The sequence below is a fragment of the Salvia miltiorrhiza genome, chromosome 8, assembly GCF_028751815.1.
Source record: "Salvia miltiorrhiza cultivar Shanhuang (shh) chromosome 8, IMPLAD_Smil_shh, whole genome shotgun sequence".
NCBI lineage: Eukaryota > Viridiplantae > Streptophyta > Magnoliopsida > Lamiales > Lamiaceae > Salvia > Salvia miltiorrhiza.
Genome location: NC_080394.1, coordinates 55,217,328 through 55,357,195, shown reverse-complemented (window position 1 = coordinate 55,357,195; position 139,868 = coordinate 55,217,328). Strand labels below are relative to the sequence as shown.

The 139,868-nt window shown below is 40.3% G+C and overlaps 11 protein-coding genes, 1 long non-coding RNA gene and 1 other non-coding gene across 16 annotated transcripts; 8 read left to right on the top strand and 5 right to left on the bottom strand.

Annotated features, from left to right (window-relative positions):
• Positions 1-24,425: 24,425 nt before the first annotated feature.
• Positions 24,426-27,197, bottom strand: LOC130998721 (uncharacterized). The gene has a single exon (XM_057924131.1). The coding sequence runs from the start codon at positions 27,195-27,197 to the stop codon at positions 24,426-24,428; it is 2,772 nt and encodes a 923-aa protein (XP_057780114.1).
• A 15,318-nt stretch (positions 27,198-42,515) lies between these two features.
• Positions 42,516-46,562, bottom strand: LOC130999276 (pentatricopeptide repeat-containing protein At1g62670, mitochondrial-like). Of its 3 annotated transcripts, XM_057924782.1 has the most exons (3): positions 43,198-46,562; positions 43,026-43,106; positions 42,516-42,821 (listed from the first exon to the last, which is right to left on the bottom strand). In XM_057924782.1, exons 1-2 carry the CDS (start codon positions 46,318-46,320, stop codon positions 43,047-43,049), a joined length of 3,183 nt encoding a protein of 1,060 aa, XP_057780765.1. In that variant the 5' UTR covers positions 46,321-46,562; the 3' UTR covers positions 42,516-42,821; positions 43,026-43,046. The 3 variants fall into 3 exon arrangements, with proteins under 3 accessions (XP_057780765.1, XP_057780763.1, XP_057780766.1); XM_057924780.1 differs by having other exon boundaries at positions 42,518-42,821; positions 43,026-46,562; XM_057924783.1 differs by lacking the exon at positions 42,516-42,821 and having other exon boundaries at positions 42,842-43,397; positions 43,713-46,561.
• Positions 46,563-50,096: 3,534 nt separating this feature from the next.
• Positions 50,097-64,501, top strand: LOC130999282 (phytyl ester synthase 2, chloroplastic-like). The gene is made up of 13 exons (XM_057924791.1): positions 50,097-50,382; positions 50,865-50,916; positions 51,566-51,621; positions 52,465-52,623; positions 52,727-52,831; positions 53,607-53,703; positions 53,801-53,909; positions 61,485-61,615; positions 62,384-62,750; positions 62,861-62,974; positions 63,299-63,384; positions 63,943-64,052; positions 64,247-64,501. Exons 1-13 carry the CDS (start codon positions 50,097-50,099, stop codon positions 64,435-64,437), a joined length of 1,863 nt encoding a protein of 620 aa, XP_057780774.1. The 3' UTR covers positions 64,438-64,501.
• A 1,688-nt stretch (positions 64,502-66,189) lies between these two features.
• On the top strand, positions 66,190-69,719 carry LOC130999281 (endoglucanase 5-like). The gene is made up of 11 exons (XM_057924790.1): positions 66,190-66,434; positions 66,544-66,756; positions 66,879-67,079; positions 67,176-67,262; positions 67,459-67,623; positions 67,725-67,848; positions 67,942-68,105; positions 68,530-68,857; positions 68,973-69,017; positions 69,107-69,148; positions 69,270-69,719. Exons 1-11 carry the CDS (start codon positions 66,225-66,227, stop codon positions 69,557-69,559), a joined length of 1,869 nt encoding a protein of 622 aa, XP_057780773.1. The 5' UTR covers positions 66,190-66,224; the 3' UTR covers positions 69,560-69,719.
• Positions 69,720-70,962: 1,243 nt separating this feature from the next.
• LOC130999278 (alpha-N-acetylglucosaminidase-like) lies at positions 70,963-77,662 on the top strand. Of its 2 annotated transcripts, none has more exons than XM_057924788.1 (19): positions 70,963-71,426; positions 71,976-72,052; positions 72,321-72,532; positions 72,615-72,736; positions 73,137-73,222; positions 73,311-73,405; positions 73,878-73,959; positions 74,256-74,362; positions 74,514-74,544; positions 74,788-74,905; positions 75,072-75,119; positions 75,292-75,401; positions 75,585-75,687; positions 75,824-75,922; positions 76,006-76,116; positions 76,210-76,460; positions 76,544-76,781; positions 76,864-76,942; positions 77,041-77,662. In XM_057924788.1, the coding sequence occupies exons 1-19, from the start codon at positions 71,196-71,198 to the stop codon at positions 77,322-77,324; spliced, it is 2,484 nt and encodes an 827-aa protein (XP_057780771.1). In that variant the 5' UTR covers positions 70,963-71,195; the 3' UTR covers positions 77,325-77,662. The 2 variants fall into 2 exon arrangements, with proteins under 2 accessions (XP_057780771.1, XP_057780770.1); XM_057924787.1 differs by having other exon boundaries at positions 70,994-71,426; positions 73,134-73,222.
• LOC131002056 (U12 minor spliceosomal RNA) lies at positions 77,441-77,593 on the top strand. Its single transcript, XR_009094137.1, has one exon. It is a non-coding gene; the product is annotated as a U12 minor spliceosomal RNA (small nuclear RNA).
• A 3,302-nt stretch (positions 77,663-80,964) lies between the features above and the next one.
• LOC130999275 (aminoaldehyde dehydrogenase 2, peroxisomal-like) lies at positions 80,965-85,878 on the top strand. The gene is made up of 15 exons (XM_057924779.1): positions 80,965-81,259; positions 81,730-81,872; positions 82,034-82,114; positions 82,196-82,344; positions 82,964-83,056; positions 83,343-83,466; positions 83,540-83,605; positions 83,693-83,759; positions 83,919-83,995; positions 84,162-84,275; positions 84,493-84,570; positions 84,651-84,802; positions 84,899-84,959; positions 85,045-85,151; positions 85,628-85,878. The coding sequence occupies exons 1-15, from the start codon at positions 81,151-81,153 to the stop codon at positions 85,716-85,718; spliced, it is 1,512 nt and encodes a 503-aa protein (XP_057780762.1). The 5' UTR covers positions 80,965-81,150; the 3' UTR covers positions 85,719-85,878.
• Positions 85,879-91,825: 5,947 nt separating this feature from the next.
• On the top strand, positions 91,826-96,345 carry LOC130999274 (uncharacterized). Its single transcript, XM_057924778.1, has 16 exons — positions 91,826-92,376; positions 92,706-92,847; positions 93,496-93,593; positions 93,730-93,830; positions 93,934-94,012; positions 94,417-94,477; positions 94,570-94,616; positions 94,705-94,797; positions 94,872-94,962; positions 95,099-95,147; positions 95,253-95,369; positions 95,458-95,605; positions 95,677-95,769; positions 95,856-95,924; positions 95,996-96,038; positions 96,119-96,345. Exons 2-16 carry the CDS (start codon positions 92,790-92,792, stop codon positions 96,217-96,219), a joined length of 1,248 nt encoding a protein of 415 aa, XP_057780761.1. The 5' UTR covers positions 91,826-92,376; positions 92,706-92,789; the 3' UTR covers positions 96,220-96,345.
• Positions 96,346-99,009: 2,664 nt separating this feature from the next.
• LOC130999272 (uncharacterized) lies at positions 99,010-101,453 on the bottom strand. The gene is made up of 3 exons (XM_057924777.1): positions 101,191-101,453; positions 100,997-101,085; positions 99,010-99,356 (listed from the first exon to the last, which is right to left on the bottom strand). Exons 1-3 carry the CDS (start codon positions 101,218-101,220, stop codon positions 99,203-99,205), a joined length of 273 nt encoding a protein of 90 aa, XP_057780760.1. The 5' UTR covers positions 101,221-101,453; the 3' UTR covers positions 99,010-99,202.
• Positions 101,454-103,070: 1,617 nt separating this feature from the next.
• On the top strand, positions 103,071-105,701 carry LOC130998720 (putative late blight resistance protein homolog R1A-10). Its single transcript, XM_057924130.1, has one exon. It carries the CDS (start codon positions 103,071-103,073, stop codon positions 105,699-105,701), a length of 2,631 nt encoding a protein of 876 aa, XP_057780113.1.
• Positions 105,702-107,768: 2,067 nt separating this feature from the next.
• LOC130998719 (putative late blight resistance protein homolog R1B-16) lies at positions 107,769-110,393 on the bottom strand. Its single transcript, XM_057924129.1, has one exon. It carries the CDS (start codon positions 110,391-110,393, stop codon positions 107,769-107,771), a length of 2,625 nt encoding a protein of 874 aa, XP_057780112.1.
• Positions 110,394-111,881: 1,488 nt separating this feature from the next.
• On the top strand, positions 111,882-114,682 carry LOC130998718 (putative late blight resistance protein homolog R1A-10). Its single transcript, XM_057924128.1, has 4 exons — positions 111,882-111,992; positions 112,151-113,451; positions 113,553-113,652; positions 114,197-114,682. Exons 1-4 carry the CDS (start codon positions 111,882-111,884, stop codon positions 114,680-114,682), a joined length of 1,998 nt encoding a protein of 665 aa, XP_057780111.1.
• Positions 114,683-135,028: 20,346 nt separating this feature from the next.
• LOC130999271 (uncharacterized) lies at positions 135,029-136,502 on the bottom strand. Its single transcript, XR_009093464.1, has 2 exons — positions 135,931-136,502; positions 135,029-135,260 (listed from the first exon to the last, which is right to left on the bottom strand). It is a non-coding gene; the product is annotated as an uncharacterized LOC130999271 (long non-coding RNA).
• Positions 136,503-139,868: the final 3,366 nt, after the last annotated feature.

Sequence of the window (139,868 nt, the reverse complement as noted above, 5' to 3'; positions counted from 1 at the left end):
CCCCGGAGCGTTGCCCAGTGCAGCTCTGCCCCGGAGCACTCCTGATATGAACCTCGCCGATGCAGGGCTGAACTCAGCCGGGCAGAGCTGAATTTTGCAGGGCTGATCGAGCTCTGCCGAACAATTCTGAGAACAAGCTGCGCGGAAGACTTGAAAACGAGAACTAAAATAAAAGGAAGGATAAATGATGGAATATCCCAAAATATCTGGACCTAACCCACAAAATAATCTAGGCGAACGAATCCCTAAACCCCAATGTGTAGTTGATACAGCCACTCGGGGACGATGAATGACACGCGACGAGGGATGATGAACTCGCCAGTTACGTCGATAAATTGAATTCTGGCTTTGGCTGAATTCAGGAAGAACTCGATAATCTCAAGAGAGAATACTCACAATTTTCATATATCAAAGTAGGGTAAAATTCGTCCAATAATACTTAGCCATATATATAGGCAAACTAAACCCTAAACTAATGAAGAAAATAAACATAAAAACAAGGAAACTTAAAAATAAGGAAACAAAAGAAAACTTGTTCAGCACGATTAGATAAGGCTGGCGAGAACGCCAGCTCTGGAAAATGCCTTCTCTGAAAAACGCCCGCTCTGGAAACTCCAGCTCTGGAAACGCCCGTTCTGGAAACGCCCGCTCTGGAAACGCCAGCTCTGAAAAACTCCAGCTCTGGAACGCCAGCTCTGGAATGCCATCTCTGGAACGCCAGCTCTGGAACACCAGCTCTGGAACAACAGCTCTGCTCTGGCACAACGACTTCAGCTCTGGCGAGCTTGGCTCTGGTCTGGCAGGGGATTCAGCTTTGCTCTGGCGCGAGCTTAGCTCTGTTCTGGCTGCATCACCCGGAGCGCTGCTCAGCGTAGCCCTGCCCCGGAGCGCTACCCAGTGCAGCCCTGCCCCAGAGCGCATCTCAGAGCAGCCCTGCCCTGGAGTGCAGCCCTGCCCCGAAGCGCTGCTCTGCGCAACCCTGCCCCGGAGCGCTGCTCTGCGCAGCCCTGCCCCAGAGTGCTGCTCAGCGCAGCCCTACCCCGGAGCGCTGCTCAGCGCAGCCCTGCCCGGGAGCGCTTCTCTGCGCAGCTCTGCCCCGGAGCGATGCCCAACGCAGCCCTGCCCCGGAGCGCTGCTCAGCCCAGCTCTGCCCCAGAGCACTGCTCTGTGCAGCTCTGCCCTGGAGTGCTGGTCAGCGCAGCCCTGACCCGGAGCGCTGCTCAGCGCAGCTCTGCCCCGGAGCTTCTGTGAAGAATGCTCGGAAAATTAAGGAAATTTTTTATTTGTATGGAGATCTTTCTGGGCAGATCTGCAGTCCGGATAGGCAGTGGGGGTGTTTGTGGCGACGGCATATAACCGGCCGTGTAGCTACCTGATGTGATCTTCGCTGGTGCAGAGCTGAATCTTGCAGGGCTGATCACGCAGAGCTGAATCTGGCGATGCAGGGCTGAATAACACATTCGATGCGGAAGACTTAAACACGATGATAAAGGATAAGAATTGAAACGGTAAAGATGGGAATCCCAAAGTATCTGAACCTAACCCACGAAATGATCTAGGAGAACGAATCCCTAAACCCCAACGTGCAGTGATGCAGCCACTCGGGGACGATGAATGACACGCGACGAGGGATGGTGAACTAGCCGTTACGTTGATAATTGAATTCTTTCTTGGCACAATCAAGAAGAATTCGAGAAACTTGAGAGGGAATAAACTCACAATATCATATATCAAAAGTAGGGTAGAATTCGTCCAACAATAAACAGCCATATATATAGGCAAAACTAAACCCTAATCTAAAGAAGGAAACAAACGTAAAAACAAGGAAATATCAAAAACTTGTTCAGCACGCTTAAACAAAACTAGCGAGAAAGTCAGCTCCGTAATCATCAGGCCTGGAAATCGCCAGTTCTGTAATCGCCAGCCCTGGAGACGCTAGCTCTGGAAACGCCAGCTCTGAAAACGTCAGTTCTGGAAACACGAGCTCTGAAGACTCCAGCTCTGAAAACTCCGACTCTGAAAAGTCCAGCTCTGAAAAGTCCAACTCTAAATACTTGTCAGTTCTGGAGCTTAGCTCTGCACTGGACTAGAGCCAGCTCTGGAGCTCAGCTCCGCCCAGTACGTCAGTCAGCTCTCGAGTTGAGCTCTGCCCTGGAAGCGTATCCAGCTCTGCTCTGTATGTGACAAGATTCACCACACTTGAACTCTGCTCTGGTGACCTTCTCTGCTCTGGCACAACGACTTCAGCTCTGGCGAGCTCGGCTCTGGTCTGGCGCAGAATTCAGCTTTGTTCTGGCGCGAGCTTAGCTCTGGTCTGGGGCGGAATTCAGCTCTGTTCTGGCGCGAGCTTAGCTCTGGTCTGGCGTGGAATTTAGCTCTGCTCTGGCACGAGCTTAGATCTGTTCTGGCTGCATTATTCCCCTCTTCTTGAAGATGATTTGTCCTCAAATCCAAGTCGTTAATGCAAATGCCTGGATAAAAAACCAAGTCTTCGTTTGTTGCAAGGAACGAGTGTTGAACCATAGCTGTTCTCTCTTGTCCATCATTCGTCTTGCCAGGATAAAAAACCAGATGCTTCGGCTCTAATGTTGATTTTTCTTGAGCCTTGAACATGAAGAATTTGTTGTTGAAAATACCGCCATGCTGCACTTCTCTTTCGAACAGCCATGGTGGCTTTAACCACTTGTATGTAGCGTGGGTGCTTCTGAACAGCCATGGTTGCTTCGGAACAGCCATGATTGCTTCAGCCATGGTTGTTTCAACCCTCAGCGCTTCATCACAAAAGACTGCACTGTTATACTTGTCTATTTGAAACGGAACCTTCACCAACTTCAGCAGCTTGGTATCTCCAATATCATGCATCCACTTTAGCTTTGGTTGTTGTAACAAGATCATCCCTAACTTATCGGCAACATCACAGCGCTGCTCCTTTTCAACGCTCTTATCTTGCGTCAACGCCTTTCCTTCCAAATTAGATGGAGCAGATTCCTCATCATCTTAGACAGCAACTATCTCTCTATCGATTTCCACCTCAACCTGCATCTCCTTTTTCTCTACCGGCTGCTCTCTAGACTTCACCTCATCCGCTTCCATGTGCAGTTGCTGCAGTTTCACGTGATCCTCATAAACTTGTTGAGGGCTAAGGGGAACAAGTGCCACCCTCTTTTGCTTATACTTAAAAGAGTACATGTTGGTAACTCCATCCTGAGTAGCTCGTCTATCAAACTGCCACGGTCTACCCAACAAAATATGGGTCGCCTGCATGGGAATAACATCGCACAAAACCTCGTCTTCATACCTCCCAAGGCGAAAAGACACTTTCACTTGCTTGGTGACCTCGACGACGCCGGTCTCATTAAGCCATTGCAAACAATACGGTTTGGGATTCAACTCGGGCAGCCCCAATCTCGTCACCATGAACCTACTCGCCAGATTCGTGCAACTTTCTCCATCAATGATCACACTGCACAACTTGTTGTTGACAAGACACCTCGTGTGGAAGAGATTCTCCCACTGCTCGCTCTCATGGGATCCGAATCCCTGACACGTACGACACTTCTTATCTCGATTGCAACCATAAAAAACTGCCGGATTGCCTTGATTTGCTGAACTCACACTCATACTCGCTCAAGAACGTAAAGACCCAAACAGAAAAGATAAAACCCTAAAAGACGAGAAAAAACTGATTATATATGTAGGACAGAACGTTCCAACAACACTGACTCCAAACTCCAAAAAAAAAAAAACGTGTTGCACAGATACTTTCTCAAGAACGGACTGAAATTAAGAAGTATGGAGAACTGGACTCAAGAACGGACTGAAATTATGAACAGAACCCACCAGAAAACCCTAGAAAACGTCTACCCGGACAAAAATGGAAACGAAACCTGGATGATGATACCAAATGATGTGATCTTCGCCGATGCAGAGCTGACTCTTGCAAGGCTGATCACGCAGAGCTGAATCTGGCGATGCAGGGCTGAATAACACATTCGATGCGGAAGACTTGAACACGATGATCAAGGATCCCTAAACCCCAACGTCCAGTTGATGCAGCCACTCGGGGACGATGAATGACACGCGACGAGGGATGGTGAACTCGTCGTTACGTCGATAATTGAATTCTTTCTTGGCACAATCAAGAAGAATTCGAGAAACTTGAGAGAGAATAAACTCACAATATCATATATCAAAAGTAGGAGGGGTAAAATTCGTCCAACAATAAACAGCCATATATATAGGCAAAACTAAACCCTAATCTAAAGAAGGAAACAAACGTAAAAACAAGGAAACTTAAAAACAAGGAAATATCAAAAACTTGTTCAGCACGCTTAAACAAAACTAGCGAGAAAGTCAGCTCCATAATCATCAGGCCTGGAAATCGCCAATTCTGTAATCGCCAGCCCTGGAGACGCCAGCTCTAGAAACGCAAGCTCTGAAAACGTCAGTTCTGGAAATGCGAGCTCTGAAGACTCCAGCTCTGAAAAGTCCAGCTCTGGATACTTCTCATTCTGGAGCTTAGCTCTGCACTGGACTAGAGCCAGCTCTGGAGCTCAGCTCTGCCCTGTACGTCAGTCAGCTCTGGAGTTGAGCTCTGCCCTGGAAGCGTATCCAGCTCTGCTCTATATGTGACAACACTTGAACTCTGCTCTGGCGACCTTCTCTGCTCTGGCACAACGACTTCAGCTCTGGCGAGCTTGGCTCTGGTCTGGCGCGGAATTCAGCTATGTTCTGGCGCGAGCTTAGCTCTGGTCTGGCGCGGAATTCAGCTCTGCTTTGGCGCGAGCTTAGCTCTATTCTGGCTGCATCACTACCCTTGGTGCTTACCTGTGGTTTAAGTCTCTTCGGTTTGTGCGTTTGAGGATGGTTAGTTTTTGGCAACGGCTTCTCACCGATCGAAACTTATTGCCTCTGGTTTATTAACCCTTCGGGGTGTTTAGTTGGGTGGACCCGACTTCTTTTGGCTTGGGTTCTCGGCAGTGGGGTGCTTACGGCGACGGCGTATAACCGACCGGGTAGCTACCCTTTCTGCTTTCTTCGTGGGGTTTGGTTGGGTTGTGGGTTGGGTGTTTACGGCGACGGCGTATAACCGGCCGTGTAGCTTCCTTTCTTTTTGTTTGGGCTCGTTTGAGGTTGGCAGATTTTTGGCGACGGCGTCTCACCAACTTTTTTGCCTTCCGAGCTGTTTGGGTTTTGGTTTTCGTGGGGTTAGAGCCGAGATTGTTTGGGGACGATGCTTAGGCCGGAGTTCCGGAAACTTTCTCTTCCACTCTTTCCTTCTTACTTTTTTATCTTATAGACGAGTACTCTTTTTCCTTTTTACAGTTTTTCCCTTTAGATTTTCTGTAAAAGGTTTTAATGAGGCTCGGCCCTTAGTATGCTTTTCTTGTGCTTTCAAGGGTTTTTTTAGGTTTTTTTCTTTTCTTTTTTATAAAATCGCACTTTAATAAAAATTGTTAAAAAATATACTACAACTTTTGATATTATTTTGATTTTTCCACAATTTGTATATTAGTCAAAATTAGACATTCTCCTTATAATGTAAGTGATGCAGCCAGATCAGAGCTAAGCTCGCGCCAGAGCAGAGCTGAATCCCACGCCAGACCAGAGCTAAGCTTGCGCCAGACCAGAGATGAATTCCGCGCCAGACCAGAGCTAAGCTCGCCAGAGCTGAAGTCGTTCAGCCAGAGCAGAGTAGAACAGATCGCCAAAGCAGAGCTGAAGTCCAGGCAGAGCTGGTGTTCCAGAGCTGGCGTTCCAAAGATGCTGTTCCAGAGCTGGCGCTCCAGAGTTTGCGTTCCAGAGCTGGCATTCCACGTCTTGGCATTCCAGAGCTGGCGTTTTCAGAGCTGGAGTTTTCCAGAGCTGAAGTTTTTCAGAGCTGGCGTCTTTCAGAGCTGGAGTTTTCCAGAGCTGGGGTTTTTTTTTCAGAGCTGGAGTTTTTCCAGAGTTGGAGTTTTCTAGAGCTGGCGTTTTTCCATAGCTGGCGTCTTCCAGAGCTGGCGTTTTTCAGAGAACGCGTTTTCCAGACCTTGCATTTTCCGGAGCTGGCATTTTTCCCAGAGCTGGCATTCTCGCCAGAGTTGTCTAATCGTGATGAACAAGTTTTCTTTTATTTCTTTGTTGTTAAGTTTCCTTGTTTTTACGTTTATTTCCTTCATTAGATTAGGGTTTAGTTTGCCTATATATATGGCTAAGTATTGTTGGACGAATTTTTAACCCTACTTTGATATATGAAAATTGTGAGAATTCTCTCTTGAGATTATCGAGTTCTTCCTGAATTCTGCCAAAGCCAGAATTCAATTTATCGACGTAACAGCGAGTTCATCATCCCTCGTCGCGTGTCATTCATCGTCCCCGAATGGCTGCATCAACTACACATTGGGGTTTAGGGATTGTTCGCCTAGATCATTTTGTGGGTTAGGTCCAGATATTTTGGGATATTCCATCCTTTATCCTTCCTTTTATTTTAGTTCTCGTTTTCATGTCTTCCGCACAGCTTGTTCTCTGAACTATTCGGATGAGCTCGATCAGCTCTGCAAGATTCAGCTCTGCCCGGCCGAGTTCAGCCCTGCACCGACGAGGTTCATATCAGTAAGTATATGAGAATAGTATTCAGTGATAATATAGTAATTAGAATATAAAAATAAATTGAAGCGGTTGGAGGCGTTCAAGTGAGCCGAAAAAAATCAAGCTTCAATTCGAGGGTTGGTCTTAAGTGAGGTTGACCCATACCATGAGTCGGGTCGGGTCGGGTCGGGCGCAGGTATACAGGCTAGGCATGCGGGTATGAAGGTTGGGCATGTGCAGAAGCGGATAAATATAAGGGTAAAGGTCACTTTCTGTCCCATTTTGAGCGAATTCTCAAAAATGTCCTACCCTAATGATAATATCAAAACGGTACCCAACGTATCACAAAAAATATCGTCTGTGTCCTGCAAAAAAATTTCGATAATCGGAAACTTTCGTGGAATGCCCGAGTTGCACCATGGCAAATCCACGTGGACTTTCCTGAAAAAAAATCGCGTCTGCCTTCCTGCTCTGCTTAGCTCAGCTCTGTCAGCTCAGCTCTGCTCTACTCAGCTCAGCTCTGCTATGAAGGAGAGTCCAGTCAGTCGCCAGAATCAGAGTTCACACACAGAGCAGAGCTGAGCTGAGCAGAGCTGAGCTGAGCAGAGTAGAGCTGAGCAGAGCTGAGCTGAGCAGAGCAGAGCAGGAGAGTCCACGTGGATTTGCCATGGTGTAACTCCGGCATTCCACGTAAGTTTCTGATTTTCGGAATTTTTTTGCAGGACACGGACGATATTTTTTATGATACGTTGGGTACCGTTTTGATATTATTGTTAGGGTAGGACATTTTTGAGAATTCGCTCAAACGATGGGACAGAAAGTGACCTTTACCCATAAATATAATAACTTGATATAAAATTGTTTAAATTAAATGTTGGTGTAGTGGGTAAAAGACTTCCCACTTTCAGCCCATTGGTTTTGGGTTCAAAACCCCCTATTGCTTTTTCCAGCATTTTTTTTTCTTTTCTGTTTTCTTTTTATATTTTGTGTTTTTTTCTTTTTTTTATTATGTTTTTCGGTTCATTTCTTTTTCTGTTTTATTTATGTTTTTATTACTTGAATAATTACTTGATTTTTTTTATATGTTATTTATTTCTATGTTATTCAAAGTAATTATTATTATAATGTTCTTTATATATTTTGCGTTTCTCTCTCTCTCTCTCTCTCTTTATGTTTTTCGGTTCATTTCTTTTTATGTTTTATTTATGTTTGTATTACTTATATAATTACTTGATTATTTTTTTGTATATTACTTAATTCTATGTTATTCAAAGTAATTATTATTACAATGAAAAGTAATTATTGACATGAAGAAATGTAATATTTTTGAAACATTACTTTTCATCATATCAACAGTTACTTTTTCTTACGACAATGATTACTTGACCAAATATATAAAAGTACATGTTCTAATGAGTAAGAATAACATTACTTTTATACATATCAATGATTACCGATGAGGATGGAATTTGAAGCTCTGGTTTTTCGCCTCTGGACAAAACTGAAAGCCCAAGTATCTCATACATCCCAGAAAGAAAGGCGCGTATACCAGAGCAGAACCCTAGAAGGAACCCGGAAGGGAACTCAGAGTGGAACTCCAAAGCAGGGGAACCTCGTTTATAGAACCCTTTGAAGATAGATGAATCTGAAGTTACTCCTTGGTACCAGAGCCGAGTGGTACCAGGTCTTAGTAAGATCGGATATCAAGTCAGATCCATAAAATAGGTACCCAGGTCTGGGTCGTATCAGAGTGGGGGAATACAGATGGAAAGTATGTGTATACGGAAGAGAGATGTGCACCTACAGGAACTCAATGTAACATGAATTGTAGGCGGTCATTTTCTACTTTTTGCAGAGACCCCTCCATAACTAACAACTTGTCAGCCGACGTGGAAGATGCTCTAAAGTAGAAAAGACCGTTTTACCCTCCCCATAGCGAAGTGGAGAAATAAAAGGTTGGAACTACCCCTTCGTATCTAAACGATGGAATTACTAGATTATCCCTTAGGGCATGCACTGTATAAAAGGCATGGATATCAGTCTTTGAAATCCCAAGTTAAAATTATTACTCAAATTTCTTAGAAAAAGTTCGAAAGAAATATCTTGGTCATCCTCATTTGAAAAATTCTACCGTTAAAGAAGAAGGAAGAGCTTAGGAGGGAATAATCGAGCAAAAGGGAAGGAACACCGAAAACCTATACTTCCCATCTTACTCCATAAGTTCGAAACCAGGTTAGGTCCGAGAATTGTGTCTTAAAACTAGTGTTGGTAAAAATCACCTTCACCAGATTACTTTTTCTTATAATACTAATTATTTGATCAAATAACTAAACGTATAAATTCTCATAAATAAAAGTAATAATTATTGTGAACAAATGTAATAATTTAAAAACATTACATTTTATTGTAATAATAATTACTTTTTATTACGACAATAGTTACTTGATCAAATAGCTAAGAATAAAAGTTCTAGCGAGTGAAAATACCATTATTTTTCTTCACATCAATTATTACTTTTACTTACAAAAATAATTACTTGAGCAAATAACTAAAAGTAAAAGTTCTCATGAATGAAAATAAACATTATTGTGAAGAAATGTAATATTTTTAAAAGATTACCTTTCATCATATCAATTGTTATTTTTTTCTTATGACAATTTTTACTTGATTAAATAACTAAAAATATAAGTTTGAATCAGTAAAAATAAGCACTACTTTTATTCATATAAATAATTACCTTTTTCTTACTATAATATTCCCTCCATCCACAAAGAGTGTGTGGTGGAAATAAAAAAGTTGAAAGATGTGATTTTAATTAGTGTTAAAGGGTAGTATTAAACCCACCAAATTGTAAAAGTAAAAGTGGGTATTTTGTAAATATTGAGTGTGAATCGGGTTTAAAGTATCAAGGAGGTTTCTAAAAAAAGGAAAACATACAATCTTTGTGGACGGAGGAAGTAATTACTTAATCAAATAATTAAAAGTACAAGTTCTAATAAATAAAAGTAACAATTATTATAAACAAATGTAATAATTTTAAAATATTTGTTCACGATAATTGTTATTTTTACTCACGAGAACTTACACTTTTAGTTATTTGCTCAAGTAATTATTGTCGTCATAAAAAGTAATTATTGTTATGAAGAAAATGTAATATTTTAAAAGTATTTCATGTTGGGTCCTGGGGTGTTATCGAACTGGTGTATGGGGGGGATACACCAGTAGGCAATTTTTGCGGCCTTTTGAAACTAAAGTCAATATCAAAACTGATACTGAAGAGTATAAACTGAAGTGAGTTGATCAGTGTAAAAGCGAGATCAGTTTGTAAAAGGGGTTAAGACTGACACTGATAGTGTGTCAGTAAGATTAACTCCAGTATTTGAGACTGGTCAGAATACTAAAGTCCAAATAGGGTTTCAGTCTTATCAATTTTCGAAATCAGAGAAGTGTAAGTAATCTTACTAATTATCCAAAGATTTATCAGTTAGACTGATTACACTTGTGCGGAAGCGATTTAAAGAAAAAGCCTTTTAGTGTTTCAAATTATCAGTTTTAGGATTTCTCATTTATCTTATCAGTTTTAGTATGAACAGTGTATGTGCAAGTAAAGAGTGAAAATAGTGAAAGTAGTAAAGAATGAAAATAATGAAAGCAGTAAAGAACACAAAGAATTTTTACGTGGTTCGGAAAACACGTTCCTACATCCACGGTCAATTGATCACACTGACTAGTACTAAGCTTGTGCTTATAGGTGCACAGCAAACCAAGCTCGTGCTTACGGGTGCACATCAAACCTTAGACTGAAAAGAACCATTTTCTGTTGGGAACCTTGTGGAATATCCTAATCCTTGTTTTGATGATACCAAAATTCATAGGTCGTAATTGTAATAGACTAGAACTGTTTTGAACTCAAGTGTTAGAGTTCGTTTCTAGTTTAGCTTGCGGTTCGAAGATTGAAGACTGAAGAACGAAGGACTGAAGATTGAAGACTGAAGATACCAACTGAAGTATCAGTTGAAGAATCAGTTTGGAACTGATTACTTAATGCGTGCCACGTGGACTCAGCGGACTGATACTAAAGTCAAGTATCAGTTGAACATTCCTCCTCGGACTGATCTTCCAACGTTCATAGGAAGCCACATACTCACAAAGTACAGCCGCATTAAATGCAGAGATCTCAGAATCCTTATCTCTGCAGAGGTCACTCCTATCTGGTGGATACTTTATCAGAGACGTCACATCTCCTATCCATCAAGAGAGCCGTTTCCACCAAGACAAGGAACCTCGAAGATTGAAGCCTCAGCCCAAATTCGAATTTCTCTCCAACGGAAGAAATCTTGAGGACGTTCTACGCCAACGGATCTATTCAAGAGTTCTCCTACAAATAGCGCTCGAGGATCACTTCAACCTTCACCGATTCAACGACATAAGCTGAAGCTCTGCCAAAATCGCTACTCAGCCAAAAGCTTAACTTCCCAAGCTTGAATCGAAGAAGAGAATTCCAAAGCTAAAATCAGTCACTGCTGATTACATACATTTTCTTAGACCTTAGGCAAACACCTGTTTACCCAAAGCCAAGGTCAAACTTGCTCCAAAGAACTTGTTCTTTGAAGTATAGTTGGCAACCGTTCAAACCTCATTTCCAAAGAAAGAATTGAGAGTTTGAGTGATTCGGAGTTCAGAAAGGTATTCTGACTCTGAGAATTCTTAACACGGGTTGGGTTAAGTGAGAGAAGTCTTAGCACGGGGTGTGTTAAGCAGAGAAATCCGACACGAGTGAAGTGTGGGTCCTGAAGAAGGGTTTTCTTCAGTGTCAAGGTTGTGTGCACCCGGCAAGCACACGGTTTAGTTTGCAGTGCACCTGTTAAGCACTTGCGGAGTGGATTGTTGGTCTAAACAACCAACCGTGGATGTAGGAAAGAGTTTTTCCGAACCACGTAAAAGTCTCTGTGTTGTTTACAGCTTTCAGTTTTACTTTCCTACTTGCGCTGTTTCATTTGATAAACTGAATACTGATAAACTGCAAAGAGAAACCTAAAGACCAACATCGTGCTTAACCGAGGCTATTTCGAAACTAAGTTTAATTTCCGTTGCGTATGATATCAGTCTGACTGATCTATCTTTCGATAGTCAGGAAGAGTGTTATCATCTCTGTTTTAGCAAACTCGACTGAAGCCCATAAGTGCATCAGTTAAGTTCCAGCAACTTAACTGATAACTCGTTACTGAAGAGCTTTCAGTATCAGTCGTCAACCCTGTTTGGTCAAAACTGTTTTCAGTAAAACAGGTGTCTTTGTTTGCGTGTAAAGTTTCGCTTTGATCTCTGACTGAGATCCCTCTGATTGAGGAATTTGAAAAATAGCCCATAGGTGTATTCCCCCCCCATACACGTATTCGAGACCCTCCGGACCTAACAATTGGTATCAGAGCAGGTTGTTCTCAAGAACACTCTGTTTCTGATTAGGTTCTAATTGAACTAGATCCTTTTTCTCAAGGGTCTCAGAAAAGTTTTTCTCTTTCTTTTTTGCTTGCTATCTGCTCTATCTGTTGTTATTTGTTCTCTCTTTTTTGATGGAGACTAACCACAGCAGATTATCTTCTCTACCTATGTTTAGTATTGAAAAATACGACATATGGAAGTTTCGGCTTGAAAGCTTCCTTACCGCCCAACATTGCCGAATGTGGGAAGTCATCACCAACGGACCAATCACCATCACCGAAACCGTCAAAAGAGTTCATGTTGATCCTCGACAGGATCCTTACGATGAGGTCTAGCCCAAGCAAAAGGCAGACTTCTCCACCGAAGAAAGGAAGCAAGATGAGCTTGACAACCTCGCCAAAAGCATAATCTCTGGCACCGTTCCCGACAAGCATGTCATGAAGATCATCAAGTGCAGAACTGCAAAGGAGATGTGGGACATTCTTGAAAGAATGTGCGTAGGTTCCGAGGAAATCAAGGAGAATAAGCTATCCATAGCTTGCCAGAAGTTCGACTCCTTCCTCATGCTCAAGAATGAATCTGTCGAAGAAATGGAACTTAGATTCAATCAAATCTTCAATGAAGTTCAATCCATTTCTAAAGACAAATACACTCAACGAGAAATCAACCTGAAGATTCTTCGAGCACTGCCACGAGGAGAATGGCAGATCTACTCAGTCGCTCATCAGCATAAGCCTGGATTCAGTCAGCTCCCGACAAACAAGCTTTTCTCCGATCTCATGGCAAATAAGTTTGATCTTCAGAGAAATCTTGGTGGTGAAGCTCAACATTCAAACCTAGATCTAAACAGGCCGAAAATGGAAGTCGGATTAACCTGTGTAGCAGTATGAGAGAAAAACTTGCTTGTAACTTGCAGATGAATTCCTTAAAGTAATTTTTGTGTGTTCATTATAATGGGTTACAAGGAGTATTTATAGAGTTACATTAGGGCGAAGGGTAAAAAAGACTTTACAGGTCATTCACGTGCTCCACAGGCGGTGTACGTAAATGATTCTCTATCCTCTAACAAACATTCCTAACTACTTTGCAGCTTTATGTTGATCATGTGGTCCTTCCAAGCTTTCGACGTCGGTTGCTTCCATTCTTCGTTTGCGCCGACTTTATCGGGGCAAGCCTTCAACTGTGTCGACTTGGTCGAGATGAACTTTAGTCTGCGCCGCCTAAAACGGGATGGTCCTATGTCGGCATCGTCCTGGATGAGATGGTCCTCCGTCTGCGCTGTCCTTTAAATAGGGCAGAATCGGCCCCCTCTTATGTGTTGCCTTCAAGTCTTGTCTGCGCAGCTCCTCTGATCCTTGCTATCACTGAAGATGTCTCTTTCGTTGAGTCCTTTCCGCGTGTTATCTTGGGACCCAGCCGTCTCCTCTAGTCTGCGCAGACTTGAGCCTGCGCCGCTGACTTGCTTTGACGATCATGTGGTGCATCTATGCTTTCCGAATCAGGTATGTTTGGGAGCCTAAGTCGGCGCTGCTGATCCTTGTCTAGAATAGGATGGCTGATGGGATCCTTACTCCTCATCAGCTACTCCCCCCCTAGTCTACGAAAAGAGAGTTTTGAATTTTCGTAGCTGCACTAGACTTCTGGCACGTTCTCATCAGCGCAGGGTTTTCCTTGTCTATGACGTTTCCTCATTTAATGCCTGACACTTTCACTGTTCCCCGTACGTGTCCTTTCACAGCCCCTGATTCAATCTGAGCCCTCCATTCCCAACCGCCGTTTTGTGATGTAATCTGGGCCCTTCTTTTTCTGGGCCTGTGTTAACCCTAATGATTTCCCCCTCTTCCGACCTTTTAAATTCTCGTCTCTTATAAATACTTATCACCCTCATCTTTCTTTCTTCCTCTTTTTCCCTTACGTTCTCTGGTGTTTCATCTTTTCTTCAATCTCCTCCTCTTTCTCGCCGGTCGTCCCCTTCCTCTTCCTGCCCTCCCTGCCGCTAGGTCTGACCAGGTACCCGCTCTTTCCCTCCTCTGTTTTTTCGTAGTGTGCTCTTTTTTCCCAGCGATCTTTTATTATTTCCCCTTTCCGCTTCGTACTACCTTCGTCTTCGAAATTCCGTATCATCCATGGCTGCCACGGGGTCCGAACTTCCTCAATCTACCCTAGATATTTGGTCTGTAAAGGCGATAAGGGACGTTCTTCGCATCGACATCGCTGATCCGGACTTTAAAGTCCGAATCCAGAACTCGGCTGATCCTGATTCCGATATGCCTGATACTCATCAGGGTATCAACCCTGACGTCATTCCGGTCTGGTTGCATCAACTTGATGCGGGATTGTGAATCCCTCCCTCCCCCTTCTTGATTGATGTTTGTAACCGGTACGAAATTCCTTTTTTCCAACTTTCTCCCTCCTCTATTCGTCGAGCCCACTTGTTGCACATAGTCTGCGCCGCCAATAATTACCCTTACAGCGCCGCCCTATTTCATAAGACCCATGTGTTAAAATGGACCGGGTCCCATTATAACTTTACTTCCAAGTCCGGGGGCCATATGGCCTTCATGAAAAAATTGACTTCCTTGGACAAAAATTTTCACGATAAGTATTTCTTCGTCCAAACCCGTCGTGGCTCTTGGCCTGATATTATCGGTGCTGATGCTCAAATTCAATGGCATCGTACCAAACATCTTTCCCCTTCCAACTCCGAACGTGTTACTGATCTTGAAGACAGCCTTCTGCGACAACTGCTGTGCAAAAACTTATTCGCTATTTTATTTGACACGCCGCAAGTGTACGGGTGCAATTGTGTACAGTAGCAAACAAGGTCGTATTCCTCAGAGACTAATTATTATCAATGCTATCCTAAATTATTGTACTCTATCTGGACAAACGAAATTAAGAGTTTTTATTTTAAAACTAAATAAATAAACAGCAGGAAAGAAAACAAATCAAGTTGCGAAAACACGGAGAAACAGATAAAACAAGATTTCCCAAGGCAAAGGTTTCAACAGATTCTCCTAACTAACATGTTCATCAATTCAATTAATAAGACAATTTCTAAGGCAATCTCTAAGCTAGTTCATACCCACTCCCGTGGCATACAAACCGTTGATTACATGTAAGGTTACCGCCCCCGGATCGCACTTCTAACATGCAACTCCTAAAAGTTCCTAGGATTAACGCCCTCACAATTATCAATTCCCTTTAGAATTAAAATAAATGTGTTCTATGTTCTTAGTTCAGGTAATAATTGTCATCTCCCAATCTCAAATTAAAACCCATGATTATGCTAAATTGGTGATCAAGCAATAAAGCAAACAATTAACACAAGAACATAAAAAGGAATAACAATCTCAATTAATTGAATCAAACAGTCAGAAATTCAAATCATGTCTACTCCCTAAACCCTGGGAAAAAGGGATTCTAGCCACACATAGACATATGAACTAGAATCAATATCTCAATAAAACAGAAAAACATTCAACAATAAAACCGTAGTAGAATCGAGAATCTTCAGTTCTTGCTCTGGCTCCGTTCTCCCTCCGCTCTCAGGAAAAGTAAAATATGATACAAAGTGATAAAAGCTCAGAGAATAAGTTCTTGGTGAGTATTTATATGCCCTAGGTCTTGTAGCTCTCAAAGATACCCAAAATCACTAAAAAAATGAATTTTGGGCGGAAAAACGGCGTCTCGCGCGGCCGGGTCGCGCACCCGCGCGCCGAGCCCGCGCGCGCTGTCCAGCAGTTCTGTCTTCGTCGCGCGGCTGGGTCGCGCGGCCGCGCTCCTGGACAGCGCGACCTCGCGCGGCCTTGCGCAGTGATTTTGTTTTGGCTCGTTCTCCCTCGTCCGAACTCCGATTTACAAACCGTTTGCGCTCACGAACTCCTCTCGAGATGAACTACAACTTGTATTTCAGCCAAATCTTCCAAATTCTGCTTCTTTATTTCTGAAAATACGTTCAAACACAAGCAAGTGACAAGTTCTTGACCAAAAACCAATATAAGCTCAAAATAAACCATCAAACACACAAAAACCTCATAACTAACCATCAAATATGACACACCAAGAGGTAAAAATGCATGTTTATCAACCCCCCAAACTTGAACTATTGTCCGTCCTCGGACAAAACCAAGATGAACCAAGAATGAATCAACAAGAGCGCAGAGAAAAGTGGATAACATTGTGGCTTCAGATTTGTCAACAAAAATAACGACATGCATTTGTATCTCTTATCATCAAGATATCACACTCATGACAAACTCAAATTATGGTCTGAATGAATTGCAATCCTCACCAAAAAGATAAAGAATTTAAGGTCTCTCAACTCTCAAGTGTCAATCAACATGGACGTATATACGCTCAGTTCAAGCAAAACAAGTACTCAACCATAAGCTTGTCAATCGTCTCACCTCTCCACCACTTAATGTGTGCTCCTATAACTAAGATCAAAAAGGTCTTTATTGAGGGTTGTAATGTAGGCTCTTTGGTAGGGTAGGATATATTTGGCTAAGTGACTAATAGATACTCTCAATGTAGCATGATCACCAACCTTATAGCATTCTTACTCAACACAATCCTCCACCTCCCATAAAACCAAAATTTTCAATATAAAATCCATCACAACTCATCAATTATTCCTCATGACATTATGACTTTCTAAAGGATCCTATGTACCTCTTTTTTGTCTTTTTCTTTTTTCAATTCTTTTCCCTTTTGCTTTTCTTTTTTTTTTCTTTTTTTTTTTCAAACAAGTCAGGGTACTAGGATTTTTCCAATCAAGAACAATATTCATAATTCATAATCACACATCTCCACAATGCCAACTACCCCATAACAACAATCTCCAAGCTCTCACCCACGGCTAAACCAAATAAAATGGAAAATAAAAGGCTCAAAGGGGTGAACTAGGATCATATATAGTAATAGGACAAAAATGGGATATATAGGCTAGCAAAGACGGCCTTCTATCATCTCAACGTTATTAAGCACACTATGTGGCCTCGAGGGATAAACCAAGACAAGTTCTAGTGAAACACAAGCATGCTCGAACAATCACTCAAGAATAAGAAATAAGACTGTAAACATGATGACAGTCAAGGCTCAAATCCTCACACCTTATTTCATTGATTGCAAACACATAGAGACCACGCTTATCATTCATCACTCATGCTCAATCACAACAATATCAACACAAATGCATGCAATTTCACAAGTTTTAAACAGAAATCATCATGAACCAGTTATCCATCCAAATCCCTACACAACTCATATCTCCACCAAGGTATCATCACAGAGAAACCACCAAAGCAAGACTAACGAACTCAACAACAAAACAAACAAAAACAACTAAAAAGAAACAATGCACCCACAAAGACACATCTCCCCAAACTTATTCACCGCCAAGGAGAATAAGTTTGAAAAGGATTTGTGGGGCACACAAAAAAAACTAACAAACGAAAAGAAACGAACTAACCAAAAATTGGGTTGCCTCCCAATAAGTGCTATTTTTAACGTCGTTAGCTCGACAAAACAGCAAACTCTTCAAGGAGGCTGGTAAAAGCAGTGTTGTGACCGGTTGCTCCATGCTCCACTCTTGCCATCCATGCTCCATTCCTGCGAATTCTGATCATCTGGGTCCTGCCAAGAAAACTGATCCTTATCAAATATTTTAAAAACATCAACACTTACCTTACCCGGATCATTTGCTTTCTTGGGCACCTCATCCTTGTGGATGCGGTATGGTTCATAGACATAGAAGGTTTGGCTCTCATCATGAACTCGCAATGTGAGCTCTCCTTTCTCAACATCAATTAAAGCTCTTCCCGTTGCAAGGAAAGGGCGCCCCAAAATCAACGGGATTTTGTTGTCATCTTCAATGTCTAGAACCACAAAATCGGTAGGGAGAATAAAATCCCCCACCTTCACGAGCACGTTCTCCACAATTCCACGAGGATAGGTGACCGACCTGTCCGCCATCTGCAGCCTCATAGATGTCGGCTTCAACTCTCCAATCACCAGCTGCTGAAAAACAGATAGAGGCATAAGATTTATGCTCGCCCCCAGGTCGCAGAGTGACCTTCCGAAATGCTGGCCTCCAATAATGCAGGAAAGTGTGAAGCTGCCCGGATCTTTGACCTTCGCCGGTAGCTTTCTCTGCAAGATTGCGCTGCATTCTTCATTGAGATTCACCGTCTCAAACTCTCCCAACTTCTTCTTCCGCGAGACTATGTCCTTGAGGAATTTGGCATACTGCGGCATCTCTAGTAACATCTCCACCAACGGGATGTTGATGTTCACCTTCTTAAAGATCTCTAAAAACTTAGAGAGCCGCTCTTTCATCCTTTCTTTCTTATGGTGCTGAGGGAAAGGTATAGTCACAGTTGTTGGCGAAGTAGCTGTCTGCTTTTCATCCTTCTTTCTGCCAGAAACCTCAACAATGACCTCCTCAGCTTTTTCCTCAATCAGCCGTGCACTCTTATCTTTTGCCGTCATGACCCCTTTAGTCCCGCTCGGCAGATCAACCATCTTAAAATGACGCTGGGGAAACGGCATCCACCCTGGAGGACGCAGATGAGGTGGGAGTCGTCGACCTTCCTCATGGACTCTCCATCTCACGAGATCCATGGCTACCTTCAGAGGTAGCTTCACTCTTCAATCTGATGGCCATGCACTGCTCATTTGCATTTACCTTGGCATTATTTATGAGATTGCCCGACTGTTGGAGTTTGTTAACGGCGATGGCTATTTGACCCAATTGGGTCTCGAACATCTTCATTTGAGTCCCCACAGCAACGGCATTGGACTCTAGCTTTTCCATCCTCTCGTCGGACTTGGAGATAAATTTCATCAGCAGCTCTTCCAAATTAGGCTTCTTCTCCGCATTGATGACTACATTGGTGACAGAGAAGCCTGGTGGAGCCTGAAGCGCGTTATTCGGATTCCCATAAGTCAAATTGGGATGTGGACGCCCTCCATGATGAAACTGATGTCCACTATTGTATCCACCCTGTTTCCCATGCTGAAAGTTCCCATAGTTTCTGCCATTGATGTAGTTGGCGTCTTCTACGCCTGTTGGGATCTCCACAGCCGGCTCAGGATTGCCAACAATCATAGCATTGATATTCGAGTTCATCTCTGCCAACTGAGTCAAAATCAACGCCATAGGGCCCGAACTGGATGTAGCAGCAACTTTCTTCAAGTGAACTCTCTCGGATGGCCATTGATAGCTCGTGGTGGCCATGCTCTCAATGATCTCCATAGCTTCAGAACTCCCCTTCTTGAGCAATGAGCCCCCTGCAGCTGTATCCATGAACATCCTGGTGCGCTCCCCACAAGCGTTATAGAACATGACCACCAGGGTCCCCTCATCAAAGCCATGGGACGGGCACTTTCTCAACTTCTCCTGGTATCTCTCCCATGTCTCTGCTAGTGTCTCTCCATCGAACTGTTGGAATTGGAGAATCTCCATCTTTAACTTCAATGTGAGCCCGGGAGGATGGAACTTCCGCAGGAAAAGATCTGCCAAATCCCCCCATACCGGATTAGCTCCCAGCTGCAGAGTTTGATACCATGACTTTGCCTTATCCCGGAGTGAGAATGGGAAAAGGTGGAGTCGTATGATGTCATCTGGGACTCCGTTCATCTTGACAGTGCTGCACAGCTCCAGGAATTGCGTCAGATGCGCATTTGGGTCCTCCACAGCTTTACCTCCATACTGGTTTTGCTGCACCATCGTGATCAGACCAGTCTTGAGCTCAAAATTATTTGCGTTGACTCTTGGAGGCTCATGAAACTGATACTGCGGAGTAAACGCCTCATTGATTGGTGGCTGCTTCTGATTTTCCAAGGCTTTCTGAGCATCCATCAGACTCTGCAGCTGTTCTTTCAAGGCACGAACTTCTTCTGCGGTGGCCATAGTAATGAGTGTGGCTTGAGATTTCTTGCTGTTGTTGAGGCGGAGCGTAGCTTCAATCTCAGGATCAAAATCTTCAAGAGGAAGATTCTGAGATCGTGTGTTCATTCACTACCTGGAAAGCTCCAAACACAAGAATTAGAACCACAGGAAAAAAAAACAAAGAACAGAAATTTAAATAAACAGAAATAAAAAAAAAATCCAGATTAGTCTCAAACAATTAACAGATAGTACTGATAAAAATCAGTCTCCGGAAACAGCGCCAAAAACTTGTTCGCTATTTTATTTGACACGCCGCAAGTGTACGGGTGCAATTATGTACAGTAGCAAGCAAGGTCGTATTCCACAGAGACTAATTATTATCAATGCCTATCCTAAATTATTCTACTCTATCTAGACAAACGAAATTAAGAGTTTTGATTTTAAAACTAAATAAATAAACAGCAGGAAAGAAAACAAATCAAGTTGCGAAAACACGGAGAAACAGATAAAACAAGATTTCCCAAGGCAAAGGTTTCAACAGATTCTCCTAACTAACATGTTCAATTCAATTAATAAGACAATTTCTAAGGCAATCTCTAAGCTAGTTCATACCCACTCCCGTGGCATACAAACCGTTGATTACATGTAAGGCTACCGTCCCCGGATCGCACTTCTAACATGCAACTCCTAAAAGTTCCTAGGATTAACGCCCTCACAATTATCAATTCCCTTTAGAATTAAAATAAATGTGTTCTATGTTCTTAGTTCAGGTAATAATTATCATCTCCCGATCTCAAATTAAAACCCATGATTATGCTAAATTGGTGATCAAGCAATAAAGCAAACAATTTACACAAGAACATAAAAAGGAATAACAATCTCAATTAATTGAATCAAACAGTCAGAAATTCAAATCATGTCTACTCCCTAAACCCTGGGAAAAAGGGATTCTAGCCACACATAGACATATGAACTAGAATCAATATCTCAATAAAACAGAAAAACATTCAACAATAAAACCGTAGTAGAACCGAGAATCTTCAGTTCTTGCTCTGGCTCCGTTCTCCCTCCGCTCTCAGGAAAAGTAAAATATGATACAAAGTGATAAAAGCTCAGAGAATAAGTTCTTGGGGAGTATTTATATGCCCTAGGTCTTGTAGCTCTCAAAGATACCCAAAATCACTAAAAAAATGAATTTTGGGCGGAAAAACGCCGTCTCGCGCGGCCGGGTCGCGCACCCGCGCGCCGAGCCCGCGCGCGCTGTCCAGCAGTTCTGTCTTCGTCGCGCGGCTGGGTCGCGCGGCCGCGCTCCTGGACAGCGCGACCTCGCGCGGCCTTGCGCAGTGATTTTGTTTTGGCTCGTTCTCCCTCGTCCCAACTCCGATTTACAAACCGTTTGCGCTCACGAACTCCTCTCGAGATGAACTACAACTTGTATTTCAGCCAAATCTTCCAAATTCTGCTTCTTTATTTCTGAAAATACGTTCAAACACAAGCGAGTGACAAGTTCTTGACCAAAAACCAATATAAGCTCAAAATAAACCATCAAACAAACAAAAACCTCATAACTAACCATCAAATATGACACACCAAGAGGTAAAAATGCATGTTTATCAGCTGTGGCCCGGGATAGAAATGTTTTGAAGGTGAATGAACTAGTGACTAGGCCTTCCGTCCTGGCCGGCGCAGGCTTATTCTCCCGCTATCCCTTGTCCCGAGCGGGTATTGAATGTGTTATTGTTGTTTAATATTAGTATTTGTTCTGTTCTGCATTTGTATCCGCTCCTCTTAATTTGTTGATGTCCGCCTTGTTTCTTGGAGTATGTTTCTGACGTGTTTTTCATGTTGTTTAAGCTGTGCCAGGTATGGATACGTGGAAAACACCAGCGCACGGTGTCATTGCCAGCTTTAACTTTTCCCAGGGAGGTACTATTGTGCCGGCCCCAGCTGCACAGACTGTGGGCAGCGCTGCTCAAGCCATTGCTGCGGGATCTTCAGGTTCCCGACGCCCCCCCAGTCAGTCCATTCCAACTTCGCGATGAGGATACAGAAAATACAGAAGAGAGCAATCCTCTGATTCAGAGAAAGCGAAGAGGTGCTCCGACTAAGAAGCAACCTCAACAAAAGAAGAAGAAGAAAGCAGCAACGCCAGCGGCGCAGCCAGAGACCCTTGAATTGATCTCAGAGGATGCCGCCTCCTCTGCTCAGATGCCTGTTTCTCCTCCCCATCCTCTCGGCGTTGGGGCGTCTTCTGGAGTGGGCATCGCCCCTCGTGCCCTTGGAGATCTGACCGGTGAAGAGTGTCGGTCTCAAATGATTGCCCAGATTGCTCCGTCTGACCTCCAAGTTCGAGAGTCCTTGAGCCGCCAGCAAATGGCAGATGACCTTGTGCTGACGATTAAGACGGTGAACTGTTGTTATTTATTTTATTTGCGATGTTTTTTTTTTTAACGGATGTTCCCTCAATTCCTTTTCTATATTGTCTGCGCAGGCCAGGGTTGAGTGTCTGGCTCTTTCTCGAAGTCTCCTCCGTGCAGAGGGCGAGGTTCAGGCCAAAGATAAGGAGTTCTTAGCGGCGCTGGCTCGGTGTACCCACGCCGAAGAAGAATCTCGCCGTTTGCGAGAGGAGAACGAGAGGTTGAAGGCTGAGAGATTATCCGTTGACACGGAGCTGGCCCGGGTTCGGGGAGAGTTGGCACGTGTAAACCAGGAGAAAGGGAAAGAGCTCGCGGCAGTTACTCAAGATTGCTCGGAGAAGTTGACTGCCCTTAAGAAGGAGATCGTGGCTAAGGAGAACCTGGCCTTCCAGCGTGGCACCCAGCAATATCGGCTACGCTACTTTCTTTCTTCAGAGGGTCACGCGTTCTTGCGCATCATGCTACTAGAGACCATTACTGCATTCCTTCGTACCCCCGAGTTGCTGAATGCTGCAGCTCCGGCGCTGCAATGGCTCGTCAAAGAGTCAACCCAGATCACCCTTAACTTGATCCAAGCTTCCCCTGAGTAGAGGGCCATGTGTGAGAATGAGGCGGTGCTGAACGCCATCGACTCGGGTGCTCTTGGAGGAATTTTGGGTATCAATGCTGACTCACGACCAACTCCCGAATGGTGGTTCCCTGTCATAGACAAGGCTATTAGCTTGTTCGTGACGGGCCGCGGCGCTGACCCTCTTCCTGCTGAGCCTTTTGTTAGGACACCTTATCTGGACGAGATTCGTTCTCGTATCCGATCAGTTCGGGGTAACTACCCGGGTGGTGGGGTGTTCTATGAGCCAGCTCCCGTAGTCGTGGCAGCGCCGACATCTCCAGCACATGAGTCTCCGCAGCATGACCCCTCTAATAGAGATGGCAGTAGTAGTGCGGATGAACTATCCATGTTGAAGATCCTCTTGCCCCGGTCTCTTAGTCTTTAGATTTTTGTATGTTTCCTTGTTTAGTTTGTAGGACTTCGAACATTTTATCTTTAAGTGTTTTGAATCTTTGTAGCAACAGATTGGCTTGGCCCATCTATTATCTTTATTCTAATGGATCTTTCTTATCTTCTTTCTTCATGATGTCTTTCACTTTTTCCTATCCCGTATGTCGTTTGTTATCTCCTCACCATTCATTCGCAGATATTGGTCACTATTTCACATTTTTTCCGTTGTTGTTGCAGTCGATCGTGCTGAGATTGGACTTGATGAAGATATGGTCGAATTCTTTATTAATGCTTCATGTGTTGGAGCGTATTTGTGTTTTCTATTTTGATAACTGGGCCTCGATTGGGTGACTGCTTTATCATATTAATCAGCGCCGTCTTGAAGTTATTATCTGCGTCTTTCATAGATTTAGGTCATCGTAATGCTTTATTTTCGCCATTAATGCCCCTATCTTGCGATCAATGCCTTCGATTTTGTCGTCGACGCCCTCGTTGTCATGGCTAATATCTTGAATTTTGTGAGTGATGTCTTTAGTGAAGTTGGCAGCAGCGGCGCAGATGAGTCCCTGCAATTAATACCTATGTCGTGCAGTCTATGCCTTGAATTGTGCAATTAATGCCTTGAGCTTGTACTGTTGACGCCCTAAACTTGTGCAATTGATGCCTTGAGCTTGTGCAATTAATGCCTTGAATTGTGCAATTAATGCCTTGAATTTGTGCAATTAATGCCCTCGTCATGCAATTTATGCCTTAAATTTGTGCAATTTATGCCTTGAATTTGTGCAATTAATGCCCTCGTCGTGCAATTTATGCCTTGAATTTGTGCAATTTATGCCTTGAATTTGTGCAATTAATGCCCTCGTCGTGCAATTTATGCCTTGAATTTGTGCAATTTATGCCTTGAACTTGTGCAATTTATGCCTTGAACTTGTCTGCGCCGTCCTCATGACCTGTGTTGCAAATTATGCTGAAGAAAAATATAAGAAGCAAGTTCTCCCTAAAACCATAGATCTTTATTGATGATGACTATGGCCCCAGACCTCATTAAAACCCCTGTGGGGAAAAAGAGTATCTGGTCTACACAACGACCGCACATATCTGAGATTTATACATAGAATTTCTTGAGATGATTGATATTCCACGGCCTCGTAAGAGATCTCCCCTCCTGATCGGACAAGTGATAGGCTCCGCCTCTTAAGACTTCAGTGATAATATAAGGTCCCTCCCAATTAGCTTCGAATTTCCCGGTGGCCTTTAGAGCATCCGCGCGCTTGAGTACTAGGTCGCCTTTCTGGAGTCGGCGGGCTTCTTCTCTCTTTAAGTCTATGAGGTCCAGCTCGAGTCTGCGCAGTTCTTCATTCTGCACTGGATCATATGTACAAATTCGATGTGACTCTAACCTTACTTCTGCTGGTATGACCGCGTTTGAACCATAAACCAAGGTGAACGGGGCTTCTCCTGTAGCTATTTTTGGGCTGGTGCGCAGTGCCCACAGAACCGTGTCCAATTCTTCTGCCCATCGTCCTCTGCTTCTTTCTAATATCTTTTTGATGCCTTCGCAGATAGTGCGATTAGCCAGCTCTACTTGACCATTGGCTTGGGGGTGAGCCACTGAGACGAATCTTTGCTCGATGTCCATTCTTGAACAAAAATCTTTGATTTTTTGGCTAGTGAACTGGGCTCCGTTGTCTGATATTAGAACTCTGGGCACCCCATATCTACAACAGATGTTTTTCCAGATGAACTTTTCGATGGTGGCCTCATCCACCCTTGTTACAGCCTCTGCTTCCACCCATTTCGAAAAATAGTCCACTGCCACTATCAAGAAACACTTTTCTCCTGGTGTCGTTGGCAGTTTGCCTACGATATCAATTCCCCATTTGTCAAAGGGATGTGCCGAGTACATTATCCCCATTTCCTCCCCTGGGATGTTGATTCTTGGCGCGTGTCTCTGGCAAGATCCACATTTCTTTACATATACCTTGGTGTCTTTGTCGATGTCGGGCCAATAGAATCCCGCTCTGATTATTTTTCTGGTCAGGTCTTTATATCCCGCGTGGTTCCCGCAACAACCCTGATGGATTTCTCTTAGAGCAAACTCTGCCTCTTCCGATGATAAACATTTGAGGAACGGATGTGTAAAAGATCTTTTATAAAGCTGGTTGCTAATCAAGCAAAAATTCTCATATTTAGCGTACTTTGCAGTGTCTCCCTCCATTCTTTCCCCTGTTCGTAAAAAATGAATAATTGGGGTTCGCCAATCGTTCCCAACTTCGACTGCGCAGACCTGGGCTTCTGAACTCTTCTTTGGCTCAAACAGTAGTGTGACTTCATTGTTCCATGATTGCTCGACGGCACTGGCCATCCTCGCCAGAAGATCAGCTTTTCGATTTTCCTCTCGGGGTACTTGTACTATTTCCAATTCTTCAAATTTTTTCTTGATTTGCTGCATCTGTTCATAATAAGCTCTCATTCTGTCGTCGCGGACCTCGCATTCACCCCTCAACTGCTGGGCTACTAGTTGTGAATCGGTCTTGATTATAGCTGTGTCTGCTCTAAGCTCCCTCAAGATGTGGGCGGCCCTTATTACTGCCTCATATTCTGTCTCATTATTCGACAGCTTGTCCTTGAACTTGATCGCAAACTGGTAAGCCCCATCTTCCAGTGATTCGATATATATTCCGACTCCACACCCTTCCTTGGTAACAGAGCCGTCGACCTGCGCCATCCATGGTCCCTGCAACGGCCACCTTGTGGTTTCTTGGATGAAATCAGCCAATGCCTGCGCTTTAATGGTTGTACGAGGTTCGAACGTCACATCATATTCGCCCAATTCAATGGCCCACTTTACCATTCTTCCTGCAAGGTCTGGCCTTCCCAAAATTTTCTGAAAGGGCAGCGCTGTTCTGACAATAATTTTATGTGATGAAAAGTAGGGGCGCAATTTTCTTGCCGTGATCATAATAGCGTAAGCTGTTTTTTCCGCTGCGGTGTATCTAATCTCTGCTCCCTGGTTGATTTTGCTCACAAAGTAAACTGGCCTCTGCATACCCCTTTCCTCTCGAACTAGCACAGCGCTCAGCGACTCTACCCCCACCGAAGTGTATAGATATAATGGTTCTCCCGGTACCGGCTTGGTCAAGATGGGTAGATCTTTGAGATAGTCCTTGAGGTCCTCAAAGGCTTGCTGGCACTCGTTACTCCACTCGAACCGACTTCTTTTTCTTAGAATTTTGAAAAAAGGCAGACTTCTTTCTGCCGACCTTGATATGAACCGGCTTAGTGCGGTTATTCTTCCGTTCAGTGTTTGTATTTCTTTGATGTTCCGCAGATCTGTCATGTCAAGAATAGCTCGAACTTTGTCTGCATTCACCTCTATCCCCTCAGGTGTAACCTTGTATCCCAAAAATTTTCCCGATTGAACCCCGAAAGTGCATTTGGCTGGATTGAGCATGAGCTTGTGTCTTTGCACAACCGAGAAGATTTCCTCCAAGTCATTCGCATGTGTACGTGCTTCAGCGCTGCGTACTAACATGTCGTCTACATAAACCGACACATTCTCTTTTAATTGATCCTTGAAAATTCTGTCCATCATCCTCTGGTATGTAGCCCCCGCGTTTTTGAGTCCGAACGGCATACTCACATATGCGAAGATCCCTGCGCAGACTGCGAATGCCGTTTTGATAACATCATTCCTATACATCTTAACTTGATGGTACCCTTGGTAGGCATCCATCATTGACAAAAGTTCACATCCTGATGTAGCATCCACTAGTTGATCGATCTGTGGCAATGGGTAACAATCCTTCGGACAGGCCGCATTGAGGTCCCGGTAGTCCACGCACATCCTCCAGGTTTTAGCCTTCTTTTCCACCATAACAACATTGGATACCCATTTCGGATATTGAACTTCCACAATATGTTCAGCCTCTAGCAACGCTTGTACCTACTCCCAAATAGCGGCGTCCTTTTCAGCACCAAAGTGCCTCGTCTTTTGTTTCACTGGCTTAATTGTGGGGTCTACGTTCAATCGATGCTCGGCTAGCTCTCTGTCAATTCCCTTTAGGTCCGCCGTGCTGAATGCGAATACATCAGCGTTTCTGCGCAGGCAAGCTATTACCTTTCTTTGCAGCTCTGGTTCCATATGTGCCCCGATTTTGGTAGTGAATCCCTCCTTATCCGTGAAAAGCTCAATAACCATGCACGTATCATTGGTGGTGACGAGGGGGATCTTATCATTTCCCCCCTGTAGCTCTGCGATTTCTTTCCGCTCGGGCTCTGAAGCCGTAATCGTTCCAGTTTTCCCCTTCTTGCTTGTCTCTGTTTGGTGTACTGACCTTTCCCTTTTTTGTCCCGAGTATTGAGTTAACACTTGTACGTGACATTTCTTCGACACGGCTTGATCTCCCCAAACCTCTCCAATTTTGCCTCTTTCCAAAGGGAACTTCATTTTTAGGTAGAGAGTAGAAATTATTGCTTTGAAAGAGTTCAGCGCTGGTCTCCCAAAGATCATGTTGTAAGAGGGCTTTGGTGCGTCGATGACTAAGAACTTGACCATTCGAGTCTTTTTTCTCCCTGGTTGCCCTATCGTCATTGGCAATTCAATTGTTCCCACTGGTAGGACTGATTCCCCTGAAAACCCATAAAGAGGAGCCACAGCGGGCTCTAACTTAGCCTCTAAACCCATTGCTTGCCAGCATTCCAGGTATAAGATGTTGACATCGCTGCCTGAATCGACAAAAATGCGATGTACCAGCACGTTAGCCACGTTGGCAGAAAATACCAAGGCGTCGTCATGAGGATAGAATAGAGGCCTAGTATCCTTTGGTCCAAAAGATATTGTCGGTTCATCGGGCGCGATGTTGACTGCCATGACAGATTGATCGTAGTATCCAGATCTGACTGTGCGAGCTAATTGCTTTTTGGCCCTGTTAGATGTTGGTATATTGTTTTCTCCTGTGATCATATGCACTTCTCTGTCGTACTGAACATGATTTGCGGGGTTATGTCTATCCTGACTGTCTCGTCTATGATCTCTTCTTTCCCTTCTCTCTTCATGTCTGTCCCTCCTATCCCTGTCACTGTGACCGCGGCGGGCGTCATCGCATCTGCGCCGTTCATCGTCTCTGTCTCGCCTATGTTCATCATAGCGACGCTCTCTGTATGTGCCCCGTGGCCTTTCTATGTATTGGTCCAGGAACCCTTTCCTTGCTAGGATTTATAGCTGATGTTTCAAGTGTCCGCACTCGCGGGTGAGATGGCCATAACGGTTGTGATATTCACATAATAGATTATTCCTGGCTGGGATTGGCGCTCCTGGTTGGTAATCTTTTGGGGCTCTGAAATAATTCTCTCCCTTAATTTGGTGGAAAATCTCATCTATGTGACGATTCCATTGAGTCGGATTTTGCGGATCATCTCGGTAACCACTGCGTTCCTCTCTCCTCTCTGCCTGCGCCGTGATCAATGGACCAGTTCCGGCCTCAACGGCCATTGTTGGAATTCTTGGAGGTAATCCTCGGTAGGGATTCCTCGTGATGTATTTTTCCCCCGTGTCTGCGCTGTCTTACTTTTTGGGTTTGAGTTTATCGGCTTCTGCTTTTCTTGCTATTTTCGCGTCTTCCAGCTGAAGATACCCTGGTATTATTGTCATGATGTCCTCGAAACTGGTGGGCGGCTTGATCTGAAGTGCCTCGAAGAGTGGGCCTTACTTCAACCCTCTGGCGAAGGCGTACCACTTAATTTGAGATTCTGCTTCTGGTATATCTAACGCGATTGTGTTTTACCGTGCCACATATTCGCGAAGCGTTTCCTGCGATTCCTGTCTGATGTCCATCAAAGAAATGGGCATTTTTCCTACCCTCTTTGCGCTAGCGAACTGTCTCATGAACATGAGGTGAAGATCACCATAGGATTGTATAGAGTTGCCCCTCAGGTTGTGGAACCACCGCTGAGCCATTCCTGACAGAGTTGTGACGAAGATCCTGTATTTGATTCCCTCCCCGTACTGGTGCAGCGCAGCTAATCCCTCAAAGCGAGCCATATGTACCTCCGGGTCGGTGGTACCATCGTAGTCCAGTGAGATGGGGCAGTAATTCGCCGGTAGAGGCTCCAACAATATTTCTTCTGAAAATGGACTCTTGTAGGCAGGTATCACTATGGGAGTATCAGAGTTGTGTCTTTCCCTATCTCTTGTGAACATGGTCTCAGTTGGTCTGCGCCGACTTCTTTTGAGCAGCTCCCTTCGGGGCTCTTCAGATCTCGACTCATATAGGTCCGGGGATTTGTTTACCTCTGTGTTACGATCATGCTCTTTGAGTTCTGTTTCCAAGCTTTTCAGCTGGTCTCGGAGGAAAGATACTTTCTCCTTGAGCTTATCATTGTCTTTGTGCGTGCCTGGGCTGTGCTGCGGAGTAGTCCCGCTAGTTGAATCAGTCACATCTTCGATCTGAACACTATTCGTGATGAACTTTCGCTTGTTTTTCCCCCTTTCCTCTTCCCTGTTTACTCCTGTCTGTGTGGCCATCGTTGTTCCTCCTCCCCCAGCCTGTGCAGGTGCAGTTACTGCCTTTTGAGTAGTGAGAATTCCCTCTGGTGCAGTGACGGGCTGAGTAATGCCCATTAAGGAGCGCATAGTTGCGTAGTTGAGCATGGCTAGCATTTGTTCAGTAATAGGGACATTGGCTGGTCCTGATGCCGGAGCAATAGTGGCCGTGGCGGGCATGACTGTTCCCATATTAGACTGTACAGAACCGGGGATCATGTTGTTGACCGTAGTGAAACCTGGCGGAGTAAGTTCAGTCAAATCAATTCCCTTGGTCGATGTGTCATCAGTGGGTTTGGTGGATGTGTTCCGCACAGCAGCTTCGAAATCCTTGTTTAGATCCTTGTCGTGTTCATGAGTGGCCATCGCGAAGTACCTGTTCACTGTGTAGCAGTATAAGAGAAAAACTTGCTTGAAACTTGCAGATGAATTCCTTAAAGTAATTTTTGCGTGTTCATTATAATGGGTTACAAGGAGTATTTATAGAGTTACATTAGGGCGAAGGGTAAAAAAGACTTTACAGGTCATTCATGTGCTCCACAGGCGGTGTACGTGAATGATTCTCTATCCTCTAACAAACTTTCCTAACTACTTTGCAGCTTTATGTTGATCATGTGGTCCTTCCAAGCTTTCGACGTTGGTTGCTTCCATTCTTCGTTTGCACCGACTTTATAGGGGCAAGCCTTCAACTGTGTCGACTTGGTCGAGACGAACTTTAGTATGCGCCGCCTAAAACGGGATGGTCCTATGTCTGCATCGTCCTGGATGAGATGGTCCTCCGTCTGCGCTGTCCTTTAAATAGGGCAGAATCGGCCCCCTCGTATGTGTTGCCTTCAAGTCTTGTCTGCGCAGCTCCTCTGATCCTTGCTATCACAGAAGATGTCTCTTTCATTGAGTCATTTCCGCGTGTTATCTTGGGACCCAGCCGTCTCCTCTAGTCTGCGCAGACTTGAGCCTGCGCCGCTGACTTGCTTTGATGATCATGTGGTGCATCTATGCTTTCCGAATCAGGTATGTTTGGGAGCCTAAGTCGGCGCTGCTGATCCTTGTCTAGAATAGGATGGCCTCATCACTTGGAATCAAGAAGGCTGGAGGATCAGATGAAGATGGTCCATCAACCTCAAGAGGAGCAGCACTGAAAGCTTCAACAAGAGAAGGCAAGAAGCTAATCAAGGAACCGGCGGAACTCAACCCTGAGGACTTCTTCAGTCAATATGCTTTGTTGACTGAAAGATTCAACAAAATGGAGTCCAAGTTCCGGAAGTACAGAAGGTTCCACAAGCAGCACTACAAAGAAAATGAAAGAGAAAACAACTCCAGACATTCCACTGATCGAAGCGGAGAAAGGAAGTCAGCCGCTTACGACATCAAAGATATGGAATGCTTTGGATGCAGAAAGAAAGGGCACTTTCGAAATGAATGCTCTGAACTGACTCAATCTGAGCGCAAAGAGCTGAAAACCAAGAAAGATCGCAGCTTTTCGAAGAAGAAAGCGATGGTTGCTGACGATGCTGATTCTTCCAAAGACACATCAGAATCATCCGACTTCGACAGCACCATCTCAGACGATGAGAGTCAAGCCCTGATGGCCAATGGATCTGAAAGCGTGGCTGACAACAGCTACGACAATGGAATGAATGGCTCAGAGGTCAAAAACAAGAAACTCAAAAAGAAAGAAGAAGTTAAAGTCTCAATCAGAACATGGTATCTGGATAGCGGCTGCTCGAAGCACATGATGGGCTACAAAGAATATCTTTCTCAATATGTTGAGAAAGCTGGATCCAAAGTTGCATTCGGAGACAACTCAATCGGAGAAACAAAAGACTATGGTGTACTCAACATGGGTAACGCCAGTATCAGTAATGTTAGCTTTGTTTCTGGTCTTAAACATAATCTGTTGTCTGTGAGTCAATTTTGTGACAGCGGTTTCACAGTGAAGATCAAGAAGGATGAATTCACTGTTAGAAACATTCAAAAGAAAGTGGTTCTGAAAGGTTTCAGACAAGGGAGTCTCTACGTCGTTTCATGGGAAGACAGCCCTCCAGAAACGTGCCTCATCAGCAAAAGCAGCTCGGAGCTCAACTGGTTGTGGCACAGGAGACTCAACCATCTCAACTTCAAGACGATCAACAAGCTTGCTAAACATCAACTGGTAGAAGGTCTACCTTCTATTGTGTTCCAGAAGAAGCAAGAATGTGAAGCATGTCAAAGAGGAAAGCAGACGCGAATGTCATTCAAGTCAAAGTCAGGACACTCCTCTGGAAGAATTCTTCATCTACTTCACATGGATCTGTTTGGCCCAATCTCTCCAAGAAGCTATAACGGTAGGAAGTACACCTTAGTAGTTGTGGATGATTACTCACGATATACTTGGGTGATATTTCTCTTCAAGAAGAAAGAGACTTTGGAGGAACTGCCAAAGCTGCTGAGAAGACTGAGCGTCGAAAAGAAAGTCAACATCATCAGCATCAGATCAGATCGTGGGACTGAGTTCCTCAATACAGTCATCCGTGAGTATTGTGAGGAATAAGGAATCAGTCATCAAACTTCTGCAACAAGGACTTCTCACAGAATGGAGTAGCTGAAAGAAGAAACCGTTCTTTGAAGGAAGCACAAGGACAATGCTAGCCGAATCAAAACTCCCCTTGAAGTTTTGGGCAGAAGCAGTCAACAACGCATGCTACACTCAGAATCGCTCTTTCCTTACTCAAAGACATGGAAAGACTCCATACGAGCTATGAAAGAACAGAAAGCCTTCAGTGGCATATTTTCATGCTTTCGGTTCTAGGTGTTTCATCCACAACAACGACAAGAAGAGGTTAAACACATTTGATAGTAAGGCTGATCCAGGAATCTTTCTTGGATACTCTGGAACAGACCGATCCAGCAAAGCCTATCGAGTGTTTAATTCTCAAACTCTGTGTGTTGAAGAAACACCACATGTGGTCTTTGATGAGTCTACAGATGATTTCAGGGAACAGGAAACTGCAAAATGTGTTGATAACACTAAAGTTTCCAAAGCTGAAATCCACAACACCGAGCCCTCTACTGTCTTGGTGTGGGGACCAGGAAAAGATGAAGATATTGAGAAGCTTCAGTATCAGAAGATCAGTCAAAGGTCTGAAGCTCAGACTGAAGCTAATGCAGATGGCATCAGTCAAGGGGGAACTCCAGTTGCTGAAGAACGAGTTGAACGTGGCGAAGCAATTCCAGCTCAACTCTCCCCCGCTCCAGAAGGTGCTCAACATTTCAGAACCATTCTGACTGAAGAAGCCCCACCATCTCCAGAAGAGATCAAGAAGTATCGAAGATGGTTTGAACTCCACTCAAAGGAGAACATCATTGGAGAACCATCAGATGGCGTCAAGACTCGAAGATCAATGTGCAACCTCGTCTTTGATATCAACCAGAATTGCATCAATGAAGATAAGATTTTCAGCTGTTTCTTATCATCTACAGAGCCCAAGGATGTTGAAGAAGCTCTGAAGTCCACTCAATGGGTCATCGCAATGCAAGAAGAACTCAATGAATTCAACCGGAATTCAGTCTGGGAGCTTGTGGATCGACCAGACGATGCAAAGGTGATTGGCTTGAAATGGATTTTTAAGAACAAGAAAGACGAAGAAGGAAACGTTGTGAGAAACAAAGCAAGGCTTGTAGCAAAAGGATACAGTCAAGAAGAAAGAATCGACTACGACGAAACGTTCGCTCCAATTTCCAGATTGGAAGCAGTCAGACTCTTCTTAGCCTTTGCAGCTCACAAAGGTTTCAAGGTACACCAAATGGATGTCAAGTGTGCATTTCTCAATAGAGTGCTCACAGATGAAGTCTATGTGTAACAACCTCCAGGCTTTGAGGTTGCTGGACCAGAAAAGGTGTACAAGCTGAAGAAAGCGCTCTATGGATTGAAGCAAGCTCCAAGAGCGTGGTATGATACTCTATCTGAGTATCTTGTTGAACAAGGTTTCAAGAAAGGATCTGTGGACAGAACGTTGCTCACTCTCAAAGAAGGAGAAGATCTCTTACTTGTTTAGATTTATGTCGATGACATAATCTTCGGATCCAAATCCGAACGCATGTGCAAAAAGTTTGCTGACATCATGACCAACAAGTTCCAAATGTCCATGATGGGAGAAATGAATTTCTTTCTCGGATTGCAAGTCAAGCAAACCAGGGAAGGAATACTGATCAGTCAGTCCAAGTATGCCAAGGAACTGATAGCCAAGTTCGGTATTCAGCACATGAAATCAGTCAAGATCCCAATGAACACTAACTGGAAAGTTGATCCAGGTTCAGAAAGAAAATCTGTCTCTTCGACGAAGTACAGAGAAATCATTGGATCATTGTTGTATTTGACTGCGAGCAGACCAGACATCTCATTTGCAGTCGGGGTATGTGCAAGATATCAGTCAGATCCAAATGAAGCTCATTTAGATGCAACAAAACGTATTCTACGATATCTAAAAGGCACACCCAACTTAGGATTGTGGTACCCAGCAGACGACGACTTCAAGCTCACCGGATATTCAGACTCAGATTTTGCTAGATGCAAAATTGATCGCAAATCAACCTCCGGAACCTGTCAATTCCTAGGCAACAAGCTCATCTCTTGGTTTTCAAAGAAGCAGACTTCAGTCGCCACCTCCACAACTGAAGCTGAATATGTTGCTGCCGGAAGCTGCTGCTCACAACTCATGTGGTTAGTCCAACAGTTGAAGGACTATGGGATCGACGAAAAGGAAGTCCCAATCTATTGCGATAGCTCCAGTGCTATTGCAATATCCCAGAATCCAGTTCATCACACCAGAGTCAAGCATATTGCTATTCGACATCACTTCATCCGTGATCACGTCGAAAAGAAGAATATCTCTGTGGAATGGATTCCCACTGCTACTCAGAGAGCGGACCTGCTGACCAATGCTCTTCCAGAAGAAAGGTTTAACGATCTGTGTGGAAAGATCGGCCTCATCAACCCTGAAGAGTGATGCTGTGTTTGAAGATTTTCTCAAACAGTCATGCTGACTGATGGTCAACCAACTGCTGTTCTGCGATCGCTGACGTGGAAAGCAATGGAGTCTAAACGCTCATCTGAAGAAGAAGTCATCCTGATGACTCAACCAAGATCAAGTGGTATCGACTGACTACAATGATCAGTCGATCAGTAAGTGTTTTTCAAGCTTACTTTTTATATCAGTTATTTCAGTTAAGAGCTTTGAGTTTTATGTTCAAAATCTTTCTCTAACTGATCAGTTTCTTTCAAAAACTTTAACTGATTGTTGGAAAATGGAATATCCGAGAAGGACAAGTGTTTTAAAAAGGGAAAATCTGTTTTGATTGAACTTGTCAAAATCTTCTCTAAAAATCTTTCCAACCTGTTGCCTCTGTGATAAAATTTCTTGAGAACCTCATTGACATGACAGAATGCAATGATACCTCTCACCTTTTGAAGCTTCAATCCCCTACAGTGACGGCGGACGTGAATTTTTCTTCAAATACATTTTAGGCACAGTTTTCGAAAAACTTTTCATCTTCTTACATGGTATAATTCTTGTCTATTTATATCATGTTGTCTTCACTTCTTTTTCTGCATCAACTAACAACTCTCCACAGCCTTCACTGTGAGAAAAACTTCAAATCTTTCCAAAGTTGCAGAGAAAATTTGTTCCGACAAAAGGAGAAATCTATGACTGCAAAGTCATGGAGTGGGAGAATGACGCTCACATACCTGGTCTTCACCGGACCCTTCCACTGGATCTCAACGTCTCTCCGACGTCAAAGTTTGCTCTACCCTCACTTGTATCCAGCAAAGCGAGTGTCTTCCATCCTCATGCCCGGTGCATTGGCTTGAAGTACCTGTCTGAAATAGGACAGACTTCATCGTCTTCTCAGAAAGGCCTCTCGCCTTTCGTGAAGCTTCGATGCGAAGCAAAAACAATGAGCAGGAGCTCGTTGTCAATCGGCGCAACATCGACAGTGTCTATCCTCACGATAGTCACTGATTCGATTATTCCTACCCACACACCTCCTTTCTGATGCCTCTTTCTCTTCACCAACAACCCTCTCCTCAACCTCCTTTGGTTTGCATGACTACTGCTCTCTTCTTCCCATTTTCGAGAGTCATGCAAATCAAACCCTACCCCTTTCTTCGTCTCCTCTCATGTTTCACCTTCTTCTTTTTCTAAACCTCCGCATTCTCCGTCTACCTCTTACCCTCAGCATCTTTCTCTGGACCATTCTGCGATTCTGTTTCCACGCAGTTGGTCTTAGCTTCATCCTTCAGTCAATTCTACCTTTTTGATTGTTGCCAAAAATGGGGAAAATTCTTAAGAGACTTATTCTCAAAAGACTGAAGACGATCAAGCAAAATGATCATCCGATTTCATCCGATGATCATGAGGAAGATTAGCCAAAATGATGAGACCTCGTTTCAACGGAAAATAAGTGAGAGTGGAACAAGCTTAGGAACATGAAGACACGAAGACAAAAGATGAAGATCAAGAAGTTCAAGGCGCAGCCAAGCAGACTACTGGAGTCCATGGGTTTCCCATGTTGTTTTTGTTTTTCTTTTTACTCCAATGTAAGTCTTGCTCTGTACCTCGACTGATGGCTTATCAGTCTCTATTTAATGAAAAGAACTTCTTTTTGATCTCAACCTGAAGACAATGACTCTTTGTCCAGGCTCTGATTATATTTTTCTATCTTCTCCTTGTTCTGTTTTTAGAACTGTTTCGTTCTTAACTCTAAGTACAAGTTTTTAGGTTCTATTGTTAAGGGGGAACTGTTTTCACCCCATTTTTAGAACTTGTGCTGTGAGTTCAGTCTTTTTGTTGTCTAGAACTGCTGTATGGTTTTGGCATCATCAAAAAGGGGAAAATTGTTGGGAACCTTGTGGAATATCCTAATCCTTATTTTGATGATACCAAAATTCATAGGTCGTAATTGTAATAGACTAGAACTATTTTGAACTCAAGTGTTAGAGTTCGTTTCCAGTTTAGCTTGCGGTTCGAAGACTGAAGACTGAAGACTGAAGAACGAAGGACTGAAGACTGAAGATACCAACTGAAGTATCAGTTGAAGAATCGGTTTGGAACTGATTACTTAATGCGTGCCACGTGGACTCAGCGGACTGATACTAAAGTCAAGTATCAGTTGAATATTCCTCCTCGGACTGATCTTCCAACGTTTATATGAAGCCACGTACTCACAAAGTGCAGTCGCATTAAATGCATAGATCTCATAATCCTTATCTCTACAGAGGTCACTCCTATCTGGTGGATACTTTATCAGAGACGTCACACCTCATGTCCATCAAGAGAGTCGTTTCCACCAAGACAAGGAACCTCGAAGATTGAAGCCTCAGCCCAAATTCGAATTGCTCTCCAACGGAAGAAATCTTGAGGACGTTCTACGCCAACGGATCTATTCAAGAGTTCTCCTACAAATAGCGCTCGAGGATCACTTCAACCTTCACCGATTCAACGACATAAGCTGAAGCTCTGCCAAAATCGCTACTCAGCCAAAAGCTTAACTTCCCAAAGCTTGAATCGAAGAAGAGAATTCCAAAGCCAAAATCAGTCACTGCTGATTACATACATTCTCTTAGACCTTAGGCAAACACCTGTTTACCCAAAGCTAAGGTCAAACTTGCTCCAACGAACTTGTTCTTTGAAGTATAGTTGGCAACCGTTCAAACCTCCTTTCCAAAGAAAGAATTGAGAGTTTGAGTGATTCGGAGTTCAGAAAGGTATTCTGACTCTGAGAATTCTTAACACGGGTTGTGTTAAGTGAGAGAAGTCTTAGCACGGGGTGTGTTAAGCAGAGAAATCCGACACGAGTGAAGTGTGGGTCCTGAAGAAGGGTTTTCTTCAGTATCACGGTTGTGTGCACCCGGCAAGCACACGGTTTGGTTTGCAGTGCACCTGTTAAGCACTTGCGGAGTGGATTGTTGGTCTAAACAACCAACTATGGATGTAGGAAAGGGTTTTTCCGAACCGCGTAAAAGTCTTTGTGTTGTTTACAGCTTTCATTTTTACTTTCCTACTTGCGCTGTTTCATTTGATAAACTGAATACTGATAAACTGCAAAGAGAAACCTAAAGACCAACATCGTGCTTAACCGAGGCTATTTCGAAACTAAGTTTAATTTCCGTTGCGTATGATATCAGTCTGACTGATCTATCTTTCGATAGTCAGGAAGAGTGTTATCATCTCTGTTTTAGCAAACTCGACTGAAGCCCATAAGTGCATCAGTTAAGTTCCAGCAACTTAACTGATAACTCGTTACTGAAGAGCTTTCAGTATCAGTCGTCAACCCTGTTTGGTCAAAACTGTTTTCAGTAAAACAGGTGTCTTTGTTTGCGTGTAAAGTTTCGCTTTGATCTCTGACTGAGATCCCTCTGATTGAGGAATTTGAAAAATAGCCCATAGGTGTATTCCCCCCCCCCATACACCTATTCGAGACCCTCCGGACCTAACAATTGGTATCAGAGCAGGTTGTTCGCAAGAACACTCTGTTTCTGATTAGGTTCTAATTGAACTAGATCCTTTTTCTCAAGGGTCTCAGAAAAGTTTTTCTCTTTCTTTGTGCTTGCTATCTGCTCTATCTGTTGTTATCTGTTCTCTCTTTTTTGATGGAGACTAACCACAGCAGATTATCTTCTCTACCTATGTTTAGTATTGAAAAATACGACATATGGAAGTTTCGGCTTGAAAGCTTCCTTACCGCCCAACATTGCCGAATGTGGGAAGTCATCACCAACGGACCAATCACCATCACCGAAACCGTCAAAAGAGTTCCTATTGATCCTCGACAGGATCCTTACGATGAGGTCCAGCCCAAGCAAAAGGCAGACTTTTCCACCGAAGAAAGGAAGCAAGATGAGCTTGACAACCTCGCCAAAAGCATCATCTCTGGCACCGTTCCCGACAAGCATGTCATGAAGATCATCAAGTGCGGAACTGCGATGTGGGACATTCTTGAAAGAATGTGCGTAGGTTCCGAGGAAATCAAGGAGAATAAGCTATCCATAGCTTGCCAGAAGTTCGACTCATTCCTCATGCTCAAGAATGAATCTGTCGAAGAAATGGAACTTAGATTCAATCAAATCTTCAATGAAGTTCAATCCATTTCTAAAGACAAATACACTCAACGAGAAATCAACCTGAAGATTCTTCGAGCACTGCCACGAGGAGAATGACAGATCTACTCAGTCGCTCATCAGCATAAGCCTGGATTCAGTCAGCTCCCGATAAACAAGCTTTTCTCCGATCTCATGGCGAATAAGTTTGATCTTCAGAGAAATCTTGGAATCAAGAAGGCTGGAGGATCAGATGAAGATGGTCCATCAACCTCAAGAGGAGCAGCACTGAAAGCTTCAACAAGAGAAGGCAAGAAGCTAATCAAGGAACCGGCGGAACTCAACCCTGAGGACTTCTTCAATCAATATGCTTTGTTGACTGAAAGATTCAACAAAATGGAGTCCAAGTTCCGGAAGTACAGAAGGTTCCACAAGCAGCACTACAAAGGAAAGGAAAGAGAAAGCAACTCCAGACATTCCACTGATCGAAGCGGAGAAAGGAAGTCAGCCGCTTACGACATCAAAGATATGGAATGCTTTGGATGCAGAAAGAAATGGCACTTTCGAAATGAATGCCCTGAACTGACTCAATCTGAGCGCAAAGAGCTGAAAACCAAGAAAGATCGCAGCTTTTCGAAGAAGAAAGCGATGGTTGCTGACGATGCTGATTCTTCCAAAGACACATCAGAATCATCCGACTTCGACAACACCAGCTCAGACGATGAGAGTCAAGCCCTGATGGCCAATGGATCTGAAAGCGTGGCTGACAACAGCTACGACAATGGAATGAATGGCTCAGAGGTCAAAAACAAGAAACTCAAAAAGAATGAAGAAGTTAAAGGCTCAATCAGAATATGGTATCTGGATAGCGGCTGCTCGAAGCACATGATTCTGATGTGATAGATTTTCTAATGCAGATCGATTTTCTAATGCAGGCTCCAAGTTGATGGTGGTGACTTCCTATGATGATATTTATGATAGTTTTGATGCTACGACTCTTCAAGGGAATTTCCAAAAGGGAATTTATGCATGAAAGTTGATTTGGTAATTAAAGAAAAAAAACTGTATGAGAATTTTTTATTTTTTTTTCACAACATTTGGCTGTAATTTTTGGGTCGGGCTATTACCTGAACAATAAAAATAAATTTAGATTATATTGTAATTTTTATAAATTTAGACTGAAAAATCACCTGATGTCAAAGTTTATTACACTTTGTACAACCGGGGGGGAGGGGCGCTCCCAAAATTTTGAGCTTTTTTTTAATATACATATAGATATATGTCTATATCTATTATAAAAGGAATTGTTTTATAAAAGTTGATTTGCTTGTTATATTCTCTTATATATACTTAATTTGAGGATAATAGTGTTATTTAAAACTATATAATCTATAAAAAAAAATATTGTGGGTTGTTATTTCTTTTATGCTTGTCTTTTAATAGAAAATGCCTAAAATGTATGAAATGCCCAAAAAATATTTGTTTGTTATTATTACTATTATGCTTGTCTTTTATTATTATTATTGATTCTAGCTTGTAATGTATTGAAACTATATAATTTACGAAAATGTTGTTCGTTATTATTGCTATTATGCTTATCTTTTAATAAAAAATTCCTAAAATGTACGAAATGTCCAAAAAAAATTGTAATGTATTGAAACTAATTTGTTATATATTGAAATTATATAATCTATGAAAATGTTGTTCTTTATTATTACTATTATGCTCGTCTTTTAATAAAAAATGTCTTAAATATACGGAATGCCTAAATTTTTTTTGTAATGTATTGAAAGTAATTTATTATATATTGAAACTATACAATCTATGAAAATATTGTTATTTATTATTACTATTATGCTCGTCTTTTAATAAAAAAATGTCTTACATATACGGATGCCCAAAAAAAATTTCTCGGGGCTACTGCCCCCGAACCCCGTACAAATTCAGCACCCCTTGAATATAATTCCTGGCTCCGCCCCTGTACAACATTCATTATCCATATATAAACAGTTAAGCACACAAACATATACAAATATTCACAATCACTTGCATTATTGCATACGCACAAATAGATGATATTTTGCTCGAGTATTTCACTTAATCTAACATATATAATGATCACATATACATAATTAAACCAAAAAAATAAAACTTTTATTTAATTTAGCTCATATACTTGTGCTTGCATGTAAGAAGGATCTTCGACAAATGGTGCTTGCACGTTCCTGCTACGGATCGAACGCCATTGGCAGGTCTCTCTCTCTCGTGTGATATTTTATGGACCCTATACAAAATAATAAACAAATAAAAGACCCTTACGTAATATTATGTGGGTCCCTTTCAATTGGGCCATATAAAAATGAAGAGTGATATTTTGAACAGACCATCAATTTTTCAATATATAATATAATATTTATGTCACGATAGTTGTAGTGCATTGTGAGGGGCACAAGTTTTAATAAATAGATCAATCAAAATTAATGAATTAAATAATTTAATTTTTTATAAATATTAAGTGTAAATGAAATTTAACATACGAGGGGATATGTGTCATGTACAAAACTATATATAAATACCACAATTTATATAGACGGACGAAAACGGCAAAATGCCACATTTATCAGACGGGGGGAGTAATTTCTTTTGGCCCTTTCTATCCTTGGGCCCTGAGTAATCGCACACTTGACCTAGGCCCAAAACCAACCTTTTCTGCATTTTTATTTAGAATTAATTAATTGTCAAAAATACTGAATTTTTATCAAATTTTAATTTCAGATACTAACTCCAAAGTTTGGCGTGGTAATTACCGAACCATTGATTTAATCTGATCACTACCCATCAGATAGTAATCAGTTGGTGATAAGTCAATTATTAATAATGTCATCACTAAGTTTAGCCAAAATCCTAATTGATAGTAAAATCAGATTAAATCAATACTTCAATAATTACCATGCCAAGCTTCAAAGTTAATATGCAAAATCATACTTCAGTAATTACCAGGCCAAACAAAAATATCAGTAATTTATAGGTAACTAACCCTTTCAATATTTATATCTTGATGTTGCAGGCCTAGTGATGCTAGTTGAGAATACCATTAGGGGAGAGCAAGATCAATCAACAAATTGGCACCCACGTTGTATATGTTTTATTTAAAAAAAAAAAAAATTGAGTAACATATTTACCATTTCATAATATGATATGTAGATTGTATCTAAAAAAAAAATTGGCACACACATTCCCTTAAAAACATAAAAAAATAAAAATAATAAATGGCCCAATAGGCCCCCCCATACATGTGCACCAGCAGATGGCTTTGTGTATCCCGAAATTTGGCCCACCAAAACATAGGCCTGCATGAAATGGGCCAAAGGCTTGGGCTTGGCTACAACAGAACTAAGAAGGCTGTCATGTATTATTATTATTATTATTATTATTATTATTATTATTATTATTATTATTATTATTATTATTATTATTATTATTATTATTATTATTATTATTATTATTATTTTGAACTAACAAGTGAAAAACAATACACAGATAGCGCTTAGCAGTAACATATATCTCTCTCTCTTGCATCACTTGTTCCTATTCCTACTGTTTCATGCTGCAGTTCTTGTTCAAGGTGATGCTTTTTCTATGTTTCTTGTTTTCTACCCAAAAACTAATTGCATATTATTTTCAAGCTCAGTTTTCAATGATGACAATGAACCTCAGATTTTGATTTCAATCAAGAATTCATATACATAATTCTTACATTGTGAAACTAAATTAAATGTAGCTACAATTTGCACATACAATGGATGCAGAAGTTGCAAGTCAAGGTGCATAGCTGAGCAACTCCCAATCCAAGTAAACAATCCCACCAACAGTGCCTACAACTACAAAACAACATCACAACTACAAAATTGAAACATTTTAAATCATCATAACATAAAGATTAAATATACAAATAAGCAATTGTACTTTCCCCTTAATCTCTATTGCAATAATTCTTGACCTTCAAACACAACATAAAACCTAACTAGAATAGAAGTCCTTTGGTATGAGTTTTTTAACCTTATTAAACAGAACACTATCTTTACCTTCCCATTTCACAGCTTCAATTAACATCGAATATGCAGTTTTGTCAAGTGTGCATCCTCTTGAATCCATCTCTTCCAACACTGGCATTGCATCAAGCATCTTGTTCATTTTGAGAAGACCTCGAACAAAAACATTGTATGTTACACTATTAGGCAAGCAACTGTTGCTTACCATTTGCGTCATCAAATCCTTAGCCTCCTCTATCTGCCCTTCCTCACAAAGTGCATCGATAAGGATTGTATAAGTTATGACGTCCGGCTGCAAACCTTTGGATGGAAGCTCATGGAACAGATCTTTAGCCTCCTTTATCTGCCCTCTTTCACCAAGTGCACCAATGAGAATATTATATGTTATGACGTCAGGCTGCAAACCTTTGGATGGGAGCTCATGGAACAGATCTTTAGTCTCCTCTATCTGCCCTTCTTTGCAAAGTGCACCAATGAGAATATTATATGTTCTGGTGTCAGGCTGCAAACCTTTGGATGGGAGCTCATGGAACAGATCTTTAGCCTCCTTTATCAGCCCTCTTTCACCAAGTGCACCAATGAGAATATTATATGTTATAACGTCAGGCTGCAAACCTTTGGATGGGAGCTCATGGAACAGATCTTTAGCCTTCTCTATGTGCCCTTCTTTGCAAAGTGCACCAATGAGAATATTATATGTTCTGGTGTCAGACTGCAAACCTTTGGATGGAAGCTCATGGAACAGATCTTTAGCCTCCTTTATCTGCCCTCTTTCACCAAGTGCACCAATGAGAATATTATATGTTATGACGTCAGGCTGCAAACCTTTGGATGGGAGCTCATGGAACAGATCTTTAGCCTCCTCTATCTGCCCTTCTTTGCAAAGTGCACCAATGAGAATATTATATGTTCTGGTGTCAGGCTGCAAACCTTTGGATGGAAGCTCATGGAACAGATTTTTAGCCTCCTTTATCTGCCCTCTTTCACCAAGTGCACCAATGAGAATATTATATGTTATGACGTCAGGCTGCAAACCTTTGGATGGAAGCTCATGTAACAGATCTTTAGCCTCCTTTATCTGCCCTCTTTCACCAAGTGCACCAATGAGAATATTATATGTTATGACGTCAGGCTGCAAACCTTTGGATGGGAGCTCATGGAACAGATCTTTAGCCTCCTCTATCTGCCCTTCTTTGCAAAGTGCACCAATGAGAATATTATATGTTCTGGTGTCAGGCTGCAAACCTTTGGATGGAAGCTCATGGAACAGATTTTTAGCCTCCTTTATCTGCCCACTTTCACCAAGTGCACCAATGAGAATATTATATGTTATGACGTCAGGCTGCAAACCTTTGGATGGAAGCTCATGTAACAGATCTTTAGCCTCCTTTATCTGCCCTCTTTCACCAAGTGCACCAATGAGAATATTATATGTTATGACGTCAGGCTGCAAACCTTTGGATGGGAGCTCATGGAACAGATCTTTAGCCTCCTCTATCTGCCCTTCTTTGCAAAGTGCACCAATGAGAATATTATATGTTCTGGTGTCAGGCTGCAAACCTTTGGATGGAAGCTCATGGAACAGATTTTTAGCCTCCTTTATCTGCCCTCTTTCACCAAGTGCACCAATGAGAATATTATATGTTATGACGTCAGGCTGCAAACCTTTGGATGGGAGCTCATGGAACAGATCTTTAGCCTCCTCTATCTGCCCTTCTTTGCAAAGTGCACCAATGAGAATATTATATGTTCTGGTGTCAGGCTGCAAACCTTTGGATGGAAGCTCATGGAACAGATCTTTAGCCTCCTTTATCTGCCCTCTTTCACCAAGTGCACCAATGAGAATATTATATGTTATGACTTCAGGCTGCAAACCTTTGGATGGAAGCTTGTCGAACAGATCTTTTGCTTCTCTGACTTTGTTGTCGTTGCACAATCCCTCCATGAGGATACTATATATTACTATGTTTGGAACGATGCCTTTATCTTCCATGGTATGCAACACAGAAAATGCTTCACTGATACGATGAGCACTGCATAGACCATCCAACAAGATATTATAAGTCCTTATATCCGGAAACAGTTGTAGAGCTTCCATTTCTTTGAACAGCTTCAAGCCATCTTCGCATTTGCCTTCACGAAATAAGGCCTCTAGCATTATGGTATAACAAACCACATCGTGCTTTAATCTTTGAGCGGGAATTATGGTAAAAAGATGTGAAACTTCATCGACTCGCCCCTCTTTGCAATACCCGTTCATCAAGCTATTGTAGCTTATGATATCGGGCTTCATTCCAGAGCTCAGTGCCAATTGGAAAACGCGTTCAGCTTCGTCCAGTTTTCCTAGCATACAATATCCATTCATCAATGCGTTGTATGTGACAATGTCGGGTTGAACATCAATCTCCTTCATAGATATCAACATATGCTCGGCATCTTCCACCTTTCCATCTCTGCACCAAGCATCCACAAAGATATTACACGTCCACACATCTGGGCAGACCATATCAGCTATCATCTTCTTCAAAACGTGTTCAGCCTTGTCCATTCTTCTCCTATTGCATAACCCCTCAATTATTGAATTATATGTCACAACATTGGGTGAAATCCCCTTATCACCCAAAGAGGAGAAGAGTTGGAGAGCATCGTCCACCTTTCCTTCCTTGCATAGACCATCAATGACTGCACTGTAAGCATAGACATTGGGTTTGCAGCTCCCTTTTCCTTTTTCCAATGAGCAGAGCAAATCAATCGCCTGTAGAATATCTCCAGCTTTGCATAACCCATTAATTATAGTATTATATGTATACTCATCGGGCTCACACAGTTGGTAGGCCGACAGCTTCCCCAACAATTTAGCTGCCTCTGGGATCCTTCCAACAAACAGAAGGCTTTTCACGAGAGTGTTGAAGGTTACCACAGTAGGCTCGAACCCACGCTTGAAAAAACTGCCTAAGATGGCAAACCCAAAATCAGGCCTTTTGAGTCGGCAATAGCAATCAATCGCAATATTCAACGTGTAGTGATTTACAGGAGCATCCCTTTGAAGCATTTTTTCGAACAGATGAAGTGCAGCAGAGTATTGTTTCAGCTTGACCACAGCACTCAGCAATTTCGTGAAAAGAATAACAGAAGGAAGCGGCTCCGTTCTCATCATATCCCGAAATAGAGCGACGGCATCATTGGGCTCACGTATACATTCAAAATCGAATCTGGGATAGGAGGAGAAGCATCTAATTTGGTGGGTGGCATTATCAAAAGTGGAGAATTTAGATGAAGAATTCGACAAGATTCTACCGAGAAACATGGCGGCGTGGTTAGACCTCATTCTTGGGATAGTTTCGTAGTTGTGACCACTGAAATTAAAAGCTGAAGAATTGGGTTTTGTGAGAAGAAAGGTGAAAAACGAGATTTGGGGAATTGGAAGTGCTAGCTGGGGAAGAAGGGTAAAGTAGATCTGGTTATATTTGAGCCAATCTCAGCCGTTCAAAGAGTAATCGCATTTGAAGAGAGGAAAACGCATTTCATTCTGTACTTTATAATTTATGATGTTATTTTCCTAAAGTAGCTCTCAATTTCCTACCCATTTAATAAATTCTTAAGAATTTTTTTGTTCTTTTGTGTTGGATTTTTCGGACAATTTTTTGCAATCACATTTAGCTCCTCTAAAATATGATTATGACTTTTCATAATTAATTTCTGAGTTTGGCTCAAATTAAACAAATTAAGCAAATTATGTTTGAGCTTTTGAAGTACTATGAGATTAATTAAAGAAAAATATGTTCTATTAAAATAAAAAATGAATAAACCAATCAAATTTAAGCTTCAAGCTCAGGATCATATATATATATAAGCTAAATACGTGTTAAGTTCATGAATTTATATACAAATGTATGTATTTTTTTTGTGGTTGAACTTAGCTCCAATTCTTTCAAACTTAGAGCATCAGCAATGGGGGGCTCGTTTGTGGGCTCGAGCCCCCTTTTTCCAAGCCCCCCTAGGGGCGTAGCCAGGGGGGCTGAAGCCCCCTCCCAAATTTTGAGTTTTTTTTTTAATATATAGATATATGTTTATATTATAAAAGAAATTTGTTTTACAAAAGTTGATTAGCTTGTTATATTCTTCCATTTATAATTAATTTAAGGATAATTGTGTTAATTAAAACTATATAATCTATGAAAATATTATACATTATTATCACTATTATGCTTGTCTTTTAATAGAAAATGCCTAAAATTGATGGAATGCCCAAAAAAAATTAGTTTGCTGTTATTACTATACTTGTCTTTTATTATTATTGATTCTAGCTTGTAATTTATTGAAAATATATAATTTATGAAAATATTATTCGTTATTATTGTTATTATGCTTGTCTATTAATAAAAAAATGCCTAAAATGTACGAAATGACAAAAAAAAAGTTTGTAATGTATTGAAATTAATTTGTAATATATTAAAACTATATAGTATATGAAAATGTAGTTCTTTATAATTACTATTATGCTCGTCTTTTAATAAAAAAAATGCTTTAAAAGTACAGAATGTCCCAAAAAAATTTGTAATGTATTTAAACTAATTTGTTATATATTTAAATTATATAATCTATGAAAATGTTGTTCTTTATTATTACTATTATGCTTGTCTTTTAATAAAATAATGCCTTAAATATACGGAATGTCCAAAAACTGCCCCCCCCCCCCCCATTGCCGAACCTGCATGTGGCTTGCGACCCGCCCCTCCTCCGCGCTCCGGGCTCACACGGTATTTTAGGTAAGCGCGTGCAATGCACCGCCTACCTTGGAAAAAAAAAATTGTTGCAATGCTCCTTGAAGAGATCTCCAGCCTGTGTTCCACAATCTAATTATTAAAATTCTTTGAAGAGATCTGAATATATTATACTAACCGATTATGATATTTGGCAGGACACAATTTCTACAGAATCGATACTTCATTATTTAAACAAACATTTTAGATAACTAGCAGAGGAAACGTGCGTTGCACGTATTTGTAGATGTTGAATTACTTGATGTAATATTATGCTACAAATTATCTTTATAGACGACATAACTATTGTTGAGCATGGAATTAATCTCAACATCAAAATAAATAAAAATAGAAAATAACACCAAGAATTTATGTGGTTCCATAGAAAGATGTACGTTCAAGGAGATCAAGAAATTTCACTATTAATTATTCCATTTTACAATAACAAGGTTGAGTCATGCCATAATATTGGTTTTGAGGGTGAACTGTCAAGGGATGGTGTAGAGCTGGATTGTCAAGGCTGAGGCAGAGCTAAGCTGCAAAACTAAGTTCCAAGGCTGAGACAAAGTTAAGGTCCAAAGCTGTCAAAACTGAGCTATCAAGGTTGTGTGTCCAAAATAATAGTAGTAATAATAATAATAATAATAGAGGGAAAGATTTTAGCACTATATTCGCACAGTACTGACACGTAATTTACCCCTCATCAACCATATTAGATGCAATACTCAGGATAACATTGAGAAAATTATTGTGAATAAAGTTTGTTAAAATACGTATTAAAATTATAAAAAGTCAAATATTGCTAGTAAATAAAAGATTAGAAACTAAAAGCAACTATGTTAACTATTAATTAGTCTAAACTATTGAATGTAATTTTATGTTCATATCAATAGAATTTTTTTGGATTCTTCTCTCCACAAAGACCATGCAACATATGTTTTTTCACTAATTCAAATAACTCAGAATTTTTTTCTTCGTCAGGAAGTTCAACACACACAAACTTGTCAATTCCGTTTGTAGAATTGATCTTATTTTCAGACATGTGGTAACCCTCAATTTGGAATTTCAATTACATGAATATGTGCATCTACATGTCCGAAATTCTCATTCTTGAATATTTGAGTTGTTTGACTAACATATATTTTTTCTTGTATTTCCTTTCGGTCTGTGTTGCATGTCATTGTGATAAATAAAATTGACTTTCTAATTCTTTGTACTAATATCAATGCATCAAGATATGTGCGTCTAATATCTAATGTTGGACCCCCGATAAACGTTGCAAGAAAAATAATTATTTTGCCAACTTCATTCCCTCACTACAATTCTCCTTTGAAAACATTATCAACAATTCTTTGATATAATTTTGCTCTCATACTTGATTGGTTGAGGCGATAGAAATATAGTCCTGTCGTCTCCAATTTTATATACATATCAACAACAAATTGTTGTAACAATCTTCCTACTAATAAAAGTATGGGTTCCTTTATATTTAAGATTAATTGTAGTTTATAGCAAATATATATATTCTCGACATGATACATTCTTATTATTTTGCTTTATGACACTTGTGAAATTGAAAGAATACATCACAAACATTTATTGAAATAAAAATGAGTTGGAGATAGAAGACAATGTCTAGGAGATCAAAGGAAAAGACTTCATTAAATTTTCAAGGTTCTCGAATATATGGAAAATCGAGATTTATAGTCAATATTAAGTTTAGTCATTCAGAGAAGTATATTGACACATAAAAATTTCTAATCCCTGTATTAGTCATGTATATTTGTTCTTTTTTTCTTTTGCTGCACGGCCATAGGCTATTGAATCAAAAAAATAATTATTTGCTCAATTTGTTCAATCATCAATTAGTGGCACAAATAATTATGTGGATGCGAATTTGCTTGATACTTGGTAGCAATAGCATTTGAAGGCTTTTAAAGATAAAGGTATACAAATAACATATCCACATATTTCTGGTTTTGGAAGATTAGTATTTGGCAATTTCTTTGTATGAACAATGTATATTTTTTTATTTTTCAATGTATCGCGTACAATAATATATTGGGGGCCCATTATTCTAATTTGGCCCAGGGCCTCATTTCTGTCAGGACCGACCCTGCATATATATATATGTTGAATCTCAAGTGAAAGTTTTATTTAAAGAAGTTAAATATGTACAAGTAATTGAAGCACTTACACAAGCATCACGTTTTCCAAATCTCATTCAAGCCAATTTCGTGCTCGACTATATATTATCAAAACAGTTAATTGTTTAATGAGATTTTCTTAAGTGTTTAATTCCTATATAAGCACGTAATAATATTGAGGGCCACTCCCATCCATGGCGACTATTGTAGTAAATATTGGGCTTTGCCCCACCGGTCTCCGGCCGCTCCTCCGCCGTGAGATGGCCGTCGCGAGGCGGCCAACTCGCGGCGGCCCGTCACTTGCTTTGCATGTCAAAGGAGGCGGCTTGAAGATGAGTGGTAGTTTGAGCACAGAAGAAGATAACTCCAAGCTGTTGAAAGAGTCGATGGGATTGGAAGACGACGGCCCGCCACGGTGGTTTTCGCCTTTGGAGAGTGGCCGGAGGTCGCCGAGATCGCCACTGCTGCTCTTCTTACCAGGTCTCTCTCTCTCTCTCACTTCAAATTATTACATGTATATATATATGTTGGAAGAATGTGTGGTTTGATGGGGATGAGATTCAGTGTCCCACAATTTTATGTGTACCAATATGTCCCATTTTTATATTTATTATTTTAAAAGTATTTTTTTATAAAAATAAAATTTATTATAATACTATGAATTATACTTAAATTTTATTTCAAAAAATTAAATTTTTTAAAAAATATATACCATGACTTTGAATTTATCAATTAATTATTAGCTAATAAAGTTAAATTAAATAATAAAAAATAATTATATACTCTAATTTGATGGAATAAACCCTAGTTAATAATCACAAAATTAAACTAAAGCATATAAAATTGAATTTGAAGAAAAAATATATAAGAAAATAAGTAAAATTAAAAGTGGGACACGAAATGAGACATAAAATATGGTACACTGAATCTCATTCCGGTTTGATGATGGTTTAATTTCGTAGGGATTGATGGTAGTGGACTTGGTCTTACTTTGCACCATAGAAAGTTGGGAGAGTAAGCTCTTACATTGAACTTCCTAATGATTTTCTTTTTACTTTAATTTTACGAAATTCGCATCACTTGGTGTCCCCTTAGAGTTTGAACCTCCTAATGAATTATTAATAAGAAATAGCCGGAACTTTGATTCCATGGTGATTTTTTTATTTGATTAATAAAAATTACAAATATATATTGGGCTTATATTTATTGTTCAGTTTATAGTCCAAAACAAAATTCTGATAAAATGAGGGATATTTGTTTGTCGAAAGCTGATTTGGTAATTAAAGAAAAAAAAACTACATGAATTTTTTTTTTATTCACAACAGTTGGCTGTAATTTTTGGATCGGGCTATACACTGAACAACAAAAATAAATTTAGGTTATATTGTAATTTTTATAAATTTAGACTAAAAAATCACCATGATGTGAAAGTTTTATTACACTTTATACAACATTCATTATCCATATATGATATATAAGCACACAAACATATACAAATATTCACAACCACTTGCATTATTGCATACGCACAAATAGATGATATTGTGTTCGGGTATTTCAGTTAATCTAACATATATAATGATCACATATACATAATTAAACCAAAAAAAATAAAACTTTTATTTAATTTAGCTCATACTTGTGTTTGCATGTATATATGAAGGATCTTCGACATATGGTGCTTGCACGTTCCTGCTAGGGATCGAACGCCATTGGCAGGTCTCTCTCTCTCTCTCGTGATATTTTATGGACCCTATATAAAATAATAAACAAATAAAAGACCCTTACGTAATATTATGTGGGTCCCTTTCAATTGGGCCATATAAAAATGAAGTGTAATATTTTGAATAGACCATCAATTTTTCAATATAATAATATAATATTTCCGTCACGATAATTGTAGTGCATTGTGGGGGCACAAGTTTTAATAAATGGATCAATCAAAATTAATGAATTAAATAATTTAATTTTTTATAAATATTAAGTGTGAATGAAATTTAACATATGAAGGGATATGTGTGTCATGTACAAAAATAGAAATACCACAATTTATATAGACGGACGAAAACGGCAAAATACCACATTTATCAGATGAGGGAGTAATTTCTTTTGGCCCTTTCTATCCATGTGCCCTGAGTAATCGCACTCTCGACCTAGGCCCAAAATCGACCTTTTGTTGCATTTTCATTTAGAATTAATTGCCCAGAAATACTGAACTTTTATCAAATTTAATTTGATTTCACATACTAATTAACTCCAAAGTTTCACGTGGTAATTACTGAACCATTGATTTAATCTGATTATACGACCCATCAGATAGTAATCAGTTGGCAATAACAACGTCAATTATTAATAATGTCAGCAGTAAGTTTAGCCAGAATCCTAATTGATAGTAAAATCAGATGAAATCAATACTTCAATAATTACCATGCCAAGCTTCGAAGTTAATACGCAAAATCATACTTCAGAAATTACCACGCCAAACAAAACCAAAATTTAATAAAAAACTTCAGTAATTTATAGGTAACTAACCCTTTCAATATTTATATCTTGATGTTGCAGACCTAGTGATGCTAGTTGAGAATACCATTAGGGGAGAGCAAGATCAGTCAACAAAAAGACCTATATATCTAGTTGGAGAGTCCCTTGGAGCATCTCTTGCACTTGTTGTTGCTGCCAGCAATCCCGATATCGATTTCGTTCTAATTTTGGCAAATCCAGGTAAGGAGATCTATGTCTGGTATCATCATCAAGACAACCATGAACTTTAAGACAGCTGATTTGATTCATTCATGTTATTGTCTTTGTTTTTGCGTAACGACAGCGACAAATCTCAGCAAATCATTCGTGCAGAGTGTTTTACCTTTGTCGAATATGATCCATAATCAACCAAATGCTGGATTGCTCGATTGGTTGAGCTCCATACCAGGTTTTGATGCATTATATTTATAGTATTTTGTGTTATTTTTAAATTATATCCCGAAATTTGATCCTGTAGCGATTTATTTGCCTAAATTTACAAATGTAGCATATACTTATCTTCGTTGTTCACTTAGACGGAGTTGGGCTAAGCTTATTTTAGAGAGCTTATAAGTTCCAATAACTTATATGTAATGTTCCAAGAGTTTATATAATTAAGCTGTCAAAGTATTTCGATAATTGAGATTCTAAGTGAGCAGCGAGAAAATCATGGTTAGACATAGAAAAATGAAAAGATATGAAATTGTAATGGTATAACAAATAATAGTAAATTAATTTTGTAAAAAGATTGTTGCTTATATGATTTAAAAAAATAAACTGGGATCTATGTGAACTTATTTTTTGAGGAGCTTATAAGCTTATTTTTACAGTTTATAAGTTGTTTAATTAAGAGTTTATTTTACCAAACATTTCTCAAGTGCTTATAAGTAGTTTTAAGGAAGTTATAAGCTCAGCCAAACACCCTCTTAAAAACTCGAATTAAAAATTATTTGTAATATTTTTAAATTCAAATTAAAAAGTCACAATGAAGTTAAAGTTCCGACTATATATAGTTTAAAATAATCATAGCCTTTGCAAATTCTCACTACAAGAAAAACTCTAATAGAAACCACTCAAAAGAAATCGGTTTTTACTAAAATCAGTTTCGTAGATTTAACCGGTTTCTTTTTAAAAAAATTGTGCTGATAGAAACCGATTTTTTACATCTGTAAATTTAAAAGTAGAAACAGTTATGTGGAAGCTGAAGATGATTCAGGAGATGCAAAATTATTTGGATTCACATCTTCATGCTGTCAAAGCTCAGACAATGATACTTACAAGGTTATATTTATATATATATGCTCGAAGAAACATAATTATGATATTGCATATCTATTTCCAAATTCCAAACATAGTTTGATCAAACATGCATGTGCAGTGGAAGGGATATGCTCCTCACAAGCTTAACAAAAGGTGATAGACTTAGCAGCTCACTGCAAAATAGCCAAATTCATTCGTTTAATGGCAACGATGATCCTCTATTCTTGGTAAGGAAACAAAGTCTTTTTTTTTTTCTATATTAATAGCAAATTGTAGTGATGCGGATAAATATATATAAAAATAATTATTTTTTACTTTAATACCCTTACACGGAAAAATCGATAAGTAATTATAGGAAAAGTTCAATATAATTCGTTAACGCTGTTACTTTGTTGGATTGAAACTTTGGGATATTCCAAGGCCCTTGATTATTTTTATCATTTAAGCTAGTTTTGTTTGATTCTTATCCCATCAAAGTGGTGAGATTGGAGTAATCCTACTCTTGAGGATAAAAATACTCAATCATCAATTTTATCAATCATGCTAGTTTTCAATTATTTTCTCATAATAAAGACTAGTGTATCTCCCGCGCTATGCGCGGTGATTGTAATCTTAGACTCGTATAAATTGTGTATGTATTTTATATTTTCTTCGTCCACAAAAAATAGTCCTAGAAAGAGATGATACAGATTTTAATAAAAATGGTTAGTGTATTGTAAATGAATAAAGGATCATACTTGAAAATTAATATAAATAATATTAATTAATTATATTGTGAGTGAAGAAAAAGATCCATCAGATCCATCATGTGATGCAAACTTTCCAAAACTATAATGAGACTAATTTTTTGTGGGCATCCTTAAATGGTAAAAATAGACTGTTTTTATGGGCGTAGAGAGTAATTATTAGTATAACCTAAAAAAATAATTTTATTATCAAATTTATTATTTGCAAAGTGATCTAATATTTTAATATAATCATGTAATTTATGGAAAAATATAACATTTGTTTATATATAGATATAGTATCACTTATATAATAAGTTGCTAATGATATAAACCTGATTAACAACTACTTTCAGATTCAAAATTATAATTAATAGTCAAATCAAGTAATATATATATAAATATATATATATATAAGGAAAATATAAAAAAATAAAAAGTTACTTCATTCAAATAATATATTACTTTAAATAATATATTGAATTTGATTTTTATTTTTTAACTCCTTATTTTTTTTTTAATTTAAATTTTATCCTTCCAATTAAATTTATTTCCACACACTTTTCTTTATAATATATAAATATGTATATATATATATATATATATATATATTATGATACCATTTTATGATAAATTACATATGTCCTATTAATAACTTTAAATACTATAAAATAAATAGGAATACATAATTTAAAAAAATTAAAATATTAGAATTAGAAAAACTATAGAAAATTACTGAATTTTAAAATATAGATTCTTGTTTCTAGAAAAATAATATAAATAGTTTAATATGTTAAAACTTTCATTTACTATAAGTTTCTCATTTTAAATTCATTTTTTACATAGCATATATTAAATTAAGGGTTCTTTCATGATATTTTATTTAACATGTATATTAGATATTTTATCCAAAATATAATTATATGAAAATAACAAAAATATATTTTATATTCAAAATGAGATAAATGGGAAGATAATTAAAATTTTAAAAAACTTCTACAACACAAGCAACCAACAAATTAGTGGTGCAAAAAAAAAAAATTCGGCAGTTCTAGTTAGGTAGTGGATATTTTTTTTTTCAATTCTAGTTATATCCTTCAAATTGAAATATTAAATATGCTGAAGTGGTGAATATATATTTCCCATATTATTATCATTCTACAAACTATATATATAGATACAATATAATTATTATTATTTTAAAGAATATTCACATAATTCTTTTATGATGCCATCGTTTTGTAATTTCCTTCATAAAATAAACTATAATTTATATTTTAATGTTTTTTAATAGTAATATTATTTTGTTCCATTAACAAACCATATGCATTAAATAAATCTAAATGCATAATATAATCAAAATATCATAAATAAAAAAAAGAAAGAGAAATAAGAAACAAAAAAGTTATTTTTTTTTGAGGAAGAAACAAAAATAGTTAAAAGAAATTAAAAAAGCAATATACACGGCAGTTTTCTTTTGTTGGAAGTGGTCAACATTTTCAATAGTGGATTAAGCAATTTTTTTCCATAAATTCCAATTATGTCCTTCAAATTGAATGAAATTACATTTACTTTGCTCTTTATATATATAAAGATAATGAGAAAATAAGTTTGGGCAGAGGAACTTATTATTTGGGGAAAGTATAATATCTTAGAACTTATTCTTACATCTTATAAGCTGCTAAACAACAACTCATAAGCTGTTTTAAAGAGCTTATAATGATAGCGGTCGTCGTCCGTGGAGGGTTTATACATGTGGGAAACGTGCTGTTGTCAATTATTAATTTAATTGTTGGAGTCTGTTATTTTTGTTTAGCGTTTTATTATTGTTGTGGATGGAGTCTGGCCCAAAGTTGCATGGGCTTTATAGATTAAGGTATTATTATTTATAACTGCAGAATTAGGTCAGGGAGGTGTCTTTTGTTTTCTGGGATTTTGGGACGGATTATTTTCGTAGGCCTCGTGGAGGATTCCTGTTTAGTTCATTATTATTCAGTTTTCTAGCAATAAATCGCCTTTACTCTAACAAATTGGTGCGGTGAACGATGGTTACTACGCGAAGTACCGAATCTCGTTTTGAGGATGTAGAGAAGGCGAATGGGGAATTGTCTGGCGTCGTTCGGGAGTTGCGGACTTTCCAAGCGTCAACAGAAGCCCGCCACTCATCCATGGAGACCAAACTTGATGCCTTGATGAAGAAGTTTTCCATCCCTGTTGATAATCCACACGACGAGGAATCGGGCGGGAGTCACCACAACAAGGAGAAGATTTTACCACCCATGCACAAGATGGACCTTCCAGGTTTTGATGGGTCTGATGCACACTCTTGGTTGGCTCGTGCTGAACAATATTTTTTAGTGCACGCTACGCCCACTGATCAACGCGTTAAAATTGCACTCATTGCTATGTCCGGTTCGGCCATGCCATGGATACAGATGTTGCTGCGACGCTGCCCTACTTTGACTTGGTCGCGTTTTACTCGCGAGTTATTAATTCGTTTCGGGGATGGGTCTGCTATTAATGGCTTTGAAGCTTTAGCTACTACAAAGCAGACGGGGACTCTGGAGGAGTATATTTCTACTTTTGAAGCACGAGTATCCCAGCTGCCGGAATTCTCGGATGAGCAATACTTGGGTTTTTTCCTTGGGGGATTGAATAAGGAACCTCGCATGATGATTCAGGACCCGACTATTACAGACTATTCTGCTGCTGTTCAGATGGCAAGAAAGCTCGACTCGGTTTGTACTCCACAAACGAGTTCTCCCTCTTTTCGGGTTACCACTACACCCACGCCTCCATCACGGTCTAGTTTCCAGCCGCGTTCTTCCCAGGTTGTTTCTACGCTGCAACCCCAGCAGCAGGCAGCTTCCTCTCACGCGTCCTGGACACCATGGCCTCCTTGTCGTTTCTGCAACATGACGGATGAGACGTACATGAAGCACTTGGCTGCAGGTACTTGTTTCAAATGTGGCCTTAAATTCGGACCGACTCACCGCTGTCCTCCAAACACACTACACGTTATGGTGGGAGAGTTGGAAGACGACGCCGTCGATGTCGTATTCATGTCGGAGGATAGTATTCTGACCGAGCAAGAACAACCTGAACAGCCACAACTCCAATCTCTGGACCTATCTGAGTTGACATCATTTGGATTTGATGGACCCCAAACCATGAAATTCTTCAGCCGTGTCGGTGCATCACGCCTCAAAATTATGGTGGATAGTGGCGCTAGCCACTGTTTTATGGTAGAACAGGTATCCCGAAAGTTAGAGTGGGCCATTGACCCGACCGAGTGATTTGCGGTGGTTTTGGGTGATGGTACCCGTGTTTACACCGACGGCATCTGTAAGAATGTTCCCCTTATGATCGACTATGCATTGTTTATGATATCATGCTATGTGTTTCCTCTCAGCAATATAGAGATTTAATTCTGGGCATGTCGTGGTTGGCTACCCTGGGGGATGTGAAGGCTAATTGGAAAACACTTACTATGGAGTTCGTGATTGAGGGACGCCAATAGTGCATTCGGGGTGATCCTACTCTAACTCGCAAACCATGTACCTAGCAGGAACTAAAGTCACTTGAAGCGGAAGACACTTGCTGGGGTCTGTGGATTCTAGATGATGTTGCCCCTCTTGATCAGCATGGGGTCTCGGAGTCATTATCGGAGGCTGCTCGACGTGACTTGGCAGCTGTACTTTCTGCATTCCCTTCGGTCAGTACGTCCGTGATGGAGCTTCCTCCAGAGCGTGCTAGTGACCACCGGATAACCTTACATCAAGAGGCCCAACCAGTGTCCGTGCATCCCTATCGCTACAATCACTTGCAGAAAGATGAGATGGAGCGCTTGGTAGCCGAAATGCTCGCTGCCGGCATTATCCAACCAAGTACTAGCCCCTACTCGAGTCCAGTTCTCTTGGTTCGAAAAAAAGATGGATCGTGGCATTTTTGTGTTGATTATCGGGAACTCAACAAACTCACCATTCCCGATAAATATCCCATTCCGGTGATCCAAGAGTTGTTAGACGAGCTACATGGAGCAAAATGGTTTAGTAATTAAGCTGGATTTGCAGGCAGGATACCACCAGATCCGAGTATTTCGTGATGACGTGCCCAAAACGGCCTTCCGAACTCATTCTGGACATTATAAGTTCTTGGTCATGCCGTTCGGTCTCACAAATGCACCAGCCACATTTCAAAGCTTGATGAATGATATATTTCGGCCATATCTTCGACGTTTTGTGTTGGTATTTTTTGATAACATCTTGGTATATAGTCGTTCGTGGGAAGATCATCTGAGCCATCTTCGCCAGGTTTTACAGGTCCTCCATACTCATAAACTGGTTATAAACCCAAAGAAGTGTCTCCTCGGTAAGTCGGAGGTGGAATACCTAGGCCATATCGTCTCAAATCAAGGGGGGTATGGATCCCGCAAAAGTATCAGCGATTATCAGGTGGCCGACACCTACAGCAGTTCGCGGCCTTAGGGGATTTCTAGGGCTCACGGGGTATTATCGGCGATTTATTCGCAACTATGGAAAAATCGTTGCACCCCTTACGGCCTTGCTAAAAAAAGATGCCCAAAAGCCTTGGATTTGGACTTCAGAGGCTGAGGCGGCATTTCAGTCACTGAAATTAGCCTTGACAACAACCCCCTTATTGCGTATGCCTGATTTTACAAAGGAATTTGTGGTCGAATGTGACGCATCAGGCAGAGGGATTGGCGCCGTATTGATGCAGGATAAACAGCCGATCGCTTACTTCAGCAAGAGTCTGTCTTCAACGATGTTATCTAAATCCGCATATGAGAAGGAGTTGATGGCATTGGTCTTAGCAGCACAGCACTGGCGACCATATCTACTTGGCCACAGATTCACTATCCGTACGGACCAACGAAGCTTACGCCACTTGTTAACTTAGCCATTGACTACCCCAACACAACAAAATTGAGCGGCAAAACTGTTGGGTTATGACTTCACTATTCACTACAAGGAGGGCACCCTAAATAGAGCAGCATATGCTTTATCTCGCCGGGCGGAAGAGGGCGAGCTAGCGGTTATCTCATGGCCCCAATGGGTGGATTGGTCTTCTTTACAGAGGGAAATTGGAGCTGACCCGACACTGACCAAAAATAGTCGCGGATTTGGAAAACGGGATAACAACACCTAAGCATTATTCATTGGTGCATGGCACTCTGATGTATAAAGGTCGCCTCGTTATACCGGTGACTTCGCCTTGGATCCCAAAATTATTGGTCGAATTTCATGATACTCCTTCGGGCGGTCACTCTGGTGCATACCGAACGTATCGTCGTTTTGCAGCCAATGTATATTGGCCGGGGATGATGAAGCATGTCACTCAGTTCGTGGCAGCGTGTGTGGTCTGCCAAAAGAATAAATATGAGACGAAATCTCCAGCTGGGTTGCTGACACCCTTGCCAATTCCGGCTCAAGTTTGGGATGATATTAGTCTTGATTTTGTTTCAGGTTTTCCGCGCTCTGGTGGAGTGGATTGTGTGTTAGTCGTGGTGGATCGATTCTCCAAGTATGGTCATTTTTTAGCTCTTCGCCTCCCTTTTACGGCGAAATCCGTGGCAGACATCTTCACCCGCAAGGTAGTTTGCCTACATGGTATCCCAAGTTCAATTGTATCTGATCGTGATCCTGTTTTTCTTAGTACATTCTGGCAAGAGTTGTTTCGCATGGCTAGCACTACTCTAAAGATGAGCTCAGCGTACCATCCTGAGACAGATGGTCAAACGGAAGTTTTGAATAGGTGCTTGGAGACATACTTGCGTTGCTTCTCATCGGAGCATCCCAAACAATGGGCTAAGTGGTTACCCTGGGCCGAGTACAGTTACAACACGGGATTCCATTCGGCAACTGGCACTACATCATTTGAGGCGGTATATGATCGTACTCCACCAATGCTCGCTGATTTCTGCCTGGGGAAGTTCGAGTGCAGTCTCTGGCAGAGTCCTTGACATCTCGTGATGAAGTGTTGAAGCATTTGCGCTACCATTTGGAACGTGCGCAGCAAAGGATGGTACGTGAAGCTAATAAGCATAGACGTGATGTGGAGATACTTGTTGGTTCCCTTGTTTATTTGAAGTTCCAGCCTTATCGGCAGTCAACGTTGTTCAAAAACAAAAATAGCAAGTTGGCGCCACATTTTTTTGGGCCGTTTGAAGTCGAAGCAAGGGTGGGTTCTGTTGCATATCGCTTATAGCTTCCACCTGGTTCCAAAATTCACCCGGTCTTCCATGTTTCATTATTGAAGAGGGCGGTTGGTGTGGTACAATCGGATCCGGTTCTTCCAGAGGATCTCATGGCTGTGGATCCACCATTTTTACAAGAAATTGTGTTGGATCGTCGGACTATTGAGCGCAGTGGCCAGTCGGTGGAGCAAGTTTTGATCAAGTGGGATGGGTTAGATGCAGAGGAGGCTACGTGGATGGATACAACTGATGTTCGAGGACAATTTCCCTACTTTAGCCTTGAGGACAAGGCTGTTTCGAGCGGTGGAGTATTTGATAGCGGTCGTCGTCCGTGGAGGGTTTATACACGTGGGAAACGTGCTGTTGTCAATTATTAATTTAATTGTTGGAGTACGTTATTTTTGTTTAGCGTTTTATTATTGATTTGGATGGAGTCTGGCCCAAAGTTGCATGGGCTTTACAGATTAGGGTTTTATTATTATTTGGATTTTATTATTTATAGCTGCAGAATTAGGTCAGGGAGGTGTCTTTTGTTTTTTGGGATTTTGGGACGGATTATTTCCGTAGGCGTCGTGGAGGATTCCTGTTCAGTTCATTATTATTCAGTTTTCCAGCAATAAATCGCCTTTACTCTATCAGCTTATAAGCTCAGCCAAATACCCTCTAAATCAATTCGTCTGTCGTGGATGTAGGTCGTTAGTGGCCAAACCACGTAAATCGCGGTGTCACAATTCTTTTCTTCTTCGATTATAGTTCTTGATTTGGTTAGCTGCGAGTGCATCTATGATTCCCAATTGTTGTTTTCACATAGATGGCAGCAATTTGGCAAATATGTCATTTATTTCATTCACTTACTGCAGGATGATAAATTTGATTTAGTAGCAGCAATAAAGTGTGGCAGTTATTATCGTTGTGGAGCATCCGCAGATTATGTCGCAGATTTCTTGCCACCAACCCCTTCTGAATTAAAGTCAGCATGTGAACCATTAAGGTACTTCCTCCGTCCCACGCAAAGTGGTGCACTTCTTTTGGGCACGAGATTTAAGGAGAATAAGATTGTAGTGTAAAGGTGTGTAAATGTGTATGGGGCCACATTGTTTGTAGTGTAAAATTATTACCAAAAAAGAAAATACACCACTTTCGATGGGACAGCCCAAAAAGGAATACGCACCACTTTCGGTAGGATGGAGGGAGTATTATTAAGAGTGTTTATTGTCCCAAAAAAAGGTCATTAAAATTACGAATCACAATCGCAACTTATAAGACTTAATGTCTCAAAAGCTAATAAGTTGTTAAAGTGTTTGGATAATTGAACTCACAAATCGAAAGAATTGTGAGTTAAAAGAGAAACAATCATAGTTCGATGGAAAAAAATTGAAAAGAGATGAAATCAGAAGGCTACGTGTTGGAATTTGGAAATAAAAAAATATTTTTTGTACAATGATTGCTGCTATGAGATTATACAAAAATAAGTTGAGATCGAGAAACTTATTTTTTGGAAAGCTTATAAGCTGTTGAAGCTTGTTTTTACAACATATAAGTTGTTTATGATGTTTAGGGTATGTTTTCTTTGGTTACAAATTTATCATGAGAAAAAAGAGGAATAAAAAAAATTTATATCTTAATTAAAGAGATAAATCTTTGTTATTTTTTTTCTTTTTTTTTATGATAAATTTATAACTAAAGAGAATATACACCTTTATAAACTTGTCTTGTCAATCACTTTTCAAGAGCTTATATATACAAAAACGAACCTCAGATGGATGGACGTGGCCGTGGATCCGGTGATGCTATCAACCACGGGTGGAAAAGTAGTTCGAGGGCTAGCCGGAATTCCTTCGGAAGGGCCCGTGTTACTAGTGAGCAACCACATGATGCTAGGGCTAGACCTCGTCCCGGTGCTGTCGAGGTTCTGGATGGATCAGAACATCAAGCTTCGTGCAATCGCTCACCCGGGATTCTTCGAGAGGATGAAGGACGGGAAGATACAAGACTATCCTCAGTTTGATGTGGTGAGGATGACCGGTGGAGTTCCAGTTTCGGCAAATAGTTTATACAGACTGTTTTCAATCAATTCTCACGTTTTGATGTACCCGGGAGGTGCACGGGAAGCACTTCATCGTAGGGTATGTATATCTAATTCACGACAGATTGATGTGATAGATAAGATTGGAGGATGATTACACCATACAAATACTTGATTAAGTTGGATTATTTTGTCAATCGTCATCCTTAGGGCGAGGAGCACAAATTGATTTGGCCAGACGAACCGGAGTTTGTCCGCATGGCGGCAAGATTTGGGGCGAAAATAGTACCTTTTGGTTCTGTTGGGGAGGATGATGTTCTTCAAGTGAGTATGCTAGTACTTTTGTTTTTAAATCGTCAAAGTGTTTAGATAATTGAATTCATAAGCTAGATAGATAAAATTGAACGATTATATGATGAAAATAACAAATCATAGGATTTAAAAAAAAAATACTATTGTTGCTTAAGATTATGAAAAAATAAGTTGGAGTTGATGAACCTATGTTGTAAAAATATTTATTTTTACACCTTATAAGCTGATTAAGAGCTTATAAGCTCAGCCGAACACCCTGACTTCAAGCACTCCTATAGCTATGAGTTTCTTCAAGCACTTGTGCATTTTCATTACATGATAGCTTTTTTTTTTTAGCTGTTATTAGACTGTGATGATCAAATGAAGATTCCACCTCTCAAGGCCCTAATAGAAGACCTAACTAGTGAGACTGTTCAGTTGAGGTAAGTCGATATAGCTATTTAGCTTTTGCAATGCCATAACACTTTGGAACTCTTCCAATCATTCCAAGTTTATTCATATTAATTAATTTTTGGGTGTAATAATAGTAATATTGCTAAGAATTCGATGGCAGCAACAACACTCAAGATTCACTGATAGAACTTTATCAAAATGCAAGCAAAAAAACTATAAACGAAAGACACAGTATTCAGAGATTTACGTGGTTCGGCTTTCTCCTACATCAACAGAAGGCCAACATATGAAATTTCTCCATTAATGGCGAATTATTGCAGTTACAAAATCGAGCGAGAATAGAGACCTGCTATTCTCTTCCTCTCTCATTCTAACTATTTTCTCTCAGCTTCTCGTACTAAAATGAATGAAACATAAAGATAACTACGCGTTCAAAGCGTGACTATAACTATTTATAGAAATAAAGTAACTGTCATAAGCTAACAAACTCCGTCAGCTAACAATTCTTTATCAGCTGACTAACTTCTTCAACTAACATAATCTTCTTAACTGACTGAATTTGTTGTCACACTTCACATATACAATAGGAGTAATACTGAAGGAGAGATTGGGAAGCAATATATGTACTATCCTGTGGCTCTACCCAAATTACCCGGGCGGTTCTATTTCTTCTTCGGGGAGCCAATCTTGACGGAAGGTAACAATGTCCGTATGCTTGCTCGTGTAAAATGTTCGTTTATATGTCACTTCTGCATACACATATATGACGCGTTTTAACTGTCATCTATGAGCGTTTTTTGTATTTAGTAGTGTCAAACTCGGGTAATAAAAACCACTCTATTAAGCATGTATTCTTTTTATTTTTTATTTTTTTTTTATTTTTTTATGCAGGAAGGAAGGATGTATTGGTAAACAAAGACAAAGCTAGAGAACTGTATTTAGAGGTAAAATCAGAGGTGGAGAAATGCATAGAATATTTGATGGAAAGAAGAGAAAATGATCCATACAGGAATCTTTTAGTTCGTGTGGCTTATCAGAGCTATCATGGCTTCGACTCCCAAATCCCAACTTTTGAAATTTGATTAAATTTCTAGACATTCATTACTTACTAAATTGGCTTTCTATGTTAAATCTCGTTTTTCATCATCACATGGAAAATCCATGTTTGTGGGGTTTGTCTACAAAAAATTCCTATTATTAAGTCGATTAATTAAGAAAAATTTCAATGTAAACTATAGGGAGAGAAGAAAATCATGTAGAAATTAAAAGATCATCTCAAATAGTTATTTACTGATAAAGGTAAAGAACTTAATTTCGAAAATTTGAACCAAATTTTAAATTTCGGACCAGATATTTGAATTTCTCAGATTTTGTTCATCCCTACGGACATCTCACAAAATATTTAGTAATTTTATTATAATTTTTTTTATTAGATATAGCGATAATAAAATTCAAATTCAATAGTATTTTTTTTTTCAAAATAAAAAATATATATTTTAAGCAATCAATAAAAAATATGGTAATATAATAATTTATATATATTATCATGAATAAATTCACAAGTTAAATATAATAACCTTTATATAAATGTCATGATTAAATGCATAAATTCCATTCAATGTATTCAAAATAAATACTCCCTCCGTCCCACCATTTTAGTCCCTTATTCCATTTTGAGAAGTCCCAAAAAGATAATCCACTTTTCTAATTAATACTATATAAAAATATTGTTTTTACTAAATTAACCTTATTTAATGCTTCACTTAAATGTGAAAAGGATGTGTGAAAATAATAAATAAGGGTATAAAAGATAAAAATATAAAAATTAAATGCATTTTCTTAATATGTGTGAAAAATGGGAGGGGACTAAAATGGTGGGACGGAGGGAGTATGAAGTTAGGAAGACATAAATTGTGGGTTAAAAAAAAAGGGATGAAAATTATAGGAATTGCTCATTTAAGATAGATGATCATTCTAATTGCTAAAATATGTTTCAATGTATATAACTAATACTCTCTTCGTCCCGCGAAGCTTGAGCAGTAAACTTTTTCGAGTTGTTCCGCGAAACTTTAACACTTTTTTTATATGACAATTTTTTTTTCTTTATTCAACTTTTCACATTTTCACCTATCATATTTAACACACAAAATACTAGTAATTCCTTAAAATCTGTGCCAAAAATAAAGTGCTCAAGCTTCGCGGGACGGAGGGAATATATTTTATACACATCACATAAATATTCATCATGATCATTATGGTTTATTGATACATACGAAGCATACAGCAGTAATTGGGCCAGAGTAATTTATTTTCGTTGATAAATAAACACGAGAATCAAAAGCAGATGACAATTAATAAAACCATAAATACACACCAACGTTACATTTCCCATATATTTCAAACTTTTTTCAAATAAACTCTTCTAAAAATAAAAACATAGTAAATGATATCTTATCCAATATAATTAAAGATCATTTTCTTATCCAAAACGTCCCAAACTCTACTCATTTGTCGCCCATAATCATCCCAACCCAATCATCCAACAAAAACGATTCATTGAATTCATTAATTAATTAACATTTAAAAACGTCAAACCCAACGTGGGAAGCTCAATCTTTGCATCGATTTTCACTTCATTATTTCAATTATTTATCATTTTCAAGAACGTGGAGGCTACCACCCTACATGCCCCTCTTCCCACTCATTCCTATTCCACACAAACCTATTCTATTAGTACTATTTGTCTCTCTACCTACCCACCCCCCCTACCCCCCCAGCCCACCCCCCTTAAAAACATATAAATAGACGTGACATACAAAAAACCTACATATCTCCTAAGTACTTCCTAACTAAAACCCAAAGCCAAGAAATGGCAACCTCAACACCTTCACACGCCATTTTAGTCCTCTTACTCGGCCTAGCCTCAGTCAGGGCGGCCGCAGTCGACTCGTTCGACTATGGGGCCGCCCTCGACAAGACCTTTCTCTTCTTTGAGGCACAGAGATCCGGTAAATTACCTTCCACCCAACGCGTGAAGTGGCGCGGTAACTCGGGCCTTGGCGACGGATTTCCTCAAGGGGTGAGTTTCGTCACCAAATTTTCAACAACATTTCTATATATAGGTGAATTTGAGTTATATATTTTGATATATATATATAAATTTATTTTATTTTAATTTGCATGAGTAGGTGAATTTGGTGGGAGGATACTATGATGCCGGAGACCACGTAAAATTTGGTCTACCAATGGCGTTTAGTGTGACAATGTTGTCATGGGCAGCTGTTGATTTTAAAGAAGATTTCATGAAATTAAATCAAATGGGACAAATTTTGGAGGCAATCAAATGGGGCACTGATTATTTCATCAAATGCCATCCTCAACAAAATGTGCTATGGGGGCAGGTACACTAATCAAGAAAATTACTATAATTAGTTGCTCAACAATTTAATATTTGTGACATTATATTTTGAAATTGTTACTTTGCATGACGTGTATGGGATATATTGGTTGATTTTGTGATTAGGTCGGCGACGGGGCGTCGGACCACTATTGCTGGCAGCGGGCCGAGGACATGACGACGTCCCGGACGGCGTACAAGCTCGACGCCGAGCATCCGGGTTCCGACCTAGCCGGAGAAACCGCTGCTGCCTTGGCCGCCGCCTCTTTGGCTTTCAAGCCTTTTGATTCTGCCTATTCTAGGCTTCTTTTAGTACATGCAAAACAGGTTGGTATTCAATTTCCACACCTAATTTTGACTAAATTAAAATATAAATTACTCAATTTGTATATAATAATTGATATGTGTATATTTTTCTTCTAGATTTTCTCATTTGCAGACACATTTAGAGGCTTGTTCATTGATTCAATTGGAAATGCCAAGCAATTCTACACATCATCTGGTTACCATGTAAGTTTTTTTTTCTTTACTTTAACGATGAAAATTTCCATCGTTAATTGAGTTTTGTAATGAAAGGATTAACGACGAAAATCCGTCGTTAATTAATTATTATTTTCATGAAAAATTAGAGTTTTAACGACAGTTTTTTCCGTCGTTAGCTACACTCTTTTTTGTAATGCTATTTATGTTGCATTTTTCTTATTAGGATGAACTGTTATGGGGTGCAACATGGCTACACAGAGCCACAAACGATGAATACTACTTGAAATACGCCGTCGACAACTGCGCCGCCTTCGGTGGGACCGGCTGGGCCGTCAAGGAATTCTCTTGGGACAACAAGTACGCTGGAGTTCAAATCCTTCTTACAAAGGTAAGATAAAAAAAACCCTAGTATCGAACACGCAACCTTTGCATATAATAACAACAATGTATTTAACCGAAACCAAAACGCTAACCGTTCTCTACCTGCAGGTTTTGCTAGAAGGAGGTGCCGGAAAATACGCCGCCACGCTGCAGCAGTATCAGGCGAAGGCCGACTACTTCGCCTGCGCTTGCATGCAGAAGAATGATGGATACAATGTGAAGATGACTCCTGGTTAGCATACATTTTGGTAAACATGTATTTCATTTTCAAGAAATTATGCATTTAGTGATTAATTATTTTTTCTTGGTAAATTTTGATGTTTAGGTGGGCTTATCTATGTGCGTGAGTGGAACAATATGCAGTATTCTGCATCTGCTTCTTTCCTCCTCACAATTTACTCTGATTATCTAACCAAGGCCAAGAAGTCTGTGCAATGCCCAGATGGCCTAATCCAGCCTCAACAAATCCTCAACTTTGCCAAATCACAAGTAACTATGTCTAATTCTTGTTTCTTGATCTGTTTTTATTTACATTGTAGCTAGGGGTGAGCAATATCGAATCGAAACTGAAAAAATCAAATACAACCATTCAATTTCAATATGTTCAGTTCGATTTGGTTCGATTATGATTTATAAGACCCAAGCTATATGTTAAATATATTTCTTTAATTTCTTTAATATTAAACCCTTAAAAATCTTAAATGTTAAGATATTTATATGAATGTATTTCTTTTAATTTTATTATGATATTTTTTGTGACTATTTTGGTTAATAAAAGTGAAGTCAACTGAAAACCGAACTGAAACTGAAGCTAATTGTTTTAGTTTGTTTAGGTTTTCAATCGAACCGACCGAATGATCAATGCATTTGTTGTTGTTTGTTTAGTTATAAAACGACGTTGTTTTGAATGCAGGCCGACTACATTCTTGGCAAGAACCCTAAATCCTTAAGCTACTTGGTGGGCTATGGCCAGAGCTACCCTCTCCATGTCCACCACAGGGGTGCGTCCATCGCCCCCGTCTCCCTCCTCCACTCATCTGTTGGATGCGTGGAGGGGTTCGAGACTTGGTACAAGCGCTACCAAGCCAACCCTAACATCATCCACGGTGCCCTTGTCGGTGGGCCCAATGCCAACGACGAGTTCACGGATGACAGATCCGTTTACGAGCAGACCGAGCCGACGTTGTCCGGAACGGCCCCCCTAGTTGGAGTTTTCTCAAGATTGCACACTCTTTCTGCAGGTAAATTACCATAAATAAAAAGAATAAAAAAATAAAAACTAGCCCCTTTTTTTAGTAGTCTTGTTGGATTAATTTATTCATGTCTGATTTTGTAATTTGTTGCATTCTTATTTAGGTCATGGACAGCCTAGGCCTTCCAGCCCTTACAACAAGCCACAAGGTCTATATAATAATTGGAAATTTAAATTCATTTTTATCATAATTTGTTACATTTTTCTTACTATTGGATTCTTGTTTACAATTTTGCAGTTCCATCTCCACACTATGCACCAGCTTCCCCCTCCAAAGCAGGTAAAGCAATAACCATATCACAAAATTCCATATTTGTTTACTTAGGGATTAGGGTGGGCTCAAGCCCCCACCATATATGATCCTAACAGAAGTAGTGCATGACCATCAACATCTCTTGCAGCTGTCCCAGTTGAGTTTCTTCACTCCATAACGAGCTCGTGGAGCGTTGGGGCGGAGAAATACTACCGCCACAAGGTGGTGATCAAGAACATCTCAAAGAAGCCTATTGGGGGGCTGAAGCTGCAGTTTGAGGGGCTGACAGGGTCACTGTGGGGGCTGGCTCCAACACAGGCAAAGAATACTTATGAGCTTCCTCAATGGATTAAAACTTTGCAGCCTAATTCGGAATGCACTTTTGTGTACATTCAAGGGGGTGCTCAAGCCAAGATTTTGGTTCAAAGCTACCATTGATCAATCAATGAATTTTGTATAGGATTTTTCTTGGGGAATTTGATGGTATTAATTAGTTTTCTTTTTATGTCAATCATGTATTAGTTTTCTAATTACATGTATTGTGAGCTTGTTTGGCTGAGAAAGTTTCTAATAGTCAGAGACAAAATGTTTTCTGTTACAAGACAAAGAAGTAATTAATTGCCAAATCTATATAAAAAAATTCTTAGTTAATTATTAAAAGCATAGAAAATAGTTCGTTGGTAAGAAAGAACAAATGGGCTTATCTGCAGCATAATACAAGGCTGATTAATAAGTTAATATGTTGATATTGTTTAAATTTCTCAGTATAAATTATTAAAGATTCTAGGACAAATTAATAGAGATGTCTGAAAAAGACAAATACAAAAGATAGAACTAATTAAGTCAACTCATTTTCTAGCTTAAGAAGCCTATTACTATAATCTTTATCTTTAATTTGAACTATTCTGGAACACTTATAAATAACGGTTATTGAATAATTACATAACTTAAATATTTTCAGCAGTTTGTCTAACTGATTGAGAGTGTGTGCTTGGTGGAATCTTTAGCTAGCCTTGGCAATTCAATGATTCTCTTTTGAGAGGAATTTACTGGGGTTTTTGTGAGTTTTATTAATATTGACTTAGTGCGAATGGATTGAGCATGTGGTTTAATTCGATGCAAAGCTAAGAATTTTACTAGGACTTGACTTGCCGCGAATCCTCTTGAATGAGAGGGGTGTCTAGGAATTTAATGGGGGTTTTTGTGAGTTTTATTAATATTGACTTAGTGCGAATGGATAGAGCATGTGGTTTAATTCGATGCAAAGCTAAGAATTTTACTAGGACTTGGCATGCCGCGAATCCTCTTGAATGAGAGGGGTGTCGTTAGTACATGGTTGTCATCAACTCGGCGCTGTAAAGTGTTGGATTAAGTTTCAAAATGAATGCAATCCTTGTTTTTAGTTGTCATCGTTGAATTTAGTATCTTAAATAGACTGTCGGTGATAAAACGGAGGGGGGTGAGGAACGTAGAAAAGGTAGGACAAACAATGATCAAATTTAATATGAATCATAAATGGACGATAGTTGAAGTCGACAAGTATTCCAAGGTTTCTTATCTGACACCCCTGAAGAAGAGGATCGAGTTAGCCGTTACAAATTACTTGATGCACTATTTCCCTTCAACCCTTTAGCCGATTAGAATTTATCTCTAACATTAATCGTAATTATAATCTCCTGTCAGAATTTAAAATCAACAATTTTCAATCCAATCAAAAATAGGAAAGAAAAAGCTATTCCCCAGCATAAAAGAAAATAAATAATCTACTCTATTTTTTATTTTAAATTTTGGAGAAAGGAACCCAAAATAAAATGAAATATCAATTTTAATGAACAAAATTCAGGTACAAAAGGTACATTACAAAATGCCCGCCAGCAACCTCCAAAGGTAGTTGAAAACACACACACTCTCTCTCTCTGCGGCCGGCAACTTTGTCTTCATCCTCTCCCATCTCCACTCACACACACTACACACACTAAAAGATGCCTAATTCCCCCTCTTCTCTACCACCTCCTCTATATATACGCAAACCCCCTTTAGCTCACTCTACCGTTTCTGTTTCCTCACACAATCCATGGCGGCTTTCCCATATTTATGCTTTGCTTTGATTTTTCTATTCATTTCTATCAACGGCGTGCCAGTGGCAGAATCCTCCACTCTCGGGGTGGGCTACATTTCACGGCTGCTGGAGATTCAGGACCGCGAGAGATCGCCGCCGCCTGTCCAAGTCGCCGCCGCCCACGCCGCCCTCAACCGCCTCATTCCCTCCCATTCTTCCAGTTTTCAGCTCCGCATCATCTCTAAGGCAAAATTAATTCACTTAGTTGCCTTCTACTTTTTATGGTTTTCCGGATTTAGCAAAATCAGTAGTAATTTTGAGTTAATTCTGATATGGAAGTTTGTTAGTTGTGATTTCCCCTTTTGTTCCCTTACTGCAATTAATGGTAAATTAGTAAGTCTTCCCAAAAAATTTGCATATTTTTTGGTCATCTTCGCTTAATAGATTAATTTGGATTGGAGTCACATTAATTCTGCTAATATTGATTGGATGATTTGGATCAATCTAGAAAAAGGAACAATCTTATAATTTACTTTTTCTGTTGGGCTTTTCGGCTGATTTCATTTTTGGTGAAAGCCTTCTGAAAAGAATTTTGTGGATGTGAAACTAAAATGAGTGGGACTTATGGCAAGTTCCTTCTTTACTTCCTTGGTTTAGAGAAGTGTAAATAATGAGATAGAAAGGCTTATTTGGTCAAGTGATGTTTATGTGTGTCCAATCCTCATTTATAGAACTTCTCTTCCCTTTTGGCATATAGTTATGTTTTTCTTAGTCCTCTTTTTGTTATTTGTGCAGGATAACTGTGGTGGAGAATATTGCTTTAGGTTGAGCAATAATCCCGCTATCAATCATGGTGGTTCTCCTGAAATTTTGTACGTCGAGTTCCTCGTTTCATTAACATAAACTTTATAGGAATACATACAAAAGATTTTTTTTAAGGGGGCTTACAACAAAAGAAATTGAAAGAGAAAATATATTTTGTGGTTATGATATTCCAAGTTTATTGACCCTTGTTGAATTCATGTAGTGGGATTCTGTTTTTGAATTTAGTTTTTTGGATGTTGATATCGAAGCATCTAGTTTTGCTTCAGAATCTCCAAAAAGATATTTATGAAATTGCTAGACTCGTGTTTCCCGCAGAATAAGTGGAACTACTGGAGTGGAGATTTTGTCCGGTCTACATTGGTACCTGAAGTATTACTGTGGAGCACATATATCATGGAACAAAACCGGCGGTGCACAGCTTTCTTCAGTACCAAAACCCGGATCCTTACCCCATATTCAAGATTCTGAGATAACAATAAAGAGACCTACTCCGTGGAGTTACTATCAGAATGCTGTTTCATCTAGCTGTGAGCGATATAGTTTCATCTTTGTGCTTTGCATATTCTCTTCGAAAAGTTGGTGCTCATATTCAATTATTTGCTGCTGCAGATTCGTTTGCGTGGTGGGACTGGGAAAGATGGGAGAAGGAAATTGATTGGATGGCGCTCCAAGGTATCAATTTGCCTTTGGCATTTACCGGTCAAGAAGCCATCTGGCAGAAAGTCTTCCAGGTTATATTGATTTTTTCTTTAAAATGCTGTTCTTTAAGTTAAAGTTTTCTTTTTTTAATCAAATTACAATTTACATAGACCGAGATGGAGATGAGCTTGTAAGTTCACTGTTGGATGATGCACGATCTATTACATAATAAGTCAAGGAATAAATGCAACATACTCTATGATGTGGCTGCTTGAACCATCTTCTTACATTGCAAATAAAAAGGAATATGGTAACGTTAAAACTCAAGAGGGAATCATCTTAATGCATGTCTAGTTAAAAAGAATAGAATGAATCAATGTCTTTAATTCATTTTATGCAGTTTCTGTGGTATAATTATTTTGTAAAACATTTCAGCCGAGTCAAATTTGACTTCTCTTACCTGCTATTAACTCTTTATGATCTCTTCAGCAGAATTTTAATATAAGTGCTCAAGATTTGGATGATTTCTTTGGAGGTCCAGCATTTCTAGCATGGTCACGTATGGGAAATCTACACGGGTAAGCTTACAGCCCTAAACTAAATCCCAGCTTATGTTAGCAAGCTCGATTTGCCAACTTATCTTGTCTTGCCCGACTTTAATTGCAGGTGGGGTGGTCCACTGCCACAAACTTGGTTGGATCAGCAATTGCTGATGCAGAAAAGAATTCTTGCCAGAATGTACGAGTTCGGAATGAATCCAGGTGCCTCAGTGATTGAGTGAGGGATGCTAACTGTTGATATGTTGTATGCACAAAAAATGCAATGTAATATCATCTAAAAACACATTAACGTAAAATGCATTACAAAGTTTAATACCAGTCAATATATATTTTCAGCTAAGAATATAGCTACATTGAACATGTAATAATGGCATGAAACTCATTAACTAAACGGAAATTTAATCATTAAATCAAGGAGATCTAAATAAAGGCAATGCATCCATATGTTTTTGTTTTTCTCTTTGTTTCATTACCTTCTAAATGTCCACTTTAGGCTAATATGACAGACAAGCAAACAACATGTGTCACCTATGAGAGCACTCGTGAAATTACACAATAACAATCTCAACCAGAATTGCATTTATGCTTGAAAACTTCTGGGATATTTATATTCATGACATAATCTTTTGATGTACTTTTTTATCTTTTGCCTGAAATTCAACTTGCATTGCAGTCCTTCCAGCCTTCTCTGGGAACGTTCCAGCAGCTCTTACAAGAGTATATCCATCTGCAGAAATAACTCGTCTTGGGAATTGGTGTGTACTCTGTCAGAATGTTTCAGTATTTCTTTTATCCCAATGCTTGCTGCTGTAATATATTTGAACCAGAGCATATTATATTTACCAATACCACAACTATTACTTTCTAAATAGATGGACTATCATTTCTTAGTTGATGAAAAGCTAAGAAATTATGCTATTATGTTAAGTGATAAGATTAGAAATTTTCATGCAATTCATTTTCCTGCAACATGACTCTCTTAAGACCTGATGCTGAACAAAAATGATGAATTTTATGTAACTCAGTTGTTCCATTTCTCGACCTTCTTTAGGTTTACTGTTAGGAGTGACCCTAGATGGTGCTGTACCTATCTCCTGGATGCAACAGATCCCTTATTCATCGAAATAGGGAGGGCTTTTATCACACAACAGTTGGCAGGTATTCATGCCAGTTACATTCAAAGAATTTCGAGCTCTTGTGTTAGGCATTTATGTTCGAGCTGAACTAAAGCTAAAATCCTATCTGGTTGGTTTAAAGTTCTAAACTGTTTTATTTGCTTCCTCATTATTTGGATATTTGTTCGTTTCAGAATATGGAAGGACCAGCCACATATATAACTGGTAAGCTCCAATTCATTCTATTTCTTCTGCTTTCACTTGGGGTTTCTTTCTTTATTTTCTTAAACCTTTGATCTTCAATCTCAAACCTAAGTTTGCTTGTGTGTCATTGTTATAAAATTAGCAGAATTCCCATTACATTCTGTTGGCATAAGTTCCTTTAGATTCTATTTTATCGTTTGTTGTTTTTCCTAAAAGCCTATCTTAACTCTATGGTTACTCAAATTTCAATAATATCTATTGCAGTGACACCTTTGATGAGAATACGCCTCCGGTAGATGACCCAGAATACATCTCTTCATTAGCTGCTGCAATTTTTAAAGGCATGGAAAGTGGCGATGATGATGCTGTTTGGCTGATGCAGGTGATTTACAAAAGCCTCATTATCCTTATTCTTTAAGGCAGCAACAATGTTGATGGAAGTTACTATGATGTCTTGATCCCACAGTGAATGCTCGGTCTCTTAGTTCTACATGAGACCTTTCACGCTTCTCATCTTGACTCTAGCAGTTTTCCTTATATTTATGTAGGGATGGCTTTTTACTGATGATCCATTTTGGAAGCCTCCACAGATGAAGGTAAAATCCAATTCTCCGCAAATTAGATTTGATCTTTTGATCTACTTCCCAGAATTTCTCTGGACTATGTACCTGGATAGACGTCTCCAATAGCATAGAACAAAGCAACTTTGGCTGCATGGTTTCACCAAATTATTTTTGTTTAGACTTCAACTAATAATCTCATTTACAGGCACTCTTGCATTCTGTTCCTCTCGGAAGGTTGGTTGTTCTTGATCTATTCGCCGAAGTTAAACCAGTTTGGGCTACTTCAGAACAGTTCTATGGCGTACCTTACATCTGGTACGCTCTTCGTGATTTTGTGTGACATATCTACCAGATTGATACATGATTTAATGTCCTCATACATTCTGTTTCATCTTTGGCTGAAGCGAGCACACACCGAAAATCTCAGTGTCCATGATTCCTTGAGTTTTTACTTTCTTTAATGTGTGGCTATATCATCCAAATTCGATATGCTTTCAGGTGTATGCTGCACAACTTTGCTGGGAATATTGAAATGTATGGTTATGTTGACTCAGTGGGATCCGGACCTATAGATGCTCGTCTAAGTGAAAATTCAACCATGGCAAGTCCACTGAATCAAACTCGTGTTTTCTTACTTTCTAGGGCTTCCCCATTTATGCAAACACGCGCTATCTTCTTACCTATTTTCAAACTCATTGTCTTCCGCTGCATGTTTGTTTCTCGTTCACACCTTTTAGGTTGGTGTCGGGATGTCAATGGAAGGCATAGAACAGAATCCCGTTGTCTATGATCTCATGTCTGAAATGGCATTTCGATGGGACAGAGTTGACGTGAAGGTACTCAATCCATCTGTACTGAATACTGATTTTCATTTTAAGCATCATTAAAACACAACTGCAACTTCTTTCTTCGCCTCCAGGCATGGATTGACGCGTATGTCCAAAGACGGTATGGGAAGCTGGTTCCATCGATTCGAGATTCCTGGAACATCTTGCATCAAACACTATATAACTGCACAGATGGCTTAATGGTGAGCACGAATAATTTGTCAAATATAGAGTTTGTTAGGCACTAGTGGTGTGATGCTGAAATAAATGTTTGTGGTTTTCATTTTCTGTAACAGGACAAGAACAGAGATGTGATAGTGTCATTTCCAGATGTTGATCCTAATTCAGTCTCTACTTCTTCATCCCTACTTTCATTACCTGGAGCGCGTCGCCATCATCATCGCCTAGCCCTCGGGCGAGCTGCCTATCCACAGAATAGCTACGACTATACTCACCCTCACCTCTGGTACTCGACTTCAGAAGTAATCCGTGCGCTGCAACTCTTGATCGCGGGTGGGGATCAGCTCTCGGAAAGTAGCACTTACCGGTACGTCTGCATATTGTTCTACCAGACAGATCTGACATTGTCACGTTTCTTAGCCCGTGAGCTCGTTTGTCCGGTTACTTCAGGTACGACGTCGTGGATCTAACGAGACAAGCTCTGGCCAAATATGCGAATCACCTATTCGTAGAGGTCGTGGAAGCCTATCAGGCAGGAGATCTGCGCGGCGTGAGGCTCCTCAGCCAGAAATTCCTCGGCCTCGTGGACGATATGGACACTCTCTTGGCCTCTCATGACGGATTCCTACTCGGGCCGTGGCTGGAGAGCGCGAAGCAGCTCGCCCAAGACGACCAACAGAAGATACAGGTAAGAATCATCACTCAATTCATCACTGTTTTATCAGTTCCTCAACAATGGGCACATTCCTCCAACTCATGAAAACACGCAGTTCGAATGGAACGCGAGAACTCAGATCACCATGTGGTTCGACAACACAGACGACGAAGCCAGCCTTCTCCGCGACTACGGTACTTCAAAAAACGCCCCCCTCACTCAGCCACATCGAGCCTCTTTACAACACACACTCCGTTTCCAATCTCCTCCGTTTTCTCGTGTTTTGTTGCAGGAAACAAGTACTGGAGCGGGCTGCTGCGCAGCTACTACGGCCCCCGAGCAGCTATCTACTTCAAATTCCTGACACGGAGCTTGGAGAGAGGCGACGGTTTCGAGCTGAGACAGTGGAGGAAGGAGTGGGTCACCCTAACAAACGAGTGGCAGAGCGGCCGCAGCGTCTTCCCCACCAGAAGCAGCGGCAACCCCCTCAACATATCGCGGTGGCTCCACGACAAGTACTTGAGCGATCCCGGCGCCGGCCGACCCGGTGGAAGCTACGGAACGGCGGAGAAGTGAAGGTGGGGAACGGGGTTGAAAAAATTAGATTTTTGTTGTTGTCCCACATCGAAAGTGTAGTAGATTTTGGTTTGAGTGAGAGGTGTATAAGTATAGGGTGAGGGTGATGGAAAAACTTGCCTTAAACTAATGAGTAAGGAAAACAAAGCGGAAGGTGAGAACCGGCCGCCGCATCTCCAGTAATGGTGCATGAATTTATGGAGGGGTAATAGGCTGGCCGAGTGTAGACGCTGCCTCTTCTGCAGAACTCACTCTGGCGGGCCTCCCACTACCCACCCCCAATTACAGTCCAATATCTTTAATAAATATTAATCAAATAATTGAATTGTTTTAGTATAGTCAATTGCTTAATTAGTTATTGAAAATTAAAATTTTAATCTGCGACTTTCACTATCACAAAAAGTACTTTTTTGACATTTTAGATTGTCCATAAGTGTATTGTTCTCAACTTTTCATTTTAATAGCACACATTTTTATTTTTATTTTAATTCTCATCTACAGGGGTGTATTGAATTGAGATTTTGTAGGATTTTAAAGGATTTCGAAAGTTTGAGTGTATTCAATCCAACTCTTAAAAGTCATTTAAAATTCAGAGGTATTCAATCTAGATTTTTCAGATGTATTCAAACCAAACTTTTTAAAGTCTTTTAAAATCAGGTGGTATTCAACATTTCATGGATTTTAAATATCCATAGATTCTGATAGATTTGTAAAAAAAAAAAAAATACAAATGACGAAATCCGAGCTTCAGACTTGAGATTTCAATGGATTCCTCTAAACTCCACGCGGAGTCTATGGATTTCTAAAGTCCTTTAAAATTCATTGACTTTAGAGGATGGATGGAGTATATGATCATTTGTGGCATTCAAAGTAAATTGACATTATTTTCATAAATAACTTCATATGTTTAATTAAAAAATTGAAAGTTTGATAAAAGGATCATTTGGCCTCCATTTTAAATTGACCTTATTTTTGTAGACAGGTAAATTCGGTTCAAGAAGAATATACCAAAAGATCATAATATGAGACTGAAAGCTTCGTCTATCCTTTTTCTTTCTTGTGAAAATTTATGTAGTTGATAGACCTGTGTGACACTAACCAACCAAATTGATGATAATAAAACAAAATTATAATTAAAAATCTGATAAGACGACGTCATATTAAATACTAGTATAATTTATTTATTTTTAATCTATTTAGTCCGAACGAAGTAGTTTTATAATTAATAAAATTATGTACTTGAAGTTTATAATCTGACAAAAATGTATATTTTTTTTTGAAGGGGAGAGAAAAATGTATATTAAGCATACTTGATTAGATATTTACATAATAATTAATAATATTAGGTTTCTCCAAGTATCTAAAACTAAAAAATTAGGGGCATCTAGCGATTCTTGCCACCTCATAACGATTTTCTGTAATCTTGATGTCGACACGCTTGATTTTTCTCCAACTCCACATAATTAAAGAAGAAGAAGAAAAAAAAAAAGCAATGCTAGATATGGTTGGTTTTCTTGGTGGAGGTAAATATATAATGTAACCCCACAAACCGACAACGCCCTTCATTATTGATTCAACGCTTCTTGCAACTGTGGAAATTGTGTTTTATGGGATTGTGGCTGAACCGTGTTTGTTAATGTCATCTACATGCGGAGCTTAATTCGTATTGGAATTGTTTAATACACTCTTCCTCCCCTAAATAATTTTCTAGTACGAGACGAGACGAATTTTTAAAAAAATTATTAAATATATTGATAATAGAAAAAAAAAATATTATAATTAGTATTGAAAACTGTGAAAATATATTATACTCTCTTCATTCACAAAAGAATTTTCTACTTTTTCTTTTTCGGGGCGTCCATAAAAGAAAGTTACATATTTTTGAACTATGCTCCACCACCTACTTTTGACTTTTCAAATGATGAAAGGTTAAAAAGTAAAAATAAATAAAATATTATTAATGATGATGTAATGTCCCAAAATAGATATGAAGTTATTTAGGAGACGTCCCAAAAAATAAATATAAGAAATTATTTGGGGACAAATGTAATGCCCTAACTCTCCTCCAAGACGCTAGCGCTGCTCACCTGACACTACTTCCCCCCTTCCCCACTCCTACTCTGAACCAGCCTCCATTGGCCTCCCTTCGGCGAAGCAACAACGACGGGCTGCCGTCTCCACCTCTTTCTCCGCCTCCGAGCCCTAATTCCCCAAATCCAAATACCATCCCTTCGATTTTGGCGACTGTACAGCCATAGGGTTGCCGCAGCGATGCCCCCTCCAATTTCTACCGCCTCATCTCCCTCTCCCCTTAATCAAAGTCACCGCCTCCGAATCCCTAGCCCCCAATACTAGACTCCTCCCTCTGCTATCTCAATCCTCCTGATTTTAATAGAACACACACTCACAGATGACTCGACTCGGTATTCACAGACGCAACTCAACAAAGCAAGTTCAAAAGTGAGGAAATAAATTTAACAATTGAAAGACTTCTATTTTTTTTTTTAATTTCTAGGTCTCTTTGTGTTCTGCGGTGGGCTCGCCGGTGTTTCATTGTTTCGACGTTAAGCGCGGTGGCAGCCGACGAAGGAGAGGAGAGAGTGTTTTTATTAACAAGGATAATGAAGTTATACTTAATTTATTCTTAAATATATGGGGCCTTCTAATTTACAACATTAATTTCACACTTTTTAATTTTCGTATCCAAAAAAAGAGGACAATATTATTGAGACGAAGGGAGTAGTATAAATTAGTTCAAAAATTTCCATTTTTGGCAAATTAATGGATGGTGCACATAGGTGCCGTGAACTCTAAAGCATGCCATGTAGCCATGTAGGCGAAATAAAATAATAAAAGCATTAGTGGTTTACCTCAAAAACTAAATCAAAGCATTAATGATAGAGTGAAAATTTAAAATGCCCACTTCCTTATCTTTTTTTGTAAAAATGCCCTCTCTTATTATACAAAGCATTTCATGCCCTATTCTTTAAGTATCCCTTGATTTGATGGGTTTGCTTGGTTTTATGTGAAAGTCTTACACATTTGACCGATTTGACAGCCATCGGTCATAAAAGTCAACGATTTGACAGCTATCGGTCAAGAGTATATGTGTCCAGCCGGTGGCTAGATCATGTGTCCGGCCGGGCGGACACATGTTTTCACCGGCCGGACACTTGATTTTATCGGTCGGACACATGTCTGACCGATAAAATCATGTGTCTGACCGGCTAGATCATGTGTCCGGCCGATGAAAACATGTGTCCGGCCGGGCGGACACATGATCTAGCCGGTCGGACACATGATTTTATCAGTCAAACATGTGTCCGACCGATAAAATCAAGTGTCCGGCCGGTGAAAACATGTGTCCGCCCGGCCGGACACATGATCTAGCCACCGGCTGGACACATATACTCTTGACCGATAGCTGTCAAATCGTTGACTTTTATGACCGATGGCTATCAAATCGGTCAAATGTGTAAGACTTTCACAAAAAACCAAGCAAACCCATCAACATCAAAGGGTAAATTAGACACTTCACATATTTAGGGCATAGAATGCTTTCTATGATAAGAAAGGGCATTTTTCAAAAAACACATAAGGGATAGGGCATTTTTGCCCATTAACACTTAATGATACTGGACTATTTTCCCCTCTTAAAAAAAAAAAAACATAGTGTCCTATTTTCTGCACATGGCATATATAATAAAATATGTTTCAATTAACTTTTTGTTGCTAATATAAATAAATATATACACACACCTGTAAAAAGATTACACACAGTGCACGCACAACAAGCCGGTGAAGTGATCATCCCAACAGCTCAGTCATGTCAATACCAATTCCTCACCGCCAACTCTTCATCGACGGCAAATGGAGAGAGCCCGTCAACGGGAAACGCCTCCCCGTCACCAATCCCGCCACCGAAGAAATTATCGGTTTATTCCCAAACTTCTTTTATTTGTGTATTCGTAGTTTCTAGTTCTAGTTGATTTTAGTTTCTACCAATTTGTGTTCAAGATTGTATTTTGCTTTGGTGGGTTTAGTTATTGAGCTAAGAAGAAATTGAAAACCCCTAATCAGTTGTAATGAAATGGTTATGCGCTTTATTGCTCGGGAGCAATAGAAGTTGGCGAACTTTTTTTTTTTTTTTTTAATGAAGAAAATTTACGTAGTTAAGTTTAAATCTTGTGAAATTCAGTTGATGAGACATTTGGAAACTGATTCATTTCTTGTTGATTTCTGAAACTTGTGATGTTTTCAACTTTGATTTCTGAGGTGAGATCTGCAAATTGCTCTGATTTTTGCTTGCCTTTTGACTCTAAGAATACAAACATCAGATTAATGTTTAGGGCTGCTGAGTTCTGATTCTTTAGATGCTTTTTGCTTTGGTGCTTATGTATTTCAGGGGATATTCCGGCAGCTACGGCAGAGGATGTAAATATTGCTGTGGAAGCTGCCCGCAGAGCTCTTAGTCGGAATGGGGGAAAGGATTGGGCGTCTGCAACTGGCGCTCATCGTGCCAAGTATTTACGAGCGATTGCTGCAAAGGTCTCTGATTGAGATATTTCACTTTTACTAATTGAGCCTTTATGTGATATAGCTTGGAAGTTTATAAGTCAAATTGACATATTTACTGATATTCTGGGTAGTTGCGGCTAATGTGCATTGTCTTAGACGTATGGATGCTTACCCTATCCGGTTATATGTAGGTTACGGAAAGGAAATCAGAGCTTGCAAAACTCGAAGCACTCGACTGTGGGAAGCCACTGGACGAAGCGGCTTGGGATATTGTATGCCTCTAATGCCTGTGCTGGATTGTTTTGGTTTTTCTGTTTCACTACATATACTGATTATTACAATGTCTCACCCAGGATGATGTTGCTGGATGTTTTGAATACTATGCTGACATGGCTGAGGCCTTGGACAAGAAGCAAAAAGTACCCATTTCCTTACCCATGGAAACGTTTAAATGTCATGTTATCAGAGAACCTATTGGGGTGGTTGGTTTGATCACACCATGGTAGGTTGAATTTTACCGTATTTGCTCCAAATTTCTACAGAGAGAAGGAATATTAGCTCCTTGATTGTTTTCCCTTTGAGAGAGACCTATGGAATTGTTTTCAAGCTGTTTTCCCTTTGAGAGAGACCTATCTTTTGGCTTCTCTTGGTTATACTCGACTAATTAAGATAATTATTTGGCTTAGTTTTGAGTTGGTTCGAGGGATGGTTTATACATGCAACTTTGATGATATTATTAGCAACATGACCACAATAAATTATGTGAGCACGAATTGTAATCAATAGTTTTGAGGGTGGAATTTGATTCAAGCAATTTAAGTCGTTTAAGAATCTCATCTCTAAAGTAGTACAAAATCCTTGTCTTAGACTTTGAGTGTTGTGCGCTTATCTCGTTTACTGCATAAATGATATGTACTTTGTGTTGCATGATTTATTTATTTTTCAATGTGAACTTTCTACTTTTTACTGCTGCAGATGCAATTAGGCCAGTTTCTGATTTCCCTAAATACTCGTCAGCTGTATTGATGGTTTATATTTGACTAATATTATTGGCTATTTCATAATATCGATGTGGAGAAACAGTACTTATCATTCTGGAACTACTGCTTTGTCGTTTCTAGGAATTACCCTATGCTAATGGCAACGTGGAAAGTGGCCCCTGCCCTCGCAGCTGGATGCGCTGCAATACTTAAACCTTCTGAATTAGCGTCCGTGTAAGTCATCTTCATTGATATTTAGCATACCTGTTCGCTTTACGTGCGATGATGAATCTATTATATTTATTAACCAAACTGAGCTAGATATGATGAGTTCCAGTATTCCTGGTGAGTGTACTTACCGTATTTAGTATGATTATTATATATTCTATGTAAAAACGATAAGTTTATTGGTTAAACGGGTTGTCTTGCTCGATCCACAGTAGAGGCAGAGTGTCAGTTTCTTCTACATGAAACTTGTTAGCAGCAGTCCCTAAATAGATCTCTACTATTCTAACTGCAGTACATGTTTGGAGTTGGCCGACGTATGCAGAGAGGTTGGGCTTCCTCCTGGTGTTCTCAACATCTTGACTGGTTTGGGGCCAGAAGCCGGTGCTCCTTTGGCTTCTCATCCTCATGTCGACAAGGTCAATCTTATAAGTTTGAGTGGGTTTTGATATTAACGATGTGGTGACCGTGATTTTTTATTTGATATAACAGATAGCATTCACAGGGAGCACTGCAACAGGAAGCAAAATTATGACTGCTGCAGCACAGCTTGTTAAAGTATATTCATTGCACTAATTTATCTTTCGGTTGCATGTGTTTTCTTCTCAAACTTCTATGAAAATAAAAAACTGTTCCTCATTTCAGCCGGTTACACTCGAGCTTGGTGGAAAAAGTCCAATTGTGGTTTTTGAGGACGTTGATCTCGATAAAGGTTTGATGTGCAAAAATATCATTCGCTGTTTTGGTTATTTTAACGAACCTGATGAACTGGCTGGCTGCTTTCCAGTTGATTTTACAATTTTGGTAATTTGAACTGATTTTTCGAGAAATGATGCTCACTGTCGTTCTTCCGTGTTTGCTATTCAATCAGCTGCCGAGTGGACTGCCTTTGGTTGCTTTTGGACAAATGGTCAGATATGCAGTGCTACTTCTCGACTCATAGTGCATGTAAGCGTGGACAATGCTATTCTTTACCCCAAACCCACCTTAAGTAGATAAAAAGCCGAGTTTCTTTTTGGAGTATGCCATTATAGGTTTGAAGCTTACCGGGTTAATTCCCATTAAATTAGTTCTTATTACAAACTTCTTGTCCGACTTTGTGGAAATATTTCAGGAGAGCATTGCAGCAGCATTCCTCGAAAAGCTTGTGAAATGGTGTGAGAACATTAAAGTATCCAACCCCTTAGAGGAAGGTTGCAGGCTTGGCCCCGTCGTTAGCGCTGGACAGGTGAGGACCCATCTGTAGTTTCTCGTGTATTAGGAAATGTAACGGGACCAATGATTTGGATTACTTCGGGTAAAATTCAATTCTATATGATCAGTCCCAGGTGGCGGACCTCTCGTGTGATTGTGTGAATAGTGAGGTCTAGGGTTGGACTCCGTCTCTCTCCCCACCCCCATTTTCATTTTAAAGAAACTTGTATTCAAATGTTGTAATTTTACAGTATGAGAAAGTGCTGAAGTGCATCTCGATAGCTAAGGAGGAAGGTGCCACGATCTTGTATGGAGGCTCACGACCTCAGGTACGAGACTCCCTTTATGTATCGGTGTTCGTGAATCATCGTGCTATGGAGTTAGCTAATCCCTCGTTGTTAACTTGCAGCATCTGAAGAAAGGCTACTTCGTTCTACCAACTATAATAACGGATGTGAAGACGTCGATGCATATCTGGAGAGAGGAAGTATTCGGACCAGTTCTTTGTGTTAAAACATTTGCAACCGAAGAGGAAGCCATTGAACTTGCAAACGACACCCAGTGAGTCCTCTCAATACACCGTGTTGATGGCCACTAACTTTTGCAGCTGTCGTCGTTGTATATCTGAAATCTGTCGTGTGTGAATTGTCTTTTCAGATATGGTTTGGGCTCTGCTGTGTTGTCGGACAATCTGGAGAGGTGCGAGCGGCTGACTAAGGCGAGTTGTCTTCACCCAGACCTCTAGAAAACGACGATGGTCGCCAAACGTTTTGTTGAATTCCATTATTTCTGTTTTCTTGCAGGCAATTCAATCTGGCATTGTGTGGGTGAACTGCTCGCAGCCATGCTTCTCCCAAGCGCCCTGGGGAGGCCGGAAACGGAGCGGTTTTGGCCGGGAACTTGGGGAATGGTAATCACGATACCCTTAGAGGGCGTTTACTTTTCATAATTGATAACTCATTACTAAGATTTCTCAAATCTATAACCAGATAAGAATCAAACAAAATTAGCTAAGATGATAGAAATTATCTAGGGTTTTGACGTATCTCAAAGTTTTAATCCATCCTAGTAAACAATGGATTAGCTTATGCTCCCTCCGTCCACGAATTCACTTCCTATCCCTTTTATTTCAGAAATATTATCATCCTTCAAATTTTTTCACATATTACCATTAATGGACTTACATAAACTCGTTAACTATCACTATTTTTTTCTAATTTGTGGGCTCCCTTTAAAGTTCGTGACCACTTCACCTAGGAAGCGAATTTGTGGACGAGGGTGCTACTTTTTTTAATATATTTAGGTTAATCCTCAAAAGTAAACGCTTCCTTATTATCTAACGTCTTGTTTCATTCATACATGATCGAATCTCTCGCTCTATAACAGGGGACTCGACAACTACTTGAACGTGAAGCAGGTGATGCAGTACATCTCCGACGAGCCGTGGGGTTGGTACAAGTCACCTTCCAAGCTATGAAAAACCCTCTGCAGAGAGCTTCGGTTTCTTCTTCGAAGCCTCCAAAAATGGCAAGATTCCTCTACTCTTATTGCTATGTAGTGGTTTCTACCTCTGTTCCTCTATAAACTAATGGTGAAGCCGTACCACTCATCATTTTAATAAAAATCATTTTATTTTCCGTCTTATAATAATAAAAATCATTTTATTTTCCGTCTTATAATAGTAGATATACTGCGTTATATTCGAACCGGAACAAACGGCTAATAGAGCTGCGCATAGTCTTGCTCGATATGGTTATGGTTTGGACACTACAAAAAAACGCGTAATTACCGGCGAAAATTACCGGCGGCGATGTTGCCGTCGGTAAGTAACGGCAGCACGGCGGCGGCATTTCAGGCGTCCCGAACTTTCGCAATCACCGGCCAATTACCGACGGCAAAATCACCGCCGGTAAGTAGCGGTTGCCGCCGTTAATTTTAAAATACGCAATAATTAATTAATTTTATACAATTAGCGGCGACAATTGCCAAGAGATGCAGGACCGCATGGCTCAATTGGAGGCGTTTATGAGGATGTATAATGCTCAGCCACCTCCACCCCATGATGATGATGATGATGCTTAGGACTTTCCGTCTTTTATTACCATGCTAGACTTATATTTATGTTTTCAAACAAAATTACATTTGCACTTTCTTTTCAAATTTATGTTTTATTGAACTATATATTTCAAGTGCTTTAATTATTAAAACTATATATGTTTTATATATTTATGGCAATGATGATGATGATTGCATTTAACATAAACAAATAAATTCAAATCACATTATAATAACCAAATTAAAACACTTTTGGTGTATTAATGTTAAAAAAATATATATATATTTAATTAATAATTAAATATTTTACCGACGATAAAAATAAGGACCGAAACGAACTCGATCACTAATTAACAATATATTTCAGGTATTATCTCCACATATTCAAAGATTATAAATAGAGCAAATATATAAAACTGTCCACTTTCATATTATAAAGATAAAAAATGTCCACTAAGATAAAAATGATAAAAATTGTCCACTTTATGGTTGAAAAGACGAAAATAACCCTCACTTTAAAATAATAAAAAATATCCACTCACTTCTATCCCTCTCTCCTCTCTCTCTTCACCTTCACGTCACTCTCTCTCTATCTCACTACCGCCACCACCTCTCCCTCGTAGCATCCTCCGCCGCCGCCGCCTCCACCATCTCTCTCAGCGTCGGAAATCCGCGCCACCACAAGCTCCTCCTCTCAGCGATCGACGAGTCGAGATCTGCTCCATCTCTATCTCTCGGCGTCGAAAATCAGCCGCCTCGTCGCCTCCGCCATCTCCTGCTTCACCCCCCACCGCTTCGCCGCCACTCAATCTCCACAGCGCCGCACAGCCACCACCACCGTGGCGCCTCTTTCTATCTCTCTCTCTCTCGATTCTGACTTGGAGAGCTTCGCCAACAACAATCGACAGATCTGGACAACGACCGACAAATCTGGACATTTTGGAGCTCGTCACCACTCTCTTCCAGACCACCGGCAGCGCCGCCGCCAACTCCGGCAACGTCAACATCACCTTCGACCTCCCCTCCAGCGTCGCTGGTTCAAATTCGGCAGGTCGGCTTGTGGTCGTGCCACCGCTGGGGTTCAGAGATGAGGGGGAGCGACGACGGTGGCGGTCTGTGACTGCCGACGCCGGGAATCGAAATTGGAGGCGGCAATTTTCGATCTAGGGCTGAGTGGCGGAGAAGTCGAAACGACAGAGCTAGACGACGCCGTTCTCCCCTCTGCGTCTTTGTTTCAGTCGTAGTTTGGAAGTTTCCTTTCGTTTCCAGAGATTATCCGGCCTGGAAACCCTAGGTTTGTCTGCAACAATTCGCACTGATGTTGATTGATGTCGTTTCCTCTTCTTTAATTCTAATTTTAGCTTGTTGATCGAGTTTTGGGATTTTGATTTATTTTACGTTTTTCTACATCTTCTTGTACGATTGTCTATGGTTTCTTTTGCTGTTTGTTATTAGATCTGTTGATGTTTGAGGGAGCTTTTTAAGCCTTTAATGTTGGCTGTTGCTTAAGCAAGCGTTTTTGTTGGAGAATGAAACATTTATATTTTCAATCTCTCGTTAGGAGCTTCGTTGAAGATTTAATGTTCTTGAATTCACAACGTAATTTTCTTGAATTCACAACTTAATGTTTTCAAATTCACAACTAGATCTATGAATTCACAACAAGCTCGATGAATTCACAGCTAGCTCGATGAACTCACAACTTAATGTTCTTGAATTCACAACTAGCTTGATGAACTCATAACTTAATATTCTTGAATTTACAACCAAATCTATAAATTCACAACCAAAATAAATTATAGTTTTAATTGTGAATTCAAGTTTTAAAAACTTAAATTTACAACTACTTGAATTCACAAACAAAAGAAATTCTGGTTGTGAATTCGACTGATTGTGAATTCACAACCAACATAAATCTTGTTGTGAATTTAATGTTGGTTGTGAATTCGACTGGTTGTGAATTCACAACCAATAAATCTGGTTGTGAATTTAATTTTGGTTGTGAATTCGACTGGTTGTGAATTCACAACCAAAAAATTTTGGCTGTGAATTAAATTTAGGTTGTGAATTCGCAACCAAAAAATTCTGATTGTGAATTCGATTGTGAATTCACAACCAAAAACTTTTGGTTGTGAATTCACACTGGTTGTGAATTACGGGATTTTTTAAAGGGTTGATGTAAAGTGGACATTTTTTTAATTTTTAATGTGAAGGATATTTTGGTAACAGTGGACATTTTTTATGTTTTTTATTTTAGTGGACATTTTTTATCTTTACAATATGAAAGTGGCCATTTTAAAAATCCACTCTTATAAATATATGAGTGAGTATATAGCATTTAAATGAATTAATAGATGTAGATATATCAATAATACGAGTGTTCTGTACTGGTGACCACTCGAAAAGAATTTCAAAGTTAAGCGTGCTTGACATAGAGCACAAGCAAGATGGGTGATCCACTGGGAAGTCGGGTCACCGACTGTGAAGTTCGTCTAAAGTATGCAATACCATATAAATACGGAAATAAATTGTGGATATACAATAAAATAAATAAATAAATAAATAAAAATAATAAAACAAAAAAAATACCGAGGGCAGAACGCCGTCGGTAAAATACCGAGGGCAAAACGCCGTCGGTAATTACCGACGGCGTTCTGCCCTCGGTAAAAACCCGGCCCCCCTCCGGCGAAGGGCCACCGGACGGCGGTGGCTTATTACCGACGGCGTTGTGCCGCCGCCAATTAGCGGCGGCCATCGCCGTCGCTAGTTTTCCGGCAGGGGTCCGCCGGACTCCGGTGGCGCATTACCGACGGCAATAATGCCCTCGGTAATTAGCGGCGGCGGTTGCCGCTGCTAATTCTCCGGCATTGCTCCGCCGTTTAACGGCAACAATTCCGGCGGCAAAGCCGCCGTTAATTGCCGACGGCGCCCGGTCGCCGCCGGTATTGTCGTTACCGACGAGCCGATTAGCGGCGGCAGCTTGCCGCCAGCATCGCCGCTGGTAACACTATTTATCGGCGGCCGTCTTTTTTTACCGACGGCATTTCGCCGTCGGTAATTAACGATTTTTTTGTAGTGGGACCGAGAATTTTAATCTTTTTTTGAATTTTTTATAAAATAATATTTCAAAAATAAAAGTATCATTTTCCCAAAAGAAATGCTTCGCTACTGTATTTGCAAAAATATTACTTTTGATTATACACATAATTTTATAGGTTTCCTCAAAAAAAAATATTACTGTATCAATACACTTTACCATTTTTCCTTAAAACCCATGCCGTCCCCAAAGAGGAACTTATTTTGGGGACGGAGGGAGTAGTAGGTTTCTTGGCGACATCTAATTTTTTTTTTGATAAGGAAAGTAAATATTATAGAACGAAAAGGCACCAGTAGTACCAAGAAGATTACAAAATCATCGGTGATTCCTCATTCGACATCCACCTATGAATCCCAACTCCATCATTAACAAAACCAAAAATTCTACCCCAACTCCACACTCTAGCTTTGATTTCTCCAAACAAGTTTGCACTCTCCCATATTTTGTTCTCAAATCTACTCTCATTACGCATTTTCCAAATAAGCCAAGTAGTACAACACCAAAGAGCCATCAAGAGCTTCTTATTTCTTTTCCGGCCACTCAAACTAGTAAAGAACTGAAAGTGCGAGGACACGTCATATGGCTGTGCCATGCTAACTCCGAGCCATTGAAAGATTGCTTCCCATACCTTTGAGGTCTTTGGACAGTGGATCAACAAGTGATTCGTGGATTCCTGCCGATGAAAACAGACATTACATCCCACCTCGACTTCACACAACATCACATTTCTTCTCGAGAGATTGTCACACGTCGGAATTCTGTTCTTCAAAATTCTCCATGCGGTAAGCTTGACTTTGTTTGGAATAGGGATCTTCCACACCTTCGTACTCATATCAGTTTCCTCCACCGCCTCCGTAGTCTCTTTTGCTTGATCTTTAATAGCTTCATAAGCGGACTTGGTTGTAAAGCCTCTCCCGATGTCGCCACTCCATGTCCATCCGTCCTTGTTACCTGCACACAGGTTAGTACCAGAAACAAGGCTAAGCAACTCCGAAACTCCTTCCCTCTCTCTCTCAAATAGCTCTCTTCTCCACCTTAAATCCCAACACCATCCAGTATCAGTCCATTCCCCAACTTCACAGATTGCAGCTTCTTTATTAGCACTCAACTGAAAAAGTCTAGGAAAAGTAAACTTCAACGGCTTTTGTCCAACCCACCACTGAGTCCAGAATTTAAAGGTCTTCCCATCCCCCACCTTTGGCTTCAAATTTTGAACAAACCAAAAATTGCTCGCCCCTCCCGCCGCAGAAACGATCTTCGGCCACCACCCATCTCTAAATCTACCTTTCCCCGCGTTTTCCAGACCTGTCTCTCCCCACTCAACCTCACCATAAATGGACCTAACAATTTTAGCCCAAAGCATGTCCCTTCCAGTAAGGTACCGCCACAACCATTTAACGACAAGTGCCTGATTAAACCACTCAATATTTTTAAGCCCCAAGCCTCCTTCATCTTTTGAAGCACAAAGCACCTTCCATTTCACCCAAGCAATCGCACTTTTACTAGAACCCCCTCCCCACAGAAAATTACCAAGTAAAGCATTTAGGGAACTCACAATTGATTTTGGTAAACAGGTAAAAGAGAGCTGGTAAATCGGTATAGATTGAAGCACAGCCTTCACCAAGGTAACTCGGCCCGCGAGAGAGAACTTCCCATTTTTCCACGAATCGATTTTCTTTCTCACCTTCTCAACCAAGTATTTCCAATCAGCAACCTTTTTGCCCTTGCTACCCACTTTAATACCGAGGTAATTGAAAGGTAAGGAGCCTTGGCGACATCTAATTATTGTAATGTGTTTACTTATTAAGCTAGTTTTTTCAAGTGACATTTTGAATATTTAATTCAAAATTGATAAATGGTAAATCAGATCAACTTGAATTTACCAAATTGATCAAAACCTTCGATTGCGAAATAGAATATAGATCTATCAATCCAACTTGTGATTTATTTTTGTGAAGTACAAACATACGTAAATTATAGTCGCAGTAATTGAAACGGAATCATAGATTTTCTTCAAACAAATTGGCTCGATATTAGCCAAATTAAAATAAAATTCGAAGAGAAAAAAATGTGGGACTAATTTTAAGAAGAGTCACACTTCTGTAAATTACATGTATTTGGACGCACAATGCATAATCAAATTTTAATTACAAATTGATAAATTTTAGTTAGTATTTAAACGTAAATATGGACACCAGCACAAAAGTTTGTTTAATTATGAAATGTAGCCACTTCGTCAGAATTAAATGAGCTGGAAATTAAAGTCTGAGCAAAGGAAAAAGTTGAAATCTTGGTTTGTAATAAATGCAAAGAATTTTTTGGGCTGAAAATGTCAAAATCTTTTAGTAATTCACTTGTTATATTAATTACTCGCCATTAAGACAGTTGATTAGTGAATTCGTTTCTAGGAATTCGAAATAATATGAGTATATATTATATTCTTTTAAAAAAATTTAGAAATGATTTATAGCTAATTAACTAAAAATGAAAGAAACTAAACATTTGAGAATGAATAAGCATTAAGTAGGGAGGTTTCTTGACATTATGAAATTAAGTTTGTTTAAGAGAAAAAGAAACAAAAGACAGAAAGGTCTATTTTTCATAAAAATAAGTGCATACACAAATCAAATCAAATTCCATTTTTTAATGCGATCCACCACTTTTTAATATTCAAGAATCTCATCCAATTCTTACTATAGTCAAATTTCAATAATTGTTAGACCGTTAGAGACGTAGCTTAGACCTCCAATAATTCAATATTCAGCACTCCAAAAATTCCATCAGTTCTTATTGCCTTAATATAATTAAATAAATTTTTTATCAAAACACACTAAAATAAAATAAATTAAATATTTTGAAATTTATCCAACTGGATTTTAAGGTATATGTTTACCTTATCTCTGAAGCATTCACTCTTGTTTTAAGCTGGCAATGCATTATGCCCCACATGCAAGCAAAGTGCCAATCTCTCATGAAATTTGAGGTGGAAACTTGCCACCCTACTCCGCCACCCCCACCCCACCCCACCCCACCCCAACCCCAACCCTAGTTGAAAATTACCTGACTGACAGATTAAATCTTCAACTGATTTAGTTTTTTTATTTGTTCACTCAATCTTGAAAGCACTCTTTCATTGTTCAATTTTTCACTTATTTTCAGTTCACATGATTGGTTCAAGATTTCTTGTCCTGTTACAGTGATGCTGGAAATCATCACGTGATTTTTATAGTTAATTTGATTATTTTATCTATTAATTTCTAAGTTTTGTTGCTGAACTAATCTGGGATTTTTTTTAATCTGTGAAATATATAGCTCTTACAAAGGTTGTTGAAGTGAGTTTTAGAGATCTAGTTTTTGGGGGGGCTTTTTCTTTTTTCTTTTTCTGGTGTTGGGAAAATGGGGAGTTCAGAAGAGAGAGTTGTGGCTGTGATCATGGTGGGTGGCCCCACTAAAGGTAACATATTTTGATTTTCTTTCTTGCTTTCTTGATGCAACTCTAAATATCAGCAATGCTTCATTGTTTTTTGTATAATTGGGATTTGATTATGTTTTGGTGTCCATGTTATTGATTTTGGAGTTGTGTTAGGAGAAGAATTTGAGATTTTTGGGCAATAATGAGAGCTTTAATCCCCTTTCTTGATTGTTTGGTGATGGTTTTACTGCAATGGTTAGCTAGCAATGCTTGATTTTTGTATAGTTTTGATTTATAGATTATGTTTTTGGTGGTCCATGTTATTGATTTTGTGAGTTTTGTTAGGGGAGGAAGATGAGATTTTTGGGCAACAATGAGAGCTTTAAACCCTAATGATTAGCAATTCTTGATTTTGTATAATTGTGATTTGAATTATGCTTTTGGTGTCCATGTTGTTAATTTTGTGACTTTGTTAGGAGGGAAAGTTGAGATTTTTGGGCAATAATGAGAGCTTTAAACCCTAATGATCAACAATTCTTGATTTTTGTATGATTGTGATTTGAATTATGCTTTTGGTGTCCATGTTGTTAATTTTGTGGCTTTGTTAGGAGAGAAAGTAGAGATTTTTGGGCAATAATATGAATTTTTATACTCTTTCTTGATTATTTAGTGATGATTTTGGAAATGCAGGGACCAGATTTAGGCCATTGTCACTTAATGTTCCAAAACCCCTCTTTCCATTGGCTGGGCAGCCAATGGTTAATCATCCTATATCTGCTTGCAAAAGGGTATGCTTAAACTTGCGTTGGCGTATTGTTCATTTCGATCTCTTCTATAATTGATGAGGTTGAGACTATGTGAAAATGGCAAAGAAAGCCAGAGAACTGTCTAACTCCTCTTCGTGTATGTTGTTGCTCGTGTTAGATACCAAATCTAGCACAGATCTACCTCATTGGTTTCTACGAGGAGCGTGAATTTGCACTGTTTGTCTCTTCCATATCCAATGAGCTCAGAGTTCCTGTCAGGTAACTCCGAGTGCTACACGAGACCGTCTCTTTAATTTCACTCGTTTCCAAAGGTTAATTAGACCACGACCTTTTTTGTTGATCCGTGTTGAACTTCTCGTAGGTACTTGAAAGAGGACAAACCACACGGCTCAGCAGGCGGGCTTTATAACTTCCGGGATCAAATCATGGAAGAGAGCCCGGTTCTTGTTCTAACTCCATTCTCGTGTTTATATATATATATATATATATATATATATATATATATAGGGAGAGGTTCAAATAAGAACCACTAAATAAAATTAGAACGGAGAACCATTTTAAGCCATTCGATCATCAAGATCTACGGTGGATGCATCATCTTGGTGGATGAATGCAGATCCTGGGTTCGAATCCTGAAGGGAGCAAAATTTTTATTATTTTCGGATGCATTAAATTTAATAGCGAATGCATTAATTTATATAGCAGATGCATTGATTTTAATAGTTCTTATGTTCTCACGATAAGTGTGGTTCTCATTATAACCACACCCTATATATATATATATATATACACTTTTGAATGTTTCTGAACAATATTGTTAATGGAGGTGTATTAAACCTTGCAGTCTCACATTTTCTTGCTGAATTGTGATGTTTGCTGCAGTTTTCCTCTCGCAGAGATGCTAGGTAATTCAAAATCACCTATATATATAGTATACATTTGATGTTTTTTTTTTTTTTGCTTTGTATGTATATTGAATTTTTGGTTGATTGTGCAGAGGCCCATACAAGCTACGGTGGGATGGGAACAATTTTGGTGATCAAGGTCGATATTTTAGAAAATCTTCACACCCTTCTCGGTTACAAATTCGCTATAGAATATAGGCCGATACTTTCCTTTTCGTCTTCTGCAGGTTTCTCCGGAATCAGCAAGCCAGTTTGGGGAGCTCGTAGCTGATCCCGTTACAAACGAGTTGCTTCACTACACAGAGAAGCCGGAGACTTTTGTACGTAAAACTCTTCTCAAATCTTGCTAATGTCTCTGTTTCAATCATAAATTTTTCCAGCTCTGTTAAAATAGGTGAGTGACCGTATCAACTGTGGCGTGTATATATTCACGCCCGACATCTTCACGGCCATTCAAGGCGTCTCCTCCCAAAGAAAAGACCGAGGTAAGTCACACCCTTCGTTCTTCGTGGTAATGGCTATGATTGTAGACTCATTAGTTTGGCTTGCTCTGAATTTTGAATTTTGACGAGGTGTATGCTCTTCGTGTTATCTAATTTAGTCGTTTCTTCGAGTTTTCAGCAACCCTAAGGCGCGTATCCAGTTTTGAAGCGCTTCAACCAGCAAACAGGTAGGAATCTTTTCAGGAAAAATTGCACAAAATTTGCTTCTAAGTTTGCATTGTTTGGCTAGAGAAGCTGTTGATCTTCGTCTCTGATGTCCGGTTCATGAACAGGAGCCTCCCGTCAGATTTCGTAAGACTCGATCAGGACATTCTATCACCACTCGCTGGGAAAAGGCAGTTTTATGTGTACGAAACCACAGATTACTGGGAACAGATCAAGACTCCCGGGTGAGCTAACGACGTAGGAATAGAATCGCTTTGAACTCAATGTTCTTGTGCCTTTGGATCCTATCTCACGTGGCACTGTGTCGTGCAGGATGTCCCTGAAATGCTCGGGTTTGTACCTCGCGCAGTTCAGGCGCACCTCACCACATCTCTTGGCCAGTGGAGACGGCACGAAGAAGGCTGCGATTTCAGGCAATGTATACATCCATCCATCAGCAAAAGTCCATCCAACTGCTAAGGTAGGCTGCAGTTTTTACAACATTTATGCTTATTTCGATATTTACTCGTTTTCTGATCCGGCGTGGAACAGATCGGCCCCAATGCTTCGATCTCAGCTAATGCTAGGATCGGAGCTGGCGTGAGGCTCGTCAACTGCATCATTCTTGATGATGTCGAAATCAAGGTAGTACTAATCACTCATATTTCTGGGTAACTTTTGTGTCTATGATCCTCGAGTGTTCATGCTCGTTTCTTCCTGTCGTTTGCAAGGAAAACGCCGTGGTGATTCATTCGATTGTCGGGTGGAAATCTACCATCGGAAGGTGGTCGAGAGTCCAGGTATGCTGCTGCTGCTGCTGCACGCGTCTCTTGCTTAACGTGTTGATAACGATTATGTTCCATTCTTTCAGGGCTCGGGAGACCACAACGCGAAGCTTGGCGTCACCATTCTAGGTACACGTTTCTCCGTTGCGACGAGCTTCTGTCAGACTCCCTTCTGTCACCCTTAGCTCATGAACATGTTGTTGATGCAGGTGAATCAGTGACTGTGGAAGATGAAGTTGTGGTGATCAACAGCATTGTTCTTCCAAACAAGACTATGAATGTCAGTGTTCAAGAGGAAATTATATTGTGACACCAATATCCCATCTTTATGTATACTAATTATGTCACGTATTGTTGCATTTTTCCAGCTTCTACATATGCTTGATTCACCTTTTTCTTGTGAATTGTTTCAAATAAAACGCCTATTTATGATTTAGAGGGTCTTTGGCTAAGCATGTTTTAAGATGTTTAAGAGCTTATAAAAATATAATAATTCAAGAGCTTATAAATTATATTTAGAGAAGGAAAATCTTAATTAGATAGAAAAAAAATTGAAGATAGATAAATTAAAATACTATAGTAGAGTTATATTTATAAAATGATTGTTGCTTATAAGATAAAAATAAATAAATTAGTGTTGAGAAACTTATATTCTGAGGAGATTATAAGACGCTGAAACTTATTTTTACTATTATGCTTTAATTTAATTTTATCATTATTAATTACGGTGTTTGCATCTAATAAGGATATATGATTATTTTTTATCATTTAATTTAAATTTATTTTTACAAAAAATATTATTAAAATAATATATATAATGGCAGGACACGAACAGTGGTACCATACAAAATTGTGTAAAACTCGATCTCATCTGGTTTTTGTATAGATTATAAATTATTTAGAAGTTTATTTTACCAAACACTTAATTTCTTAAATAATTTACGCTCTATTTTCAATTTTAAAGAAGCTTAGAGCACCCGCAACGCGGGTACTCGAGTGAGTACTCGAGGAGAGGAGCGGAGTCGAGGAGCGCGATGCGAGGGGGAGGTCCTCGAGGAGTTCTCGAGTTATCGGGTATCCTCGAGAAGGCGCTATCCTCGAGAAGGCGCGTGCTCTGCACGCGCCAGAAATAAATAAAAAAAATTATTTTCAACGGCTTTTTCGACCGTTTTTCAATTTTATTTTATTTTATTTTTTTTTTCTTCCCCAACGGCTCTTTCGTCCGTTTGCATCCATTTTCCTTTTTTTTTTTATCTTCTTTTCTCTCTATAAATAATACTTCTCCCTACAACTCATTCACCTACAATTCATTCATCACAACTCACTTTCATTCATCACAACTCAATCCTTCTTCCTCCTACAATTTTTCTTGCAAAATATCATATTCGTTCTTCCAAAAATGTCGTCACCTGAACATGATTCTTCGCCCGATTCCGACGAAGTCGCTGAAAAGTTCATGGAGTTGGTTGAGTTGCAGAAACAAGTGCTTCAATCATACTGCCCCCAACCGGCGCCGGAGCCGGCGCGTGCGAAACGTCCCCGATCATACGTCCACCGTGATCGTGAAGAGGCCCATGTACGTCTTATGCAAGACTACTTCGTCGACAATCCAACGTACGGCCCTACTTTTTTCCGGCGTCGATTTCACATGCAGAAGGAGCTGTTCTTGCGCATCGTCGAGGCTGTTCAAGGTGAAGATATTTACTTTCATATGAGCATTGATGCACTCGGTCGAGATTCTCTTTCTCCTTTGCAGAAATGCACGTCGGCTATCCGCCAATTAGCCACCGGGGTTAGTGCGGATGTGTTCGATGAGTATCTCAAAGTGGCGGACTCAACCGGTCGTGTATGTCTAAAGAAGTTCTGCAAGGCGGTCATACGGGCTTTTGGAGCCCATTACCTGCGCCGTCCAACGCCAACAGACGTGCAACGCCTACTCCGAATGCACGAGGCGAGACATGGTTTTCCCGGGATGCTCGGGAGCTTAGACTGCATGCATTGGACGTGGAAGAACTGCCCAAAGGCGTGGCACGGCGCATACACACGCGGGGATCAGGGAGAGCCCACCTTGATATTGGAGGCCGTTGCCTCTTTCGATTTGTGGATTTGGCACGCCTTCTTCGGCGTCGCTGGTTCAAACAACGACATCAATGTGCTGAATCAGTCTCCTCTCTTCTCCGACGTCTTAGGAGGAACTGCGGCGCCGGTGGTCTTTCATGCCAACCAGCGCGAATACCGGATGGGCTACTATTTGTGCGACGACATATATCCGGAGTGGCGTTGCTTCGTGAAGAGTCCATCAATGACAACCAATCCGAAGGAGGCAAGGTTCAAGAAGATGCAAGAATCGGCACGGAAGGATGTGGAACGCGCCTTCGGAGTCCTTCAAGCTCGGTGGGGAATCATTCGAAGTCCGGCGCGCAATTGGTACGTAGAGCACTTGAAGGACATCATGTTGTGTTGCATCATTCTCCACAACATGATTGTGGAGCACGAAGGTGAAGCGGCTGCCAACTGGAGAGATGATGACGGGGCGTCTAGCAGTGGTTCGACGGAGAGTGCTAGACAAACACCGGTGTCCTTCGAGGAATATGTGCGAAGGGATAGCCTTCTCCGAGATAGACAACTACATGCTCAGCTCCGATATGATTTGATTGAGCACCTTTGGACACGTTTCGGACCTCTAGGGCCAGAGTAGTTAATTTTTAGGAATTGTTTTTATTTTATTAAAATTTTATGTAATATTTAGGATTTTATAATTAATGCAATTTAAATTTGAAATAAATTGTGTTATTTAAATTTGAGCAATTAAATTTAAATGAAAAACATAAAATCAAAACTAATGTTATCAAGTAGGCTATCAAGGAACCCCAATGCAGCACTACCTACTCAATAACACAACCACTATCAAGTAGGCTATCAAGGAGGTCCCATTGCGGATGCTCTTATAAACTCAGCTCAGCCAAACATCCTTTAAAATACGAGACTGAAACACAAGATTCTCGTACCTCTTTCTCTATTCAAATCATAGTTGATCATTAGAAGTAACAAGTGCAAAAAACATCCCAAATGAGACACAAAACACTCCACAACAACAACGTATGCCAACATCAACATCTGAATATCACATCATGAGTTACAAGGCAGCAAGATCCATGAATTTATTATCACTCAAACACCATTACATCTTACAACATTATACAATCTTTGACAGAGAAATGAGCGAACATTCTATGGAACCATAGAAACTTCCATGCTGATGCCTCTCATCCGAGAACGATTCAAGAAGCCGATTAGTTCTTCTGTGGATCGGCAAAGAAGCTGTTGATGGACGGCATGATCTCAGGTCGTTTGTTGCGAACGAACTTCCTGAGAGCATGCTCCGAGTACTTCTTCCCTTCCTCGAAATTCTCCAACACTCCGGCAGCCCTGCCTTGCTTGTTCACCCTATTTACAGTCACTCGATTAGCCTAGACAGATAAAAATAATATAATTTTACTTGAGCTAATTTTACTTGATAGATTGAAACTTTAGAATATATCTGAAGGCACTTGATAATTTTTATCATTTATGCTAATTTTACTTAATTCATATCTCATTGAAATGGTAGCATTGGAGAAATTATAGTAATGAGGATAAAAATACTCAATCATGTATCTTCTTAATCATGAAAAGCAAACGTCCCATGAAATATTATCACCATTTGTTTGATTGATCTATTTGAACAAGAAAAAAATTATGAACATGATTTTTCCCCCAACTTGGCTGAATTTTTGAGTGAATGACCTCAATTTAGTTACACTATAAACATAAGTGTGTGCTCTCTTTGATGTCAAAAAGGTGAGAAACATTTATTTTCATCATTTCTCCACTCTTTTCACATACTTCGTTGGGTGGATAATTTTTCATGGGTAAGATCGAATTTTTTCCCCCAAGTTCATTTTTACTTCTATTCATATATATATATATATATATCGAATTTTTTCCCCCAAGTTCATTTTTACTCTTCTATTCATATATATATATATATATATATATATATATATATATATATATATATTTTGAATTAGAATTACAAGAGGTATCTAAATATAATCAATTATGCAACCCGCACATAGGCGGGAGCTCAACACCACACAACGGTGGGAAAAATACACCGCACGCAATCGAGAATACAACACCACACCCAAGGTAGAAAAATATCACCACACGCAGACGGAATTAAACCCAAAACCTCTCATAAAGGACAGTTTCGGGTGCCTCATTGGCAATATGAGAGAACATGATGTAAAAAAAAGATGGGAACTATGATAAAATTTTCTTATCTTTTTTTATCCCACATTTTCTTATAATAATTTTATAAAATCTCAGATATTGAAAAGGGAGCATGTAGATGACAATCAAGAAATTGCAAGAACCATGAGCCTCAATCTTGCTAAAATCCATGAAAATAATTCAAATAAATACGCCTAAGATGACAAAGTTAGCATTGTGTTTGAAACATGTTTGAATTTCATAACTATCCCCTGAAACAAGCAATCAAAAGACAGAAATCAAGAACACTAAATCTTGATCAATTAATTCACAATGAAAGGCTGAAATTTGTCTTCTAGAGTATAAACTGCATGAAGAAAGCAACCACAACTTCTTTCAAAATCTCCCACTTAATTAAAGTTCCAAACCTAAGTCTCATATAGTCATATTTTAAGTCCAAGCATTAGTAATAAATAAATAAATAAGTAATACTTCTTCTTCCACACACCAAGAAAACATGAGGTTAAATTTTCCAAATAAACAAAGAGTCAAAGAAGTTCAATTTCCTCTTGGGTTAATTGCAAATAAAAACCCAATCTATTTTTTGCAAATTGAGAAGGACGAATTTGCTACAGATCGAAAGGTTTCAACATTCACAAAGCTTTAAAAGTTGGGTTTAATTTTGCAAAAACGCTTAAAAAATACTCAATTTGCAATTAACCATTTCCTCTTCAAACAACTTCATCACAGATTTATTTATCTTCCTCACATATACATACAATGAAATATATATATCTACAGAATACATATTTTTGTAGAGAGAGAGAGAGTACCGGACTTCAGGGTTGATGCAGATGTTGCGGACCAGAGAGAAGCTGCAGATGCCCACAGCAATCCCCATAGCTGCAAACAGTGGATACACCTAAAAACACACACATGCAAAAAAAATCCCTTAAATTATACACCAGATTTAAAAAATTCCATTAAATCAATTCGAAACACCTAAAAAGAATGAATCTTTACACACCTCAGGTCTGATCCAGCGGCTGCCACCCATTTTCAAGATTCTTCTTTTTTTTACTTGAATTTCAAGAGTGACTAGCTAGAGGAAGAAGAAGAAGAAATGGGCTTGGTTGTGCTACTCTAGGAGCTTGTGAAGTTTCTAGAATGCGGCCTTGTGATTTATTCAATAAATTTACTTTTACTTTTTTTTTGAAGGAGATGTTAATTATTGCTGTATAGTTGCTCTCTTGTAAGTATACTATTGCAGAATGGATAAGGTTTTTTTTCTTGTTATTGGAGAAGACGAAAGCTGATTGGTTTGTTGGTTGGGGTAGTGGGTGAGATGTGGGGCCCACGCTTGAACCAATAGGAGATTGACGCGTGCTAGCCATGATAGTGATTTCATTTTTTAGTTTATCTTTTAAACCTTGTGTTTTTTTTTTTATAGTGGAATCAAGTAATTAATTCATTCATCTTATCCATTTGTTCGTTCTTCCATTAATATTTAATCCTGTTGGAATCTTGATTTTGCTGTAATAATACTTCTGTATAATAAAAAAATAAACTCAGCATCTTTTTAAGTTTTGTCTATGAATTTTGAAAGTCCTTTAAGATATGTCGACTATAATAAACCTCCGAAAATACCTAACAATGAACACACAGTTTCCTCTACTTCGCAAATATAATGACAATTGTTTTCTAGGATTATGTTTCTCTTTAATTATAAATTTATTATAAAAAAATAAAAATAAAGAAGACATAAGTTTCTTTCCAATTAAGGATAATATTATTATTATAAGAAAGATGTGAACTTTTTTTTTCCAACTACTCCATCCGTCCCATAAAAATATGCATAGTTTTCTTTTTTCGTTTGTTCCATAAAAACATACATAGGCCATTTATAGTAATAATTATCCCACTAAATATCACAATCAATATGAGATTCTTTCTCCACTTACATTACACTTTACAGGATTTCTTAAGACTCGTGCCGTCCCATACTATACATAGTTTTTATGGAACGAATGAAGTATTAAATAAACAAAAAATATCCAGTGAGAATGAATTTCGAACATTACATATTTAAATCATATGACTGTTATTAATTTATTCAAATTTACCGTGCAAAAGAAAAATAACGAATAAATTAGTATAAATCTATAATACAATATAAATCTACGAATAAACAGCTTATAATGCATGAATAACCCGTTCAAACCATTGTAAAAAATATTAGAAATAGATATAGATTTATGTGTGCGCATGTGTTGTTTGATAATAGTTTAAGATAAAAAATTATAGGTTCGAGTGGTCTTTAAGAGTTTATTTTATCATATAAAATAAATATATACTTGTATGTTCGAAAAATATTTAAAAAAAAAATATCATAATTTGTGAGATAGATAAGCTTTAGTACGTAAAATTTCATCAAATACTCTATTCGGCTCATAAGACTGTGCATTTTTTGTTATTTTGGAATGTCCTATAAAAATGTGTACTTTATTTTTGTAATTTTTCTTTCTCTAATAAAAGTGGATTCCTTCTTCATAATACACTCATTTAATATTTATTAAAATTTGTGTCATCAACAAATGAGCATATTATTATGGGACAAATGGAGTATATAGACAAACTAATTATGAGAAAAGTGAAGCATAAGAAAATAAATAAACTAAATGAAGCATGAAAAGATGGAATTACACCTTACAAATGCATTTGGAATAAATAATTATGGCTGCACTTAAAATTGATTTTTTTTTTTTGCTTGATACGTCACCGTTTGGAGGATCCCAACCCTTCTCTTCACTCTCGGAAGAAAGTTGAAAGAAAGTTTACGAGTTAGCTAAACACAAAAATCAATTTACTGCCATTGCTGAAACTTGAAAGGAAGATTACAAGTTGAAGATGGCAGCTTACGCAGCTCTAGTTTCTCTTCTCAACACCGTCGACAACATCCAAAATCATCCTCACCTTTCTCATTGCTTTCTCCACAAACAGATTCAAACTTTAACCGCAAAGCTCGATTCCTTGCTAGCTTTTGTGGAGAAGTACACTTCTCAATCTCATGGAGAGTTGGAGAGCCAAATAGCTTCAGCATCTCACGCCGCTGAAGATGCCATCGAATCTCACATTGTGGATCATATTCTCGCCGGATCTGCCGAGAACACCCCACCGTCGTTGCTGGATCTGCAGAAATCAATACAAGAGATGGATTCCATCGAAGAAAAGCTGAAAGCGGAAACTAGATCGGAAGATCTGCAGCCAACGTATTCGACGCCTGCTCCTCCATCGACCGAAGCTGTCACAGCTAGAAAGTCAACTACTATGGTAGGATTTGAAGAGTATTGGGAAGAAGTTATGGATAAGCTTACAAGCGACCAACGCCAGCGACAAATTATCCCTATCACTGGTATGGGGGGAATCGGTAAGACTACTCTTGCCAGAAATGTTTATGAAAATGCAACTATTGTACAGTGCTTTGATGTGCGTGGTTGGGTTACTGTCTCTCAAGATTACAGTGTTAGGAAAATTCTCTTCGAAATTCTGTCCAGTTTAGGAGAATCCACGCGTGAAATGGATGAGAGAACGGAATATGAATTGAGTGAGAAGCTTCATAAAACTTTGTTTGGTAGGAAGTATTTGGTTGTGCTGGATGATATATGGAGCATTGATGCTTGGAAGAGGGTTCAATTTTTCCTTCCTGATAATTACAATAAGAGTCGGATGATTGTGACTACTAGGCAATCGGATGTGGCTAAAGAGTTTAGCGACTCTGCACTTGTGCTGCAGTTGCTAGGTGAGGATGAAAGTTGGGAATTGTTTTGTCACAAAGCATTCGGGCAACGAGATTGCCCTTCTGAATTGGAGGGAGTTGGAAGGGAGATTGTTCGGAGGTGCAAGGGGCTGCCTCTTTCAGTTGCTGTGATTGGGGGGCTTCTTAGGAGATCTTCCATGACTAGAAGTTATTGGGAGATAGTAGCAGAAGATATTAGCTCAGCTCTTGATTCTGCTGGAGATAGTCAATACCAGAACTTATTGTCTTTGAGTTATAGTTACTTGCCCGCTTGTCTAAAGCCATGTTTTCTTTACTTGGGAATATATCCAGAAGATCACGAGTTTCGTGTTTCACGACTGATTAAACTTTGGATTGCTGAAGGACTTCTGAAGCCGAACAAAGAGCAGAACTTGGAAGAGATTGCTAGAGGTTTCATAAAGGATCTTGTTGATAGGAACCTCATTTTGGTTTGTAGTTTAGGGTCTAATGGGAAGCTCAAAACTTGTAGAATTCATGATCTCCTGAGAGATATCTGCATAAGGGTTGTTGAGAAGGAGAAGTTCCTCAGCATCATCACCACGAGGGTGCACGACGCTCCACGAGACATGAACATGGAGCGTCGCATTGTGAATCACGGGAGGTATTCTCCCGGTGGAGTTCTTGACACTCTGGAATCCACATCACTCGCCCGGTCTCTGATCTTTCAGAGCCCGGCTCTGCTTCCATTCAAATCTCGAATGATGAGAGTGTTGGTCGAGGCCTACGGTGACTCTCTAGCTCCCACTTTCCAGCAAGTCAATTTGAGGTTACTCGCCTATGAATCTGTCCGCGCACCATTTGGTTGGATCCGAACCTACGAGCTCCCCCCCTCTGTTTCCCTCCTGTGGAATGTGCAGACGCTGATAGTTGACAGAAGCATTGACAAAGTTGTCGCGCCATCTGAGATTTGGGAGATGCAGCAGCTCAGGCATCTCGAGTTCTACAGAATCTGGCTTCCTGATCCTCCTCCCAGTGAAGGCGGATGCGTTCTGCAAAACCTACGGACAGTTAAGACCGCGTTGGATTTCAAATGCAGCGAGGAGGTCTGCAAGAGAACGCCCAACATCAGGAAATTGAAAATCTTCTATCAAGATTTCTCTGAAGAGACTCGAGAAAGTTCACATTGTCTCCACAACATCTGCAGCTTCAACAGACTTGAGTCGCTGTCGTGTTGCTTCCACACGGTGCCCAACCATGATGTTTTGCTGCAAAGCCTCAAGTTCCCGAGCTCACTCAAGAAGCTGGTGTTGCAATACTGTGAGCTTCACTGGGACGACTTGACAATCATTGGTGCATTGCCCCATCTTGAGGTTCTCAAACTGAAGTACCAAGCAGTCAGGGGGCACGAATGGTGCCCCGTGGAGGAGGGATTCGCCCGTCTCAAGTTTCTCGAGGTTGATTCGTGTTACTTGATTAAATGGGATGCGGATGACTCGTGTTTCCCAGTTCTGGAGACGCTTGTTCTTGGCGGGTTGTACAAACTGGATGAGATCCCTGCTGATATGGCAGACATAGCAACGCTGCAACGTGTTTGTGTGGTCGAATGCAGCGTTTCTGCGGCCATCTCGGCGCTCAGGATACTGGAACAGAAGTTGGAAAACGAAGAAGACGACCTTAGAGTTCGGATTGGGTTTAGGGAGAAGGCGGAGCTTGAGGAGTTCAAGGAGAAGGTGAAATTTTATGACCTTTCAGACCTTAGTTTTCAAGTTGATCGTCTGTAATTTTATCCTTTTTCTACAAAGGCTGAATAACTCTACAATAGAGTGTACTTCACTCTATTGCAGAGTTAAAATGTGGAGTTTCTTCATTTTTATTTCCAACAATCAATTTTATATTTCACTCTACAATGAAATATTCCATTTTTATGCTTTTTATTATTAAATTATTTTATCAATTGAATTGTTACACTCTGTAAGTCCACAAAAAATAATCACTTTTTGTCATTTTTAAGTCTGTCCACAAAAATTAATCTATTTTCCATTTTATTAATATATTGATAAACTAATAGTTTATTAATTTATAATGTGTAAAGAAAAATGAAAGATAATATTTAAATTAAATAAATGCATGCAATCGTCAATTCATTGTGACTGATGTTACTAGAGATTCTAATGATGATCAAGGTGAAAATGATTCAGCAATAGATTCATATTTTTACAAGTTATCATAATGTTCATAATTGTAAATTTTAACAACTAGTATTAATTTATAATATTAACAGGAGCTATATTATTCATAAAGGGATTCTCTGAAAATTTTTACTTAATTAAAATTAGGATTAATAGTGTTTTATGTTTCGAACTTTCAGCATTTTCCATAAAATATTCCGAACTTTCATTCTCTATTAAAAAGTCCCGAACTTTCAACTTTTTTCATAAAATATTCCGCAATACAAAATTTGGTGACAGAAAGATAACTTATCTCGCACGGATGAAATATTATGAAAATCTTCATTGTTGAAAAACCATATTAGGAACCATCATTGGTGAAAAATGTTGAAAGTTCAGAATTTTTTGTTATCTTTCCATTACCAAATTCTGTATAGTGGGACATTTTATAGAAAAAAGTTAAAAGTTCGAGACTTTTTAAGTGAAAATGAAAGTTCGGAATATTTCATAGAAAATGCTCATAGTTCAGGACATAAAACACTATTAACCCTTAAAATTAATGATCTTTTGAATTGACCAAGATTGAAACATAAGAAATTTATTACTCCCTCCGTCCCGCTAAAAGTGGTCATATTTGCTTTTTGGGTGTCCCATTAAAAGTGGCTACTTTCTAAAAATGACAAAAATTTATTTTAATTAAGTCAACAATTACTCACTAATTTGGTCAACAATTGTAAGTCACTTTCTAAAAATGTCAAAATTACTCACTAATTTGGTCAACAATTGTAGGCCACTTTCTAAAAATTACTCACTAATTTTGATGGGTCACACTCAATTAAAACATAACAATCCCCTTCTTAATCTCCGTGCTGAAACAAACGTGACCACTTTTAGCGGGACAGAGGGAGTAATTTATAGAGTTTTTTTTTTTTTAAATTTATTGAGTATTATTTTAAAAAGAATTTACTATAGTGGTAGAATCAAATAGACCAAATTATTAATTGAAAAATGAAATATAATAGATACTCTCTCCGTCCCAATAAAAGTGGCCACATTTCCTTTTTGGGTGTCCCATTAAAAGTGGCTACTTTCTAAAAATGACAAAAGTTTACTTTAATTAAGTCAACAATTACTCACTAATTTGGTCAACAATTGTAGGCCACTTTCTAAAAATGTCAAAATCACTCACTAATTTGGTCAACAATTGTAGGTCACTTTCTAAAATTACTCACTAATTTTGGTGGGTCACACTCAATTAAAACATAACAATCCCCTTCTTAATTTCCGTGCCCAAAAAAAAGTGGCCACTTTTATTGGGACGGAGGGAGTATTACACATGAAAAATAATCAAGATGAAACAATCTCAAATACTCCCTCCGTCCGCCAAGATTATGGCAATTTGCTTGGGCACATGATTTAATAAAATTGGTGATGATTTTGATGTAGTGGAGAAAGGGTCCCACCACTTTATGAAATGAGTGGTTGAGATTGAATTTTGAGTGATTTTTTTGTAAATAAAGAGTGTTAGGAAGGATAAAATATTAAAGAGGATGGTGGGACCATTGCCATAAAAGGAAAGTGACATAATCTTGGCGGACGCCAGATATAGTAATTGTGACATAATCTTGGCGGACCGAGAGAGTATGTCTTTATCAGGCACTAGAATGCAATGACAAAAAATCACAATTCATCAATTTGAAGACCATAGCTTCTGAGGCCCTCTAGTTCCAGCTTTGCCCTGAATTCCGCCACTTCCTTCTCTTTTCTGAATCCAACTCGAATTACACAGTCCTTCTTCAGTCTTCGAGCTGCTGAAATGGCTGCAGAAATGCTGCATTCAAACACAGAAATATTTCCAAGTATTGCCGCATATCCTATTTCAGAAGGAATCTCATTCAGCCTGTACAATCTACGAAGAACGAGTTTCTCCAACCTAGGAAAGTGGCTAGACTCTGAAAACCAGTAAATGAGATAGCAGGAATCAATTTCAAGTATCCTCAGAGAAGGGAACTCCCCTTCAACAGTTTCCCACTTGGCTCCTCTAACTGATTGGCATTTCAATTTGAGAACTTCAAGATTAGGGAGCGATGAACCAATGACTGACAAGTCATCCCAGTGAAGCTCACAGTCTTGCAATATCAACTTCCTGAGTGAGATCGGGAACTTGAGGTTCTGCACCAAATCATCCCGATCTGGCACTCTATGGAAACAGCAGCTTAGTGATTCCAGCTCGGCAAAGTAACCAACATGATCGATGCAGTACCAAGAATTATTCTGACCTTCCCCTGAGAAATCATCATAAAAGATTCCAAGCTTCCTAATGTTTGGCATTCTCTTACAGACCTCTTCACTACAGTTGAAATCCAGTGCCGTTCTGAGTGTTTGTAGGTTTCGTAGAACTACGAGATCATCATCATCACTTGCAGGAGGTTCAGGCAGGCGAATCCTGTTGAAACAAAGATGCCTAAGTTGTGGCATCTCCCAAATTTCAGATGGTGCAACAACTTCCTCAATGTTTCCGTCCATTATTAACGTCTGCACATTCCACAGCAGAGATATAGATGAAGGAAGCTCGTAAGTCCGGATCCAACCAATCGGAGCACATATAGATTCAAAGGCAAGGAACCGCAAGTTGACTTGTTGAAGAGTAGTTTCTAGTGAATCACTATAAACCTCAGTCACTACTCTCAACAGTCTTGATTTACATGACAGCAGAGCTGGACTTTCACATATCAGAGTGCGGGCTAGTAATGATGATTCCATAGCATGAAAGAATTGTGGATCTTTATGCTTATCCGCAATACTGTCAAGAGCTACATAATGACGCTCGCTATTTGTGCCTGCCGGAGTACTACCTGTCCCCACGAAAGAAAGAAACTTCTCCATGTACACAATCCTTAAACATAACTCTCTCACAGGATCAAGAAGTATGCAGTTTTTAGGCTTCCCATTTAATCCTCTAGTGGAGACAACAATGAGGCTCCTATCAATGAGCTCCTTCATGTAACCCTCAGCAACATCTTCTAACGTTCGGCCTACATGTGGTTTTAGGAATCCCTCACCAACCCAAAGTTTAATGATCCGGGAAACACTAAACTCCTGGTCCGCAGGAAATATTCCCAAGTAAAGAAAACAAGGCTTCAAATAAGCAGGCAAAGCATTATAAGACAACATTAATATGGCACGCAATCCATCATCCATATCATGATTCAGCCTTGAACCAATATTTTGTGCAACATGCTCCCAGTATTCTCTCGTCATAGATGATTCTCTAAGTATCGCCCCGACCAAAGTAACTGCTAAAGGGAGTCCCTGGCAGTGTTCAGCAATAATCTTTCCAATATCTTTTAATTCACGAGGACAATCTTCATGACCAAATACATTATGACATAATAGTATCCAAGTATCCTCCACACTTAAAGAGTGCACCGACATGACGTAGCTAAACTGATAAGCTAATCGTAGGTCCCTAGTGGTGATAATGATTCGACTCCCATTGTTATTGTCCGGCAAGAAATATTTTATTTGATTCCAGCATTCCACACTCCACATATCATCTAGTATAATTAAGTATCTCCTACGCGTTAGATGTTTGTGTAACCCTTCACCCAATTCGTCTACAGTAGATTCAACTACTTTATTGGTGGATCCTATTAAGCAAGAAAGAAGTTCAAGGAGAAGCCCTCTCACGTTGTAATCTAGAGATACACTAGCCCAAGCACGAACATCGAAATGTTCTTTAGTGAGATGATGTTCATAACAATGTTTAGCTAACGTAGTCTTACCAGTGCCACCCATACCAACAATTGGGATTATATTCCGATCACGTGTACCACCAGTCAGCCGATCCAAAAGTTGAAGATGCACTTCATCAAATCCCAACATAAAGTTCCTCTCAGAACTAAAACGTCCGGCTCGAGAATGTCGCGTGGGTTGCTGGACTTGGTATGGCCTCTCCTTTTCAACCTTAGCAACCTCTTCCTGTATAAGACTCATACCTTGCATAATCATCTGCAAATCGATCGAGAAAATTGGACCATTGTCCTGGAATCCAGCATGAATTTGATCCACTACGCGCGATTCAATTACATCCTCTGCTGCGTGAGCAGCTGATGCGATTCGCCTCTCCAAACCTTTAACTTCTTCGCTTGCAATTCCGACGCCCTCTACGAATTCCAGCAAGAAAGCTAGTTTTTCGCCAAGAGATTGGATCTGGTTGTCGTCGAAACAACTGGAGAGGCGAGGATGATTCCCGATCTGCTCCAGATTATTCATGAGAGAAACAACAGCTGCGTATGCTGCCATCTCTACCAAAACAAATCAGTCAACGGAGGTAAGTGTTTAGATCTGAGCTCGATTTCTGCAAATTATGCGCAACTTTCAACTCAAGCAGTGTTAAGAGTAAACGCGGTGTGGAAACAAACCAAAGTCGTCTGCTCAATTATTAGAATTCTTTATTTACTTGACAGCTGTTTTTTGACCGGTAGTTATAATGTAAAAACGTGTAGATTAACTCCGGTTTGATGTGATAAATAAGATTAATAAGATTGAAGATGTGATTAAATAAGAGTAAAATTTTGAAGTAGCCAAAATGAAGCATAAAACACAATTTATGGCCACACATTGAAAAAACACAAATTTTGGCCATTTTTATTGATTTGGACGTTTTTGCCCTTAATGAGGCGGACTGGGTAGGATCAGGCACGCGGGTCGCGTGCCGGGTCGGGTTAGGCACTTATGGCACTATTAGTGCCATAAGTGCCAAGATGGCACTTATGGCACTAATAGTGCCATAAGTGCCATCGGAAATCCAAAATAAAACCAAGTAAAATAGTCATTTTGGCACTTATGGCACTAATAGTGCCATAAGTGCCAACGAAAATTCAAAATAAAACTAAGTAAAATGGTCATTTGGGCACTTATGGCACTAATAGTGCCATAAGTGCCATACGTGCAGCACAAATACAGAAACAACAACATCATTTAAACCCTAAATGGAACATCTAAACCCTAAATGGAACATCTAAATCCTAGGGGGAAGTGTGCACTTATGGCACTTATGGCACTAATAGTGCCATAAGTGCCATACGTGCAGCACAGATCAGATCAGCACAGATCAGATCAGATCTGATCTGCCGCCGCCGCCGCCTCATCATCCGCCACCTGACCAATCCCTCCTCCACGCGTTTCAGAGGATCGGATCTCCTCCACCGCCGCCGCCTCATCCTCTACTCCGACGAATTCTGCCGCTGACTTCTGCTCGGCGCCGCTGCGATCAGATCAGCTCCGCCGCTGCGATCAAATCAGCTGCGATCAGATCTGCTTGGCACCGCCGCTGCGATCAGATCAGCTGCGATCAGATCTGCTCCGGTGACTTCTGCTCGGCGCCGCTGCCGCGTAGCCGCTGGAGAAAGAGAGAGGGAGATGAGAAGGAGAGAGGAGATAGCGCAGCCGCTGGAGAGAGAGAGAGAGGGAGATGAGAAAGAGAGAGGAAAGAAAGAGAAGGGTAGAATAGTCATGACATACAAAAAATGGCTAAAATTTATGTTTTTTCAAATGGTGGACAAAATTTGATGTTGTATGTTGAATAGGGCCATTCGGCCCTATTGTTTCATTAAATAATCTAATTAATTTTAGAGTGATCAACAATTATTTATTTGGGTGATTAGATGTGGGCCGAGTAAGTATAGAGCAGATGCATTTACCAAGACAGGATTTAGCAATTGGAAGAAGGCCTTGGTTAAATTTGCAAAACATATTGGAAATGCAGATAGTTGTCACAACAATGCCAGAATGCAAATTGAAGCCTTTAAAGATCAAAGACATAGTGTGGCATCTATGTTTAGATCACAAGCTCGTGAGTTGGATGTTGCTTACCGCGCTCGTTTGACGGCTTCATTGGATGTGAGTCGTTTTCTATTGAAGCAAGGAATGCCTTTTCGTGGAAACGATGAGTCAACTAGTTCTTCAAATCGAGGTAATTTTCTTGAGTTGCTTCATTGGTATAGTGATCATAATGATGTTGTTTCCAAAGTTTTGGGTTCAAATGCTCCTGGTAATAGTCAAATGACTTCTCCACAAATTCAAAAAGATTTAGCACGGAATATGAATTGAGTGAGAAGCTTCATAAAACTTTGTTTGGTAGGAAATATTTGGTTGTGCTGGATGATATATGGAGCATTGATGCTTGGAAGAGGGTTCAATTTTTCCTTCCTGATAATTACAATAAGAGTAGGATGATTGTGACTACCAGGCAATCGGATGTGGCTAAAGAGTTTAGCGACTCTGCACTTGCGCTGCAGTTGCTAGGTGAGGATAAAAGTTGGGAGTTGTTTTGTCACAAAGCATTCGAGCAACGAGATTGCCCTTCTGAATTGGAGGGAGTTGGAAGGGAGATTGTTCGGAGGTGCAAGGGGCTCCCTCTTTCAGTTGCTGTGATTGGGGGGCTTCTTGGGAGATCTTCCATGACAAGAAGATATTGGGGGATCGTGGCAGAAGATATTAGCTCGGCTCTTGATTCTGCTGGGGATAGTCAATACCAGAACTTATTGTCTTTGAGTTATACTAGTTACTTGCCCGCTTGTCTAAAGCCATGTTTTCTTTACTTGGGAATATATCCAGAAGATCACGAGTTTCGTGTTTCCCGACTCATTAAACTTTGGATTGCTGAAGGACTTCTGAAGCCGAACAAAGAGCAGAACTTGGAAGAGATTGCTAGAGGTTTCATAAAGGATCTTGTTGATAGGAACCTCATTTTGGTTTGTAGTTTAGGGTCTAATGGGAAGCTCAAAACTTGTAGAATTCATGATCTCCTGAGAGATATCTGCATAAGGGTTGTTGAGAAGGAGAAGTTCCTCAGCATCATCACCACGAGGGTGCACGACGCTCCACGAGACATGAACATGGAGCGTCGCATTGTGAATCACGGGAGGTATTCTCCCGGTGGAGTTCTTGACACTCTGGAATCCACATCACTCGCCCGGTCTCTGATCTGTCAGAGCCCGGCTCTGCTTCCATTCAAATCTCGAATGCTGAGAGTGTTGGTCGAGGCCTACGGTGACTCTCTAGCTCCCACTTTCCAGCAAGTCAATTTGAGGTTACTCGCCTATGAATCTGTCCGCGCACCATTTGGTTGGATCCGAACCTACGAGCTCCCCCCCTCTGTTTCCCTCTTGTGGAATGTGCAGACGCTGATAGTTGACAGAAGCATTGACAAAGTTGTCGCGCCATCTGAGATTTGGGAGATGCAGCAGCTCAGGCATCTCGAGTTCTACAGAATCTGGCTTCCTGATCCTCCTCCCAGTGAAGGCTGCAAAACCTACGGACAGTTAAGACCGCGTTGGACTTCAAATGCAGCGAGGAGGTCTGCAAGAGAACGCCCAACATCAGGAAATTAAAAATCTTCTATCAAGATTTCTCTGAAGAGACTCGAGAAAGTTCACATTGTCTCCACAACATCTGCAGCTTCAACAGACTTGAGTCGCTGTCGTGCTGCTTCCACACAGTGCCCAACCATGATGTTTTGCTGCAAAGCTTGAACTTCCCGAGCTCACTCAAGAAGCTGGTGTTGCAATACTGTGAGTGTTGGGAAATATACACAAATAATTCCACCCATTATCAAATCGAAAGCAATATCAAAGATATAAATTATCTAAGACGAGAAAAATAATGACACCGATATTTAATGTGGTTCGGCCAAACTGCCTACGTCCACGGACCCACCCCAATATATTAGAGAATCTCACAAAATGAGGAGTACAACAATACCACACTGTATTTTGTATCTTGCCTACACAGAGGCTATCTCTCGACTCACTTTTATCACTCGTGTTTAACTTCCACACTGAAGTTTTCTCTCACAATATTTTCTCACTCTCTAGCACTTCTTTCACAAGACTTCTTTTGTGAATTTTGGGATACACTTCAAGTTGCTGCGATGCACATATTTATAGCCTCCATTTGTTGATTCCACCTCACATCCCAACTTTCTCAAAGTTGATTCCACCTCACATCCCAACTTTCTCAAAGTTAATGGGGCTGCACTTTCCTCTTTGGTGGTGGCAAAGTTGTGGTGGTGGCAAACAACTTTCTCAAAGTTGTGGTGGTAGAGCCTCCATGTTTTGGCTAACAGTGAGCTTCACTGGGACGACTTGACAATCATTGGTGCATTGCCCCATCTTGAGGTTCTCAAACTGAAGTACCAAGCAGTCAGGGGGCACGAGTGGTGCCCCGTGGAGGAGGGATTCGCCCGTCTCAAGTTTCTCGAGGTTGATTCGTGTTACTTGATTAAATGGGATGCGGATGACTCGTGTTTCCCGGTTCTGGAGACGCTTGTTCTTGGCGGGTTGTACAAACTGGATGAGATCCCTGCTGATATGGCAGACATAGCAACGCTGCAAAGTGTTTGTGTGGTCGAATGCAGCGTTTCTGCGGCCATCTCGGCGCTCAGGATACTGGAACAGAAGTTGGATAACAGTGACAACGACCTTAGAGTTCGGATTGGGTTTAGGGAGAAGGCGGAGCTTGAGGAGTTCAAGGAGAAGATGAAATTTTATGACCTTTCAGACCTTAGTTTTCAAGTTGATCGTCTGTAATTTTATCCTTTTTCTACAGGGCTGAATAACTCTACAATAGAGTGTACTTCACTCTATTGCAGAGTTAAAATGTGGAGTTTCTTCATTTTTATTTCCAACAATCAATTTTATATTTCACTCTACAATGAAATATTCCATTTTTATGCTTTTTATTATTAAATTATTTTATCAATTGAATTGTTACACTCTGTAAGTCCACAAAAAATAATCACTTTTTGTCATTTTTAAGTCTGTCCACAAAAATTAATCTATTTTCCATTTTATTAATATATTGATAAACTAATAGTTTATTAATTTATTGATAAATTAATACCTTTTTAATTTATTAATTTATAATGTGTAAAGAAAAATGAAAGATAATATTTAAATTAAATAAATGCATGTAATCGTCAATTCATTGTGACTGATATTACTAGAGATTCTAATGATGATCAAGGTGAAAATGATTCAGCAATAGATTCATATTTTTACAAGTTATCATAATGTTCATAATTGTAAATTTTAACAACTAGTATTAATAATATTAACAGGAGCTATATTATTCATAAAGGGATTCTCTGAAAAATTTTACTTAATTAAAATTAGGGTTAATAGTGTTTTATGTTCCGAACTTTCAGCATTTTCCATAAAATATTCCGAACTTTCATTTTCTATTAAAAAGTCCTGAACTTTCAACTTTTTTCATAAAATATTCCGCAATACAAAATTTGGTGACAGAAAGATAACTTATCTCGCGCGGATGAAATATTTTGAAAATCTTCATTGTTGAAAAACCATATTAGGAACCATCATTGGTGGAAAATGTTGAAAGTTCGGATTTTTTTGTTATCTTTCCATTACCGAATTTTGTATAGTAGGACATTTTATAGAAAAAAGTTAAAAGTTCGGGACTCTTTAGGAGAAAATGAAAGTTCGGGATATTTTATAGAAAATGCTGATAGTGCAGGACATAAAACACTATTAACCCTTAAAATTAATGATCTTTTGAATTGACCAAGATTGAAACATAAGAAATTTATTAATTTATAGAGTTTTTTTTTAATTTATTGAGTAATATTTTAAAAAGAATTTACTATAGTTGTAGAATCAAATAGACCAAATTATTAATTGAAAAATGAAATATAATAGGTATTAAACATGAAAAATAATCAAGATAAAACAATCTCAAATATGTCTTTATCAGGCACTAGAATGCAATGACAAAAAATCACAATTCATCAATTTGAAGACCAGAGCTTGTGAGGCCCTCTAGTTCCAGCTTTGCCCTGAATTCCGCCACTTCCTTCTCTTTTCTGAATCCAACTCGAATTACACAGTCCTTCAATCTTCGAGCTGCTGAAATGGCTGCAGAAATGCTGCATTCAAACACAGAAATATTTCCAAGTATTCCCGCATATCCTATTTCAGAAGGAATCTCATTCAGCCTGTACAATCTACGAAGAACGAGTTTCTCCAACGAAGGGAAGTGGGTAGACCCTGAAAACCAGTAAATGAGATAGCAGGAATCAATTTCAAGTATCCTCAGAGAAGGGAACTCCCCTTCAACAGTTTCCCACTTGGCTCCTCTAACTGATTGGCATTTCAATTTGAGAACTTCAAGATTAGGGAGCGATGAACCAATGACTGACAAGTCATCCCAGTGAAGCTCACAGTCTTGCAATATCAACTTCCTGAGTGAGCGCGGGAACTTGAGGTTCTGCACCAAATCATCCCGATCTGGCACTCTATGGAAACAGCAGCTTAGTGATTCCAGCTCGGCAAAGTAACCAACATGATCGATGCAGTACCAAGAATTATTCTGACCTTCCCCTGAGAAATCATCGTAAAAGATTCCAAGCTTCCTAATGTTTGGCATTCTCTTACAGACCTCTTCACTACAGTTGAAATCCAGTGCCGTTCTGAGTGTTTGTAGGTTTCGTAGAACAACGAGATCATCATCATCACTTGCTGGAGGTTCAGGCAGGCGAATCCTGTTGAAACAAAGATGCCTAAGTTGTGGCATCTCCCAAATTTCAGATGGTGCAACAACTTCCTCAATGTTTCCTTCCATTATTAACGTCTGCACATTCCACAGCAGAGATATAGATGAAGGAAGCTCGTAAGTCTGGATCCAACCAATCGGGGCACATATTGTCACGACCGGCCTTAATTAGGGATAATTAAGCCGGGAAATCATGACTGGGGAAGGGAAATTAAGAAGCGGGTTGAGAAAGGGGCGCATAAAAGAATACTCAAAGGACTTGAATACGCGTGAAATATTCCTTAAAAAGGAAAAAGGCATAGGTCGCATAAAAAGGGTACTCAAAGAACTTGTATACGCGTTATATTCCTTAAAAGGAAAAAGGCATCATTAGGGGCTTGGCTAAAACATTATCAGAGTTTGCAACGGAAGGCGTAACTGAAATAATCAGTGTTTACAGCGGAAAACATAACTGTGATACATGTATGAAGACATGTATCCTTTCTGAGCCTACTTTAAGTTCGACAAAAACTCCACTCAGCAACACTTCATCGCCCATCACAACTCAACCTGCACAAACATAAACATACGAAGGGCTGAGTACAAGAGTACTCAGTGGGCAGTGCCAAGCATATAACATAATATCAACAACAAAACACAACTTCGCATAAGAGGCATAAGTTTCTTTCAAATCCTTTGCTCATTAAACATTTCCATATTCATAAATAGCATAAGGGCATTCTTCATCATCAATCTTCATTAACAAACATCGTGTCGTGGAGAAGGCCTTCCCCAACGAACACGGGCATCGCACCGTGAAGGGGGCCTCCCTCAGCGGTCACGGCATCGTACTATTGAGGGAGGCCTCCCCCAATAGACGTTGTAATACTGGCATACTGGCATACTGCATACTGGCATCGCGCCGCTAGGGAGGCCTCCCTAAGCGGACATGGGCATCGCGCCGTGAGGAAGGCCCTTCTCAGCGGACACGGCATCGTACTGTTGAGGGAGGCCTCCCCCAACAGACGCAAGCATCAAACATAAGCATAAACTTATCAGCATAAAGCATTCAAGCGTAAATAAGCGTAATCAAGCGTAAATTACATAGGCGTAAATCATTTAACGTGCAGCATAATAAAGCTTAACTCATTTAAGCGTAATAAAGCATACCACACTTGAAGATCCAATTTGCATTTTAAAAGCATAACACTTGCATAACATTTTATTTACGCGTAAGAAATTGCCCACCTGATAGCAAAGTTTTGCTAAGGTACTGTGACTTCTTGAATAGTTCTTACTCTCGCGCTTGACCTTAATCATGAGAATGTAAAATAAGACATTGCCTCGAGGAAAATTCTCAATTAATGAGAAAGCGTAATTAACTATGCATGAATCTGGTATGCATGAACTAATCTTTTGAGCGATAATTGGGAATTCTACTATTAATCCTCATTAATAGATTTAGCTAATTCTCGTCTAGCGCGGTCAAATAAAACTGTGATTCTTCCTTCCTCATCGGAATATTCTAGTCGTGAAATAAACCTCGCATTTGTACTTGATTGAAAAATGACTAACTCGGCTTTAAACGAGGTGTGACATTGTAGAAATTATCGAGCTTTTCGATAGAAACATCATTACTAGCGTAACCTCAAATAATTAATAGGCTCAAAAGAGAGTAGTCAATTAATTAAATAAACCAGTGGCTTAAATGAAATAAACAATAATGGCTTGCTTTAAAGTCGGAAGTCCAAAAACATTAATTAATAAACTGGGCGGCTCATTACTGATAAATAATTGGGCTCCATCAAAAATTGATACTGCTAGGCTTAGCTCAAAGGAGTAACTTCAGCTCAAGCTTTTAAAAAAAATTAAAGCCCAACTTAAAAAGTCTTCGACCCAAAACAATTAAAATAGGGGTCCAAATAATAATTAATGTGGACTGAAAAGAATTAATCTTAGCCCAAAAAGGCAATTTAATCGGCCAAAATGATGAATTATACTGGCCCAACGAAATATAAATGGGACTAGAATAATAGCCCATCATAAAATATGCATCAGCCCAACTCCTTAAAAAAAATTCGAGCCCAATGTAATGGCCCAACAGTTCAACTCAAAGCCCATTTGAATTTAATAGTGAGGCCCAAGTCATTAAAATTGTGAAGTCCAAAATAAATAAAAGAAGAGCCCAACAATTAAAATAGAAAGCCCAATATCAAACAAAAGAGGAGCCCATTCCAAAATAAAAGAATGGCCCAAGAAAAGGCCCAATTCTCTTCCTTCTACACCCAACTCTCGGTCTTCACTCTCAAACGTGATTCTCATCTTTCTCTCTCTTTCATCGCAGACCCAAAAACGAGCCATGAAATCTGGAATGTCGCTGCTGCCGACTGGAGTTGCTGCTCTCGACCTTGCTCTCTGTTTCTCTACTCCCAAGTCATCTCCCCCTCTCAATCTATGGAGCGGAGGAAAATCCTTACTCCTAATTCAGAAATCGCCTCAGCTCGACCCCGCTCTACTATGAAATTCCGGCGAGCAGGAGAGTGTCGCCCTCATCGATTCTCCGATGAGTAGTAAATCAGGGTAGGGCGGCGTCCGCTGCTCTCCTCTTTCACTCGCGTACACGAACGAGGGAAAGGCCGAGTTCTCGGTCCTCTTAGCTTAGACGAGAGAGTCACCGCCGTGGTTCGACGCCGTTGCGTCTCCCTGGCCCCCTTCCTCTTCCGTGCGGTTAGCGTCGAGGTCAAGCCGTCATCTATCCCCGTTTAAATGAAACAGGTACCCGAATAAGCCTCCCTCCCCTTCTAAATGCTAAGTTCAATATTTAAGTATATGTGAAGTCTTGGTTTTTGCTACTGATTTGTGAGAGTTTTCTCATTGCCTTTATCTCAAGTGGAGAAATATATATGTAATATTTGATTTCTGTATTATGCTTAGTCCCCTTAAGCATATAATCATTTGTATACTGAACGTGTGACTTGTTGGCTCCAAAAGCATATATACCCGTTTACACTTCTATATTCCTACTCAAACATGTGTCTGATGGTATGATGAGAAGATAGCTGAAATGCATTTTATAGTATTTACCTGCTATGCTTGGTGTTCGTTAGCTGTTTGTTGCTATTGAATTCAATGAGAAATTTAGGCTTGTAATTGATGTTGGCTGCTGTGGTGTTTGAATCGGTGGATAGAAACTGAAATAAATTGCTTATTTGCTTAACAATTGCAGGATGAACTTAATCAAAGGAGAAGAAAGCATTGAAGCCAAGCATTACCTTGAGAGCTTCGGCTGAAACGAACTGGAATTGGTCCTCTGAACTTTCGGATGAAATTAAAATGAAAGTGAATATTGCATTTGTTGGGTGGGGAGCAAGTGGTGGTGGAGTTGATAGTTAAAGGATTGGAGATATTGGAGATAGTGGTGGTGGTTGGCTGATGCGTCTTCGACTTTTGGGCCATTTGGCCCTCTTTTTTCCTTTATTTGTGTCAGTTCAGGTCTGTCCAGGGGGAAAACAAAGTTGTGGAAGAAGGAAGGTCAGTAGAGCGGAAACGGAAGAAATGCGGTCAGAATGGGCATTACCGAGCCCAGAATGCCAAATCATGTTTGCCAGCATGGAGCTTCGGCCAACAAGTACCTCTCCAATCCAACTTGGAGCATGGGAACCTGGAGTAACCATCTGGTATGAGCCACACCGATAAGAGCAGTCAGTCTGATCGTTACCAGAGGAAGCAGACAGCCAGAGCCATAAAAGGAAGGTCAATCTTGGAAATCTCGAAGCGAGTGGAAGAAAGAAGAAGAGACTAGAAGGACCGAAGGGATGGGAAAGGTTGACTAAGTTTGCAGCTGGACGCCATCTTCAATCAGGATCAATCAAAGATCGAGCTAATTAAGGAAAGAAGATCCCGGCGAAGATTTGGAACCGGCGCAGCTAGGGTTAGGTCTCTACCATCCGGCAGTATAAAAGAAGAACAGTGTGCAGCATGCACAACTCTTAGCACCCCGAACATTTTACTCTTCCTCAGTTATTGCTTTTATTCGCCGCGTGTGGCATTCGAAAAACACTTTACATTTCCGTACTTAAATTCCGTCGTGTTGTTACTTTTGGACAAGTTCGAAGGCTTGAAGCCTAGGTATTATTTTATCTATTTCAGTATTTCATTTCGCTCCATCATGAGTTTAATTCTTTTTGCATCTATGAATTTTATTATGTGTGAGTAATCCTTTAGGTGAGGTTTTAGGGGTGGAAATAATTGTTGTTAACATGTAAATATTCGTGAGGCACTTGCTCTTTCGATTGAATTTCGTGGTTCCGGAAGGATCTGTTCGACATCATGGGCAGAAGAGGCCTAACGGGAGACCCTCGTTCGGTAAAACGCTGTCCGTGTCAAGCAAAGGCCAGGGTGTACCGAGGAATAACAACCGGTATACCAGAGACCGAGTAGCTGAGCAATGTCAACAAAAGGCGTTGTAGATCTGAAAGGTGGGGAAAGGATTGATGGGATACACTGTCCTTCCTCAATCTTGGGCTTCTCTAGAAAATATCCATCAACTGTGACGAGGCATAAAGCCATGGTTATCAAACGAGGAAAGCAATCTTGGCGCCGTAGCATGTCTATGACTGGTCGGTCGACAAGGCCGGAAATAGTTGAGTCCAGGAGGCATGTGTCACTCTAGTGCGGAGTTGGGGACCTCGGGAGAGAAGGTTGATGAGGGTCATACTTGGTGAGTAACGGGTATGACTACTATCTAAGGAGGAGTGAAGCACTGCCTTGTGACCGGGGATTGAGTGACCTTCGGACCAAGTGACCACAATGAGATCAACCATCCTATATGTGAAGTGTAAACCCTTGAAACGCCCCGATGTCTTTGGGCCACGCCTTGGGTTTGCATGGATCATAAACGGATCATCAGTGTGCCTATGACCGAAACGAATGTTAACAACAGTTATGACCTAACCGAATAACCTCACCCCTTGTTATTATTGATCTTGTTTATTATTTGTGCAGAATATACAGATTGAGAATTGTGACACCTCAGTTTGTCGTTGGAGAACAAAGTGGTTCTTCACTCCCTGTGGGATTCGACCCTGCGCTTACCGCTAAGACTAAGTTCTTATCGTAAGAAGTAGGAGCGTGTATTGTCCGTACTGGGCTTACACAGGTATTTTGTCCGCACCGCACGACGGGTGCGTGTCAAAATTGGCGCCGTTGCCGGGGAGTGACGCGCAGCAATTTTGTTCTCTCCTCATTCCATCTTCCGCTACTGGTGTATGCGTGGAACTCGTAGAGCTGTAAGAGCATTGGTGTTTGACCCCGATATTGATCGAACAGAAAGACGACTACGCGCAGAAGCACGAATAGCGAGACGCGAAGCTATGGCAGAAGCCGAACAAGCAGATGTCGTACCGGAGCAGACCCTCAGACAGTTGGCATATCCAACTAACCTCAACTTGAGGCCGAACGGAATCACTTTACCCGCCAATCCGTTCGCACCTCGTCGGTATGACATGAAGCCATCATTGCTTCAGATCTTACCGAAGTTCAATGGATATCAAGGAGATGATCCTCATACTCATCTCCAAGATTTTGAGATGACAATCATGCACCAATCAAATGACGAGCAGCAAGAGTATGTCAAGTTAATACTTTTCCCTTTTACCTTGGTGGACAATGCAAGAAGATGGCTGTATGACCTACCAGAGGGGAGTGTCACTACATGGGCACAACTGCAACAGGCCTTCTTGGAAGAATTCTTCCCAGCAGCACGAGTGGAGCGGATGCGATGGGATATCCGCAGCATCAGGCAAGATGGGCTAGAATCCTTCTACGAATACTGGACGAGATTCAAAAGAATGTTAAGCAATTGCCCCCATCACCAGATCTCCCCAAAAGATCAGGTGGAGAGTTTTGTAAAGGGCATGCGGAGGAATGATCGCAGTCTGGTACTAGCAGCTTGTAATGGGTCATTGATGAGCAAAACCCCGTTGGAAGTCTTCCAACTGTTGGGCACCATGGCAGAGGAATCGCGTGATGAAGGGCATGAAAGGAATCTGGAGAAGCCAAGGAAAGCTGAAGAAAAAGGGGAGATGTCTAATTTGGAGAAAACGATGGAGAAGAGCATGAATGAACTCAAAGAACTTCTGTCGGGTTTGACTATACCGAAGAAGATTCGCCAGTGTGGCCTTTGCGATGCCACTGGACACCAATCTGAAAATTGTCCAAATTTTGGTGAAGATATTGTTGATGTCAATGCCATCGGAGGACATGATGGGAATCCATGAAAGTACGATCCTTATGCAAATACTTACAATCCGGGGTGGAGGGATCACCCCAACTTTCGGTGGAAGCAAGATGGTTAGCCCCAGCAGCAGAACAATATGGGCGTACCAATGCAACGTCCTCAGTATAATCAGAACCAGCATCAACAACAGTACCAGTTAGGACCACCTCAACATCACAACCAGAATCAGCAACAACCTCCTTACCAACCCCCACATCGGAGAGCACCTTGGGAGGAAGCAATTGAAAGCATGGCTAAGGAGAGCGAGAAGTTTCGCAATGAAATTCGAGCCGGCATGAACCAAACTAACCAGCAAATTAGTCATTTGACTAAGGCAGTGGCCAAACTAGAGGAGAACGCTGGTAAACTTCCAGCCATGGGAATCAACCCCAGAGAGCATGCCCAAGTGGTGTTAACCGAATTTCCTGAGGGGGAAGAAAAGGAGGAAGAATTATTAGCGGAGGCTGAATTGCTTCGAGGAGGCTGGAATAAGAACGGAAAAGGTCCAACTGATGAACAAGCTGGAGGTAGCGACCCAACCGAAGCACCTTACCCAGGACGCCTGAAACAGAAAGCAAGAGAGAAAGAAGCAAGTGAAATGATGAAGATGTTTCAAAAGGTTGAGTTGAGCGTACCTTTACTCGATGCCATCAGGCAAATTCCTAAATATGCTAAATTCTTGAAAGACCTTTGTTCAAGAAAAGTCAAAATGGAGGAAGAGGTCCGCTACGTGATGGGAGAAAGTGTCTCGGCGGTGATCCAACGGAAGCTCCCCACTAAGCGAAAGGATCCAGGGATGTTTACCATTCCATGCAACATAGGAGGAACCAACATGGACAAGGCAATGATGGATCTAGGGGCCTCCATTAATGTGATGCCATTGGCTGTGTACAAGAGATTGAATGTTGGCGAGATGAGGAACACCCGTGTGGTCATACAGTTGGCTGACAGGTCCAACGCTTACCCTGAAGGAGTAGTGGAGGACGTACTGATCAAGGTTGGAGATTTGATTTTCCCAGCAGACTTCTATGTTCTGGATACCGGACCTGAAACTGGAGAGAATGCCATACTATTGGGAAGGCCGTTCATGATGACTGCCGGAACCAAGATCGATATGAAAACCGGAATATTAACATGTGAGTTTGACGGAGTTCAAGTGGAATTCAATATCTATGAGACCATGAAGAGGAAACAAGCAATGGAGACGGTGGACATGATCGATGTATTCGAACCTTTGGTGCAAGAACAAGGAATCACTTTCGGTTCCAGGGATACCACAGAGAAGGTGATTCAGTATGGTCTAACGGATCGGGATGCCGAGCATATGGAGGGCGATGAAATGAAGGAAGCTATCATGGAGCTCTACTCCCTCAGAGAAAGCACCTTGGAAGCCGAGGTGGAGGTGGACCAGAAGATCAAGGGATTAATCCAGGAAGTCTATCTAGCTGGAGGAGCAGAGACAAGCAAACCGGAGTTATTGGCTCGGTATGGGCAGAACGAAAAGCTGCTACCTTCAATCCAGAAAGCACCCATTTTGGAGCTCAAACAATTACCTAAGCATTTACAATATGCTTATCTGGGACCAGAAGAGACGCTACCAGTCATCATCAGTTCTGATCTAACTGTCGTACAGCAAGAGCGATTGGTCAGAGTATTACGAGAAAACAGGGAAGCCATCGGTTGGACCCTAGCTGATATTAAAGGCATCAGTCCTACGGAGTGCATGCATCACATTTACCTTGAAGAGGGAGCCAAACCCGTTCGGGACTCTCAAAGGAAGATGAACCCGGTCATGAAAGAGGTAGTGCTGAAAGAAATTCTCAAGCTGTTGGAATTGGGAATCATCTACCCCATATCCGATAGCCAATGGGTGAGTCCAGTCCATGTCGTACCGAAGAAGTCAGGGATACAGGTTGTAGAGAATGATCAAGGCGAGCTTGTGCCCACCCGTTTGCAAACTGGATGGAGAGTTTGCATTGATTATAGGAAGCTGAATGATGCAACCAGGAAGGACCACTTTCCACTGCCCTTTATCGACCAGATGTTGGAAAGGTTGGCCGGTAACGCCTATTACTGTTTTCTAGACGGATACTCCGGATACATGCAAATTTTTGTGGCACATGAGGACCAGGAGAAAACCACTTTCACCTGCGTATTTGGGACATTCGCATACCGGAGAATGCCGTTCGGACTCTGCAACGCACCGAGAACTTTTCAACGGTGTATGATGAGCATCTTCTCCGACCTATTGGAGAATTGCATTGAAGTCTTCATGGACGATTTCACTGTGTATGGTAGCTCTTTCGACACATGTTTAAAACACCTAGAACTCGTCTTGAAAAGATGTGTGGAGAAGAGCTTGGTCCTCAATTATGAAAAATGTCATTTTATGGTGAGAGAAGGAATAGTGCTCGGGCACGTGATTTCAGAAAGGGGAATTGAAGTGGACAAGGCGAAAGTTGATTCCATCGCCAAATTACCCTACCCGACAACCGTAAAGCACATACGGGCATTCCTCGGCCATGCAGGCTTCTACCGGCGATTTATCAAGGACTTCGCCAAGATTGCCCAGCCCATGACCAGACTTCTCCAACAAGACATGCCGTTTGAGTTCGACGAGGATTGTAAGGAGGCATTCACAATTCTGAGAAGCAAGCTGGTGTCGGCCCCCATTATTCAACCTCCAGTATGGGATTTACCGTTCGAAATCATGTGTGATGCCAGCAACCATGCAGTTGGAGCAGTACTAGGACAGAAGAAAGGCAAGGAGAGTTGCGTGATCTAATACGCATCCAAAACACTGAATCCGGCACAGTCCAGCTATACCACTACTGAGAAAGAACTCCTGGCGGTGGTATTTACCATAGAGAAGTTTCGATCCTACCTTTTGGGAACGAAGGCGGTGGTCTACACGGATCATGCCGCGTTGAAGTACTTGATGGCCAAGAAGGAATCCAAACCTCGACTCATCAGGTGGATTTTGCTACTACAAGAGTTCAATATAGAGATAAGGGACAAGAAAGGAGCTGCAAACCTTGTGGCAGACCATTTGAGCAGGTTGCAACTGGAGGAGGATAACGGTATGCCCATTACCGATACGTTTCCAGACGAAAAACTTTATTCCATGAGCATCCTGGAGGATGAAGAAGAACTATGTGCTCTAACCAAGCAGGAGCCTTGGTATGCGGATATAGCTAACTATCTGATTACCAAAGAGTTGCCGTCGGGATTGTCAAGGTTCAAACAACGGAAGTTACTTGCGCAAGCACGCTACTATTACTGGGAGGACCCATATCTCTGGAAAATTGGAGCAGATCAAGTCATACGAAGATGCATACCTGAGGATGAGCATGCTCGAATAATGGACATGTGTCATGGAACGGCAAATAGCGGACACTTTGGAGGAAAGCGCACGGCCCACAGAATTTTGGAGAGTGGATTCTACTGGCCCACCATATTTGCGGACACAAGAAAATGGGTACAGAGCTGCCCGAAGTGCCAGATGACTGGAGGTATTACCGCAAAGGATGAAATGCCACAAGTCCCAATCATGCCGGTCGAAGTTTTCGACGTATGGGGGATTGACTTTATGGGACCCTTCCCAAAGTCAAAGAACTACGAATACATTCTGGTGGCAGTAGATTACGTATCAAAGTGGGTTGAAGCTAAAGCAACCACAAGTAATGATGCTCATACCGTGGCAGGTTTCCTGAAGGAGCAAGTGTTCGGGAGATATGGTATACCCAAAATTTTAATCAGTGACCAAGGGTCACATTTCTGCAATGCCATTATCAGAGCGCTAACCAAGAAAATGGGGGTGACACACAAGGTCACCACTGCATACCACCCCCAAGCAAATGGCCAGGCCGAGATTTCCAACAGGGAGATAAAGAGTATCCTGGAAAAGGTGGTGCACCCCAACCGTAAGGGCTGGAGTGACCATCTAGGTGATGCGTTATGGGCATACAGGACTGCTTTCAAGACACCCATTGGAATGTCCCCGTTTCGCCTACTTTATGGCAAAAGATGTCACTTACCCGTGGAAATTGAACACAAGGCGTACTGGGCAATCAAGCAAATCAACCTCAGTATGACCCTAGCTGGAGAAACAAGGAAACTGCAACTGAGTGAGTTGGAGGAACTGCGGTTGGAGGCTTACGACAATGCGGTGCTCTATAAGGAGCGAACCAGAAGGATCCATGATGCCAAGATCAGGAAGAAGGAATTCTTAGTGGGACAGAAGGTCCTACTCTTCAACTCACGTTTCAAGATGATGGCTGGAAAACTTCGCTCAAAATGGTCAGGACCATTCGTGATCAAAGAAATTTTTTCAAACGGAAGCATTGAAGTATATGATCACAATGGAGTTGATACATTCGTGGTGAATGGGCACCGCCTCAAGCCCTATCACGAGCTTGCTGAAATAGAAAAGGAGAAGGAGGAGTGCTACCTTCTCGACCCTGAGTACGAGTGAAGAGAGAAGGGAGGTCGAGCTCAAGACGGGAAACAAGAGCGCTTGCTGGGAGGCAACCCAGCGTGGTTATTTCGGTATGATCTATACCGAATTTTCTTTTCTTCTCTTTTCCTTTAAGTTGTTTGTTCTTTTTTTTTGTTTGGATGCACTAACTTGCAGATAAGACGGGCCGAGATAATGGGAAGGAGGCCAGAGGTTGATCCGAGCCCACTTTGCGTTGCAAAGTGTGTAGGTGGAGAGCTAGGGTTTGGAACGGTCTGGGAGAGGGCTTACGCAGGGAAATGACGCAAGCGTGTCAGGGGCAGGTGGCGATGTGACTGCAACCCTTCGGTTTCCGCAGAAAATTTGAATTTCAAATTTTGGCCATGATTTTTATTTCCTTAAAAATACTTTTTCTGCCATAACCGTCACACTTACCTTCTTCAAGGCCTCAACCCACGATTTTCTTCCCCACGAACCCTAACCTCCGATAACCGCTACACCACGATCACCACTCACCTCAAACCCTAAATTTCCATAATTACTGATCACCCTTCTTAAAGACCAACCTCGCCTCCGAAAATTCCACAAAATCCAAAAACTTCCACACAAATCCTAAATCTTCTTGAGCTCTGCAAATCACAATGGCGAAGACCAAAGGAACAGGCTCCGGAAACACCCAACCACCAAAGAAGAAAAGCACAAAACTTCCACCTCCAAAGCGCACCACAAGGCGAAGCGCTTCGGAGGAAACCTCCACCAAAATCACTGAAGATCCTTTGCTGAAAATCCAGACCGAAGACAGAGGGCGTGCCGAAGTCCTTCAACAAGAGGAGCAAGAAGTAGCAAAAACAGCCGCTGAGGCAACTCAACCGGGAGAAGGAGAGCCCGAGCTCACCCCTCTTGTGAAGAAATCAAAGAAGGGACAGGAGAGCAAAGCAACTCCGGCGCGATCAACTGTCGCGCCACCACCTGTTCAAACTCAACCGCAACCACAAATCCCGGAAACCTCCATGCAGGAAGGAAGGACAGCTTCCGAGGATACGAAAGAGGAAGAACAAGAAGAAGCGGATGAGGAGAAGAGCGAAGAAGAGAAGGTGGATGAGGAGGAGGCTGATGAAGCAGAGGAAGTTGAGGCAATTCAAGAGAAGGAAGTGGAAATCCCAACACCCCAGAGCAAGAAACCGGGAGATCACCCCTTGGTATTTTCTGGTGACTGAAGTGTTGGAGAATTTCGGAATAAAAGAGCGGGTGGAGGGATATTTCAAGAACATTGGTTGGGGAAAGATTCTGAAGTGGAATGTGCTGGCATTCAAGAACCTGTCGGAGGAGTTCATGAGCACGGTGGAATTCAAGCCAAAGGGAAATTACTCGGTTGAAACACCAGGTACCCTCCGCTTCCAATTGCGGGGAAAGATGTTCCCTCTGTCCATCAACGACTTGAACATCCACCTGGGGGTAATCGAGGACAAGGAAGTGTATGATGATGAGTACAGGCAAGCCGAGACCATGGCCCCACCGGAGTGGCGCATTCAGATTGACCAGTACTGGTCCCAACTCTCAACAGGGACCAGGTATGTGAAGAATATTAGCAAATCCAACGAACTCCGCGACCCAGCCTTGCAGATTTGCCATCGTTGGTTAGCCTATAACATCTATGGCCGGATTGAGGGATCCAACGTCGTCACGCAGCAAGAGCTCTTTGTGCTTTGGTGCATGGTGGAGAGAAAGAGGGTGAACTTTGGGTTCGCCGCTGCACTGCAATTTCAGTATGGGGTAACCCATACCAACAAGTATCTCTCCCTATGCCCACTGGTGACCATCTTGGCGAAGAAGCTTGCTAGTTTCGACGAGAAAGCCCCAGATGAGGCGGCTGTGGCAGAAACCCGACTCTTTGATATCGGGAGGCTTGTGCGGTGGCGGATTGTTGAGATGGATGAAGGAGGAGACTACCGTTTGGTCCAACCAGAAGGCAGCTCATTTCGCCCTGAACCGAAGATTGCACAGGAACAGGGAACGTCTCGCCAAATGAGTGGAGAGATTATCAAGCTGATGACCGAACTGAAGGAAGTCAAGGACGAGCTGATAATGTTGGGAGGAGAAGTGGCCACGCTGAGGGATACTGTGGAAGAAGGATTCAAAGCGATGGAAGCTTGCTTTAAGGAAATCAAAGAAATGATGGCTGTGGAGGCGAGATCCTCCGACCAAAATGACTAAGTACTTTCCCCTGAACTCTTAGGTTAGGTTTTATTTTATCTTTTGCTTTTTCTTGTTCTAGCGTCTGTTTTGTCTGTGTTAGAGTCGAGTCCACTTGCATTGTTGATGGTGAAAGATTGTGCATGCTGATTTCTATTCTGGTATGATTGGTGGATTGAGTATGAAATGCATGATGGTAGTTGTGAGGATATTGAGAATACCCCACCGGTGAGATCAGGGCCAAATTGAAAAATGCATGCTTGTGGTGAGAATTTGCTGTGGCTAGGAAATCTTGACTTTGTTTGAGGACTCAATTTTGCTAGTACATGACTTGTATGATTTGGGCACGATTCTTCGACTTAGGGCCCCAGACTATTCTTTGATGTGGAATGAAAATAATCCCTTGTATGCCAACTTGAGCCTAATTCATTCTTTCTTGAGCCATGTTGATGCTATATCTAGGAGAAAGAATCTATGAAGTGAATGAAATGGTGAACATGGAATTATAAGAAAGAAGAGAAATCTGGGCACAAAAGAAAAATTTGTGAATTAAAATGATTGCCCATCAGAAGAATAAAAAGGGAAATGAACCCCATTGAAGGCGGGGAAATTAAGGGTTGGTTACAGCTGTACTGAATATGTATACTGAGTAAGGGTGATACTGAAATTAACCACTAAACCATATACACCTCACCTTAGCTCCGTATGCCCCATTGCAACCCAACAAAGACCCTTTGATAAGTCATACTAGTGTGCTTAACTTGTAGTCTTCGATCAAATTCTTAGAGGAACTAGCACAGCAAATTATGAGTGTAAACACTTAGCCCGGTGCTTGAGCGAGAAGAGAGACTACCATCACACTTTATGCATAATCATTACTCTGGTTTGTGGTTTGACTGAACTGAATGATGCATGTTGGTATGATCTGACCCTGAAATTTATGCAAGATTTCGTGTCTCTTAGTTTTATTTCTTTTCTTTCACCCCTTTTCGTCCGTGTCTTCTGTGAATCCACCTACATACTTGAGGGCAAGTATGCTTTAAGTGTGTAGGTGTGATGCGTCTTCGACTTTTGGGCCATTTGGCCCTCTTTTTTCCTTTATTTGTGTCAGTTCAGGTCTGTCCAGGGGGAAAACAAAGTTGTGGAAGAAGGAAGGTCAGTAGAGCGGAAACGAAAGAAATGCGGTCAGAATGGGCATTACCGAGCCCAGAATGCCAAATCATGTTTGCCAGCATGGAGCTTCGGCCAACAAGTACCTCTCCAATCCAACTTGGAGCATGGGAACCTGGAGTAACCATCTGGTATGAGCCACACCGATAAGAGCAGTCAGTCTGATCGTTACCAGAGGAAGCAGACAGCCAGAGCCATAAAAGGAAGGTCAATCTTGGAAATCTCGAAGCGAGTGGAAGAAAGAAGAAGAGACTAGAAGGACCGAAGGGATGGGAAAGGTTGACTAAGTTTGCATCTGGACGCCATCTTCAATCAGGATCAATCAAAGATCGAGCTAATTAAGGAAAGAAGATCCCGACGAAGATTTGGAACCGGCGCAGCTAGGGTTAGGTCTCTACCATCCGACAGTATAAAAGAAGAACAGTGTGTAGCATGCACAACTCTTAGCACCCCGAACATTTTACTCTTCCTCAGTTATTGCTTTTATTCGCCGCGTGTGGCATTCGAAAAACACTTTACATTTCCGTACTTAAATTCCGTCGTGTTGTTACTTTTGGACAAGTTCGAAGGCTTGAAGCCTAGGTATTATTTTATCTATTTCAGTATTTCATTTCGCTCCATCATGAGTTTAATTCTTTTTGCATCTATGAATTTTATTATGTGTGAGTAATCCTTTAGGTGAGGTTTTAGGGGTGGAAATAATTGTTGTTAACATGTAAATATTCATAAGGCACTTGCTCTTTCGGTTGAATTTCGTGGTTCCGGAAGGATCTGTTCGACATCATGGGCAGAAGAGGCCTAACGGGAGACCCTCGTTCGGTAAAACGCTGTCCGTGTCAAGCAAAGGCCAGGGTGTACCGAGGAATAACAACCGGTATACCAGAGACCGAGTAGCTGAGCAATGTCAACAAAAGGCGTTGTAGATCTGAAAGGTGGGGAAAGGATTGATGGGATACACTGTCCTTCCTCAATCTTGGGCTTCTCTAGAAAATATCCATCAACTGTGACGAGGCATAAAGCCATGGTTATCAAACGAGGAAAGCAATCTCGGCGCCGTAGCATGTCTATGACTGGTCGGTCGACAAGGCCGGAAATAGTTGAGTCCAGGAGGCATGTGTCACTCTAGTGCGGAGTTGGGGACCTCGGGAGAGAAGGTTGATGAGGGTCATACTTGGTGAGTAACGGGTATGACTACTATCTAAGGAGGAGTGAAGCACTGCCTTGTGACCGGGGATTGAGTGACCTTCGGACCAAGTGACCACAATGAGATCAACCATCCTATATGTGAAGTGTAAACCCTTGAAACGCCCCGATGTCTTTGGGCCACGCCTTGGGTTTGCATGGATCATAAACGGATCATCAGTGTGCCTATGACCGAAACGAATGTTAACAACAGTTATGACCTAACCGAATAACCTCACCCCTTGTTATTATTGATCTTGTTTATTATTTGTGCAGAATATACAGATTGAGAATTGTGACACCTCAGTTTGTCGTTGGAGAACAAAGTGGTTCCTCACTCCCTGTGGGATTCGACCCTGCGCTTACCGCTAAGACTAAGTTCTTATCGTAAGAAGTAGGAGCGTGTATTGTCCGTACTGGGCTTACACAGGTATTTTGTCCGCACCGCACGACGGGTGCGTGTCATTGGCTGATGGAGGAAAGCAAAAGGTTGGAGTGGTGTTGGTGGAGTAAATACGTGTACATCATTAGCAAAAGATGGAAATAAAAATTTCATCTAAACTTTAATAGATAAAAAAAACTTTTGCTTTTGCTAATTGATTTGGTTGTCTTCTTGATTGATTATGTATATTTAATTGCGTTTTTGCAATCAAATACTGGCTTCTGCTCATTATTCGTGTATAAATTAAATACGTAGATTTAATTCACTTCACAAGCAATTTAATATCTAGATTAAATCCGTAGATTTAATCTGAGTTGGAGTCGGAATAATTCCTCGACTTCTAGTAGCACTAATAAAATATAAATGCTTCTGTTTTTCGATTAATAAATAACATGACTTTGCTAAGTCAGTTATAACTTGGAAATAATAATTATTGAATGACTCAATAATCCTCGTCGCGTTTTTCTCATACGTTATAAAAATATAACGCTAAAATAATAACTCCGTTTCTGATAAAAAAAATAAAAAAAATTAGGACCATAAATTGGATTTATATATAATAATTGCATTTACTAGTTTTAATCATAAATAAAAGAGCGGGCTACTACATACTACCCCTCTTAACAAATATTTCGTCCCGAAATTTGCATATCTCTGCTAAAACAGTTCAGGGTATTTTTCCTTCATCTTGTTTTCAAGCTCCCACGTAGTTTTTCTTGTCTGCGGTGTCTCCATAAGATTTTCACTGATGTGATTGAGGCTGATTTCGTAAGTGTCCACGTATTGCTGGCAAGGGGGTGTGGGTGTTCTTAATTGCTGAACCTCGTTGTCTGTTGGGGCATTGCGTGGAGTAGTGACCTTTTTGGCCACAATTGTAACAACCGTTAGTTCCAGCCCGACAGATACCCCTATGCATCTTACCGCAATTTGGGCAAGGTGAAATTCCTTTCTGACCTTGGTTACCTCCAGTTGGCTCGAGATTAGTCTGTGCCTCGTACCTTGGTTGAATAAACTGTTCGGCCCGTTCCTTTTCTTGCCACACTTTCTTACTAGTCTGATTGATATTGTCTTCGTTGTTGTCCCACTTGTGCTTCCCTTTGAGAGTATGTGAGGCTACTGGTGAATCATTTGGCGTTGAGATCAACGGTGGGGCTGACTTGTCTGACGGCATTGCAGCTTCAATGTCAAGTGCCCTGTTCAGAGAATCCGTGTATGAGAGTCCTCCGTGGCTTGTTAGTGCCATCTTAATTTCGTACCGTAGACCGGCACAAAATTTCTCTGCCATCTTCTCCTATGTGTCCACTTGTTGTGGAGCAAACCTAGACAGGTTGCAGAATTCCTTGTCGTATTCAACCACAGATTTCTTTCCTTGCTTCAACTCGTAGAACTCAGCTTCTTTCTTCTTCCTATAGCTTTTCGGAATATATTTATCATATAATCCTATCTTAAAATCTTCCCAAGTATAACTTGCCCATTGTTCAGGTGTCAAAATTTTTCGTCGTGCTTCCCACCAGAAGTCAGCCGATCCTGTTAGTTGGAATGAGACGCAAGATAGGCGTTCCTCATCAGTACAACGTAGAAAGTTGAAAATGCGTTCCATTGCACGCACCCAAATCTCAGCTTCAGCCGGTTCACTCGTTCCGTCAAACGTAGGTGGATTTTGCCTTAAAAAGAGTTCTTCGACTCTCCTAGTTGGGGGCGGAGGGGATGGGTTATGTCCTTGAGCATCTTGTGGTTCTTCGGGTACAGCGTTACGGTTTCTGCGATTGTTATTGTTTCTCGCAGGGCGTCCTCTCTTAGGTGGCATTCTGATAGCAAGGATGTGCCAATTAGTACACCCTAGCATAATCTAATACAAACCTCAAAAGAATTCTTGTAAATGTCAACTTAATATAACTTGTAAACAAGTCATGACTCCAATGACATCATTGATCATTGATGTAGTAAGCTTTAAGGGTCCTTAGCATCTCAAATCTATGAGTCATAACAATCCTTAAGCATATAATATCTCATCATCTAAATTGGATACTTAAGCATAAGTCATGGAGATTCATAGCGGCTATAAAATCATGAGCTTAAGAATTATTCTATACGTATCACTTATCTTGCTGCCTTCACTATAGCCACCAAAAGATACAATCTAATTTCTTCTATGTTTGCTTCTATGTTCTGTCGTAGTGGTGATCTCATATCTTAATAGCTCTATGTTCATATGAATTCATTCCATAGGCATACTTAATCGTGCTTGCGTAAATCATTTCATTCAATAACAACATTACATAGCTATTGACAGTTACTCACTTTGTTATTACGATAATTCTCACTTTTTGTAAACATTAACTCAAAACTTGGAAGAGCATACCATTTTGCATCGTTGAGTGTGATGCGATGAAGTGCTGAGCTTTGTCGATTGAACTCTAGACTCTTTAGTGATCCATTCTAAGTTTGGCTTAAATAAACTCTTAGGCTCAGAGCAAACGAACTGCTCTGATACCACTCTGTCACGACCGGCCTTAATTAGGGATAATTAAGCCGGGAAATCATGACTGGGGAAGGGAAATTAAGAAGCGGGTTGAGAAAGGGGCGCATAAAAGAATACTCAAAGGACTTGAATACGCGTGAAATATTCCTTAAAAAGGAAAAAGGCATAGGTCGCATAAAAAGGGTACTCAAAGAACTTGTATACGCGTTATATTCCTTAAAAGGAAAAAGGCATCATTAGGGGCTTGGCTAAAACATTATCAGAGTTTGCAACGGAAGGCGTAACTGAAATAATCAGTGTTTACAGCGGAAAACATAACTGTGATACATGTATGAAGACATGTATCCTTTCTGAGCCTACTTTAAGTTCGACAAAAACTCCACTCAGCAACACTTCATCGCCCATCACAACTCAACCTGCACAAACATAAACATACGAAGGGCTGAGTACAAGAGTACTCAGTGGGCAGTGCCAAGCATATAACATAATATCAACAACAAAACACAACTTCGCATAAGAGGCATAAGTTTCTTTCAAATCCTTTGCTCATTAAACATTTCCATATTCATAAATAGCATAAGGGCATTCTTCATCATCAATCTTCATTAACAAACATCGTGTCGTGGAGAAGGCCTTCCCCAACGAACACGGGCATCGCACCGTGAAGGGGGCCTCCCTCAGCGGTCACGGCATCGTACTATTGAGGGAGGCCTCCCCCAATAGACGCTGTAATACTGGCATACTGCATACTGGCATCGCGCCGCTAGGGAGGCCTCCCTAAGCGGACACGGGCATCGCGCCGTGAGGAAGGCCCTCCTCAGCGGACACGGCATCGTACTGTTGAGGGAGGCCTCCCCCAACAGACGCAAGCATCAAACATAAGCATAAACTTATCAGCATAAAGCATTCAAGCGTAAATAAGCGTAATCAAGCGTAAATTACATAGGCGTAAATCATTTAACGTGCAGCATAATAAAGCTTAACTCATTTAAGCGTAATAAAGCATACCACACTTGAAGATCCAATTTGCATTTTAAAAGCATAACACTTGCATAACATTTTATTTACGCGTAAGAAATTGCCCACCTGATAGCAAAGTTTTGCTAAGGTACTGTGACTTCTTGAATAGTTCTTACTCTCGCGCTTGACCTTAATCATGAGAATGTAAAATAAGACATTGCCTCGAGGAAAATTCTCAATTAATGAGAAAGCGTAATTAACTATGCATGAATCTGGTATGCATGAACTAATCTTTTGAGCGATAATTGGGAATTCTACTATTAATCCTCATTAATAGATTTAGCTAATTCTCGTCTAGCGCGGTCGAATAAAACTGTGATTCTTCCTTCCTCATCGGAATATTCTAGTCGTGAAATAAACCTCGCATTTGTACTTGATTGAAAAATGACTAACTCGGCTTTAAACGAGGTGTGACATTGTAGAAATTATCGAGCTTTTCGATAGAAACATCATTACTAGCGTAACCTCAAATAATTAATAGGCTCAAAAGAGAGTAGTCAATTAATTAAATAAACCAGTGGCTTAAATGAAATAAACAATAATGGCTTGCTTTAAAGTCGGAAGTCCAAAAACATTAATTAATAAACTGGGCGGCTCATTACTGATAAATAATTGGGCTCCATCAAAAATTGATACTGCTAGGCTTAGCTCAAAGGAGTAACTTCAGCTCAAGCTTTTAAAAAAAATTAAAGCCCAACTTAAAAAGTCTTCGACCCAAAACAATTAAAATAGGGGTCCAAATAATAATTAATGTGGACTGAAAAGAATTAATCTTAGCCCAAAAAGGCAATTTAATCGGCCAAAATGATGAATTAAACTGGCCCAACGAAATATAAATGGGACTAGAATAATAGCCCATCATAAAATATGCATCAGCCCAACTCCTTAAAAAAAATTCGAGCCCAATGTAATGGCCCAACAGTTCAACTCAAAGCCCATTTGAATTTAATAGTGAGGCCCAAGTCATTAAAATTGTGAAGTCCAAAATAAATAAAAGAAGAGCCCAACAATTAAAATAGAAAGCCCAATATCAAACAAAAGAGGAGCCCATTCCAAAATAAAAGAATGGCCCAAGAAAAGGCCCAATTCTCTTCCTTCTACACCCAACTCTCGGTCTTCACTCTCAAACGTGATTCTCATCTTTCTCTCTCTTTCATCGCAGACCCAAAAACGAGCCATGAAATCTGGAATGTCGCTGCTGCCGACTGGAGTTGCTGCTCTCGACCTTGCTCTCTGTTTCTCTACTCCCAAGTCATCTCCCCCTCTCAATCTATGGAGCGGAGGAAAATCCTTACTCCTAATTCAGAAATCGCCTCAGCTCGACGCCGCTCTACTATGAAATTCCGGCGAGCAGGAGAGTGTCCGACGCCCTCATCGATTCTCCGATGAGTAGTAAATCAGGGTAGGGCGGCGTCCGCTGCTCTCCTCTTTCACTCGCGTACACGAACGAGGGAAAGGCCGAGTTCTCGGTCCTCTTAGCTCAGACGAGAGAGTCACCGCCGTGGTTCGACGCCGTTGCGTCTCCCTGGCCCCCTTCCTCTTCCGTGCGGTTAGCGTCGAGGTCAAGCCGTCATCTATCCCCGTTTAAATGAAACAGGTACCCGAATAAGCCTCCCTCCCCTTCTAAATGCTAAGTTCAATATTTAAGTATATGTGAAGTCTTGGTTTTTGCTACTGATTTGTGAGAGTTTTCTCATTGCCTTTATCTCAAGTGGAGAAATATATATGTAATATTTGATTTCTGTATTATGCTTAGTCCCCTTAAGCATATAATCATTTGTATACTGAACGTGTGACTTGTTGGCTCCAAAAGCATATATACCCGTTTACACTTCTATATTCCTACTCAAACATGTGTCTGATGGTATGATGAGAAGATAGCTGAAATGCATTTTATAGTATTTACCTGCTATGCTTGGTGTTCGTTAGCTGTTTGTTGCTATTGAATTCAATGAGAAATTTAGGCTTGTAATTGATGTTGGCTGCTGTGGTGTTTGAATCGGTGGATAGAAACTGAAATAAATTGCTTATTTGCTTAACAATTGCAGGATGAACTTAATCAAAGGAGAAGAAAGCATTGAAGCCAAGCATTACCTTGAGAGCTTCGGCTGAAACGAACTGGAATTGGTCCTCTGAACTTTCGGATGAAATTAAAATGAAAGTGAATATTGCATTTGTTGGGTGGGGAGCAAGTGGTGGTGGAGTTGATAGTTAAAGGATTGGAGATATTGGAGATAGTGGTGGTGGTTGGCTGAGGGAGGAAAGCAAAAGGTTGGAGTGGTGTTGGTGGAGTAAATACGTGTACATCATTAGCAAAAGATGGAAATAAAAATTTCATCTAAACTTTAATAGATAAAAAAAACTTTTGCTTTTGCTAATTGATTTGGTTGTCTTCTTGATTGATTCTGTATATTTAATTGCGTTTTTGCAATCAAATACTGGCTTCTGCTCATTATTCGTGTATAAATTAAATACGTAGATTTAATTCACTTCACAAGCAATTTAATATCTAGATTAAATCCGTAGATTTAATCTGAGTTGGAGTCGGAATAATTCCTCGACTTCTAGTAGCACTAATAAAATATAAATGCTTCTGTTTTTCGATTAATAAATAACATGACTTTGCTAAGTCAGTTATAACTTGGAAATAATAATTATTGAATGGCTCAATAATCCTCGTCGCGTTTTTCTCATACGTTATAAAAATATAACGCTAAAATAATAACTCCGTTTCTGATAAAAAAAAATAAAAAAAATTAGGACCATAAATTGGATTTATATATAATAATTGCATTTACTAGTTTTAATCATAAATAAAAGAGCGGGCTACTACATACTACCCCTCTTAACAAAAATTTCGTCCCGAAATTTGCATATCTCTGCTAAAACAGTTCAGGGTATTTTTCCTTCATCTTGTTTTCAAGCTCCCACGTAGTTTTTCTTGTCTGCGGTGTCTCCATAAGATTTTCACTGATGTGATTGAGGCTGATTTCGTAAGTGTCCACGTATTGCTGGCAAGGGGGTGTGGGTGTTCTTAATTGCTGAACCTCGTTGTCTGTTGGGGCATTGCGTGGAGTAGTGACCTTTTTGGCCACAATTGTAACAACCGTTAGTTCCAGCCCGACAGATACCCCTATGCATCTTACCGCAATTTGGGCAAGGTGAAATTCCTTTCTGACCTTGGTTACCTCCAGTTGGCTCGAGATTAGTCTGTGCCTCGTACCTTGGTTGAATAAACTGTTCGGCCCATTCCTTTTCTTGCCACACTTTCTTACTAGTCTGATTGATATTGTCTTCGTTGTTGTCCCACTTGCGCTTCCCTTTGAGAGTATGTGAGGCTACTGGTGAATCATTTGGCGTTGAGATCAACGGTGGGGCTGACTTGTCTGACGGCATTGCAGCTTCAATGTCAAGTGCCCTGTTCAGAGAATCCGTGTATGAGAGTCCTCCGTGGCTTGTTAGTGCCATCTTAATTTCGTACCGTAGACCGGCACAAAATTTCTCTGCCATCTTCTCCTATGTGTCCACTTGTTGTGGAGCAAACCTAGACAGGTTGCAGAATTCCTTGTCGTATTCAACCACAGATTTCTTTCCTTGCTTCAACTCGTAGAACTCAGCTTCTTTCTTCTTCCTATAGCTTTTCGGAATATATTTATCATATAATCCTATCTTAAAATCTTCCCAAGTATAACTTGCCCATTGTTCAGGTGTCAAAATTTTTCGTCGTGCTTCCCACCAGAAGTCAGCCGATCCTGTTAGTTGGAATGAGACGCAAGATAGGCGTTCCTCATCAGTACAACGTAGAAAGTTGAAAATGCGTTCCATTGCACGCACCCAAATCTCAGCTTCAGCCGGTTCACTCGTTCCGTCAAACGTAGGTGGATTTTGCCTTAAAAAGAGTTCTTCGACTCTCCTAGTTGGGGGTGGAGGGGATGGGTTATGTCCTTGAGCATCTTGTGGTTCTTCGGGTACAGCGTTACGGTTTCTGCGATTGTTATTGTTTC

Excerpts from the sequence above, each read along its gene's own strand:
- LOC130998721 (XM_057924131.1), bottom strand. The coding sequence starts at position 27,197 with ATGGTGGAAAAGAAGGCTAAAACCTGGAGGATGTGCGTGGACTACCGG.
- LOC130999276 (XM_057924780.1), bottom strand. The coding sequence starts at position 46,320 with ATGAGGTCTAACCACGCCGCCATGTTTCTCGGTAGAATCTTGTCGAAT. Across the intron at positions 42,822-43,025 it reads TGAAGCTGTGAAATGGGAAG|TTGTAGGCACTGTTGGTGGG; the intron begins GTAAAGATAGTG and ends GTTGTTTTGTAG.
- LOC130999282 (XM_057924791.1), top strand. The coding sequence starts at position 50,097 with ATGGCGACTATTGTAGTAAATATTGGGCTTTGCCCCACCGGTCTCCGG. Across the intron at positions 53,704-53,800 it reads CAGACAATGATACTTACAAG|TGGAAGGGATATGCTCCTCA; the intron begins GTTATATTTATA and ends ATGCATGTGCAG. Across the intron at positions 64,053-64,246 it reads GGAGCCAATCTTGACGGAAG|GAAGGAAGGATGTATTGGTA; the intron begins GTAACAATGTCC and ends TTTTTTATGCAG.
- LOC130999281 (XM_057924790.1), top strand. The coding sequence starts at position 66,225 with ATGGCAACCTCAACACCTTCACACGCCATTTTAGTCCTCTTACTCGGC. Across the intron at positions 67,263-67,458 it reads ACACATCATCTGGTTACCAT|GATGAACTGTTATGGGGTGC; the intron begins GTAAGTTTTTTT and ends TTTTCTTATTAG. Across the intron at positions 69,149-69,269 it reads AGCTTCCCCCTCCAAAGCAG|CTGTCCCAGTTGAGTTTCTT; the intron begins GTAAAGCAATAA and ends CATCTCTTGCAG.
- LOC130999278 (XM_057924787.1), top strand. The coding sequence starts at position 71,196 with ATGGCGGCTTTCCCATATTTATGCTTTGCTTTGATTTTTCTATTCATT. Across the intron at positions 73,960-74,255 it reads ATAACTCGTCTTGGGAATTG|GTTTACTGTTAGGAGTGACC; the intron begins GTGTGTACTCTG and ends GACCTTCTTTAG. Across the intron at positions 75,120-75,291 it reads GGAAGCCTCCACAGATGAAG|GCACTCTTGCATTCTGTTCC; the intron begins GTAAAATCCAAT and ends TCTCATTTACAG.
- LOC130999275 (XM_057924779.1), top strand. The coding sequence starts at position 81,151 with ATGTCAATACCAATTCCTCACCGCCAACTCTTCATCGACGGCAAATGG. Across the intron at positions 81,260-81,729 it reads CGCCACCGAAGAAATTATCG|GGGATATTCCGGCAGCTACG; the intron begins GTTTATTCCCAA and ends TATGTATTTCAG. Across the intron at positions 85,152-85,627 it reads GGCCGGGAACTTGGGGAATG|GGGACTCGACAACTACTTGA; the intron begins GTAATCACGATA and ends GCTCTATAACAG.
- LOC130999274 (XM_057924778.1), top strand. The coding sequence starts at position 92,790 with ATGGGGAGTTCAGAAGAGAGAGTTGTGGCTGTGATCATGGTGGGTGGC. Across the intron at positions 93,831-93,933 it reads GAGCTCAGAGTTCCTGTCAG|GTACTTGAAAGAGGACAAAC; the intron begins GTAACTCCGAGT and ends AACTTCTCGTAG. Across the intron at positions 94,798-94,871 it reads CAGAGAAGCCGGAGACTTTT|GTGAGTGACCGTATCAACTG; the intron begins GTACGTAAAACT and ends CTGTTAAAATAG.
- LOC130999272 (XM_057924777.1), bottom strand. The coding sequence starts at position 101,220 with ATGGGTGGCAGCCGCTGGATCAGACCTGAG. Across the intron at positions 101,086-101,190 it reads GCCGCTGGATCAGACCTGAG|GTGTATCCACTGTTTGCAGC; the intron begins GTGTGTAAAGAT and ends GTGTGTTTTTAG. Across the intron at positions 99,357-100,996 it reads TGCATCAACCCTGAAGTCCG|GGTGAACAAGCAAGGCAGGG; the intron begins GTACTCTCTCTC and ends GACTGTAAATAG.
- LOC130998720 (XM_057924130.1), top strand. The coding sequence starts at position 103,071 with ATGGCAGCTTACGCAGCTCTAGTTTCTCTTCTCAACACCGTCGACAAC.
- LOC130998719 (XM_057924129.1), bottom strand. The coding sequence starts at position 110,393 with ATGGCAGCATACGCAGCTGTTGTTTCTCTCATGAATAATCTGGAGCAG.
- LOC130998718 (XM_057924128.1), top strand. The coding sequence starts at position 111,882 with ATGCAAATTGAAGCCTTTAAAGATCAAAGACATAGTGTGGCATCTATG. Across the intron at positions 111,993-112,150 it reads GTTTGACGGCTTCATTGGAT|TCAAATGACTTCTCCACAAA; the intron begins GTGAGTCGTTTT and ends TCCTGGTAATAG. Across the intron at positions 113,653-114,196 it reads CGAGCTCACTCAAGAAGCTG|AGCCTCCATGTTTTGGCTAA; the intron begins GTGTTGCAATAC and ends TTGTGGTGGTAG.